This window comes from Carex rostrata, chromosome 1, assembly GCF_964058835.1.
Source record: "Carex rostrata chromosome 1, lpCarRost1.2, whole genome shotgun sequence".
In the NCBI taxonomy this organism is placed as follows: domain Eukaryota; kingdom Viridiplantae; phylum Streptophyta; class Magnoliopsida; order Poales; family Cyperaceae; genus Carex; species Carex rostrata.
The window spans coordinates 5,712,253-5,856,431 of NC_135918.1; the positions used below are offsets into that span (position 1 = coordinate 5,712,253).

Sequence of the window (144,179 nt, forward strand, 5' to 3'; positions counted from 1 at the left end):
ACACCATCACACTGGAGCAAGACGAAGATTTGATCGATGCAATCATAAATCAGCAGTTAAATCCTCTTCGCATAGAGATCCAGTTAAGAACTCCCAGTGCTGAGCTAGTGCAGCGTTTCAGAAGCATGTTAATGTCAAGCTATTCGACATCTGCTAATGGTCCAGTGATGCAAGAATTGGATTCTCAGAGGAGAATTAATTGGGGCAGAATTGGAGACATAAATCAAAGTTTTCACAGTGATGTAAGACTCTTCAAAATTATGAAGTAAATAACTGTATGCCTCAATGCTACAACAAATTAATTTATCAGATTTACTCTATACTTGTCTGGTGTTTGTGGTACATGTGCTGATCCGAGTGACCTCCATCCAGCCCCTTCCTTTTCTAGGAATTTTTCAAATTATTACACAGACATGGGTTTATGTCTGATTTTTTAAATTTAGTCATTTATCGAGATTTGGTGCATGATTGTGGATTAAATAATGGCTTAATTGTGATGATTAACCTTCTTGATTTTAGCATTGTGGATGTCACTCTTCACCACATGTTTGTGACTTAAGACCCAAAAGGTTGAAGCTTAAAAGCCGCTTCATACAAGATATAACCATACCAGATGGAACTAGGGTTACAACGTCTACTCTGTTTACTAAAATATGGCGCGTGTGTAACAATGGTAAAGATCCATGGCCGTATGGTACACAACTTGTTTGGATTGGAGGCGATCAAATTGGAATCTGTCATGCTGTTCAATTAATGGTATGAAAAATGGGACATACTTCTCCAAACTTTTAGTCATTTTCATATTATTTTCTGGTTCTAGATTAAAATGTGCATGATTTCATTGTAGTCTTTGAAGGAAACGCGTGTTCCAGTCATGGCTCATAACTTATACTGTGGTTTTTTGTGTTCATATGACAACTTTCAGTTGGATCTTTTGTAAGTTAGACTGATTATATTGTTAGGAAAATGATTTCGCTTGCCTAGAGCATTTTTTTCTCCTATACTTGCTGACCAATATCATCGCATCACATGTTAACCCTGTTCTGCCAACCACAAAATATTAACTGTGAATCCTCTAAGAAAATTCGAAAAATGTGAATCCTCTACAAAGAATTTTTTTACAAGATTTAGACTTATGAATGAAGATGGAGGGATAACACAGTGTGCGTAAAGTGGAGGCCGAGCCTGGGCAAAAATGCTGTATGCGATGATTAGCGTGCCTCTACTTATTATGTGCATTTGGATAACAGCCTAACAGTTTTCACAGTACCATTTGACATAAATTGTGATAGGAAATACTGGGAGAAGTTAAAATAAAACGAAGCTGGTAAAATTTGGTGGAACATGCATATTGACAAGGGGCAGAGGAGAGTGTGGCAAGGGGAGGCACTTACCTTTCTGACTCAAGAAAATTGCAAGAATATGTTTGCTTTCGCAATGGTTCTTTGAAAAGAAGTTTCTAAAAATATGTCAGTGAAAATAATTAAAATTATATCACCCTAAAATTTTGCCGTGCCCTAAAGTGTAAACCTGGCTCTGCCCCTGCATATTATTAAATGAAGAAAATAGTTGCTCTAACTGTACACAATTATTTCTTCCTAAGATGAAGTTAAATCGAGCACAGGATATTTTATGTTAAATGCAAAAGTTTAGGAAAGATGTATAGATTTTGCTGAGTTAATATTAAAAAACTAAAAACCAGGCTGATTTTTGCAGGACTTATAACATTTGACAGCTGGTTTTTAGCAAATTACCCAAAGTTTGTCAAGAATTATTTGCAAATACCGGAAATATCAAATATTATCTGCAAAATTTCCTCACAATGTCCGGTTTATTTTGAAAACAGGCTTTTTATTTAATCGAATTTCACCGGAGTTGTGTAAGTGTCACTAAAATGTGTATTACTTGCTTGATAACTATGATCCTATTTTCAGTACTGTTCCTAACATGGCTGGTAATCTCTCATGAGTGGCGTATTAGGCACATTGTAATTGTACTCAAAAGAGTTTATTCTATTGAAACTTTACAGATTCCTCCCTCCGGCTTTCCAGTTCAAGAGAATATTGATGTACAGGTTGATTTTATAGCTCCTTCAAAACCTGGCACGTACATTTCGATTTGGAGACTGTTATCACCTTCTGGGAAGAACTTTGGCCATTGCTTTTGGGTTCTAATCAAGGTGCTTATTCTCTGGCGTAGTATTAGCTCTTCACATACTTATTTGAAAATAAATGTAAAAATTCAGACAATGGGTCATTAAATCATCAAGCTGGTCGAAAGTAAGGTCTCATTCAGTTAAACAGATAGGACAGTATTGAAAGTCGGCTTTTGGATAATATTTGACTTTGCTTTTGTTGATGTATGTCTTGATGAAAAATTGGTCTAAGAGAGATTTTAGGCATCTCATGTTGATAAAAAAAAAAAAAAAAAACTAGGACTAAGAAACAAAAATCACTTTTGAACCCACTTTTAAGTGGGTTGCAAAATATGACCGATAAATAACTTGTCAAATCATGGATGGAGCAGTCCTTCCTTGACTAAGCAGTGTTCACAGACTTTGCGATCCTAATTATTTTGAATTTCATCCCTGGATTAAAGTGTGTCAGTAAATCAGTTTATGTTAAAGAAGATAGCCGTAATATTCATTTTCTTTGTGTCGCCTTTTGGATTTCAGGTGGAACTGCCCAGTGCTGCTTTCGGCACCACCAGTTCTTCACTTGATCTTAACCTGTCTCCAGAAAACAAATATGCTGGAGCAGAATTACTCGAACCCATTGCTCTGGCAGATCAACATATGTATTGTGTTGTTAAACAGCCTGATACGGTTGGCTCTTATCAGCAATCTAATAAACCTCTTATTGATCTTAATGAAGACGGTCCAAATGTCAATTCAACTGTTGATCTAGGAGACACTAAGGAGGCAGTTTCTGAATGGGGCCGACTTCTTTCTGAGCTTCGTGACATGGTTAGTTACCTCATTACTCTTGCGAGTATTGTACAAAATAATCATATTTTAGAAAGAAGCACTGTACCTGTTTAGTTTGAACAGTGCCAGTTTGATAAGATTCAGTGCAAAGGTATAGGGTATACCTGATGTTTGTTTGGGTTTTAAGCTATGTGTTCAAACACCATGAAACTGGCTGTCTGTTAACAGTTGATGCTAACATATAGAGGTTTCATTTCAGGGTTTCTGTGATGAAGAGCTGAACAGGAGGCTATTGGTAGAATATGATGGAAGCATCAAAAGGGTTGTTCTGGATTTAATAGCAAAAGAAAAGAAGGTTTAGTTAATAATACATCCTTATATGGCTCTAATTGTAAATATGTGCATAACGACTACGATGGATGAATATAAACATCGCTCTGTGTTGGTATTGGCATGTTGAAAAGGATAACTTGTTTTGCCAAATTGAAAGCATATCTTATGGATTCCATTACACATTGGTTGCAACTTTTATGACTTGTATGAAACAAAGGAAACCTAAATTCCAAATTAGCAGAGCATCTATTTGTTTGCATGACTTGGCAAGGGATCTTGTCAAATATTCGTGAACAATAATGCAAATCAAAAGAGAAAAATTCCTAGAGTCATACTTTGATATTCTCAGTATATATGCTTCTGGAAAAGCAAATAAAAGTAAAAGAGAATCAGAGAAGGAGAGGAGACAGTGTATGCCTTGTGGGTTATTTTGAGAACATGTGGTTTATACTTGGTATAATTCCATTCTAGACTGGTTCCAGTAATTGACCTGGTAAAGAGTCCAGTTGAGACCTGTTCAAACAGCCCAGCTGGTCAACTGCTCGGCCGTTTGGGGCACAAGAAAGAGACCTAGCACAAAATAAATTAAACAAATAATCTCTAAACAATTATTTTCTTTTAATTTAGGCCTTCAGTTTACATGGTCTCAAATGTTCCTCTAGATTTGCTGTTCATTCTAGTGACTGTGGAACTCTTCAATTTTTATATCTAAATTGATTAATTAATACAAACTATGGATCACCAGACATGTAATTAATTATTGAAAAACACTCACCCATAATCTGTGGAGTTATTTAGGGTCAATTTATGCTATTTGCTTAGCTGTTTAATTAAGAATTCGGGGTAAAGATATTAACAGCACTATTTTTGTTTCACGCAGCGCACAGTTATATTTTTTTTTTCATTTTGTCTCGTGCATTGCGCATTGAGTAAAGTCGAATTAGCTTCGTCAAATATCTTTACCCAGAATTGGTGAATTAGCCCGGGCGAAATTTGTCCACAATAGCAAAATCATTCCACTTTAATGTATTAATCAATCTTGACTTTTTAATTTGAAAGAACTCTGTTTAGTTAGTGCCCAGAATTAATCGATAAAGTAAAGTTCTTGGTTCCCTTGTCTTCTGGAAAAACACCGTAATTATGAATTTTGAAACATAAATTTGGTGCGAAGAGCAAAAACAATTTGCCAAATGGTCTAAATATGCTATCGTGTAACAATACAAATTAGTTATATGTATGTAACAACTACCGTACAAGGTGCACATTTGTTTTAATGAAAAAGTCTTTTTTGACGCATTGCCAACAAGGCAACAATAAATTATTAGTTCTCTATCGTGAAAATTGGATCTCTATAACCTAAACCACGCTGTCATAATCAATTTACTTTTCGGAATAATACGCTTCAAAAAAAAAAAAAATTGCCACCGAGAAAATAATTAAATGACGGTAATCGTTTCACTTGGAAGCTAATTGGCAGCATATTTCAAAGAAATGAACATTTTATAATAAATTTAGGAGCATGACAATGGTAATGTATATTACGGCTCAACCAGTGCTATGAATTTATTTTTCTATTTTCAAAGCTCAAATATTAAATCTGAACCTTTAAACATGATTTTCATATGAAAATATGCTTAAAAACCAAATTTTATTTTTTAAAAAAAGATTATATTTTTAAATGGAAAGAAAATCACTAATTCTTAATGGTCAAGACTTTTCAAATCAAGTAATTTTCTACTTATCTAAAAAATAATAAATTTAAAAAAAAATTAAGTATATTTTCATATAAAAATCATATTTAACCTTGTCAATCAAATATTTAAATTTTAAAAATATAAATATAAATTCATAACACAAGTAAATTCATAATATGCATATTAGCACAGCCTCATTCTAAATTTAGTCAATCGACAGCCACTTTTATAAGCTCCAACTTCCAAATGCAATACTTCTCAGAGAATTACGCGTTGGCATTACATCAATAGATAGCCACTTTTATAGAATTCTTCAAAGAAAAGGAGAAAAAAAATATATATATTTTTCCATGGCATGGGTCCCTTCCAAGCACTTGCCGACGTGGATGTGATGCATTTTGTTCCTATTCTTTTTTATTTTTCTCTTTCTAGGATTCAATGCATTTTTGGTGCCATAATCATGCCACCTATTATCTGCTAAGATGCCACTTGGATGGTGGGTTTAACTAACTAATGGTGCACGTATTGTGTTTGCATCGTTTTAGTGTCTTTATCTGTTTGGTGGTACAACCATCATATTTGATTGGGTTTCTATAATCGCCTAGCAAGAAGGCAACAATTGCCAACTTATCCAAAATTTCAGGCACTTGTCTTGTCGTTCCATATGACCATATCTTCCCAATTTAGATTTTCTGTGGACAGCTAATTGTTGTATACGGTGTGGCGTTTCACTGACATCCGGATGCCAAATAGATATTTTTGGTTTTTCCTAAGGTATGACTTTCGAGATATAAGAGCATCTGTATCAGTACTAAGTATAAATTAAGTTAATTTTAATTTTTAAACCTCAGTTCTTGTGTAATTAATTTTAATTGTTTTTAGCAGTCACGTTAATAATTATTACTAACGAAGGAGAGAGTGACCTAAACGAGAGTTAATAAAAAAATAGTTAGTGATTTCCTTAAGATAAAATATTTTTGAATTAAGTTACATATCAAAAAAAGTACAATAGAAAATACCAGTGTGTTTTTAGAAATAGCAAAAAGTAAACGCACGACAACATTCATCGCTGTCACAGAAAATCTAGATATTTTAAGGGAATCCATTTTTCTTAAGCAACTGATGTAATGTGAGATCAGTCGTCCAGAAACTGCAAACCATTTGGTTCCAAATTTTCTTACAGTTTGGTATGTCTTTTGCTGATTTGTAGATATATTGAACAATCTTCACTTTCATCCTGAGTTTTAATTAGAAATGGAGATTGCGCATGTCTTAGTATATAATTAGAGAACGGATTAGGTCTGATGGGTATGGGACTTTTATTTTGGATCCAAAGAGCTCTAGCACCGTCCGATTCTTATTAAGAGATGTGTGCATGAAAATTGAGGCATACATGCACGGATTTTAAAGCAGAGTGCACGAATTCCGATAAGTATCGGACGGTGAGTCCATCAAATTAAAGCAAGTCTGATGGGCATCTGACTTACTCTGAATTCATATAATTAAACAAGAAGAAGTGATAAAAAGCTAACTTTAAATCAAATTACTATTCAAAATGTTCTTATTATAATTTTCTTATTCATTTCTCTCATACAATAATATTAGAGATATATAAAAATAACGACAATTGATTCTTGCGGTGTCAGTATTAGGTTAAATATCTAAACCAGTGCCGAATTCCTTTATTTAATAATTATTTTTAGAAAAATGGCAAATATCTTTCGAGATTTGGAAATGCCGAATATGAATTCAGAATTTGTTTGAGCCGACTTTTTCCTAACACCAGCAATTAAATAAATGAATTTTCTCTTGGCTAAACAACACTATCCTGACCTTTTATATGGTCAGAACTTTAAATAAAAGCTGAAGTTTGAATCAAAAAATGATGTTTTGATCCTTTTTAAGATCGAATAAAATTTCCTTATTTCGACCTACATACTGTATGATTAAAATGTAAAATTAAACCCAAAGTTTTGATCGAAAAATGATAATCCGATCTTTTTCTAAATTGGATAGGACTTTCAATACAGAAAAATGATCGGAAATTTAAATAAAAGCTGAAGTCTGAATCAAAAAATCATATTCTGATATATTTCAAAGTTGGATATACTTTTCAAAATCCAAATCCATTGCAAAATCGAAACATTTATTAATATAATCACTTGTGAGTTGTGACAAAAGAAAGACAGTCGAGATCGTAATCTTTTATTCCTACCTTGTAAAATTTTGAATACATGTATCATTTTTGATAAATTTATATTTAAATTAATTACATTAATTATTGAAAAAAAAATCAGAAACCTGTGAGGTTCTGAAACTTTCAATATTTTTTCACATGGGAATTAAAACTCTGATGCAATATCAAATCTACAAAAATTCTAGGAAACAAATTGCAAATTGGCCATGAAGAGTTCAAGACAGGATAATTATTAGCAGCAGTCAGCACATGAGTTTGCTTCGAGAGATCATTTCAAATTTGAAAGTAAATAATTAATTAAAACTTGATTTAAAACGTTTTCTTTCCACTTGGAATTTGGCAACTTAACATGGTCACCACGCAGCTGAAAGTTGATTGTCGACATGGCTTGACTTGTGTGGTTTAATCTCAAACCAATATATACGTCATTGGATTCTTCAATTTGGATTAACTGTGACCGACACAAACACACAACCATGTCGCTGATTAATATATAATCGAGTGAGGCCACGGTAATATGCATATTACATAACTTTCAGCTCAATATAATTTACATATAAAAATGTACTTGCAGACCAAAATTTACATTTTTTAGTTTTTTGTATTATATTTTTAGATATGTCAATTAACTTTAAAAAAAATAACCATTCAAGAGTAATGATTTTCTATCTAACTAAAATACAGTAAAAGAATTATAAAATATAAAATTTAGTATGTAAGTACATTTTCATATAGAGTTCACGTTAAGTGGTTTAAATCGAATATTTGAACTTTTGAAATAGATATATAACTTCATAATATGAATCGATCTACATATTACAAAGTACCACAATCCCACTCCCAATATATAATTATGTTTGAATTTTAAACTCCTTATTAAATATTGCATTGGATTATTGGATATGATTTGTTTGATTGGAACTTGAATCAAATTTCCAAAACGTTCACTAAAAAAAAAATAGTTCTCATATTTACGATGATAGTATGTTCATATAAAATGTGGGACCCTGGTGTCAGTGATTTGCTTTGCTACGCAGGCCACAGAAGATCAGTACTTTCATCCGGGAATTGGTCCAAGTTTCTTGCTGAGTCACCTTGGCTACCACTGGCTAACCATACTGGAAGCATCCATTAAAGATGCTTTGTTTTTAGCCTAGTTCTCATATCTGTAGATCATTCCATGAAAGATCATGAATTAATTGCTAATTAATACTTTAATAGGTAAAAATTGATAAGATATTGTAGAGAAAGACAGCTGCCTAAAACAATTGTCAGGGGTGGTACACAGTGGCCTGGTACTGCTCATGTAGAGATGTAGCATTAGTATTTTCATTATCTGTTTTCTGATGTAAGGTTACAATTTATATTAAGTAAGCGTCTAATTGTCCACAGCCTTTTGTCCACCATTTCTCCACAGCTTTGACTTGAGCGAATACTGTAAAATTACTTCTACATACTGTATAATTATACAATATATCACATAAAATATATCAGTTAATCACAAAACATTCAGCAACTATTTGAAGTGGTCACATAATAGTTAGAAAAAGATTGCAACTTGCACAACATGACAAAATAAATGTACTTTCAAACTGTACTTTCGGAAATTGCAGTTATAGGAAGTTATTGGCAGTTCGAGTTAGTTATTAGTGGTTATTGGCACTGAGTTGAATCTTGTATACTGTAAAATTGAATCTTGTATACTGTAAAATTGAATCTTGTATACTGTAAAATTGAATCTTGTATACTGTAAAATTGAATCTTGTATACAGTAAAATTTTCAATTTAATATTGTATACTGTAAAATTGAATCTTGTATACTGTAAAATTGAATCTTCTACATATTAAAATTTACAATTGAATCTTGTATATTGTAAATGTACAATTGAATCGTCTATACTGTAAAATTTTCACATAATACTGTAAATTTTCAATTGAATCCTGTATATTGTAAAATTTATAAAACTAAACCATAAAATATTACCATCTATACTGTAAAATAAAATGTAAAAAAATGCTATATTTCAGTTTAAACTACAATCTGCAAACAATCATGTATACTGTAAAATTGCAAAATATAAACCATAAAATAATACCATGTATACTATAAAATTGCTAAATCTATACATATATCCATCATCACACACAAAATCTATTCACCACAAAATAACATATGTTCACCACAAACAACATCTGTTCAACACAAGATAAAAATATTCACTGGAACATTCAGAATAGCATAACAGCAACAAAAAAAACTATGGACAAATAACTTTTACAGTAAAAACCTCATGTGTTCATTGTTCAGATGAGTAAGAAGCCTCTCTATCATCTCTTTCCTCCAGATTTTCACAAGATGAATACTGTAAAATTACAAAATGAATACTGTAAAATTACAAGATAAATACTGTAAAATTAACAAATCATCTCTTTCTTCCAGATTTCCACAAGATGAATACTGTAAAATGACAAGATGAATACTGTAAAATTAACAAGGCAATACTGTAAAATTAAAAGATTAATACTCCATATCACCTCTCTATCATCTATTTCCTCCAGATTTTCACAAGATGAATACTGTAAAATTAACGGGGCAAGACACTAAAATTAACAGATCAATACTCCATATCGCCTCTCTATCATTTCTTTTCTCAATTAAATGAGATCGAGTCAGTAATCTCAATTAAAATCGACATTCCAAAGGAAAAATGAATCAGAAATGTACAATATTTCTTACCAAAGCTTGAAACAATGCATTCACTGTTCGGAGTAGCGAGCCGAAATCGAACCAGTACTTGATTGAAGCAAATGAAGGACAGAGACAAATGAAGAGCGAAGGGCTTGATTGAAGCAAATCGAACCAGGTTAATGAACTAGCGAAATGATTTTGAAGAGCGAAGGGCTTGATTGAAGAGCTTGATTGAAGAGCTTGATTGAAGAGCGAAGGACACTGATCAGGGAACTAGCGAAATGATTTTAAATGAACTAGCGATTTTCTTCTTCATATCGCCTCCAGATCCATCTATAAAGTCGTTCACCGATCCATCTATAAAACATAGCGAAATCAATTTGAATGAACTAGCGAAATTGATTTGAATGAAATCGTGCAGATCAGGGAAGGAAGAAAATCGCCTCAGCAAGGAAGAAAATCGCCTAAGAAAGGAAATGAATAATCGGAGAAGGTTTAAATAGGCGGAGATGAGAGCCCAAGGTGGGACCGGTTCGTTTAAATTAGTTAAGAGACTGTGGATAAGGATTTGTGGACAGATGGTGGACAAAACTCAGTGGACAGAAACATTTTCTCTTATATTAATGCAAATCTTGGAAGTCGCTTCCAAGTTCTAAAAAAAAATAAAACAATTGTCAGAAAATAATTAATTCCAAGAAGATTCTGGGAGAATATTGCCGTTTTTATTCCAGCAGCCAGGAGAGCACATATTAATAACCCTTAACTTTTAAAGTAACACAATATTTAAAAAAAAAAATATGTGTACAAATATTTACTTTTCATTAATTATTTTCTATAGCTAGATATCTCTCCTATATCGTTGTATCTATTTATTTTTATTTTTGTGAAAATGAAAACCCTAAATAAATTACCATATACATGGTAGGATCTTATGGAAAAAGTAAAATAACTAAACAATAAATTCATTTGACGCTATTCTTGTTCCGCTTGTGACCCTTAAGCAATTTTTCATGTGTTTAATTTATATAATTGCAAGACATAAATTACAATTTTATTCATACACAATGTGTGATTAATCACACAAAGTGCATTTCATTATAGTAGCGGAAAGTATTTTTCGGATTTTCTTTAAAGAAAACAGGTTGTGGATAGATTTTCAAAATTCGTCCTTTTTTCTTCTTCTAATTTGATGAACATTTCTAGAGATTTAAACTTAAAAAAAATACTATTAGGTAACTTAAAAGGAAAATCGAAAAGTAATTTTGAAGACATTGTTAAATAATTTCATCGTCAAAATTTTCATCCTTATATATTAATTGACGTTAAGTTTCATTATCGAAATTTACTGTGTTTATTTTATGTTTTTCGCAATTCTTTATTCTATATATGTCAGCCTCTGACATACTAAGAGCATCTACATTAATAAAATTAAGAATAAATTCAAAATAGATGTCCAATTCTAAATAGAAATTAAGTTATTTTCAATTTTTAAACCTCTAAACATGTTTATTAAATTTTAATTATATTTAGTGGTCACGTCAACAATTTTTTTTACAGAAGAAAGAGTGATTGCCGATAAAAACAGTTAAAAACAATTTCTTTAAGAACAAATTTATAGATTAAAAGTAAAATGAGCGTTCCAATACCTTATTTTTTTCATATCTCGTCACGCCTCATATTTTATATTTTCATTTTCAAAAGCTAAACTATCGATTCAAACCGCTGAACATAATATCTATATTAAGATATGTTTGGAGACCAAATTTTATAATATTTGATTTTATTATTATTTTTTTAGACAGGTACAGAATCATTGTTTTTAAACGGTCCAAAGACAATGATTTTGTATCTATCTTAAAAAATAGTAAATAAATTTCAAATTTTATAAGATTTCATCTCTAGATATATTTTAGTAATATTATATATTGAGCGGTTCAAATCAACATTTTGAATTTTAAAAATACAAAATAAAATATAAAATATGAGATATGATGTAGGGGTGTCAATGGCACCCTTTTACGCCGTCTATCCGACCCGTATCGTATCCAAAAACACGGATAAGGGTAAGATTTTCTTTCCGTTAGCTAATCGGGTACGGGTAAGGGTAATTATTTTTTTCCGTTACCTTACCCGTTTTCGTATAAGATAATTTTTAAAAATAAAATTATATATATAGACATATATTTGTGTGAAGATGATACATGATACAATAAAATTTTGTATTTTATTAAATTTTCATAATACAAATTAGTTGTATTTATTATTTTTTTTCTTATTTTGAAAAATATTTTATCGAAAGTACAAATCGAAATGTTAATGACACTTTTTTATCCGTTTATCCGACCTGTACCGTGTTCGAAAAGACGGATAAGAATAAATTTTTTTTAGTATTATCATAACGAGTACGGGTATGAAAATATCTCCACCCAATCTGTATCATACCCGTTGACACCCCTAATATGATGAGATATTAGAATCCTTCACTGGATAAAATAAATAATATCAGCGTGTCTTTAAAAATTAAAAAATTATCAATACCGATGTTCTAATAATTAAAAAGAACAAGTAAATATTTTTTTCTTCTCTAACAGGGTTTTTCCAATATTAACGGTAGAGAGCTACCGCCTAATACAAACATGCCCATTACCCGACGTGGCGAAGGTAGAGGTAGCCATACCTAAGGAACTGATTTCCACAAAGCGTGGCGCAAGCGCGTTTGCGCAGCCCAAGGCGCTAAATCTGGAAGCTTCCTCCCTTGACGCGCATCTGTGCGATTAAACGATGGTAACAGAGATAAACTGAAAGCCACCTCAGATTGGGCCCCATTTGTTATCAAAAGAGCTAAAGAGATTCGCCCCTTGACACCTTCCAGTGGCGTGGCGCTTATGCCATCCGCCACGTAATACGATAATGGAGTTCGTCGTTTCCGATGACTCCTCGGAGAGGCGGTTTGCATTTATTGATCGACATAATTTATTCGTTGGCTTGTTGCTACGGCCGAAATTTTTATTTATACCGTATTAAAAAAACAAAAAAAATATATATTTCGAGAGATTTCGAAAAATACATGGCATAAAAGTCAACATGCGGGTGCGGCTCTATTTGTGGAGGCTGTATATTAACTTAAGTCGCTTTTGAAAATTTAAAAATACATTGTAATATTAAATATATTTAAATTTTTAAAATACTTTTAAATTAATACGCGCCTCCAAAACTGAAGCCACATATTAACTTGAAGGTTATGATGTTTTTTGAAATTATCATAATTTAAGGTGTTTTAATTTATTTTAAATGGTATAAATAAAAAATTAGATTGCTACATAATTTGTTTTTTTAGTAAAAATTAAAGATTTAAATAGCGTTTATTACATTATTGCGGAACAATTAAAAAAATGATGCCGTTGTCATATTGAGCCGCTATAACGCGCTATAGCACTAATAGCGTCACAGTTTTTATGGTTCGAAAACACTATAACGCGCTATTTAGAACCTTATTTTTATCAAAAAAAATATGTAGAACCTTCATAAAATAAAATTGTTCTTGTCAGCGGAACCAATCTCCTTCGTTCTGTGCGGATCGGGATCTACCTCCTGATTTTACGTAGGGTTTTTATTTTTTTTTACAATGTCATTGAAATAGCATTTATATTCTAACAAAAAATTCAATTAAAAATGATATGTTATACAAGTAAAAATACATCGCTTGGCTAACTAAATTTTGGTGAATTAATTCCAAAATTTAATTGATATCAACGATGAATTTAAATAGTTAAAATCAATATATTTCACAAGTGATGTTTTTATATATTTATATGTAAAATTCATAGACGTTTTGAGTTAATTTAATTTAAAGTAAGGTGATTATTAAGAAAGATTTATATTTTTAATATATTTATTTTCCATGATCATTTATAAATTTTAGCATTAACAGATTTGTTGAGTCATAGGGATAAATTTAGAATTCATCAGTTAATCGATTTATAAGTTTCAGCTACAATGATAATGAAACGAATAATTATGTATTTTTCAGAAGAAAAAAAAGTACCTACTTTTTTAAAACCCTCACTGCCTCACATGATCCGGTCACCATACCAATCCATTTATTTACATATTCTTGTGTGTTTGCCTTTTCTTCTCGAAAATAAAATACTTGGTATTAAAAAAAATTGAACCCAAAGATTTTTTTATATATTTGTTTCTTTTTTTCCATGCGGGTCCGTTCGGCAGGAGTGGAATAGAGGAATAGAGTGATAAAGAAGTTCTATTCCCGCTGAACAAGAGACATAGCGAGTATAATTAGAGAATTGAGAATAATGAAATTGGATTTGAATTTTTGCAGTCAAACTCCAATTTTTTCATTTTGGTTCCTTCTCTATTTCTCTGTGAGACTATGAGTCAATTCTTTGTTCCATGGGAAATATCAGTTATTCTCAATTCTCCTTCTCTATGGAAGTTCAAGATAGCAACACACTGTGCGATGGATGTCAATTGTTATTTTAAATTGAAATATGTCAGAATTTTTTATTTATAGCATAAAAAAAAATGAACCAATTAAATCACCTCAAAATTTTGAGAATTCGATAAATACTCAGACCGAAGAGGTATTTGGCGGCCTCAAAGATTGAGGCCCACCAAATGCCTCTGGGGTCCCGGTTTGGCGGCCTCATTTTTTTTTTTCTTTACAGAAAATTTATTGACTAAAAAACAAAAGAACTTGGGTTCCGAGGAATTGCGAAACTGTTTGGTGCATGGTTTCTCATAACTTGATTTTTGTGCTCCAACTTTGATCATACTTAAATTATGAAAACAAAAGGTAAATGGTTTCTGTGCCAGTGAGTTAATAATATTTCTGTAAAGAAAATAAGTTGGGACTGCCAAATCATTTGGCGGACTCCAAGCTGGATCCGCAAGGACATTTGGCAGGCTCCAGTCTTTGAGGCCGTCAAATGCCCCTGCGGCCTGGATATTTATCGAATTATGATCAAATACGAGTGTTTTAGTTTATTTATTTTATTATTTTATTATTATGGTATAAATAAAAATTTCGAGAAATATGCAGTATGCAATTTACAAATGTGTATTTAGCAATAACGGAGTGTACATTGTAAGGTCAAAGCTAAAATGGCGCATGATTGGGAACTTGCAACCCGTGTAATTGTAAAACATACATGAGCAATTATACCTAAAAAACTATGCATTTTTTTTACACCTATAAAACTTTGCATTTTTTTCAAAATAATTATAAATTTATGTTAGGCTCAGGGGCGGACTCGAGTGAGCTTAGAGTGGGGAAAGTTGATCCCTCCTGAATTTTAAAATTTTGTAAAAGATATCCAAGTTTATAAAATTTTATCTATCATTGAAAATAATTTCGGGTCTCTCTGAAAAGTCCAAAGTCATAATTTATTTGAATTCTCTGTAATTGTATGTCCAAAGTCCAAAGTCATAATTTTTTGAGTCTCCCTTTATTCAAATATGTCAATTAAAGTATTAATTAGAATTGACTAATAAATTTAAATCCAATTAATTATTTAAATTGGATTTATTTTTTTTCTTGTCAACTGGCAAAAATTCTGAATCGACCCTGTTACATTGTAAATTTTTGTGTAAGTATCCTGCTTCTTAACTTTGATTTTTAATAAAAAAAAAAGTAGCAAAAATCAAAATGAACCCACAGAATCTACTGAAAATGAGGGTTTATGATGACGGTTATCAGATCCCCTTGTTTGAATTTGTATTTATCATATAAGATCAAAATTGTGGGTATGTGAAACTGCAATTACATTGTTTGATTGCAGCGGTTATCTGCACTAACACTACGGAGCATGGACCCAGTTTTGCGGTTGCACATAGGGGTGTTTATTGGATCCGATTTAGTTGGTTTTAAACTGAAACAAATTAATTTGGATTAAACGGTTCTTTTTAAAATTGAATTATAACTTAGGTTTGGTTCGATTTGGTCCTAATTACCTCAGTTTATTTCTTAATACCACAATTTATCTCTTAATAAATTGCTTTAAATACTTCGGTTTATTTCTTAATATCCCGGTTTTAATAACCCGGTTTATTTCTTAATATACTTTGGTTTATTATAAATCAATTGTTTTAAATAAAAAATAATATATTTCGGTTCAAACTGAACAAACCGAAATAAAATTGTGGTTTGGTTTGGTTTGGTTTGGTTCGGTTGCAATGCTAAATCGGTTCGGTTCTATTTTTGAAACCGATGACCACCCCTAGTTGCACATAATTGAAATTTTAGCTGTAGGTAGCGTGGGAAAAATGGCACGGCGAAGCCGGCTCCGTCACGGAACGGCACGGTTACGACACGTGTTACTGTTATGTGCCGTGACTCGCGTGTCGTGACCACCCCTTGATATTTTGATCACGGCACGCGAAAGATCCGGTCACAGCACGGCACGTAATCACGCGAGTCACGTATAATTAGAACCATTAGGTCTTAATCAAATGGTGAATCTTGAAGAAACTAACTTAAATTATGAAAAAATAGTTAAACGTGAAAAACGTGACCAGTTACGTTTGGACACGGCACGCGAGTCACTCGCCTGCTGTGACCATTCGCGTGTCGTGACCACCCCTTGACATTTTGGTCACGTCACGGCACGAGTCACTGTTCACTTGATCACGATACGGCACGAGACCAAAGTCACGGCGTGTTAATCGCAGCACGAGACGGCACGTTTTTTCCACTTTGGCTGTAGGGGATGCCTTCTAGCATTGAGTATCTTTTGCGTATCATGCTTTAAAAGTCGTACAAACTTGAGTTAAACAATTTAGATTTAATCTTAACAGGATAAGGTACCTCACGTTATCTGAATTCTCTAACTGTTGCAAGCGATCTTCTTGGCGATTTGTCACTAATCACATCAAATAATAAAATAATAAATTCCAACTTGAAATTTTTAATTACACCCCCAATTCCGATAAGAGTTCTTTGCAATGGTTTTGAAACCCCTAAAAGACATCAACTTTTCCCAATGATCAAGTCAAATGATCAAATATTTTGAGATTACTATTCAATTAATGCTAAGCGCCAAAATTTTAGCAAACGTAAATGGATAATGATGCTATCTCAACTGGGAGTCTGGGACCCACCAAGGCCACCGTGCGGAATTGACGACGAGCTAGAGAGGAGATATCATGATATCATCCAACTAAACTCACCCAATCACAACAAATGAAAATTAATAAATAAATAAAAAGAAAAAGAGGAGCAAATGGGAGCATGCGCTGGTTGTGGGCACAATGTGGTAGCCCTGTAGCATTATTGAAAGACCGCCCGGACAAGAGATAAGAGGATAACGCTATTGAGTGAAGATAACGCAATTACACTTTGGGCCACTAATAAAATCACCCAAGCGTCCCCCAATTTTTTTTATTTCTAGAGATAAAAAAATATATCCTAAAAAAGAAATGGATTTTTTATCAAATAAATAAATTAATAGTTCAATCTTGGTAATTTACTGGGACCGAATTAATAATTCAATTTCAGTAATTTTTGAAAGTTGCAACACGTCATCGTCACAAAAGGTACTTGAACTAGACCATTAATTTGGTCCCAGTAATAGCGTATAAATTAATTTACATTTCAAGTAGAAATTAATGAGACCGAACCTCAAAAAAGAAAAAAAATCAAGTCATTTTGTTTTCAATAATTTGATTTTTTTTATTTCTAAAATTACAGAAGTTTGAGTGTCCCTCTCAGAAGAAGGACAAAGGAAAAAATAGAACTACAACAGGGTGTTGGAGAGAAAAGTTTGGGAAATATTGATTTTTTTTTAAGAGAAGAAATAGTGATGTGATGGAAATATTGAAGTTTTATTTCTCGTTTCAGTTCCCTAGAAAGATTTATTACTCAGCTAGCTTCAAATTTTACAGAGAAAATAACATTGAGTTAGAGCTCTCTTTTTTTTTTCCAAACTGCGGAGCTCAATCAAATACCAAGCTTGATTAAATGTGAAGCTTCAATTTATTCAAATCTGACAACCTAAAATATTCTTTCTTCTAATACTCCAAAGTCAAAATATGTAGGACAAAAAGGCTGTACAAATTAACAATTATAATTAATTAATTATAATGCTCCAATTATTATTACAATGGCTGAAATCATAATCGTGAAACAAAACAAAATTAATATCAAATTGAAGAGTGTTTTGTTTCCCATTTAAATTCCTAATATCTTTTAAATAATTAATATCAAACTGAGTGTTGAAACAAAGCAAAAAATAAATAGGTGTTCAAATATGCCTACGGGCATGAATCATGTAAATGTAAAAATAATTCAACAAAATAAGAATTAATATAAAATTGAAACACATGATTAAAAATAAATTTAAATGGAATTTTAACAATACAATAATTGTTCAAATACAAAACTAAAAATTATTAAAAAAAACAAAATTTTAAGTACAAGAAATTTAAATTGTACAAAACACAAGATTGATTTTTAAGTTTCTATTCTGATGACTAACATAATCTTGGCACATAAGTTCAGTAGTTTTTTTGTGAAATATGATATTTGTATAGTTATATTAATCCGAATCAATGATTAGTATCAATGCACTTAATATAGATTGATTTTAGAATTATATATTTACAAAAAAAATGCTAAGAAAAAAACCAACATCGATCCTAACAAAATTCTCATGCATTTGTCAAACACTTACATTCTAAAATTTTTCATGAATTAAATAACATTGGTATTCACAAATTGAAATTTCCAATTTCATTTTTAAATTTTTTTATTCCCATCAAAAGTTTTCATTGCCGAACAGACCCTGAAGTGTATGTTTTTTCACTTCAGGTAACTTGGAAAGTCAGATGAGTAAAAAGTGAATAATAGGTCGGGTAACTAAAATAGTTACTTATTTTATACAAGTGTAACGTTTCCACCAACTGTATTAATGCGGTTTTCAATAAAAAAATAATAATAATTTATCAATTAAGCCTGTCCCGTGATAGATCTATCAAATAGAAAATTAATTTGAAAAACATGAAATTCAAAATACATCCTCAATTGAAAATAATGAACCAATAAAGTGTCAAAAATCATATACCAACTTTGTTTTATCCATATTATTTTTTGTTCCTCTTATTGTTGTCGTCTCGTGTTTTCTTTAATTATCATTTTGAAATATTATACGTAACTTCCAATTTCTCACCCCTTAAACATGTCATATTGTTTTGATTAATTTTTTTAAATGAATAAACAAGAATGTATTAATGTAATAGTTAAGTGTGCATTGTATAATAATTAAGTGTGAAATTTAAAGGATTTCAAACAAAGTATGAAAAATTAGAACGGATGTCAACAATTATGTCTTAATAGCATAGTTAGGATTTTTGCGAGGAGTAGACAAAAATCTTTATAGACTTGGTGCCATTGAAGGACAAATCAGAATTGAAATCGGTCAATTGACAGTGAAATCAAAATCAGGTAAAACGGTTGGAATCAACCGAATTAGATTGGATCTCTTTTTTTTGACAAGAGCTTGTCTTACAATAAAAATATTTGAAATATTTGATAGATAAAATACTTTTGATCTCTATATATATAAAACGTATATAGAATAGAAATAAGGGAAGAAAAAAGAAAATAAAGAAAACAATTCAAATCATGGAGGCGACCATTTATACATAAAATGGAAAATAAGAAAAGATTCATGGATTATGGAGGCATATTGGAGGCATGAAGAGAAGTCACAAAAATTCATGGATTATTTAGAATGAGGAGGGATCTAAGTTATAACAATTTTTGAGTTACAACAAGTTACAACAATTATTTTCTACATTTTCAAAGTCCAAATCACCGATCCAAACCGTTAGATGCGATCTCTACAATAAAATGTGCTTGGAGACCAAATTTTACATTTTTTGAAATTTTTGTTACTATTTATTAAGATGGGTACAAAAACTAGTCAAATTCAGACCATTGAATTTTGTACTCATCTTAATAAATAGCAACAAAATTCCAAAAAATGTAAAATTTGGTCTCCAAACACATTTTATTGTAGAGATCACATCTGACAGTTTGGATAGACGATTTAGACTTTGAAAATGTAAAAAATAGTTGTTGTAACTTGTTGTAACTCAAAAATTATTGTAACTTGATCCCTCCTCATGTTATATTTATTGTCCATACAATTAACACTTAGACGAGCCTTGAAAAAAAAAATAATACAAAATAACTTACAATAGACGTGTAGCAAGGGTCATTTATGAAAAATGATGCATACCTGATAACTATCTTCTGCAAACCAGTATTCTAAATGAGGAGGGATCAAGTTACAACAATTTTTGAGTTACAACAAGTTACAACAACTATTTTTTATATTAAAAAAAACATGACGTGCTATTATTTCAGAACGAGGCAAAAAAAAAAAAATCGCTTTGAACTAGAGAAAACATTATTTTCTGCAAATACATGCATTTCGTCTTTAGAAACAAAACATCCCTTACTGTTGTTTGTTTCAAATGTTTGTTTTTTTCACTTTTATAAAATCTTGATGTAGTTTTGTAAATCTGACTTATTTTAACGTTACAATGTGCATTCCAAACATTAGAAAATATTTGAATGTAAATTCTCAACTTTTTGTTTATTTTGTATATTAGAGTTTGTTTGTCCACCCATAATCAACAAACTTTGTCCGAATTTAAATGCGAATTATGTATAATTACTGCAATTTTTTCGTGTTATTTGTTACAAATTTTCATTTCAGTGCTCTTGATATTTTGTTTTATTGGAGCGATTTTTTTTTCTATTATTCACTAGATATCAATTTGTTGAAGATCTATTTAATTAAAATATACATACCTTGATTGCAACGCTTTAATGGTTTCTGCGTCAAGAAGATAAACATCACTTTGAAATTACGAAATTGTTTTATTTTTAAATAAAAAATAAGATATCTGCTACGAAAGCTCCACGTGGGTCCGTTAACAGAGCTTAAATAATTAATTAGAATAATTATATTGATCTCCTCACCCCTGTCCTCCCCATTTAACCCCGCACTCTCTCTCTTCAAATTAACTCTCTAAATTGTCTTTTATCTCCGCATTAATTCCTCTAAGAATTTCTATTTATCCCTGCATTAATTACTGCCCTTTAATAACAATGCCCGCATTAATTAACAATCCCCGCATTAATTAACAATCCCCACATTAATTATATTGTCCTCTAATAACAATCCCCGCATTAATTAACAATCCCCACATTAATTATATTGTCCTCTAATAACAATCCCCGCATTAATTATACTATCATTTAATAACAATTTCCGCTAATAAATATTTATCTGTTTATTGATGTTGAAGAAAATATTTATCATTGTTCTGACAAGTATTTATCCTTATGTCTGAGAAGTATTTATCATTGTCCCTGACATGATAATACTTTGATTTGATTAAACATTACTTATTGACAAGTTCAAGAAAGTATTTATCGTTGTTCTGACAAGTATTTACGATTATATATGGGAAGTATTTATCACTGTCATATATGTTTTACTGTAAGTTGCAATTATGTCTGAGAAGTATTTATCCATGTAACATAAAATATTTATTTATCGTTATGTCTGAGAAATATTTATAATTGATATTTTACTGAAAGTTGCAATTATGTCCGATAAGTATTTATCCATGTAACATATAGTATTTATTAATGTATCATAAAGTATTTATTCTTATGTCTGAGAAGTATTTATCATTCATATTGTACTGAAAGTTGCAATTATGTCTGATAAGTTTTTATCCATGTAACATAAAGTATTTATCAATATATCATAAAGTATTTATCCTTATGTTTGAGAAGTATTTATCATTGGATGAGGGGATAGTTTATTTAATGGTCCCTAGTTGTGCGGGGACAATCCAGAAAAAAAAGAAAAATTTGTGCGGGGATAAATGACAAGTATTTATGAGGGGATTGTTTATTTAATGGTTCCCAGTTGTGCGGGGATGATTCAAAAAAAAAAGAAAATTTTATGCGGGGACAACTAATGCATTGATTTATTCTTTCCTAAATAGAGATCATTGCATAGGGATTAACACTTTGCAAATTCACGATAAATACTTTGATGCTTCAAGTTAAATACTAACAGTTTCTGCGGAGTATTAATTATTGAGCGGTCCCCCCATGATATTTTTGGCAGTTTGTGCGGGGTTTTTTGCGGGGATAGACCTGCGGGGATTGTTATCAGGATCCAATTAATTAATTGTGTTCCTAGAAATTGCATCAAACGGGTATGTATTGGAAATTACCTTATAAATTAATTTATCATGAATTATTTTAGTAGCAATGTATTTAATTTGACGGCTTATTTAAAAACAAATTGTACGATATATTAATTAATGGGATGATAAATCCCCAAGTGGCAAATGTGCATGTTATATTAGTTTTAATATTTCTTCGATGTTTCATTTCAAAATATTACAATATAATGTTTTTAGGATTATAGTACTTCGGCTCATCTTTAGCACCCAAATTTTTATTTATAGCATATTTAAAAAAAAATCACGTTTTCTTGAGAATTTCAAAAATATTTGAACTGTCAATTCAATATGCAGCCTCATTCTTGACTCGCAATTTAAATTGGAAGTCTCCCAAAAACTAAAAAATGCACGGTAATATATTGATATTTAGATTTTTGAGAGCCTCCAATTCAATTGCGGTTCTCCAATAATGGAATCGCATATTGAACTGGCTGCCCGAATATTTTTGGAATTTCCAATTTCATAGTTGTTGTTTTTTTAAATGGAATACAAATTTCGGTCTTTAGCGTGTTTAGGGGTGCACAAAAAATTCGTAGTTCATAATTCGATTCGAGTTTGATTCGAAAAAGTTCGAAAAAAATTCGATTTGAAATTAATTCAAACCAGTTCGATTCGAAATTAATTCAATTTCGAATTCGAACTTAATCAGAATCGATTCGAATAGAATCGCGAATTTATTTGGTTCGAAATTCCGAGTGTAACCTGGACCGTCCAATTAATATCTGACGAACAACATTGCGTGTCTCTCCTCTCACGCTCTCTCTTATGAAAATTATTAATTTATTTGATTCAAACTTCGAAGTCTCCGCGTGTCATTAACGCCAGAGCAAAAAAAAAAAAGAAAAGAAAAAAATCTCCGCGTGTAACCTAAAGTCCTAAACCTAGCCGACTAAAAGAAAAATCTCCACTGTCTCTTTCGCTCTTTCTCTCCTCTCCTTCTACTAAATTTTTTCTCTTCAAATTTTAACAAACCAATAGAAGGAGAGGTGTCAAAGGATGGTCAAACTTCAGATTTTAACAAGCTCAAACGCTCAAGCTCAAGCTAAATTTTGTTGATTTCTTTCTGATTTTCTGAATTACGCTCAAGCTCAAGCTCAATTACGAACTAATTTCGAATCAAATTGAACTGGTTCGAATTATACCGAACCAAATTCGAACTGGCTTTTTAGGTTTGAAATCTATTTCAATTTCGAATTGGATTTGGTTCGAAATTATTTCGAATTCGAATTCGAACTAGGGCAGATTCGATTTGATTCGGTTCGTTTGCAGCCCTAAGCGTGTTCACTGAAATTCGAATTTATGATTTTTTTACACGAAATAATTTCTTAAGTATTAAATTCGAAATAATTTTCTACAACCATACAATACAAATAAATCTAAATATCACGTACAGTTAGAACCTATTAATTTGCTATCTTGATGTTATTATATTGAAATCATGACATGTTAGTTTCGCAGAATACATAAACAGTAACATCAAATTCGCTTGTGATGGGGCCACTTGCTCTGTATACTTCTATAAAAATTTAATGAATATGTATCATTGATACTAAAGATAGTACATCTCGGTTCATACTATAGATTTTTATTTATGTTTATAAAGTTTAAATAATTGATTTAAATTGCTCAACTTGGTTTTCATATGCAAATGTATTTCGATGATAAATTTTACGTTTTTTTGATAATTATTTTTATTATTATTTCAGATAGATAGAAAATCGCTTGATTTAAATATTTTGGACTATTCACTATCTAAAGAAGGTAAAAAAAATCATAAAAAATGTGTGTGTGTGTATGTATATAGTACGGATCGATATGCGCTATGTATTGTACTGTAGCCTCACCCTTCACAGTAATCAGCAATAATGAATTTATTGGAGTGAAGATATGAATAAAGCTTGTAGAATATTTAGGTACTAAATAAAATATTACTTTTCTTAAGAATAATGATCAACAGAGATCTGCATATCTAAGTTAAAAAAACGGAAAGCGCCTTTAGAAAAAAATAAAATAAAGGTGCTTCCATACAGACACTGGCAATATAGCATATTCCATAGAGATGCCCGGCCAAGAAAAACATTGCTTAAAATACAATTTTAGGCTCTGTTCGGTCTCCAACTGGGAATAGGCATGGGCACAGAAATTGAACTGAAAAGTAATGTTTTCGTGAAAAAAAAAAATTCAGTTCAATAACGCGGCCAAACAGAGTCTTAATGTATATAATTCCATTACGATACATTAATGACTGGAGCCAATATTTATTATATATTTATGGGGATCATTGCTTAAAAAGTACTTATGTTGCATCAAAATTCTTCATATACATCTACAATTAGAAAAAAGATAAAAAAAAAAGAGGCTGATAATTAACCCCGCACCTCCCACCCCGCAATTAACCCCGCACAAAATGCCAAAAAACTCCAGCTGTCATTTTTTTTCATAAGGTATTAATACTTACGTACAGAAGTATTTATTTCTAAGAACGAAAGTATTTATCTCTAAGCACGAAAGTATTTAGGGGACCATGCAAGTTTTTTTCATGGAAGGTGGGGAGAATCTCAAATCACATGGGGGACCATGCACGTTTTTAGAGGTGGGTTTTTTTATCTCATTTCAATCTCGTCCACATTTCTCACAATCTATGAGAAATTTTGTAAATCTAAAATCACGAACGTTTTCTACATAATTTTCTCTTTCAAATGAAATCCATGACGACATACTTCCGAACAAGTCGTTACAGAAGTATTTATCTCTCATCGTGCAAGTATTTATATCTATACTTGAAAGTATTTTTTTTGCATATAATACTTATAATACTTGATATTAATACTTTTATATGTCAGTATAAATACTTATAATACATGATATTAATACTTTCATATGTCAGTATAAATACTTATAATACTTGATATTAATACTTTCATATATCAGTATAAATACTTATAATAATTGATAGTAATACTTTCATATGTCTGTATAGGTATAAATACTTATACGATGAGGGATAAATACTTTTGTAACGACTTGTCCAAAAGTATGTCATCATGGATCTAATTTGAAAGAGAAAATTACGTAGAAAACGTTCGTGATTTTAGATTCGCAAAATTTCTCATAGATCCGCAAAATTTCTCATAGATCGTGAGAAATGTGAACGAGATTGAAATGAGATAAAACTAATTTGGAGAGAGATAGAGTGGGGGGATGGTGGGGGGATGGAATGGGGGGAGTAATATAATTGTTCAAAAAAAAATGAAGGACACCCCATTTTTCTAACCTAAGTCTGCTTACATACATCCATCAATTTATTTTGAACGATATTATTCAGAAAATAAAATATCAGTTTCACATGCATTCTTCAACATTTAAATAGACTGTATATCATATTTGATGAAATTTGGAAGTCGTTTAACCATTTACCAATGATTTTAAATAAAATCATTCTAAATTGTTGAGCACTAAACATTTTAATTAATTAATTTCTCAAACCGTTTGGTGAATGCCTGGATTTCTAAATTGGGTCATATTTAGATACATAGAAAATTCAAACAACATACAATAATATGGGTTTTAATTTCGATAATACTGACAAAAACTTGTCAATGCATATACTATAGTTTAAATACGAGACTAATTATTTGACAGTATATGTTTTTTTAAAAGCGCCCAATTTCACCTCAATGTTTTTTATATTTTTTTCACGAGAATTGAAATTGTCTCTCTGTAAAGAGAGAGTACTTTGAAAATATGTATTTAACTTGTAAAACTTGATAATATCTCATATCAATTTAAATAAGATTAAAGATAAAAATACATACATAGAGATGCTATATCTAACTATTAAATTTAGGCCAAGACACTCATGAAATAATTGCAAATTTGGACATCAAAAAAACATGAGAAGCGCACTAACAAAGTAATATTGATCCACAAATAAAATGCGGTTCAAGCGATTTGATGTCATTATTTCATCCCATAACATATAAATTAAACTAAAATTAGTTAATCAAAAACCAACATTCAAACGGAAATACATTGCATGCTAATATTGTAAGTTCAATTTTTTTTTTTTTTAATTGTGAGGCATAATTTGATTCCATATGGATCATGGATTAGGTCTTGGAAAATATAAAAATAAGAAAAATGAATGACTATAAAAAAAAAAAAAAAAAAAAAAAAAATGTAGACACAGAGGCCACAGAGTCTTGTGGTAACAGAAAAATGAATGAAAATCCAGTAACACTGACATATTGCAAAGGCATCGTGTACACAGATCTATCATATAAACTTTATATTTTTCATATTATCTCCTGTCACAGAAAAACTCTGTGATGAATAAAGGCTACAGCACATTTCAGTTCCTTACCAAGTTTTATCCGATGAACTTTGGATATTCTGATTCTTTGCAAATTGCAATGGATCTGATTTTTGTGAACTTCAAAGGATAATATCTATTTGATTTTAAAGAAGACCATATAATAATTAGTGATATTATGCTGCCACATGTCTTTGTGTCATTTTCACTAGTCAATCAATGATAGGTAAATATCTGAAAATAAACATTTTAGTTTTCCATCTTGAAAGCTATTTTTAAAATTCAAGATTCCAAATATGAATTATGTACCATAAAAGGCCAAAATTATATGTTAGGCACTTCAAATATCCTTGATTATTTGTAACAGATTATTTGTTACAGAGTACTACAACCTGTGTTTTTCATATCAACTGTCATTTCAATCCTGGAATAAGGAGATGACTGGTATCAAATTAATTAGTGATAAATAATGTACATAAGTATACAATTCATTAAGGATAAGACACTGATAGTTTTGTTTTGGCTTCACGTTGCGTGCAAGTCATATTTTTTTTTTCTATTCTATTTGTTGGTGCACTGCATGAAGTCAATACAACCTGAATTTTTTATTAATATTATTAAAAAAAAAACACCACTAAAATTGAACAATTCAAAAAATATCTATTTTTTTTTATCAAAAGAATTCGAAAAATATCAGAACCTCCAATTTAATATGTGGCCCTATTATGGAGGGGGGAGGGGAGAGCGTAGATTGAATTAGATGCCCTCAAAAAATCAAAAAATGCATTGTAATATACTGATATTTAGGTTTTTGAAGATCTTCAATTCAGTTTGCATTCCCCTCTAAAAATGAGACCGCACATTGAATTGGAGATCTTGGTATTTTTCAAGTTCCCTATAATTTGTATATATATATATATATATATATATATATATATATATATATTTTACAGTGGTATTAATAAAAATTTCAGCAATACAACACTATTAATATTTTTAGTAATCAACTATACCTCATAAGACTCAGAGCTTTAGCTCCGGTTATAATATTTGGTTGTCACAGAAAATCATGATAAACTAAGGCACACAAATTATCCATGGCAATAGTAAATAGTAAATTCTGTTTTGCTATCTTGTATGGCACCTTCCTCACAAAATGTTAAGATGTGTTTGAAACGAAGAAAATGAAATATGTTACAGTGACTGTAACAGTTACTCGGCATAGAGGTGAATCGAGTGGGGCACCCATGTCATACTGACAAGATTACATTATTGCTCGAACATTCTGGAAAAAGAATTTCCAGACTCATAATTATCTTTTGAGTTACATGTTTTTGTTTTTGTTTTATTTTTTCAGGTTACATGTCTCAACTCTCGAGTAGCAAAGAGCCAAAGAGAACATGATGGATTGGTTGCAAAGATTGGTGGAGACAAAAAAAAAAAACATAATATTTGTGTTTTCAGTTTTATTTAGTTTAATTTATCGAAATAATATATTTTTTAAGTAAAGTTAGAAATCAAGCCACTCAATTATATTACATCTTTTTTGGTGATACCGAATTACACTCTCGATTTTCAAAGTTTTCAAAGTTCAAATAGTCGATCCAAACCGTTCAACATAATGGATATATTAAAATGTGCTTGCAGATCAAATTTTACATTTTAAAATTTTTTTTTTACTATTTATTAAGTATTTAACAAAATCGCTATATTCATACCATTGATTTTTTGTACCAATCTTAATAAATAGTAAAAAATTTTCAAAAAATATAAAATCTGATCGGCAAGCACATTTTAACATATTCATCATGTTGAACGGTTTGGATCAACTGTTTAGACTTTGTAAACATAGGGTGTAATTCGACCCCTCCTCTTATTTTAATATCTATAAAAAATATTTATTTGAATTTCAAACATACAACTTCACTTAAAATTATGTTATTTTATTAACGCGGCTAAGTATTAATTCCGTGTTTTCTTTCTGGAGTTGATATCTGACATGTCCCATCGTTTTCGCCCGACTTCCTTTTTGGTGCTGGCCTTGAGAAAGCTTTGTGATCAAAGAATATGCGGTTAACATCTTTGGAGGTTATTACCGACTAAGAAGAAAGGTATCTTTAATTCATACTAAGGTAGTAGGTACCAGGTTTTCTTTTCAAAGATTCTGTTTTACAACAGCGCTATTTTATTTTTATTTTTTTGTAAGAAAGAAAAGAACAACTTTTGTGTTTAGATTGTCTGAGCTCAAATTTTGTGTTTAGATTCAGACTGTCTAATTTTGTGTTTACATTCAGGCATTCAGCTGAGGTGAATGTATGGAATCAGAGACGGAAATTAAATACATACAGAGATTAATATCATAATATTTTACTATAAATTATACATAAATTATACATAAATTATACATAATTTTTTTTTAAAATAGAGATCATTTGATTTCTGTTATTTGTATTTAATTTCGTCTCTATACGGAATCTTTTAATGTTTGTGGCAAAGCTGGTCTGGATGGTTCGAATTTGAAGTTAAAATTTGAGTTACCTTAATATATATTTTTTTTGTAAGAAATTTTTATTTATTAATAAAAGGCGCTAAATGCATGCTATATATATTCTTAATTCTATTCAGATTTTTTTAGACTTTAAATAGGTCCTCAAATTTTTTTTTTTTTTGAAGGTTGTCAACAATTGTTGGCAACAAATCTAAGGTCCTCAAAAATTTGAAAGAAATTTTAGGAAAGTGACGTGTATTCCTAAATAAAATAATAAATTTAAGTAACAAATATAGAATATAGTCCATAAACATGGAATGCCAACTCTCATTAAAAATTTTCTAATTGTGCTCCTGAGGTCACCTTTTTTTTGTTTTTTATAATTTGTGCATACTATGGTGACATGCAATCTTCAAATAAATTTAATTGCTACTTCCAATTTCAATATAGTATGTGTTCATTTAACAAAATAGATGAAAATTTGTAGGGAATTACCATTTCATATGCTCTTTCCTAAATTGTAATTGGAGAAATTTTATGAGCTTTTGATTGAAATTATATTATAATAACTTAAAATTTGATATTTAACATCTTGTTTTGATAGAGAGCAGAGGAAAACAGGGGAAACAAGGGAATTTTTTAATTGATTCTTATTTGATATAATACTTATATTTAATAGGATAATACATTTAGTGGAAGTTACTCATTTAAAGCTTATATTTATTTATTCTTCAAATTAAAATGTGAAAAATAAAAACAAGACAAATTAAACATGGGAAATTTCATATATATCCCTCAAATATATTAAAATTACCTATGTTTTCTTCTAAAATTCATAATATCATCTTTACCCTTCTAAATATCAAAAACTCACAAATTCGCCCATTTTATGCCTTTTCTTATTAAATCTGATTTTAAATTAATAAATTTCCCATTTTACTCATTATTAAAAAAATCATTTTTGAATTTATTAATGTCCCATTTTCCCCATTTTGAAAATTATGTTAACTTGTCTTTCCCTTTCTTTTCCTCCTACTCTTTGCTGCTTTTTTCTGTTATAGGAAAAGTGTCATTAGCAAATTAATGGCCCAATGCCCCCAACACGTCATCATGAGTTTGCAAATTTAATTCTCACATTAAATAATTTAAATCTAAAGTTTGTAGATGTTTGTAAATTAAAGTACCATCTAATTGCAACATTTATGTCATAAAAAGAGGCCTTATGACCCAATCATATATAGTTCTAGCTACAGCGATTCCTGTTAGATCAAGTGCTGTCGTAATCTTACAACCTTGGACCATAATTTTAGATTTTTATTTGATTTAGATGGTCGAACTATTTAGCTAGTAAAAAATTCTAGCAAAAATATTTTTCAACCATTCGGCAGAATTGATTTGCTATGCCATTTTGACAGAAAAAAAAAATTCAATTTTTTTTTGGCATGATCTTTTCCATACCCAAAAGTTTACTGTAAATTAATTCACTAAATCTCACGCTTATGAAATTATTTATTCATAAGAAATAAGAGCAAGAACAGAGATTAATTTCGGCAGGATTATGTTTCCTCATCTCTATTACGAGAAATTAATCAACCCATTTCCGCTCTGTAGTTCCAATTAAGGAATTATACACATTGCAATTTAATGTAATGAAATGAATTTAATATAATAAATTAGAACTAAGCCAAAATTGATTTTTTTTATCGAAAAAAATATATAAATAAGAAAATAGATCGGATAAACATTTCAAAACAATCAATTTTTCTGAAGTTCTGAACCTCAATTAATATTTGCTTCCAACAACGTCTCGTGTAGGCCTGTAAATGAGTTGAGTTTGAACGAGTTATCTCCAACTCATGCTCAGCTTATTTAGTAAATGAGTGAGTCAATTCGAGTTGATATGTCAATAACGACCTATAAAACCAACTCGAGTTGGCTCACAACTCATTTGACCAGTTAATTTTCTTAGTTATTGTTATATACTAGTAAGATTTTATCTAAACAAAAACAATTTAACAAAATAAATTAATAAGACAACTAACAAAATATACTAGTAAGATTTAGTAAGAATTTATTCAAACACAAATAATTCAAACATAATTAATAAGACAACTAACAAAATAAACAATTCAACAACAATTTTGGAATCATTTAGAAGGGCATAAGATATATTGTGACGAATTTTATGTAACTCGAGTTGGAGTATGCTCAAATTCAGCTCATTTATTAAATCAGTTAGCCAACTTGAGTTGGAACTGATTTGAATTGTAAATGAGTCAATTAAAGCGAACAATTAGTCAGCGAATTTGAGCGATTTTGTATGATCCTGGTCGGGTGGCTCTGGTCGTAGTTATTTGAGGTTGTGAGAACACAGTGAAAAACCGTAAAAAAGTACAAGTGACTCTTGATTTGCAGCTAATTAACTGGGCCGTGGGCCACACATTAAAAAAAACAAAAGAAGAAGTTGCGGCCTTGCCGCCCTTGCGGGGCTGTAGAATTTTCTCCCGCTTTTACCATCGTACCCTTTCACTATTTCACTATTAGCGCGTACAGCCCCCTTCCCATCCCATCCCATCTATAAATAACAATTCCTAGTAGCCATGGTAAGGCTTGAAGCCAGCTCTAGAACAAAGCAATCTCTTCTCTCTTTCTTCTTCTAGAGCTTCCCAGCTTCTAGCAGCTTCCCAACCACCGCAAAGATACTCTTACATCTGATCCCTACTTCTTAAGTAAATTCTAATCGAGTATGGTGGGTACTTCTTCGTGTTCGTCTTCCTCCTGTGCCTCGTTCGGTTCGTTTGATGACGTGTCAGAAAAATCGCCCGGTAACAATTCCAGCTGTCTCAAGTTTCTCTGTAGTTACGGCGGTAAAATTCTGCCCCGTTACCCTGACGGGAAACTCCGTTACGTCGGGGGCGACACCCGTGTTCTCTCTGTCGACCGATCCATTTCTTTTTCAGGTTCGTGCTGCTTCTACCCCATTGATTTTAAACAATTTTCAGTATGTTTCTATTTTAGTATTTATTTATTTATTAGTGTTATTGATTTTGTTGAAACTATTTTTAACAGAGATTGATGCAAAGATGAAGGAGATGTGTGGTTCCGATGCAATCAGCATACGATGCCAGATCCCGACCGAGGATCTCGATGCGCTTGTTTCTGTCACATCTGATGAGGATCTAATGAATCTCTTGGAGGAATACAATGTGGCGAGCAATGATCAGGCACGGTCGTTAAAGATCCGCACTTTTCTCATGCCGAAAATGTCGAGCCCACCTTCAACACCTCCCCTCAGTGCCACCACCAGAATTAATGGAAAGATACCAATTCAACAACATGTTTACGCGGTGTGTGCTCAACCACCGGCAAATCTGCGCTGTGTGCATCAAGTTGCTGCTGTGAATCCTGCCATGGCGAGTAGACAAGGTGGTTATGGGAATTGTAAGCACCACAATCTCAATAGGCAACACCATCATCAACACCATGTTGGCTACGGCGAGCTCAGGCCGCATCAGTACTTGGTTCACCATGCCAATCACTGGCAATAGGGAAGGTTGTGCAAGTGATTGGATTGATCAACCGTTTGATCTCCAATTCTAATATTTGATAGATTTGAGATCGTCGGATTGAGGACAAGAGAACAAAGAGAAAAAAAAAAGGTAAATAATTTGGACGGAGGATGGACGGAATTGTGTAGAAGCTGGAGGACTGTATCATATCTTGTCCATTTTAACAAAAAAAATAGGACCGGAAATGAAAATAAATATTAAAGAGATAAAGAAAGGGGACATTGGTTAATTTATAAAAAAAAAGAAAAAAAAATGTTCTTCTTTTAAATGACGTCTCCTTTGATTTAACCTTTCTGTGCTTGATTGGTGTTTTGTCTCTTGTTTGATCCCATCCATCCGTACTGTGTGGTGTGTATGCCGTTTCTCTCCGTTAGGGTTCCGTTTTGTTCTCCGTCCTCGTTCGTTTCGTTTTCTCTTTGTTGCATTAATTGTGCTTTTATTCCTGTCATTAGTTACCTGTGTGATTAGATGGTTGCTTTCTTTGGGTTGGTTGTCAGGAGATTCTTTTAGGAAAGCATTTAATTTGCTTTTGAATTGATTTTACTGAATACTGATGCCTTTCTTTTTCTGTGTTTTTGCAGGTTGTACGATTTAATGACGACCATTGAAGCGCTGAGGAGGCCATCTCAACTTCTGACCTTTTTTAATTAAAGACGAGATTCCTTTGAAAAATATACTAACACTGTCAATTTTTTTTCTCATTTTCTATTTCTTTTTAGGTTATATTCTTCCTTTTGTTGTTTTTAGTAAAAGGGATGAATTTGCTATTTTTTTCTCAAATTCATCCTACAGAACAGGGGGAGGTCTTTATTTTTTTTCCTTTTCTTTTTCTGAGGGTTTTCTTTTCTAAGGTATTAGACATTTTGAGGGTTTTTCTTTTGATAGATGCAAAAGATAAGGAGAAAACCTTACTTTTTTTACTATATCAAGGTTTTTTCCTTGTCATTTTGTCTTTTGATAATTTTAGGCTGCATATGACTTTTTCCTAGAAATATATACATATAAAAGAATTAAGAAAAATATTGTTCACTAGTTCTTCCCTAAAATCTTAAAGATATTTTGGAGTTGTAATTGTTCTTTAGCTTCACACAAAAGTAACAGTCAACTTTTTTGTGAAGCAATAAACTTTCCAGTGCTTGCTGGGTTATTTCACTTTGTCAAAATTCTCTTTATTTGCTTCATTCTTCTGATGCAGATGACATTTAATACTAGTTCATCAGACAATTCAAAACATGTGGAGAACGGAGGCTTCGATATTGGCTCCATTGTAAACTAAGACAATTTTTACACAGTTGACCAGTTCGATATAAAGAAGAGAGAGGGACTGCTTTGACCATTTTTGTACATAGGGTAAGAGAAAAAAGAGGGAAGAAGTCACAATACAAGCGCAGAAACCAAGATAAATATACCAAATTAATGAGTGATAATATGCATAATAGATCAACCATCTATATTTATATTTTTAAAGTTTAAATAATTAATTTGAACACTTAAATATGATCTTTAAATATTTGAAGACTAAATTTTATATTTTTTTAAATAGGTAAAAAATCACTTGATCTATTTTTTTTAACTATTCGACAATGATTCTCTACTTATCTAAAAATAAAATTTGATATTTAAGTATGTTTTTATATAAAAAATTATATTTAACAGTTCAGTTAATTATTTAAAATAATTAATCTTTGAAAACGAAGATATAAATTTATAGACACTCAAATTTATGTTAAAATTTACTGGAAAATGTGCTGAAAAGGAAAAAAAAAAAAAAGAAAGAAAGAGGAAAAGAACAAAAATGGAACGGGTCAGGAGGTGGTGACACGCTAGGCAACGATGAATTGGCTGGTCACTTTTCTTATCAACTTAGCTTAAGTCGCTGGTCAATGATAGATATGAGGCCGGGTGGAGTATCCAATTCCCCTTTGTGGGACCCACCCACAAGTAGGATCATTTCAAAAATTGGTGTGGCTGGTACCAGTCTGATTTTTCTGGTGTGAGTTGAGACCAGGTATACAACTCGGCGAGTCCAGTTGCTTCCAATTCTCTGTACCTCTGATTTTATTGGGAGCAAAGTTACATTGTTTAAATTTCGAGTGAGATTCTGTATCATGAATCGATATTATTATATTCAAATTCAAAATGCTGATATGAATTGTTTAACATGATTTCTATATAAAAATATTCTTGTAAATCAAATTATATATTTCTTAAAATATTTTCAAATGGTACAAAATTTTCAAATCACGTGATTTTCTATCTATCTAAAAAATGTAAAACAAATTCTAATAGTTTAAAATTCGGCAACAAGTATATTTTTGTTTGAGGATATTAAATTAAAAGGTTCAAAACTTCAAATTGACTGTTTGAATTTTTAAAATTGAGATATGAGTTTATAGCCTCACTCTCTATTATTTAAATGTATCTTTATCGTGCCGGAGACTCGCCACACAGATTGTGAGGCCGGTGCATGATTTAGAGAATCTGAACTTGGTGGGTAGGCCTGAAGCATAATTGGTAGAAAGTTCAGCACAAATCTCACATTTCGAGATATTTCTTGTTGATTTTTAATGAATCGGGACAGTTCAGCACGAATCTAAAAGCAACACACTCTCTATTAAATTGTTCCGTACATCTGAATAGACACTGATTTTGAGATGAACTGAGAAGCTGAATTATCTCAGAAGATATACACTCGACCGAATCCGCATCACCCCAGGTACCTGAGGTGCAAGTGCTGAATCTGGACCATTCATTTCACTTGGCACGAATCTCAAAGCAGGCCCCCTAAGCTTCAACAGCTACCGAATTGAGTTTAGCCTGGATGGAATTAATCTGAGCCGTCCATTTTTATAAATTGCACCTCAGATATCGGGGCGGATCCAGACTCCCCTCGACCGTCCCTCATTTTAAAAGTTTTTAAAAACAAATTGTAAAATAAAATCAGGTAGAGAAGCAGGTTACGAAACTTCATTTTTATTTTCGGGCTAACCAATTTTCAGCCGGGAAAGATGCATATTATTTATTGCCTGGTTGGCTTGAATTTTAAGCAAACAATGTATTGAGGTTACTTATTAAGTAATATAATATATGCTTATATAAAAAAAAAATTAAGTTATATACACAGTATAATTTTTTCAAACAAGTATCACAAAGTGCATTGTTTGATAAATTGTATGGCCTTAAATATTTATCAGTGAATGAATTCGGTTTAATGACATCGTGGAATATCTATATTTTATACTTGTAATTAGTAATAGAGTAGAAATTTTGTAAATAAACTTTTTATCAATACAATTGTTGTTGGCTTTGCCAACCTTCAAAAAAAAATATACACAGTATAATAATATGTAAAAAAGGTGTAAAATGGGGAAAAGAAAACACCCTCAATGCAGTTTATGGTGGTCGAGCTTTCTGGTAAAGTTCAAATTTATAATACAAATCTCTCCTCCTTATTAAGGAGCTTAATGTTTAGATCCTGCAAGGGTCCTGATTTACTGTTTTTTTTTTTAATGATGCTCAGCCGTTGAATTTTCAGATCGAGCATAGATGAATTTTTCAAATTATGAGCTTCAACACTTAAGTATGCATTGGTCGCGCCGCATATGATCCTAGTGCCACGCCGGATATGATCTCAGTGCCCGTAGACCGCGCGCCGCACCCATGGAACGCGCCTCTGAACCACGCATGGCACCTGCGAACCGAGCCTGTGCACCGCGCACCCTTTTTTTTTCTGCTGAAGACGGGATTCGAACCCAGTTGGGTTCTATTGGTGCCAAAATTATTACCACTACACTAGAGTTCACATGTGTTATCTTGTAGATAAATATAGTATTTAACTATTTTTCTCTACAAATTTGATTTAAATTATCTCTCCTCCTTATTAAGGAGTTTAATGATTTCTACTACATAATTTGCTCCCGCTGCTGTGCACGGGCACGATTACTAGTATTAATTTAAGCAGGTACTTCGAAAAATATATTAATTAAGGTTAGATGCCCCTAATAATAGTATTAATTAAGAAATAAAATATTCACAAACACCATGTTTGGTTTTGGCCTAAATGGTGGAATAAGGAGTTTAGGCCTCGTTATTCCACCAAACGTGCCTTAATTGAGCCGGACTAAGATGGCATAAGCCGATCTTTAGGCCAGTCTAAATTAAGCCACCTCACATGGTGGTTTAATTTTTATTCCACCTCGTGGTCTAACTTGAATGATTATAATAATATTTTATTTGTATATAATTACTATATTATTGTTAATAATTATTATTAGTATATAATTATATAATTATATAATTAATATCTTATATTGTTAATATATTAAATTATTATTAATAAATAATTATATAATTATTATGTTATATTGTTAATATATTAATATTGTGTAATTAGTATCTTATTAACGATATATAACTATATAATTAATATGTTATATTGTTAATATATTAAATAATTATTATAATAATATAATAATATTTTATAGTTATTATTAATATATTAATATTATATAATTAGTATCTTATTATTAATAATTATATAATTAATACCCTATATTGTTAACATATTAAATAATAATTATAATAATATTATAATATATTACTATTATATAATTAATATGTTATATTGTTAATATATTAAATAATTATTATAATATATTATAGTTGTTATTAATATATTAATATTATATAATTAGTATCTTATTATTAATTATATAATTAATAATTAATATTATTAATATAGTAAATTATTATTATAATAATATTATAATATATTATAGTTGTTATTGATATATTAATATTATATAATTAGTATCTTAGTTATTATTAATATATAATTAATATTTTAGTATTAATATATAATTAATATTTATATTGTTAATATATTAAATAAATTTTATAATAATATATAATATATTACAGTTATTATTAATATATTAATATTATATAATTAGTATCTTATTATAAATAATTAATCAATTTAGGCTTTTATTAAAACTTTAGTTCACCAACTCTAACCAAACAAGGAATAATTTAAGCTATGTTTTAACTTTAGGCCTCAACCAAACATGAATAATTTAGACCGGTCTAAGTTGGAATAACCAATTTAGACCACCTTAGTTTTAGGCCACAACCAAACATGGGAAAAGGCAATATCCTAGAGACCTAGACACTCCTTGTACTGGTCATAGTACCGGTCAACCGCTGCTATGAATTTAAATTTCGATTTTATCAAATTTGAATGCTTGACTTCAATTTCTCAATGAGATTTACATACTAAAATTTTAAGTTTTATTTACTAAATCAAGAGGGAACTGGAAGTCCACATGAAGAAAGAGAGAGATTGGAAAAATAAAAATTGGGTTAGACTCCATTAATTCTATTTCATGAATTTGGCCTTAGATTGGGATGGAAAGAAAAGATGGAGAGATTTAGGCTGGGAAAAACAATGCCGGGGTGTGAGAATTATAATTCAATTCCATCTAATTTCCCTTGGTAATGCATCTGTCAGACATGTTCTAAATTGAAATATGGTAAAGGTCATATCTGATACGGGAAAGTTGTGTTACACTTAGAGCTTGTTCATGAGAATATATGTTATGGTCTGTTTGGCATGCAACTGTTTTCGTGGGAAAAACACTTTGAGTATTTTTTTTTTCTCACGCGCACATGTTTTGGCCATTCAAATTGGACCTGAACCCAAGCCCATTTCCGTTCCCGCTTGACAGCCGAACATGCCCTTAGTGATATGTGAATTTCCATAGTCTTTCAATCCATAATAAAATTTAAGATATAGGTGTTCGACAAACATGAAAAATATGCAAGAATTTTTTATTTATTTTACAATTAAAATTTGTTTAGAAGATCTAATTCTGAAATTAAATTATGTTAAAGTCCTCAAAATTATTTAAGGGTACTTTTTATTTTCTCATTAGTTTAAGTAAGATTTTAGTTGCGGTTTAGTTAGTTTTTTACATTGCCTTTCACGTACATTAATTTTCATTCATTTTTTAGGATATCACCATATTTGATGGTAAGAGGAGAAGGGATTGTTAGAATAAAAGGGAGAAAGTCACGAATAAACATCTTGCATTTTCCTATTTACCTTGTTGCAAAAAACGGGTCGATAACGGGTCGATAGTTGTCTTTTCTGTGTTAAATTAGAAGTCATGGATGATTTAAAGTAGGTAGTTGCTACTTGTATGGTTTTTTATAACTTTCTCTTTTCGTAATGTAATATTTATATGGTTGAGATTAATATGTTTCTTTTTCTCTTTTGATTTATCTTTTTCTATAAAAATATATCATGTTTTATAAAAAAAATTCCTTATAATATCCGATTAGTGGGTACCAAACAACTGATACACAGCTTCTGAGAATGTACTTGCAAAACCAGCATAGAAATTACCAAAAACAAGGACCTGCAAAGTATGTAAAATTGTAAATCAATGACACAACATGGATACATCAAAAGACAAATTGTTCTATTTTAGCAGAAGCAAGCACGTAAGCCCTCTAACTTAAGACAAATTTGCCCTGTGTGAAGCTGATTGGATAAAGATGTTATATCAAGAGGCATTAAACATCCTAAATCGGCAAACAAATTTTCAGATCGTGTCTTACACCAAAAAGTGATTAAAGAGATCATTTGAGCACCTATCTTTCTTAAGGATGTAGGGGTTTGTGAAAAAAGAAAAAAAATTCTTATTAAGCCAAGCTATCCATGGCACTACTCCTCTTACCATTTCTACAAGTAACCCTTCTTTTAATGGAATTCTTGCATCTATAATCCAAGGATCATCTAGTGTGGTACAATCATAACTCATAAGTACAATTATTAAAATTTGCTATCCAAGATCAAATACTAGTAATCAGGGGACAAGTAACAAATAGATGAGCTGTGATCTCAATGTGACAAAAAAAAAAAATACAGTATTTGGATTTTTGGATTCCTGCCAACCATTTTTTTGTTTTGTCTGATAAGTCACAAAAGAGTGCATTTGTGGTTGGTCAAAGGTTGGATTTGGGGTGAATGAACTACTAGATGCCTTGTTAGCAAGTGACATTATTTCCTTAGCCTTCAAAAAGAAAAATAATGAGTATAATTGAGGTTGTTTCAGGTTTCTCTCTGAAAATAAATTGTGGTTGATTCAGGAAATTTGATTGAATTGAGGCTCAATTTCCCAACGAGAATAAATTAAATATTTTATTTAGCATGCTCTTGGGAGAATGAGCACTCCTCAGAATTTGACTTAGGATGTTACAGATGGAAAATTAATATTCTATTATCCTTTTTGCTTTTGTTTCATTTTTTTTTTGTTTTTTTTCTACATTCAGAAGGATATACATGAAAGGATAAGATTGGGAGTCTAATCTTCATTGGACATACATGGAATTTGAGAGTGTATATCCATAAGAAAATTAATGCTGCTAAAAAAGAAGATATACTTGAATTTTCAGTAATCCTTATCACATCATTAGACTCTTAGCATTTTTTTTTACCTATTTTTATCATCTTAATTTCCAAAAAAAAACAATAACTGAGTACCTTATCAAGGGAAGCAGCTTGGATCCGATGCCCATTGGACCCAAAGTGGTTTCAATGGATTCGCTAATCGTCAGATCTGCTTTAGAATTTGCGCCCGCAATTTCGCGTCTGCTTTAAAATCCGTATACACGAATTCTAAAGCAGATCCGACGGTCACCGAACCCATTGGAACTACTTTGGATTCAATGGACATTGGACCCAAGCAGATCTCTCGGTAAATTATCAAAAACGCTCACAAAACCCTGATAAAATATTGTATTTCTACAACCGTCGAATTGTCATCAGTACAGCGTGTGATTTCGGAAAGATTTAACGAAATCTTAATTCGTATCTTTAAACGATCCATTCCAATCTCCAGAATCTTGAAGTTCAATGAACCGAGAAGGGTCTTGTACTCTCTCCAGAAAGATTTAATGAAAGGATTTGTTATCCTAGATTTACCAATTCTAACTTGAATTTTGGGCTTTGTGTCTCACCAAAACGGGCTGAAATATTCCAATCTGATTTTTTTAGGGGTAAATTTGAAATGTTGTTAATTTGATGTTAATTGTGTTTTTTATGACAATTTCTTTTGCTTCTTTCCCAAGTTAATCAAAATCATATTTTAAATTACAACAATTTTATGGAAAGCTGCATATTACGCGCATTTGTATATGTGGTGTGCTTTCATATTTTTAAAACTTGATGAGGTTTGTGTGGTAACTTTCCACATTTAGTGCCTGGAAGAAAAAAGTAAAATTCTTGTTGCTGGAGTTGGATAACTTTCTGCAATATGTTTTTTGTTTTTTGTAACTGGATTTGTTATAAATAAAAGCAACAGATTACATCTCTGTAAACAAAGGGTAAGTATATCAAACACAACTAATCTTGTGGAGTCTCCCCAAATTTGTTAATTAGTCGAGGTAAATTCTTATAAAATGTGAGAATTTCATAACTAGATTAAATTAACTTAATAGTTTTTTCTTATACGGTATATGTTAGTAGACTAGATGTAACAGTAAAACCCTGATTTTTCTCTCACAATATCACTTTTCTTGTATTGAAATAATTTAATATGAGATAAAGAGGAACTTGAAAAGTATATACAAGGGAGAGGGAATTTACCATGAGATTGTAACCACTGACCAGTGATACCAGCAAAGGAAGAAGCCATTGAAGCACTAGATGGATACTAAACAAGTTTAGTGTTAATGATTAAATAACTATTTTGTAAACCCTAAAAAAAGAACTATTTTGTATGTTGTGTGTTGAATCAAGAATAGAAAGCAAGTATATATCAGCTTTTTATTACCAGGAACATGCATTACCTGCAATTTTTTTTTATCTTGCCCACAGTTTTTATTTTACAAGAAGAGTTTTTTTTCATACGCAAATCTCAACAAAGATCAATGGTTGAGATTGAGATTGGAATAATTCCTTTGATTTGTGGTCATTACCATCTCTAACGGAACTTACAAAATACAAGTTATATGAATATCCGCATGCCGTACCGACAACATTATTGTGGAACATATTACCAATTTACCATTTTGTAGAAAAGACATAGTTGTAGGATAATAATTACATAGTTACACTAAAACAAAAACAAACAAAAAAATATGTAACCTAATTAGAATTATTACCCTGGGATTCACTATTTCCTTTAAGCTTCTCAAGTAACTCCTCCAAATAAGCATTTCTCTTCATCTCCTCTTGCAAATTCAAATTCAATTCCTCCACAATCCTTTCCAAATTCCTCACATACTCCTCTAGTTGCCTCTCTGTCTCTTCCCCTGTTTTCTCCTCAGTGCTCTCACCACCTACATGTTCACATCCTTCCAATACATTAAATACCATTCCTCTTTGCAGATCCAAGCTAGCAAAGAGAGCTACCAAGCTCGGTACCAGCATTTGTTTCAGTATAGAGCTTGGATGCATCACCTTCTCTTCTTTCTCTTTTGCTTCTTCAGGTGGGTGTTTAGAGTTCTCAGTGTTTATATCTTCTTCCTCGTCTTCTTCGTATTCTTCTTCTTCTTCTTCTTTTTCAACATCTAAATTAATATTTTCGGGAAAAACCGGTACAAATTCGAGGCCGTCTACACTGAAGTTCCAACCGCTGACTCTCCTGTTCTTCACCAAGGGAGATAAGTTTCCAGCATTATCTCTTTCAACTATGTTGTTAATGTCAGATTGATTTTCATCGGTTCTTGTTTCTTTGAACCTCTCTTCTGCCTTAGGTAACACTTGGAGCACATTTTTAACCAGGTACTCGGACGACTTACAATTTTTGAAGAACGGGTGCTTTAGTAGCTTTTCAGCTGATGGCCTCTTTGCCGGGTCTTGTGCGAGGCATAAAGCAACCATGTCCTTGAAAGCCTTAGAGAATTTCTTCTTCTTTTTGGTGGGGTCCTTGTTACATTTAACGTGAGTATCCTCGAAACGGAGGCGGTTTGTGATTCGCATCATGAGTGATTTCGAGAGCGGGAGATGGGATAGAGGCGGGCGACCATGCGCAAGCTCAAGAGCCGTGATGCCAAAAGACCATATGTCAGCCTTGACACCATATCCAGTGTGGGAGTGAATCACCTAATTAAGCAAATATATCTCAGTAATATGTGGGGCCCCTTTTCATAGAGAAAATCATTTCACCGATCAAAATACCGAGCTAGGGTTGTTTTTTTCTGTGTTTTCTAATTTACAGCTGGAGAGTTGATATTCTATAAGTGGTAGTTCAATTGTGTTTCAAAGAAAAGAAAAATTGAACAATTGTATTTAAACTAATGCCAGTGGAACATCACACAACTTTTAGACCAGATGCATCAAGGGCCTTGTATTTGTTTCTGTGCTTACATTGAAATGTTTTCCGCCTATTTGTATATGGCAGCGGGGCCAGTCAGATGGGCGACCATCTGGTCTGCATCAAGAATTGTACGAACAATTTTAAGATTCACGTTGATCAAGATTGCACAAATCTTGATGCGGATCTGATGGCTCCAAACGAGCATCAGACTAAATTTGGTCCGCTGCTCATCAACCCCCTACTCCAAGTCTCCAAGTATATATGCTTGTCATGGCCCGCCCATGTAAACAATTTTAAGATTCACGTTGACCAAGATCGCACAAATCTTGATGCGGATCAGATGGCTTCAAACAGGCATCAGACTGAATTTGGTCCGCTCATGTAATCATTATTGTTAATAACTAAGGTTTATTTTTGTTTGTTCATATTTTAACACTAAACCCTGGCCTATGTTAGATTAAAAAAACTTTATCAGTAAACATATATACCTCAGGTGCCATCCAGTATGGAGTTCCAGCCATCTGATTACAGAAAGAAGCTTGGGATGCAGACATACGCAGCAAACCTGACGACGAAGACTGCTGCATCTCATATATGGATGCCGAAACCCCGAAATCGGCAAGTTTAACCGAGCCATCTGAATCAACCAGAATGTTTCCAGCCTTGATGTCCCTATGAATATGCCCTTGCCCGTGAAGATACGATAAAGCGTGAAGTATCTCCTTGAGAACTATAGCGATGGACTGCTCGGACAAGCCATCGGGGAAAGAAGAAGAAAGGATGGAGTGGAGGGACCCAGCGGCCATGAAAGGCATGACAACCCAAAGGTGCCGGTCGACGATGAATGAGCAATGTGCACGGAGGATGTTCGGGTGGGAAAGGAGTGCCATTGCCTTGGCCTCCTGACGGACTTCGTCGAGGTTTGCACGAGAGCGCTCTAGGTCGATTGACTTGATGGCGACGGTCATGGAGTTTCGGGGTAAACAGGTGGCTTTGTAGACCACTGCACTGACGCCGGTCCCTATTTCATTGAGGAGTTTGTAAAATTTGGGGTCGAGAGGGAATGGAGGCTTCTTTTCTTCATCTGCCATGGTTTTGTAAGATTTGAGGAGTTTGTAAGGTGTGTGGAAAGAATTAGATATATATAGTACTTGGATCTCTAAATCCGTGACTGTTTTAATGTTCTGCCATTGGGAAGGAAATTAATGGGCAATTATTTTTATGATGAGAATTTGTTATATCTTATATTCATCTTTTGTGTGATACAGTTATTTTAATATCTTCAACAATACATCTAAACGAAATTAGTAAAATTGTAGATATATCCTCCGTTAATTAGATAAGGTGTGTATTGAATCTGAGCAAATTTTCAAAGAAGTTTCCCTTGTCATCAGATGGTTTGAAACAATTGTTTATTTTATTCCTATGAAGACGGTTACAATGAAATTTTTATTTGGACCAAAATTTTGATCTACAGCAATTTAAAATAATGAAGATTATATTTGGATAATAGTAAATGCATGTGTCATATAAAAAATGAAATCAATAGAAATAATATATATAATAAATATTAATTGGATGTGCCTCCATTATGTTTCAGCAATAGTAAATATAAAAATATTAAATGGATGTGCCATATAATAAATATACACTAGAACTATATACATGTTTTAAATGAATAGTTTATAGTTTAAGAGAGGATTAAAATATTTCAAATTTCATTTTTCTATGCATATGCAAATGATAACGGCAATTCGATTTTATTTTAATTGACATTAAGAGCTTGCAGGAATGCATTAATGTAAATAATTTCTAAATGTTAATTTTTCAACTTCTAAAGTCATAATATATAACTAAAACTCTAAAAGTAATAATATTTTATGTGCAGAGAAAATAATATAGAAAATATCTATTTATTTTATTTTAAAATTTAATTTTTAAAATACTTGTCATTAAAAAATTAAAAAGTGAATATATGATGAAGACTGAAAATATAAAAATAGAAAGGCATTTGAACCCTCTTTATAATTAAAAAAGTAAACTGTTGAAATAAAATGAAAACCATGCAAAATATTCTATTATGAAGCAGTTCTATATATTTCGTAGGAAGCTTTTAAAACTATTGATTACATAATGTCATTCTAGTCATAAAACATATAATAACATCGACCAGATCAACTATGAAATATTTTTTGGAGTAGGCCAATACCTTCTTTAAAAAATTTACTGAACCAATAGTTAAAAAAACTTTGAAATGTTCAGACTATATTATGATTGGCGTGTGCAGAGATCATTTTTTTTTAGGAAAGTTGTGGAGTTGAAGACTTCATCTCTGAGTTAGAGACTTGTGCATTGTCATTCAACTATTTTTTTTTTATGATAAAGACCTTTAAATATTTATAAAAATTCTCATTTGAATTTCAAATCTACAACTTTCTACACAGAAGACATTGTCTTTAGCCACTAAAGCAAAAGGTTGGTTGTTCATTTTTGGGTCTTATATCAACTAGTCGGTATTTATGTTGTGCCACAAGAATTTGCCCGCAGGTGGAGAACTTGGGAGCCACAAATTGGGGAGCTTGGGTAGATGCAGAGTTCAGTAAAAGCATGATTTCATGTGAAGAGGGAAAAGAGAAGGTGAGGAGCTCTGAACTAGTTATGTCACCACCTGAGACTCCCGTGATATTACCATTGTTTCATGGCGTGCTTTATGAGCTTTTTAATTCCCTTCTAGTTGGTTTTCTGTTTGCATTTACAATGCAGCGGTTAACAATTAGTAACATTATGTTTCTAGTAATAGAAACAGGCAGATTGTCTTGCTTTTTAATTTTCGAAGATGATAACACTTTCCAGTGTTGTCTCAGGGCTGGTTGCTGAATCAAATATTCAGAAATGTAAAATCGGAATTCAGAGAAGAGATAATAAACTAGCAGTTTATTTTTCAGAAGACAGATTAAGCAAAACTTGTGGTCATTTTTCTTTTTGGATTAGAACATGACAAATGTATTCAAAATATATAACAATGCAAAGTAGACACTTCATCAATGTTTGACCGTGCATTGAAAAACCAAAACCAAAGGTAAAATTTTCATCAGATACTAAAAGAGGCAATGCCCCTAATCAAGTGGCAACAGGAACCAGGAGATCCATTAGTCAGAATTTCAACAAGAAAACTATGAATAAGCATCTTACTACTTTTCAATATAATACAACACATAGTACTATACTACTGATTGAATCTCCAAAGCCTGACAAAGTTTCCACCATGAGTTGTTACAATTTTTTTCATACCAACCGCAAGACAAGTAATTGGTGGTCGTGAATTTCTCGGTATAGTATCTACCTGCAAGTCTTCAGCCAAAGACACAGCTTGTTTCTTTTCAATGTTTTGATTTTGAGACTTTGAACATATAGTCCATGCACCCCTACGGTCTACAAAATAGCTCTTGAGAATCTCTCCTGTGCTTTGGTCTAAGATTCGAACAACCCCATCAAGACCCCCAACTGCTAAAATCGACGTGTCGTTGAACATATGATGCGTCGAATATATGACATTGGGGCTGACACGTTTCTCCCATAGAGGTTTAAGGGTCCTCAAGAGAGAGAAAACAAAATGCAGATAATTAAATCAAGCAAAATTTGCTACTATGTGGAGCGATTAGAGAAATGGTGGAATTAAATCTGATACTAACCTTAGGTCCCAGCAATGAGCATATCCAGAGGTGGATCCCGCAAATAGTAAGTGGGACCGTGCATTGAAAGATAAACATTTCATCCCTGTGCAATACTCATTTTAGATGGTACATGATTAAGAATAATAGAAGTATGAAAGCAGACTCAAACATACAACATTTTTGCCTAATAAAAAATATATATAGAATTTTAGTATTTTACACATCTGCCACAAAATTTCATATCTCAAGCAATTTTGTTTTTCTACTGTTGTATATGTAAATTATAATTCTAAATTAATAAATCATAAGATTTTAAAACAGCATAAGGGTGTAAATGTAAAGCTTCAAGCAGTCATGCAAAACAAGAAAAAAACCTAAATATTTGACTTAAAGATCAAGATCATAGCAATATAATAAAATAGAAGGGATCTTTGCCAATTAGAGAACAAACCTGTAGGTGAAAATGACGATCTTAGCAAAGCCAATCTTTCTCCAGAGGTGAGATCGGCAATTGCAACACTGCCAAATGTAGAACCACCAGCAATCAATTGATCAGGTGTTATTGTCAGGCATGACAAAGGTCCTGATTGAAGCCTGTAATTTAATAAAAGATTGTTAGTTATGAGTTTTAGAACCCGAGGAGGGCCAAAAAAAGGTGTTGCTGAAACCATACCAACGAACCTTATCAACAATAGTAACCAAAATTTCCAAATATTTCTCACCCTGCTTTATTAAGATGTTTACAGAATACACCCTTTAACTATTGACAGCTTTGCAATTGCCTCCGACATGCTTTGTTATTTTGCAAGACTAAATTTAATAAAAACCAAACCAAAGTCCAGGGAAATTTGGATGTCAAGTGTAGAGTAAGCATTATGTGGTTTTTAACTGATTTAGCTGAATTAAAAAAAGAAAAGAAAAAAAAAGTGAGGTAATCAGGTTTGTTATCTTAGTTTCAAGTTTCAACCATAAACTCACAAATCAGTGCTATTTGCAAATACCCTAACAAATACTGGATTTTAGATGAAAGTATACCAAGTGTAGGGTGCGCTTTTGCAGATACAGTTACATAATGGCTATGCAGAAAGAGTGTTGCCTATTGTAAATACAACCTGATAATTCTGGTGCAATTTCTGCTGTACATGTCGAACACACGAGCTCTACCATCATCACACCCAATCACAACTTCTGGATCAACATAACTGCTTAAGAAATGACAACATCAAAAAAGGACAGAACTTATTTATACAAAACATTGATGCATAAAGGAAAATAATTAGCAAGGATATGATAATTAGTTTTCATACCTCATGCACAAGCCACGTGTAAACAATCCTTCTCGAGACTGGAATATGCCTCTTTGACCGTGACGCCTCCATATACAAACCTGAGAATCTGTTAAACCTACAATCTAGGAATAAGAAAGAGAACTTGTCATTTCTTTTTCTTTGTATATGTCTATCTTAACCTAGAATAGAAGGTTGTATGACGTAGATGCAACACAATAAAAAGGTATTAACAGCCATCCTTCAAAACTAAAGTATGTCCAACAATTTTGACCCGAATAACCCTAATATTTTTATATTGACTGAGGGCAAAAATTGTCAATATTTAACTAAAATATGTTTCCAACTTTACTAACCTAAAAATTTAAGTGCCATTTGCAAAGATTCCAAAGAAAGTTACTTGCAAACAGAGAGATGTTAGATTTTTTTTCGGAAGGATGTGGGCTGTCCTTGACAGACCAATAGTAAAAAAGTAATTTCAAGAACATAAACCACATAATTAAGAGAAAAAAGAAACAAGAGCACTGAGTATGGCTAGAATCAGGCAGATATTCACAACATAGACAAAAAATCAGGCCAATCCAATTCTTGCCCTCAGTCAATATAAAAATCATAATCCACTAAACTGCTCCCTGTGGGAACATGAAACTAAACTGCTCCCTCAGTCAATATAAAAATCATAATCCACTAAACAATCACAACATTTACAATCTAATTGCACCATACCTTATTCTCATCAAAATCATAATCCACTAAACTGCTCCCTGTGGGAACATGAAACTCATCCATGTACTTGCAGGTTTGCGCAGACCACAGCCGAATAACCTGTAGAAAAATATTCATAAAAGTTTTATTTTAATCGTAGAAAAATAGTACGATATCTTCAATAAAAATTAAGGTATAGATCATCCGATTACAGAATATCTTTTACAATACCTTGTCTCCAACACCAGTTAAGAAAAATCCTCTCTTCATTCGACACAGAGTGGCTCTGGAAGGAAAAGTTATTAGCATAATTAAATGGAAAAAACCCTAAGATACTTCAAAAAGACAACTCTCTAGCGAGTAATTCACAAAATTTGAGATAATTCAAGAGATTATATACCTAATTGGGTGAGCTTTCCACTGAAAGACTTCAGCTGAGCCACTTGAAAGTACCGATTCATGCTCTTCAATTGCCAAATCCTCTAAAAAATGCTTCATCAATTTTGGGGACGAAATAGCCGATTTAGTTCCTCTGACAGGTGGATTCACCTTGTAATACATATCTCTCATCAAAGACGAGGTATATACAACCTTGTTCCTAATTAGCAGGATCTCAAATCAATAACCCCAGAGGCAGATGCAAGTTAAATGTATGAGGGTCAATTGACCCGCATTCATTTTCACAAAAATTGTACTTATCCATAATTTTCTATAAATTTTCTATTTAGTTTAGAATAAAATGCTATGTGGACGGTAAAATTGAAGAATTTTATATGATCGACTTCAATTTAAATGAACTGTGTTGGAGTCGGAGCAAATTGAATGCACGCAAAAATGAAACATGAGAAAAGAAGGTCGAACCAGGACAGACAAACAGCGGAGCAACGAACAAGGTCGAAATGATTGAGGCGGGAGAAGACTGAGCAGAGGACATCGGATCCAACCGAGTGGATCGGAGCTTCCCGACCCGTGGCTACTCGTTTACCGCCACTCCGGCTGGTGCTCCCTCTCTCCATGTCCTGTCCTTTCCTCTGTTGAGAGAACTGGGGCGGGTTCTCTAGTACTGTCCGTACGTGACTGTGGCGTATATAACCAAAGGGTAAATTTCGCCGTAGTCGCTAAACTTTGTTATTTATCGCGAATTATCTAGTCATTTAACTTTATTATTTATCCCAATTAATCTTTATACTTTTTCATTCAAAATTTTAATAGAATATGTCCGTTCAATTAGTATTTTGGATGAAATATGCTCATTATGTTAATATTTTGGATGGAATGTATATATTCCGTTAATATTTTGAACGGAATAGAAATATTCCATTAAAATTTTAGATGAAAAAATATATAGGAATTTAATTAAGACAAATAATAAAGTTAAGTGACTAAAAAAAGACAAATCAAACTTGAGTGACCAATTCATGACAAATAACAAAGTTTAGTGACCTCCAGTGAAATTTATCCATAACGGAATAAGACTTGAATCGTCGGTTTTAACTTCCACATAAATCTTGAAACGGAATCTAAAATGAGCACCCAATGACCAATTCGCTTGACTCGGCTGGGAGTATGATGTTCAGGAGCGGAAGTAGATATTCAAGCTATGAGGATTAAAAAGTAAATATAAAAAATTTATACTATGAATGAAGTTTCATAATATTTTCTACTAAATTATATAATTTATCAATAAATACAAAAAAATTTGAAAATAAATGAAGATTAATTGATTCTCATTTACACTTAGTGCCTCCGTCTCTATAAGTCGTTGTTAAACACTTCTCTCCAAAATTTATAAAATTGAATTTAAATTACAAATTTAAATCATTAAAATCGATATGACAGGTTTATATACATTTTTTTTAATTAAAGTTAGTACAAATCAAGCGATCAAAACTAATAATAAATTAATAATTTTTTTCCTAAAATTAACTTGTAGCTTTTTTATAACTTAACTTTATATTAAATTAATTAAAAATCTTATGTTAAATTTAATATGTATATAAATTATTTTAGAACCAGATCAATTTTAACAATTTAAATTAATTATTTAAAATTATTCTAATAAATTTTAGAAATACAGATCATAAAAGTATTAAATAATTTGTTTTTTTATTAAATATATATTTTTTATATGAGGAGGGTTCAAATACACCTAAATGTACTCTATCTTTTAAATTATTTTTCTCTGTTTTCAAATTCCGAATAGTCAATCCGAACGTTAGATGTGATCTATATATTAAGATGTGCTTGGAGACCAAATTTTACATTTTTTGGAATTTTTTTACTATTCATTAAACCACTTTGAAAATCGCTGATCCAATGGTCCAAAAATTGTAAAACCAGCGATTTTCAAAATGGCTTAATAAATAGTAAAAAAATTCCAAAAAATGTAAAATTTGGTCTCCAAACACATATTAATATATACCGAAATTTTTAAATATACCATTTTATAAAAAATGTTAAACCAAAACACCAGTTCTGGCTGTTTTTTACAAAAATCGCATGGCCGCTTCTGAGGGAAGCGGCCACCAGGAGCTGGGCCGCTTCTGAGCGAAGCGGCCAATATATTGGGCCGGATTGAGGCCCAGCGGGGTGGCCGCTTTGGGGGGTAGCGGCCAGGGCCGCTTCCTGGGGTAGAGGGCACCCTGAATACATAAAAAAGACAGACAGATTCATTTGACATTTGACGGAGAGAGATTCATTTGACGCACAGAGATCATATGCCACTAGTGCCGCTTCAGCTGTAAGTATTTTATTTTCTTTCTTTTTAAAAAAAAATTTAGTATTTATAATTAATTTAATTAATTTTTAAATTTAGGTTTTCTTATACTCATACCAAATGGCTGTTATGGTATCTATTTACACTGGTGGTGAGATTTTAACAGGCCCTAATGGGGTTTATTACAGTATCGGGCCTGTTTCTGTGATACCTGTAATCTCGGGTACTGATTTGTTGGTTCTGAAATCGATTATTTCTCAGAACCTCGGATTGAATCAGGATCGATATGACCTTGATATTCAGGCCAAAATTAGCATGCCCACTGGTTCAGGCCAAACTTGGTTCTAACTTTTTCCTGTTCAGAATGATGGAGTCTGGCAGGTATTGTACAACCAGACAATTAGTTTTTCTGGGGGTGGATACAAGATAATTGAACTCTTTGTGGAGATTAACCGAGTCCAGCGTCCTAACCCCCTTGCAAGGTTAATCCGGGGTGCTATTCGGGCTAATGCCTCAACCTCCTCAAGTCCAGTGTCCCAACCCCCTTTCCAGATTGACATGCCTGAAAGTAGTAATGCCCCAGTTCAGGAGGGCCGACGGTCTACTAGTCGGCCCTCCCGTCGGTCCCGAATCCCTTTGCCGATTGACATGCCTGAGAGTAGTCAAGCCCCAGTTCAGAGGGACCGACCGTCTAATAGTCAGCACTCCCATCGATCCCGAGCCCAGCCTTGTGATCCGGAGGAAATTGAGGAGACGGTGGATCCGGAAATACAAGAGGCAGAGGAAAATTGGGGGGATGTTGATCCTGATTGCATGAGCGATCACAGTGACACAGCAGATACGAGGCCTGTGCTCGGGCAGACAAAAAAATTCAAGGTTGATAAAGGGTTTCGGATAATGGGTCGGGGGGTTGAGCACCCGATTGCAGCTTTCAATGACCTGTCAGGTTTTCAGGAAGCAAATGTGGGGTTATTTGGTAGACATGCAGAGTTTGAAAATGAATTGTCAGAAGGACAAACCTATGATTCAAAGGAGGAAATAAAAGCTGCAATTTACAAGTTTCACATTCTTTGTAATAAAGAGATTAAGAATACGCACAGTGACAAACAACGGATTAGGTTCAAGTGCAAGGACCCCAGATGTGGTTGGTACATTAATGCAAGGGTCACTGGTTTTGGTACACAATGGAAAGTATCCAAGTGCCCAACAAAACATGTTTGTCATGCGGATGCCACAAGAATAGATCATGCACAGTTGACCGCTGCTATGGTTGCCGATTGCATCTCGGCGCACATGAGAAATGACGTAGATTTAAGTATCACTTCTGTTAGAATAGCTTGTGCACAAACGTACAACGGTCAGGTACCAGCGTACAATAAATTGTGGCGTGGAAGGGAGTTGGCAATTGCCCGCCAATTTGGTAGTTGGGAGGGGTCATATGCACTTATAGTCCCCTTATTGGAGGCAATTAAGCGAAAAAATCCAGGTACATTGTTTGATGTTACCTCATATCCAACTGGTGAGCCTGGACCTTACAGGTACTTTAATAGGGCGGCTTGGGCATTTGGACCATGCATAGAGGCTTTCCAACACCTGAGACCTGTCATCACTGTTGATGCTTGTTTCTTAGCAGGCCGGTACAAAGGTAAAATGTTGATTGCAACCGGGTACGATGCAGAAAATCAGCTCCTCCCGTTGGCTTTTTCATTGGTAGATACAGAGAATTTTGAAGATTGTGCATGGTTCATGCAATGGTTGAGGCGCAATGTAATTCGCTCCAGGTTTGTGTGTGTCATCACTGATAGGGGTAAGGGCATAAAAAAGGTGTTTCGACAGGATGATCTGGGATGGAATGAGGAAGATGAGGATGAGTGCGTTCACCGTCTTTGTGCTACTCACATAGCAGAAAATATGAAAAAGAATCATTGCAATGAAGAAGCAATCAAGTACTTCAGGATATGTGTGGCGAAGAGAAAGATGAGGAGATATGAGCAAGGAATGCAAGCAATGGGAGATGTATGTGATCGGGCTCTGAATTGGTTGGATGGTGTGGGTAAGTATCTAGATCAAGATGATAACGAATGTCCTAAACCATGGAAGATATTCCAGGCGTTGGATGGGGGTTTCCGTTGGGGAATTATGACGACGAACGGGTCCGAGTCGCTCAATAATGTTTTTAGATCTTCTCGTAGGTTGCCGGTAGCAGCAATAATTGAGGACACGTTTTACAAATGTCAGCAATGGTTTGGTCAAAGGAGGGCAAAAGCGCAATTTGAAGCAAGCCAGGGTCAACAGTTCTCATGCCGTGTGCACGAGGTATGTTATTTTCATTAAATTATTTTATTTTTGTAATTTTTATTAATTTCAAGCAATGTATTTTTCCTAGTTGATTAACAAACGGTGCGGGAGGTCACAATCTATGACGACGCTCGGTGGATTTGGCAACTGGAACGAGTTTGAGATAACATCCACACAAGAGAAAGTTAATGCATACATGAAAGACGCTTCTGGCCGGTTTACCAAAGCGAATTATAAATACACGGTGGTAATCATGGATGAGAACACGGTTACATGCACATGCCAGAAGCCGCAATTAAACAGAATACCGTGTTCTCATGTTCTGGCAGTGTGTCGTCTCCGAGGCATTGACCCTGGAAGGTTTGTACATTACTACTACCACATACAAACACTTATCAACACATGGCTGGGTGAATGGCATGTGTATGACAATCAGTCTGATTGGCCGGAAAGTGAAGGCCCGATCCTTGTTCCAAATGACAAAAATATTACCTTGGGTCGAAGGAGAGTTAATAGGATTCCGATGTGGCTTGATTTACTTCATAATAGAAGGAGAGGACATCAGACTCGCCGGGATACACAAGAACAACAAAACAGAGCTGCTCGAGATGCACGAGGTAGTTAACTCATACATTTTTGTTATTCAATTTTCAAGTTGAGAAATAGGAGTAACAATACATTTTTGTTATTAAATTTTCAGGTTGAGAAAGAGGCAAGCAATGTATTTTTATCCGACGGTCAAGTTTAGATTTGTATTAACATGCAGACACCTATTTAGGCAAGCATTACTCGTTTATTGTATTAACATGCAGACACCTATTTAGGCGCACTATTATTGTTTGTTTTGATTTATTTGTGATTTATTTGTTGTTTTATTGTTTGTTTTACAAATCGTTACGTTCGGATTTACTATGACGAAAAATAATGAAAGATAAAAGCAAAATAGTACAATAAATAACAACATAAAAGAAAGATAAGCATCCTGATATAACAAATCATAGTATATGACAACACTAGAGTAAAAACAATACAAAAGCAAACGGTGCGCCGGCTGGAATGATACTATGAACGGTGCGTTTTTTATGTATTCAGGGTGCCCTCTACCCCAGGAAGCGGCCCTGGCCGCTACCCCCCAAAGCGGCCACCCCGCTGGGCCTCAATCCGGCCCAATATATTGGCCGCTTCGCTCAGAAGCGGCCCAGCTCCTGGTGGCCGCTTCCCTCAGAAGCGGCCATGCGAAATTTGGAAAATCCAGCCGAAAATGGTGTTTTGGTTTAACATTTTTTATAAAATGGTATATTTAAAAATATCGGTAATATATAGATCGCATCTAATGGTTCGGATTGACTATTCGAACTTTGAAAACAGAAAAAAAAATTTGAAAGATAGGGTGCATTTGGGTGTACAAAAATTTGCCGAGATTTTATTTTTACCCGAAAAATAAATAATTTTATTATAAATAACCACGTTTTTCGAAAAATTTTATTTTTACCCAAACCGCATATATTCTGTGCGGCCCGAATTAAAAATTCGGACCATATAGAATATATGCGGTCCGAATTTTTTTTTTTTGGATTTAAAAATTCGGACCGCATAGAATATTTGCGGTCCGATTTTTTTTTTTTTTTTTTGCTTTTTTTTGCTTTTTTTTTGCTTTTTTCAAATGGCCTAGGCAATTTTTGAGTGATAATATCTCACGATCTGTTTAGAGATTTTGGATAAAACTTCACAGTCTTGTTCTACGATGTCAAGACTATATGTCGATCAATTTTCATGAATTTTGAAGATGTTTTTCTATGTTAACCAGAGATGCAAATTGATGAAAATTGACCGACATGTATTTCATCCAAAATATCTAAACAAATCGTGAGATATCATCTCTCAAAAATTGCCCGAACTGCCAAAGGATTGCATTTGAGTCCAACTTTGCATCTCTGGTTAACACAGGAAAACATCTTCAAAATTCATGAAAATTGACCGACATGTATTTCATCCAAAATATCTAAACAAATCGTGAGATATCATCTCTCAAAAATTGCCCGAACTGCCAAAGGATTGCATTTGAGTCCAACTTTGCATCTCTGGTTAACATAGGAAAACATCTTCAAAATTCATGAAAATTGACCGACATGTAGTCTTGACATCGTAGAAAAAGACTGTGAAGTTTCATCCAAAATCTCTAAACATATCGTGAGATATTATCTCTTAAAAATTGCCCGAATTGCTAAAGGAGTGCATCTGAGTCCAACTTTGCATCTCTGGTTAACATAGGAAAACATCTTCAAAATTCATGAAAATTGACCGACATGTATTCTTGACATCGTAGAACAAGGCTGTGAAGTTTCATCCAAAATATCTAAACAGATCGTGAGATATTATCTCTCAAAAATTACCCGAACTGCTAAAGGAGTGCATCTGAGTCCAACTTTGCATCTCTGGTTAACATAGGAAAACATCTTCAAAATTCATGAAAATTGACCGACATGTAGTCTTGACATCGTAGAACAAGACTGTGAAGTTCCATCCAAAATCTCTAAACAGATCATGAGATATTATCTCTCAAAAATTGCCCGAACTGCTAAAGGAGTGCATCTGAGTCCAACTTTGCATCTCTGGTTAACATAGAAAAACATCTTCAAAATTCATGAAAATTGACCGACATGTAGTCTTGACATCGTAGAACAAGACTGTGAAGTTTCATCCAAAACCTCTAAACAGATCGGGAGATATTATCACTCAAAAATTGCCTAGGCCATTTGAAAAAAGCAAAAAAAAAAAAATTTGTACCGCAAATATTCTATGCGGTCCGAATTTTTAAATCAAAAAATAAATAAATTCGGACCGCATATATTCTATACGGTCCGAATTTTTAATTCGAGCCGCATAGAATATATGCGGTTTGGGTAAAAATAAAATTTTTCGAAAAACGTGGTTATTTATAATAAAATTATTTATTTTTTGAGTAAAAATAAAAATCTCGGAAAAATTTGAGTGCATTTGAACCCTCCTCTTTTTATATATAGAAGTTTAAATTTAATTCAAATATAATCGCCACACAAAAGTCACACGATATCAATTAAAAATAGGGAGAATTTCATGTATCCATCTCAAAAACCTTCAAATTACGTATTTCCCCCTCTAAAATTCATAATATCATATTTACCCTTCTAAAGTTCAAAAACTCACAAATTTACCCAATTTATTAATTTTTCTAATAAAAATCATTTTAAATTTATCAATTACCCATTTTATCCTTCTCCTTTCTCTTCGTTCCTAGAAAAATCCCAAGATCCCAAGCTCCGTTCCTGAGAATGTGACCCATTTTATCAATTACGAAGATCCCAACCTTTGGCATTTTAAATTTACCCAAGCTCCGTTCCCAGAGAACTAATCAAGCTTTGGCATTTTATCAAACTTGAGACCTGAGACCGCTAACACATTGCTGAGACATGGAGTTGCTATAGCCATAGTAACAAAGGTTGAGGAGATTTCGGTGGATGAATTTTGGTAAAGCGATTTACTATCAATGTGCCGCCAATGATTACATCAGCTGGAGAGATAAATATACGTACTCATGCAATGCAACCTTCTTGACGAATATTATAACGGATATTCGAATTTGGAGTACACTAGGAACTAAAGGGAGATGGAAATATTACACATATCGAGAAAGTTCTCTCCAGAAATAACATGGTAAACTAGCCATTGTCATGCTGGTCATCTCTATAAATTATAAACTATATTCATAAAAAATTCCTAGATTGGCTTGGCCTATAGTGGTAATTTTAGTTTGGCAATTTTCGTGGCTATAATGCAACTCAGATTATAGCATTTCACTTTCAATTGATTGTGCACTATTTTTTTTTATATGGAGGAAGAAATCATATCTGATATTCAACGTGCCCGATTGAGACAGCACTTCGCCTGCTCATACGCGGCCCAGGTCTGGAATTGCATTTCACTGAAACTAGGTTGTCAATTACTGGTACCGGGTCCTTCGGTACAGGAAATATGGTACCTGTCAGAGGTATGTGTAAGAACGGATAATAAGTTAACAGTCGGAACATGGATAATTTGTTTTCTATGTGTGATATGGTCGATTTGGAAATAGCGCAATGCGCTGATATTCAGGGGGGAAGTTGGTACCGGCATACCAATTAGCAGAGAGAGTAGAACAGGAGGTTCAACTTCGGAAAAAGAAATTGTTGACAGAAGAAGAGGCAAGACGAAAGGTTTTTGAATTCATAGCTTGCTTTTGTTTGTTTTTTTGTGATTAATGGATTGATTTTGTAGTTGTTTTATTTGTGGTATTTAGATAGAAAAAATAACCACTGGATTGTGTGAATCAGTGGTTAATTTTTGGATGCTAGGAACAGGATGCATACTAGCATGATGTAACAATTTGCCAAAGCTAGCTTTTTAAAAAAATGATATTCACCATGAAGAATGTGACCGAGAGTTGATTAGTCTTTTGAAGCGCATAATGTGGGCAAACCTTAATTAATCCAAATGGAGGCTGTGAAATCTGCCATCAATGCTATACAAAGTGAGGAGTTAAGCTTTTTGAAGCTTGAGTTGCTTGGGATTTCTCTGGGAACAGAGAACAAAAGAAGAAAGTATAGAGAAAGGGTAAAATAGGTAATTCATAAATTTAAAATGAGTTTTATTAGAAAAAAACAATAAATTGGGTAAATTTGTGAGTTTTTAAACTTTAGAAGGATAAATATGATATTATGAATTTTAGAGGGGGAAATACGTAATATCAAGATTTTTGAGGGGGATACGTGAAATTCCCCCTTAAAAATAACACAAGCATTTCGGAACTTTTGATCGCCGAGAAACCTCCCATGAAAAAGGGAAGCAAAGAAGAAAAAACCATTTAGTTTTATTACCTCGTACTCTCGTAGCTTCTAGCACGTGCACAGTGAGCCTCCTGTAAGATAATTCATTTTCAATCTTGGGTCCTAATAAGGCCATGTATAAAAGTTTTATAAAGGCCTTCCTGCAAGCCCACTTAACAAAGTCCGGAAACAACACATTCGGTCTCAACCAGACTTAGGGACCCGACCTACCAATCAAACTAGACATTTGCTAACGGGTTACCCGTGACCCGTTCCGGGTTACCCGTGACCCGTTCCGGGTTACCCGTTAGGGGTAACGGGTAGGACGGGTAAAGGGGTAGGTCGGGTACGGGTAAAACCCGTAACGGATAGACGGGTAATTTTTCCAAAACCTCTATCCGGTCCGTTTATTACCCGTACCCGTTGCGGGTTGACGGGTACGGGTACCGCGGGTACGGATCCGGGTATCCGGGTACGGGTCCGGTCCGCCCGGTTTTTTTTTTTTTTTTTTCTGTTTTTTTCCTTTTTTTCCTGTTTTTTTCAAAAAATTCAAATTTTTTTGAAGTGAAACGGGTCGGGTACGGGTAACGGGTACGGGTATGCGGGTAGATGGGTACGGGTAGGCGGGTACGGGTATGCGGGTAGATGGGTACGGGTAGGCGGGTACGGGTATGCGGGTAGATGGGTACGGGTAGGCGGGTACGGGTAGGCGGGTAGACGGGTACAGGTATAACGGGTTTTTTTTCAAATCCGGTCCGTTTATTACCCGTACCCGTCTACCCGTCTACCCGTTTGTACCCGGGCAACGGGTACGGGTAGCTCGGGTAACGGGTACGAGCCGGGCAAAACGGGTTGAACCCGTTAGGGGTTTAGCAAACGTCTAAATCAAACTCATAAATGCCTAAACCGGAGAACCAACTCAAAACCCAAAACCACATAATGTCCTATAAATACCTCCAAGCTCTCTAAGAACTAGGACTGCGAAACAGGAGAAATACGTACAAAAAGGACAGAGTAAACGTACCCACAGAATCCGGACTCATCCCAAGTCGGACACACAATAACTATCCACCTAACAAGCAATGACAAAGCACCCTTGCTTAGGACTCGCTAGCCGTACTAATCTTGAGGAGAATAGGACATATCAGGTCCAAAATGGGGAGAATAGGACATATCAGGTCCAAAATGACAACGTTGCGGGCTTGCGACGCAGTCCCAGTTATGTCACTCATTATCACTGTATCACTGTATCACATAAGCTCGAAATATAAACCCAAATCTAGCGAAAATTAGGGAAAGCATTTTTGTTTTGTTTTTACAAGACCGGTACCCCTCCGAATTTATTCTAGATAACTATGGAAAGTGTTAAGAGCCGAAAAAACTCAATCGGTGTGGAAAATGTTAAGATCCAAGAACTCAATCGGTATTACCAGATGGTATCAAAACAAACTATCTCTTCTCTTACAAGAGCCAACAACTCAATCCGTGTTACCAAGTGGTATCAGTTTTTTTTTTGGGTTCTTTACTGATATCAGCTGAAACTGTTATTATTTTCAACATAAAGCAAATTTTTACAAGACTCGGTACCACTACGAAGAAACTGATACTTGAAGAAATAATAAAATATGTTGTCTTAAAAATTGAATAAGAAAACGTCTCTCACAGCAAATCATTATGAAAAGAGAAAAATACAAAAAAAAAATATTAACTTCTACTCTACAATTTTTCCAGCCCTTTGGTGATACTCTATTACAAAGTACTAGAAATTTTTATCTGAAAAAACGAAAGTGTTAATTACAGAGAGTCAAACTCAGAAGAAGAAATCACTGTGCGGAGTGGAGATTTTACCAGACTGACCGAGCGATTCACCTGCTCTAGAAAAGGTAAAATGGAGAGAGAGCGGAGAGGAAAGCTACATGAAGCTTTGGCGAAATCCTTCACTCCCAAATCAGGGTGGAGACGAGGTGAAATGGCGTCGTTCACCTCCCTTCTCTTCCCTTTACTGCGATTTCACCCCTCCGTTCTGGAGCACACCCTCAGGGAGATTATCCAGAATAAAAGGGCCTAACTTCCCTGTTCTAAAAAGAGTTAGCAATTTTTTCGAAACCATTAAACGTGCTTCATCAGACTGCTTCTGAGGTATCCTAAATGCCTTCTGAAGAGCATCAAACTGTGCATTAATTAAAACCTCTAGCTCAGTTTCTTCCTCTATATTTCCCTCAAATTCCTTGTATGTAAGGAAAAGCGCTCTCTGAACATCCTTCACCAGATCCTGCCACGGAACAATTATAAACAAAACAACTCTCTTAGTTCCTAATTTTGTTGCTTCTTTTTACTTGTAAATAGTTCGGTTTTTATTATTTTGAAATGTTTGAAGGAGTTCTATACTTGGATGTATACAACATCGGATCCATCTATGTGCTTCCGTTGCTTCTTCCTCAGGGTTGAATCTCTATCTAGAGTACCTGTCCCTCGACGAAAGTCTTGATCTGATCTATTAATTAACCGTTCCCAGTGTAAAGGTGTCCGTCTAGTATTTAAAACAGAAAGCATGTACTTGGCAAGGCGCTCTTCCCCTACTACAGAGTCTTTAACTGCACCTGCAAAAGAAACCAAAACGCAGCAAGTACAAATTAGCATAGTTTCCGAAACCCCTCAGAAATAACCACATTTAATCTAAAGTAATATTGAAAGGACCAAAAAATAATCAAAAGAGATAATTATATAGTCATACCTGTGAGAGCAAGCTTTAGACCAGTCTCCATATCTGAGATTTTAGGAACCAGCACACCTGGTGTGTCCAATACATAAATGCTTGGCTTATTTGCAATCTGTTCAGCACAACCAATAAATATCAGAGCATAGTATGGCACCTAAAACTTGTATTTGTATCAATGGTTATCAATCGAGTACCTTAAAACCTGAGATATCCTGAGTGACACCAGGCAATGGCCCCACTGTTGCCCGCTTCACCTTCTCATGCACTGTCAAGTATTCAAATTCCATTAGCCCATAACTAAAGCTAGGAAACACATACATATGTATACTGGTTTAGGAAACAATTATTTATAAATTTACCAGGAAATCGAGAAGTAGCAATACGATGAATACAATTTATGAGAGCTGATTTGCCTACATTAGGAACACCAACTACCATAACAAGAAGTGTTGGTTCTCTTGACATTACTTCCTTCAGCTTAAACTCCACAAGACCTAGAAGCTTCAGTTTGAATTAAACATGAACTTTCAGAAATTCGTGGCTATATGAACATAAACTTTCCCAATGAATTTTGTAATATCATAATATGTTGAATATTTTCATGTTTGAAAACACCCATGCTTACAAAAATGACTTCTCTAGATATATTATCTAGAAGACTAAGACATTTGATGCAACATAAATGCAGTAGAAAGACAGAAAAGAACTCGAGTTTCTTGTAAATTTGATACCCTGCAATTTGGTTGTATTTTTATGGACGTCCAAGTGTTTTGCTATTTGAGTCGGGGGCGTTCCAATGGGCATCATACCAAATTCGGTCCAATGCCTGCTCAAAGCCATTTGATTTTCATCAAGATTCGTGCACACTTGATCCTTACGAATCTTGTCATGGATCGACTGCTCCGACCCGGCACGGGAAACCCCCAACCCACCCCCGACACCCCCACCCCCCCAAAATCTTTGTTTTTATCCTTGTCCGTAACATCAAATGAACTGATAAATTATAAAAAAAAAAATTGCGCATCGTATGAAATAAAACTAACCTCATTCACAGAACTTCTACTATGTGCATTAATCGACAGACAGCCTTTTGTAGATGATTCAAAATGGCGAACCCAGTGCTGCCGAAACAGGAAAACAAAATTCATAACATGAAATAATTGAAAGGCCAAGAAGCTAATAATATCATTTCCAAAATGCATCAGTACAAACATAGTATCACTTAAATCAGCTTACTTGCATAATATTGGGGTTTGCCAGATCCTTCTTGTTCAAGGCAATAATACGTCTCTTATGCTCAAGTATACTCTGGAGGTCCTCATGTGCAGATGAAAGGGGAATCTGAACATTGCAACAAATTAGACACCTTAAAAATAAATTAAAAATCTGTGTTGTTTCATGAATGAAACATTAAAAAAACATTTACATTCGTCAAAAAAGGGAAGGTAAACACTATTTTTTTAAAATTACCCTGTTCCACCAGCGTAATAATGGTACAATTCCATAGTTCAGTAGAATTATTCTCTCAGTCATTTCATCAAACACTTGACAGGTAATTTCATTTTTTCCTGCTAATCATTGTTTGTACTTATCCAAATCAACCATAAATGCAATCAAACATCAATGAGAGAGAGCACAAATTAATAGGTTACACGAGCATCGCGGACTTCGATGACAAGGTCGGCGAGCTTGAGGCGTTGGCGGATGGCACGCGTGGCAGCTGCCATGTGGCCTGGAAACCAATTGATTACACCTCCGCCTGAATTGAACCCCATATCCGCCAACCGCTTTCCGGCCCGCGCCACCCCTCCTCCCATCCTGATTTGCGGCTCTGTATATCTCTGATTTTGTACGCGGCCAGCAGCTGTTTGTTGTGGTTTAATTGTTCCTCTTTTTTTCTTTTTTTCTGATTTGTCCTGGACGATGGGAATTACGAAGTGAGTTTCGACTCCAGAGGCACCGGCGGCGGGATTATGGGAGTGTGGAGTGTGGTGGCACTGTGGGAAGAGACGACGTTAAGTAAACGAGGAAGGTCAGAGTGCTTTGTAGACGAATGCGATCAGACGAGCTCGAGTCGGATCGCAGTAGCCGGATCCATAGATGCTTCAATTACATCTGAATCATTTCGATTAATATAAAAAAAAAAAAAAATTAAAGCTGTGTAAAGAATTTTGAACACTTCAAATGAAAAAAAAAGTGAATGCTGAAAAAGATTTGAATCCGCAGTAGCAAGACATTTATTTTATGGCAGGACTGAATTCAAATTTATTAAGTTATTTTTTATAGCTATATTTACTATAAAATGTCTTATAGTTATAAAATTAATTGACATAATATTAAATTCTTTTTTAACTAATTAAAAATTTATTTGGCACATTTTAAAGTGAAATTAATTTTAATCAATTAGTAAATTGAAATCAAAGCTAAGATAAAAATTTAACCTAAATATAAATATTAAATAATACAAAATCAAAAATTTCGACCAGTCTATTTTACTAGAATTGTAATGATAAATTGTACTGTCATATCTTTTTTGTTATTTTTTTCCTTCATTTTATTTACAAATATAATATTATATACATGAAAAAAAACGAAATATGCATAATCAATCAAAATTTTAAAAAAATTATTTTAAAAATCAAACTAACTTGAATAAAAAATAAATACTACATCAAATCAAAAGAAGACACATTGAACAATTAATACATAAATCCACCCCTTTGCCAAAATTCATCGCAATCTGCGCAAAACAGCTTTGACTTGGCGTGCAGCGTTTGCGAGTCTTCGTAGGCTTTTTAGTATGATTTTTAGAGAGAATTCTTACGTTATATGTACAAACAAACATAATAAAATAGCACATTTACCTATCTTCAAGAATTAAGGTGCCGACATAAACTTTTTATTTATCTGTTTAAATTTTATGTCCTATTCATAATGTGGATATTTTTTTTTTCGCGTGCATGTTGAGTAGAGCCAGAGACGTTAATTTTCGATGGCGTTTATACTAATGCAAGTTATTTCGCACTAGCATATAGTCCAACTGTGTAAAAATATTTTAATATCCAACATCATTTATGAGAGCAGAGTTCAAATACTTCCTTTTCGTCTCTATCTTACATCTAATTTTTATTCTCTAATAACAAAAAAAGTCTAAAATTTACATATCAAAATAAAACCATTAAGAATGAGTCTATGGTACTATGCATATCACGGGTTGGCACCGTGCTACGGCTCTATATTTGAGTTTTCAAATCCTAACGGCCGATCCGAACCGTTCATCTTGTTCTCCATATTAATATGTGTCTGGACACCAAATTTTACATTTTTTGAAATTTTTTTACTATATTTTTAGATATTTAGAAAATTACTTGATCTGAAAATTCTGGACCATCCAAAAACAGTGATTTTCAATAAATCTAAAAAAATAGTAAAAAAATTTCAAAAAATGTAAAATTTGGTCTCCAAACACATATTAATATGGAGAACAAGATGAACGGTTCGGATCGACCGTTAGGATTTGAAAACTCGAATATAGAGCCGTAGCACGGTGTCAAATCGTAATATGCATAGTACCATAGACTCACTCAACCATTAATATAATCTATATTATTTCTTTTCATGCACATAAAAAAATTATCCTTTTTTTATTTTAATTTTATATGAATTAATAAGTTGAAAAATTAACGCTTAGAATTTATTCAAATTAATGTATTTTTGCAAGTTCTTAGATACCAATCAAAACAAAATCGAAATTATATAACTTTTTTACTTGTGCATGGAGAAAATGACATAGAGACGCATTAATTTTTTATTGCAGTTATACTACTGCAAGTTATTCCACACCAACATATCGTCTAACTGTGTAAAAGTATTATAATACCAGCATCATTTATATATAATGTTTGTTAAAAATAAATTTATATCAATATTAATATAGAGTGTGAGGTGGTACTATGCATAACGTACATTAGTCTGTATATGAATTTACATTTTTATTTTTAAGTTTAAATAATCGATCTAAATTGTTCAACATTAGTACATAGAAAAACTTTACTTGAAGACTAAATTTTATATATTTTTGTAATTTTTACTTTTATATATAGGCATAAAAATCACTACTCTCATTTAAATGATCCAAAAAATTTAGATCAAGCGATTTTTTATCTATCTAAAAAATAATAAAGATAAAATGTAAAATTTAACATGCATGTGCATATTCATATGATAATATTTAGTGATTTGTGTTCGCACAGAATATATGCTACAAAGTTTCAGTATAGCAAGCTATACCTTTTAAACTTTTGTTATACTCTGTCAAATCAGATAGCAAGTGCACTATCCTATCGATGAGTATGCTCAGGTATCGATCCACAGGGACGGAAGAAAATGACCGGACTCGTCTTAAAATTACTTGAGATTCTAGAAGTGAGAAAAATTGGTTTGATTTAATCCTAACAATTCTACTGATTTATGACAAGTTTAAAAGACAATAAAAAGAATTAAAGTTGTTTTCAAATGATAAAAAGGCGTTTCCAGGGTTCAGATTTCATTTCTGTTCAGCCCCGAGGCATACGGCCCGTATGGGAATCCATACGGCCCGTAGGGGACCCCGAGTTAATGCTGCAGCTACTGTTTTCTGTGTTGATACTAATGTTTAGGGTTTCTATCGACCAGATCTAGATACCTAACCTCAACTTTCGCATTTTGGCCTAGTACCCGATTACCGGACTCAAATACTTCCCTCTTAGATGCGTTAAACCTCAACTTTCGCATTTTGGCCTAATTTATCTAAGTTACTTGTTGGTTTACTAAAAGTATCCAAGGACTTTCGCCTCAAGGAAAGTTTCACCTTTCGGATACTCCTTGGTTTAACCCTACTTCATATACTTTATTCGGTTGGATTAAATGTCATAGACTTGGCTCCTAACACTTAGATGTGCGCATTCATCTAACGGGATGACTAATCAATTCAAGCAAGCACAAATAAAGCAATCAAAATACTACTCAACAAAGTAAAAACAAAGCATTCAACACAAAATCCAAGTAGCATGCAAACAAAACCAAACTAGAAACTACATCTTAACCCTAGAAACAAAGTAAATTAGCTACTCATGTTCATAAGATAACACAAATAACAGAAAATAAAAGAGTTCATGACAAAACAGTGGAGAAATCCGAAGATCCGTTGCAAACTCGCGTTTTTCACTTCTCTTCTTCTTCTCCTCCTCTTGTCTTTTGCTCCAAGAAAGCTTGTCCAAGTTCCAGTTGTGAATCCCCCCTTTTTTTGGTGAGGAAATATCTCCTTTAATGCCCTGGATCGCGTGTGTAGAGGCTTCCTTTTCGGCCTCCTTGATTTCAGCTGATTTCAGATCCTGCTGGATTTTTCCGATTTAGCACCCTACGGCCCGTAGGGCTGTGTTTTGTCTTGGAGACTATGTGCCTCTGTTGTGGAATCTTCTGTGTGGTTGGGCAGATCTTGTACGGCCCGTAGGGTATGTCATACAGGCCGTATGAAAAATTGTCAGATCCAGTTTTTCGCCCTTTTTCCTGCAAAATACCAAACAAAACATAGCAGTACCACATTTCTTCGAAATATAAGTAAAAAGTCCACATTTATAGGCTTTAAAACACAGGTTTAAGTATAAATTAGGGCTATAAATTAGACATAATATGGAGATATCAATTTGAATCGACTATTCGAACTTTATAAATTGAAAATATAAATCTAGAATACAGACCGATTAGCATTATGTTTACATAATACCGTGGCCTCACTCCAATGCAAATATAGTATTTGCTTAATACATATAATTAATTAATTAATTAGTAATTATAGAGACCTCCCATTTAATATTTATATGATTAATTTTCTTGTCACACAAAGCAAAATGTTAGAAATTCAAATCGATGAACCAGCAAGTAGCCATGTTTGTAATTTTCTTGTCATGGTCTCGTAGTAAGTTCCCAAGGCAATCAAAAGTACAAAATTGTAATTTGCGAAATATCCTTTAAAATCCAAGATATATCTCATCCATTCATTCCAAACTTCCTATTCCATTTTTTTTTTACAGAAGCTGATCAAGCAATTCGATGAGCTTCTCGTGACTCTCAAAAAGTCGAACATCAATTTCTCGTTTCTTGAGTTTTGTCATTCAAATGCTTTTATTAATTTATATACTATGTTCTTCAAATAGAACCCATTAATTAATACAAGGGAGAATTTCATATAAACAATTCAAAAACTGTGAAATTATATATTTATCATCCAAATTTTTGTAATTACATATTTACCATCTAAAACAAATATAAAAGATTAAAAACAAATATTCCAAACTGAGCCGGTAATAAAACACGTATTCTCAAACTCAGTTACTACTTTGATAACGGTTGCGATATCATCGTCGAATTCAGTATGAGTTATTTTGTTGGAAAAGTTAGAGTGATTACCTTGTTTTTAAACGATCAAGTTGGAGTTTGAATCCTTAAATCTAGTTTGCTGCCCCTTCTATCCGAGTTTAAGCAGGAGATACGAGATGAGGAGAGTTTAAGCGAAAATGGAAAGTTACGTCAAAACAGACAGGAGGGAAATCTGTGCGCAAAAGATGAAGGGGCAGAGAGGGAGAAAAGACTAAATAACTTAATAATTATATTTTATATAATCTTAAACTTAATTAATCTCAATTTTTATTTATTGAGTAAATATGTGAGTTATTAGATTTTTAGATGGTAAATATGTAATTATAGAAATTTGGATGGTAAATATGTAATTTTTTAATTTTTGAGTGGTATATATGAAATTCTCCCTTAATATAATATTACTTGAGGGTGATATGGTGCTAGTAATCAAAGCGAATTTAAAATTAATATTTTAATTCAACAATTAATTATAAAAATATATATAGACACATTTTCTACGATCTTAATTTTGACAGTCCAAACAAAAGTATCATAGGCTGATAGGCTGTAAAAACTTATTTTGGTTAAATGAAAATTGCCAGCGGCTAAAAAAAAACTGAAGCGGGACCGGTACAACCGTATTATCACTTTCTCGTTCAAAATTATTATCACTTTCTCGTTTAAATACTGTTTTATAATTTCTGTTTTTTAATTTCTGTTTTTAAAATTTTGTTTTTCTTATTTCTGTTTTTTATTTCTGTTTTTTTATTTCTGTTTTTCTTATTTCTGTTTTTTTATTTCTGTTTTTCATATTTCTGTTTTTTATTTCTGTTTTTCTTATTTCTGAATTTTATTTCTGTTTTTTTATTTCTGTTTTTCTTATTTTGTTTTTTTATTTCTGTTTATTTTATTTCTGTTTTTTTTATTTCTTTTTTTTTTAATTCTGTTTTTTAAATAAGAAATAAGAAAATAAGAAATAAGAAACAGAAATAAAAAAAATAGAAATAAAAAAATAGAAATAAAAACAGAAATAAGAAAAACAGAAAAAAAAAAAAAACGATCCGGACCCGGAACGGATCGGACCGCCCGGCCCCCCGTACCCAGACCGTCATGCCCCCGAACCCGTGATGGGCACGGATATTAAACAGGCAGGACAGGATTTTTGAAAAAAAAACCCGTGATGCCCGGCCCGTTTTGCCCGTGACCGTGGCTACCCGTGCCCCTGCCCGGATTTTGCCCGGACCGCCCGGCCCGGCCCGTTTACCAAACACTTTTAGACTTGGATAACCTACGCTATCTTTGAATCTCTAATCAATCAATAGAATGCTGATTGAATATCGAGCGACTCGTGCGGTCAAGCGTTAGTAGCCAATCAATAACAGACACGTAGTATTGAAAGCTTTGGCACGCTTTGTTGCTGTTTTTGTTTGTTTTGCTTTTTCTTGAGACCAGCGGATCACCGAGTTCGGATCTCCTAAAGTAACACAATTTTTAATTTAGATCCAGGCTGTCAAATTAAAGAGGCCCCTTGCGCTCTACTTCGGCCGGATTGGTCGGATTCGAATCGAACGGTCTGAATCTAAAAACAAAAATTGGGTTACTTAAGGGAATTTTGACCCCGGATCACCACCGGTCTATACTTCCTCGCATTTAGGCAACGACTTCGTTTCTTCAACCCTTTTAATTTTCCCACTGCTGGGAGTGGGACCCACCACTTATTTTAGGAAAAAATGAAATTAAATAGGTTCTATGTTGCAATTGATTTCTACAGAGCAACCGCTTTTTTCCTATATCACAGAAAAATATTCAGCGAAAAGAATAAACCATGAAAAGGACAGAGAAAGATAAAGGTTAGCTTTTGAATAAAAACACCACTAGAACAAAACAAAAACAAAGACTGTGGAACTAGAACCTGTTCGACGCAAGCTTCCACGGGATAAAATTGTATATTAAATGTACCCCATTTTAAAAAGTTAAATATTCTTCTTGTAAAATATTGGACAAAATGTTCTGTGGACCCATAAATTCAATATTTTTCCGCCTCTCGTTTTTTTTTTAAAATTTTCTTTTACAATTTTATCATGTTAATCTTGATAATTATTATTCTATCATTTTTATAAATGAAATTAATTGATTGTGTAATTTAAATTTTGTAACGTTCAAACTTGTAAAGTTAAAATTTTAGATATTCGTATTTTAAAATCATTTCAAATTTTCACAAATCAAAATGTTCAATCTAATATCATTTTTACTGGAAAATGCTTGTAAAAAAAAAACAGTTTTAATTCATTTTTACTCAGATTTCCAGATTCAATTGATTTAGATATATATGATATTTTCATAAAAAAAAACAGTTTTAATTGCATTGTTGTAAATTTGCAAATTTATATTTATAAAAAAGTTACACCGTAAAAATATGTACAAGTAAAAAGGTGAAACTATGAAATAAAAATAATGAATTTTTTTTTTAAAACTTGAAATTTTGCAATGTGAAATGTCATATTGTACTTCGTATATTTAGAATATAGTATTAGCTTCAGCACTTGATGTGTATAAACTTGAAAGAAGCCGGATTATGAAATGTGAAAACTAAAAAATTTAAAACTTTCACACTCCAAAATTACACAAAGAATTAACTCTTTGAGGGGAAACATGCAAATACTTAATTTCAAATCTGAAAAATAACTTAGTATTATAACCGGAAATGTGTAAGAAAGGATTGAATTTTCATACTTTAATTGATGGATATGTTGAATTAAACATTACAAATTTGAACGCAGGAAATCAAAATTTTGACAAATATTAAATTTGAATTGTAGAACTAGAAAATTGACTATTGATCAAATACAAAATCTCCTACTGCAAAATTTAAAACTATAACTGTAGAGTGTTAATTATCAAAACTAATATAATTAAAATTGTAAGGGGGGGGGGGGGGGGGGGGGGGGGAGAGAGAGGGAGGGAAGGACAAAGTTTACATTTATAGGTTTATAAGGATACTTATGAAAACATTTAAAAGGATATTGTCAAACTTTTAAAAAGGAGGAGCATTTTATAAAATTGACAGCTTCCCCCGGCAATATTAACCTTTCCTTTCCTTCCCCGGTTCCCCCCTCCTTTCTATCTCCTTTTTCAGAACTCTCTCGAAGAGAAAAGACGGGTTCAAATTGACCTCGCGCCACTGCGGTTCGCGGTGGCGGGATGTGGTCGGGAAGGAGAAAGGAGACACCAAAATAAAAAATTGAAACGCCATGGATGCTGTTCTGTGTGATGAGTTGATCGAGGAAATATTGCAACGCGTTCCCAGCTCCTCGTCCCCATCTGTCTCCCTTGTATCCAAGCGGTGGCTCTTCCTCGTCCGCTCCGCCACCACCTCTCTTTCTCTTCGCATCCCCATACAAATCCCCGATAATACTTCCAACATAAGCACGAGTAACACATCCTCTCTTTTATTATCTAATATCCTTTCGCACTATCCGTTCCTCTCCAGTCTGACAATCATTTCTTCAAACCTAGAAGAGAATTTGACGACCATCACCTTGCCTTCGTCTGACAGCCTCCTCTTCTCAATTGTTAACTCGCCATGCTCCAATCATCTCTCTGATTTGCGGTTTTTACCCAACTCGCCTGTTTCTCCGGGCGCCTTACTTGCCGCTGCTTCTTCTTTGAGCCGCCTTACAGTTCTTAACATCACCTCGATTCTGCCCCTTGATTTCAGGTGGTTGGTTCAGTTACCGTTACTCAAATCCTTCTCTCTCGTAAACACCTACTCAAAACCATTAAATCGGAACCTTAATTTGCACCCCAACCCAGAAATTGACGAATCCGACCCACTAATAACCCTCCCAATCGAAAATATATCACTTTCTGGTATTCGTGCAAAGGACCATGGTCTTGGATGGCTATGGCGCCGGTGCACGAGACTCAGGTGGTTGCAGTTGCGTGCTTGTGATGGTACAGGGGATGGGCCCACGTCAGCTGCCTTTTCGAACTGTCTAACCAGGCTTGTAGGTCTTGAGCTTCGCACATGCCGTGTGATAGCTGACCGGGTACTCCTTTTAGCTGCTGACAGGTGTCACAATCTCACATCTCTCTTGCTCTATGACGGGGGCAGTCGTGATGCACTACAATTGTTCATTAATCGGCGTGGGGCTGCACTACGTACCCTTGATTTGCGCCTCCCACTCGATTTGCACAATGACCATTTACAAGCTATGGCAGGAGAAGAGTATGTTCTGGCAGCTTTGAGATTACAAAGCTGTTGCCTTGTGACTGGAGATGGGCTCAGGTCGCTTGCACGTGCACCAGCTGGTTTGGCAATAGAAGAGCTAGCTCTGGTAAACTGCGACGTGGTTGAGAGAGAGCCGGGTTTGTTGACCTTTATGGTACAGAGTATGAGGCAGTTAAAGAGAGTTGATCTGTCGCACAACGAAACCTTGTCAGATAAAGAGGTAGGTGCCATGCTGGCATCTTGTCAGAATCTAGTCGAGATTAGACTAAGAGGATGCTGTGCACTAACAGATGCATCACTCGGTTCATTGATCAAGCACTGCAGCAAAACATTGGAGATTGTTGATATTACTCGTTGCACTGGGATTGGTGGAAATGTGATAGAGAGACTTGTTGGAGACATAAATCAGTTGAAAGAGGTTGTTGTTGAAGAGAACAAGGTGTCTGAGGAGGCTAAGGCTATGGCGGCTCAAAAGGGAATAAAGATCCGTTGATTGGCTTTATGGTAATGAATAATAGAAAGGTAAATACTGAAAATTTGTATATGGCTGTACTTTATGCATATATGTAACTTTTTAATTTCGGTGTAAAGCTTCCCTTGGTTGTACAAGCACACATGCAACAGCCAGGATGGTTGGCTTGGTATTGTTGTGTCTAACAACTGTAAATAACCAGGCTGGAGGAAACTCATGTACAAATTTGAGGCCCGTCTGAGATCAAAACACAATCCTTAAAACTGTGTTTGAATGAATTATAAGCATTTCTATGTAGTAAATTTGCTTCTTCTTTTTTTCTGCTAAATTAAGCTTTACGTCTTTAATTTCCCTATAGAACTGGCCAATGGGTATATGTTTGTAATTGAACTGGTATGCTTTCAGATATAATCCATCATTCAGCCTGAATAGGCTGTTTTTTATTTGTTGGGAAAGGGAACCTGAACTAGCATCTCCCATGTCAGGACTTGAAATTACAACTACACTAACTGGGTTAGTTGGTAGTCAGAAATATTTGATGGCTTCTGTATCACCTGCTACCTGACTACGCTATCCAAATTCAGGCCTTCCCATTAAAAGATCAGATAGCCTGGAGTCAGAAACCTAATGAATTAGGTAGGTCTTTGCTCGGGGCTGTCCCTGTAGATTCAGTCCTAGATAGATGTTTAAATTTCGCATGTGTTCTGTTTGTACTTTTTATATATTTAAAGTCTGTTGTCGGTGTGATACACGGGTAAATTCAATTTTGGAGAACCTTTACAAAAATTTTAAGCAGCAGTTTTTTGACTTGATGATTTTGCCATGTATCCTCATTAGGAGTTATTCAAAGGGTGCACTTTCTTTTCAAAGACTGGGACAATCTGTTGTGATGTCAATTCCATTGATTATCAAAATTATGGTATCTTGATGAGGATAGCATTTGCAATAAACAAAGAGGATTTCATTTTCAGTTCTTATATTTTCCCACCTACTAGTAACAAGTATGAAAAATATATGGCTTAATGGTTCCTGATTTGAACCAGTATAGCAATGTTGGTCAATAGCAATTATGGTTAGGCTGTGTAGTACTGAAAATGAAGCATAATTTAACATCGAACTGAGATATCTTTAAGAGTTGGTAGGAAACAGATATCACAACTCCTTTCAAAATGGGAACGACTATTTATTTTATTTTGACCTGATTAAGTCTATGCTCTCATCACTGAGACCAAGCTGTTTTAATTTCTCAGGCTTAATTATAATATAAACGTAGTCAATCGCTCTCAGTTTTGATATGGGATGCATTTTAGAGTAACTTAAGATTTACTTTTTGTATAAATATTGGTAACTTAGAATTCTATTTCTTATGCCTGCTGACGAGTAGTTTTCTCTTGATGTTTTCTAATTAATGTTTTCTTATTAGTGTCTTGCATTCTCTCTATTGATCCATCTCTCAAATATTTAATCTGTTTTTCATCGTCATAATCAAGACTAAAAATTATGCATGTTCCTAAAGAGGAATCTAAAACTTGTGATCATTAATTAATATATTATTGTTAATAATAAAATTAAATATAAAATAATTGTTTTAAAAATAAATAAATAATATAATTAATTAATTGGTATTTTGTGCATACACATGGACGATTACACTATTTTTATTGTTATTTTATATATATTAAGAACTTGCAAAAAAAATTAGCGGATAAAATTTTAATGACTATGAAAATAAAATTAAAATTTCTAGAGAATAAATACACGTAATTAAATTCTAAAATATATCTAACAATTTATATTTATTAACTTAAATTGGAATAAATAATTAACACGTTTAGTACCATGATGGCACAGACATTAAATTCATCCTTATTTTAAATATACTGAGATCTTCCATATATAATCCGAAATGAGAGATGCGCCTGATCTAGATAGTTTTACACAAGAAAAATTTTAGATTCAGGCCCATCTCTCTGCTTGGAACAGACACGATTCCCAGTTTTCCACGGTCAAATTTTCTTGTTGCAACAAAAAAGCGCAAACTATTTTCTTGTTTTTAAACAAGAAGTTGGAACAGACACGATTCCCAGTTTTCCACGGTCAAATTTAGATCTTTAACATCTGATCTGAATCAAACCACAGATACTGTTCCAGTCAAAGATGCTCGAGCTTCTCGGTATTAAAAACACTGTCAGGTTGTGGGACCTGTTGGTGAGGAGGCTGATCTTTAATTATAGCTCCTTGTTCGCTTACCTTCTCGGTTTTCTCTTTTTGTCGTAGATGGTAGAACACAAGAATTTGCATTCCCTTTATTCATGCTAGCTTCATTCAATGAGGTATCCCCTGTTTTTCCTCTGGTTTTGCTTTGCTCCATTTCTTTTTTCATTTAGGAACAACATTTAGGACTTGGCCACTTGGGGCAGTATTAGAACAAAAACTGTCAAAAAAAAACATAAACCCCACTGAACTTTTATTAAGTTATGGATAGTATATTGGATTATTCTGTCAAAAAAAAATTCGTGATTGAGATTATATACTGTATTTTTTTTGTACTGATTCAGAAATAAACTTTCCTTGCAGGCTATTTTGGCCATCCTTTTTTTGTACTAATATAACATACGAGTGCTGTCCTCTAAATTTGCCCCAAAATGTGAATTTTCCAGTCAGCTTTCTCAGGTTATAATATAACATACCCAGTTTTATACTTTTATGGGTATTGTCAGGGGCGGACTCAGAATTTTCGGGGTGCAAAAAAATATCAAATCGGATTTAAATAGCTTATCAGATTAAAACCCATTAACTAATTGATTACTCGATAAAAAAACAATGTTTTGACTTTAGTTTCCAATATCCTAACTTATAATTATGATAATTCTATAACTTATAATTAATATTACCAAGCATAATTCAAAAAATTTATTTTGATTTTATCACTAAATTTAACCCGAATTACAAATCAAATGTCTAAAGTGGGACAAAATCGATTAATATCAATAGATCACCATTAAAATTCGAAATCCAAGAAGGACGACTGCCCCTTGTGCTACAGTAGATCCGCCCCTGGTACTGTATCGAGTTCATATCATCTAAAGCTCACTCTTTTGAGTTTGAATCCGGTCTGTTCGTTCGTTATAATTAAGGCCATTTTGGAATTGAGCAAATTTGCAGAAACTCGGCGGTATATCTTTTTTAAAATCTTATCACAAGTTCACAACTATATTAGATTTCAAAATTTGAGATAATTCAAAGGGTTCTTAATTATGACCAAGACAATCTCTTTATTTAATGATAAAAGGAATTTGTTGTGTATGCGGTATGCCTCTCATTTTATTATATATTTTCATCAAGGTTGATTTAGCAAAATGTCAAAATAGTAGGTTATATTTGACATGCTATATTAAGAAAAAAAAATTAGTATTTTAGTATAGGGTATTTCAAAGACTATAGCAGTTGATGCATGAAATAAGTTAAAGAGGATCTATATGCGAAAATCGGTCACTAACTGATTGTGTTTGAAACAAAGGTTTCATTCTTTCAAGATGGCAAAAGATATATCCGTTAAATTTCATATTTCAGAATATACCACACTTCTCAATGACATGAAGATAATTGATATCAAGGTAGACGATAAGGATAAAGTTATGGTTCTGTTGTGTTCGCTGACTAAGTCTTATCAATGATTTAAGGAAACCATGCTTTATAGCAAGAAATCAATCACCTTTGAGGATGTGAAAAATAATTTGTTGGTCAAGTCCAACATCGATAGTGATTTGTTAAGGGCTGAGAATGGTCATCAAGATGTTGGCTTGATTATCGAGAAGAGAAGAGAAATGAGTAATAACTTGACTTCGTCATCGACCTATTCGAGCTCTAAGCACAAGGACCTAATTTGTAACTATTGTAGGAAGAAATGACACATTAAGGTCGACTGTTTTAAGCTCAAGAATAAACAGAAGACAGACCAAAGTGATAGTTCTTCAGATTATGCTAATTTAATTGAAATTCAAGTTGATAATGTGCTTCCTCTCCGTCGAAACCCTAATAAAATTGTTGGAATTATTAGCGATTGGTAAAAAAAACTCTAATTCTTTTAGTTTTTCATTAATTAATGCTTACTTTTTTTGGCATCCCTGTTCATGATACCAAAAAAAATGACACCAGATCAAAGAAAAAATTTAGTACGGTCCATATTTCATCATTGAATTGTGCACATAATACACTCTCCAATTTGCGACTTCAACTTTGAATTGAACATCAGAATTTAAAATTTGTGATAGGACTTCTACAATAATTCACAACAAAATGCTCGGTATTTTACGACATTGGTATTTCCCTCCAAATTTAACAATCCAATAATTGGTTTAGAAAATTTTCGGAAAGCTTCTACAGATAATCAGTAACTTTAAATCACGAAAAATAAAATAACAAGTTCGATTTGTCACAATCTTGAACCGAACTAGTGTTAAATCCAAACCGCTAATCTTTAATTCAATCCACGTGGCGGCATCAAGACCCCAGAAGATTCCAACAAAACAAAGCTAGTTGTGTTCCGGGCCCACCTCTCTAAAGACTCCGGTGCGAATAACTGCCTCTCTTTCAGAAATAAATCTGCTGTTATTCCTTTGAGATAACAGGACCCTGTTATTCCTAATCTGGCCGTTTAATTTTGTTGAAATTCGTGTATGATAAAGTATCTTTATTGAGATCCGCACATGAAAAAAGTTAAATGGCTGGATGAAGAATAACAGGATCCTGTTATCCCAATGGAATAACAGCAGATTCTCTTCCCTCTCTTTCGACTCTTAAACAGACTTTGAATTATTCCAAAATTAGACTCCAGCGTTCTCCCTCGCTCTACTCTAAGGTAACAGAATATTCCTCTTTTGGATCGCAGCGTCGGATCATAATCCGGACCAATCTGACTCAGGGAATACCATTAATATTCGTGCGTTTTCTGATCGGACGGTCTGGATCTAAACAGAAATATTATGTTACATTAGGTGATAATTCCTTTCGACTCTTAAACCGACTTTGAATTTGGCCTTAGTTCCAAAATTACCCTCCAGCGTTCTCCCTCTCGCAACTCTGCACAGCTAGTGCACTGTTGATGGAATTTAAACCCATCTCTTCCCACTAATTTTCATCATATGCTGGTTTATGCTGCCAATCGTAAGATCTTTGAACTTCGAATTTAATTTCTCATTTTCTTATTTCGTTAGAAATGAGCTTAAATTTTCATTTGTAGGAGAGCATTTCTCAGAAAGATCCTTTCTTTGATAACTAGTCAGCGTCTAAAGATGGAGAACAACAGCCCCTCCAGATCCTTCTTCAGTAACAGCGCCTCTGATCATCCACTGATCACCTCCGGCCACGTCATCACCTCCAGCAACCTCTCAATCCCCTGGATCGGTTCGATTGGATCAGCAAGGCGACCCGGCTCAGCTGTCACCTCTCCTGGATCGGCTGGGTCGCCGCCAGGGGACCAAGCTGAAATGACGAGGAGGAAGCTGAAGCGCATCCTTCACCTCAGATCGCCACTGTCTTCAGTCGAAAGTCGGAATTCGCACAGAGTGGTGGGCTCTACTACTAAGGTCGTCCCTCCGATGAAGGTTGGGACCAAGGAGGATGACGTGTTAGTCATGGATGCAGTGCCGATACAGGTGTGCACGCGTCCTTTATTTTCGAGTCAACTACTATAATTTCTCGTAAATTCCTGTATCTAGAAACATATTCAAGGTTCGAAAATTTACGAAAAAGATTCGAACTTTAAAATTTGCTTTTCCCCTTGGTAGTCACTGCCAAGTTTTCAAAAAAAAAAAAATGCTTTTCAGTAGCATTTCTGTTATGACCGGTGAAGCTAAAGAATTTGTAGGTTTGTAACAGAAGAATGTGTAATTCTTTAAATTTCGTCAAAATAAGCCCTGTAAAGCCCAATTAAGTTGTGCTAGGCTTAATGGCCCGTAACTCAATCCCATATTTATATCTCTTTCTATAACATTGTAGGTCTCTGTAGATCTTAACCATCGATTATTACTAGTTAGGAGAAATGGATTTTCGTATGTCAAGTTGTACGATTGTTATATTTAACAAAGTGATCGAGACTTGACCATTCAACAAAAAAAACTAGTGATTGACTTTGCTGAGAATATGTCAACATGGTTTTAAATTTCTGTGTTCTTGCCTGTGAGAGGAAGCTCCTAAAGTTAATACTCCAATTCATAGTGTAGCAAATCCATGTTGCTCTTCCAGATTTTTGCGAGTATTTCGCTGAAATCATGTCATGATCTTAATGTCTCTTTTTTTCTATCTTGCTTGTATTTTCGATTGATTATCTCAAGCTTGTGCTATTTTCTGGGTAATTTAGTGAGTGTAAATGTAAGGTGCACGTAGAGATGCCTAATTAATAACCCACCATGTAATCCATGACAAACTTCTGACTCATGAGTTTGATTATTGTATTTTATATTTATAGCGTTTGAAGCACAAGGTTGAAACAGAGCTCAGTAATTAGTATTATGTTAATGTTCAGTAACCTCAATAAATGGAGAATTGAGATTGATTGAAGTTGAAGATAATCAACTACAAAATTCAACTTCTGAATCAGAAAATTATCTGAAAGTGCCACAACACAAGTTTAGGGAAGATCCAAAGCCATCATTTCATTTCTCTTGACAAGAAAGCAAATTTAAATTTCAGTTTTCTCGTGGGATGGAAGAACAGCGTGGCTCCCGTCTGATGAAGCCACACAAATCTGAGGTAATAAATATTAAGTACTTATCCCCTAGAATTTTCTTGATATTCACATATTTTGATGCAGAACTTGTTCATATATATACAATGACACATACAAGTAACAATACTGTTTTTTTTTCTCCATTGTGGCACTGATAATATCTTCTAAAGTATGGTTCCTTACAAATTACATACTACTGTAGTTGATGTTCTTGTTTTGTCCTATTTTTTAATTAATATTCAATTGAGGATTCTAATTACCTCCAATCGCATATGAATAGTCACCCAAATGCTCAACACAGCAATCGGCCAAATAATTTTACACAAAGATGGTGACTTAATTTAGGCGCTTATTGGAAGGGTCCTAGTATGGTATATGTAATCTAACAGATGGTATCTCTAAATTTTTGTTTTATTTTTATTATTATAATTATTTTTCTTTATGGTCTTTTCTTTGCTTATGTTGCTCTTTATTGAGGGTTTATGTCTGTCAGAGCTTAACACAAGCTTAAAAATCAGAAGCTTCCACTTAGATACCAATTATTTTACTGATCAGTGTGTGTGCTAGTTTACATTACTGATACTGGTCTTATCAGGTTTAATACCTGTCCATAAAATGTAAAAACAAACCATTTCATATGCTAAATAAGCATCTATTGTAGGAGGACAAGCGGGCACAAGGATCAAGGGTGTCCCATATTAGCCCACCTGCAACATCCACTGCCTCACCTTGGTCCAAAGAGAAGATCCTGAAAAAGGAAGAAGCTGTACCGGGAAGGAGGGATTTTGTATGGCCACCAACAATGGAAGAAGAATGTATTATCACAAAGGTGCTGTACCGGCCTTCTGACAGGAAAAGGCTTCCTGTTTTTGTTCAAATATGCCCCACATGATAGGATTCTGACTCGATAGACTTCATTCTGCGTAGTACCATTTTGTTTCGTTGCTTAACCAGTAAGCAAATTGGCTTGCAAATTTTGAGGAATAGTGAACCATTGATTCTATTTCTTTTTCACGGCACAAATTGTGTCTGTATTCTGAGGAATTGATGTCATCGTTAAAATGCAGGGTAATTGGAATTGAAAGCTGCTACTCTTGCCACATGTTTGCTTTCTTTCTACATTGAGAGAAGGTAGAACGGCAGAAATTAGAGTAGGAATTTCGTTTAGAAATTAATAATCAAATCTTCAACCGCGTCAATCAGTTTCCATGCAAATCAGGATTAATTTTTTTGGCAAATTTGGGGTCAGAATGAGGTTTAAAGTCTGAAAAACATTGAATCTGCACTAATGGTGCTATCCCAAAAAACTGCACTCGGTGGAATTGTATTTGTGCGATTTCATCTATTTTTTATGGGCTTACCAAACTGCAAAGAATATATTTCATGGGCCTAGTTGAACATCATGGGCCGACTTTTGATAGGTCTGATTCAAGCAGCATCCTTTGTAAGAAGAAATCTCTTTTTAAACATTCTCTCTGTGCCATGTCAAGGAAACACTACAGAGAAGCATCATTTCATGGCTTAGAAGCACAGCCGCGTGATCGACAGGAAAAGGATAAATTCAAGGGAGTCACGTTGGCACCTGCCACGTTATAGCCGTCACACTTTTAGTTTTAAGTTTTAACCCTACGGCCTACGTACCAGTAAGAGTCATGTGCTCTCCATTTTCGGAAAAGTACTCTTTACTTTGATTCTACTCAAAATCATAAAATCTAAGAAGAAACTATATTCAAATATTCAGTCGGAATCATTTGATCTGCATTAAAATTCATGTGCACTTAATCAGTATTAATTTTGAAGTTGTTCACAAAAATCTTGATAAGGATCAAACGGTTTTGATTAGATATTGAAATCCGATGTCCGTTGGATCGCCCATGATTCCAATAACTATAATAATGAAAATACTGGCTATTAATTTAGTTATTAAAACAATATATTTTGTGTAGAAGGTTGTGTGTTTGAATTTCAATTAAGGATTTCTTATGAATATCATAATGGACCTAACGATCGTGAAAATAAAAAGGGTAGAATTACATATGTTTTTGTGGATTTTTGTATTGCATTTGATGCAACATTAAATACATACATTTTCATTTTGATAACTATTTTGTCAGTTTTCACGGTTGTCAATATAATATATTCCTTTTATTTACATTATAATATAGAAATGTGAATATATTTTCTGAAAGCAGCTAACAGTCCTCCAACTCCAGTCCTCCAAAAATCCCCAGAGATTTTCAACTAATTCTGTAAACATCAATACTAAATCCTGTAAACTAATTCAACAAATCCTGTAAACATAAAAAAGCGTTAAAGCTGTTAAAAACGCGTGAAAGCGGTTAAAAACGCGTGACAGGTGTTGAAAACGCGTGGCAACTGTCGAAAACGCGTGACAGCTGTTGAGGACCACCTTCTGTGAACATATACATAATATCCTGTAAACATACACATATTATTCTGTAAACATACACATATTATCCTATAAACATACACATATAATTCTGTAAACATACATAGTGTACTTAAAATTATAGCAGTTGAAATTATGGCAGTTATGGCAGTTAAAAACGCGTCAGAACTAAGCTAAAAAGGAAAGACTTTTATACACGGAGATTTTTGGGAGACTGTAGCCCGGGGGACATTACCTTTTCTCATATTTTCTCATAGATATTTAATATTTTTTATATTTGATATTGTATCAAATAAAGTACTTGACCGGATAGAATGATTAGCCTACACGATTCGAACTGTCTGATTATGATTGTTGATAGATTTTTAGAGCGTGAGATTATTCTGAGCTAGAAGGAATGATCGGGATGCTTTCTCTTGTAAAAAAATGATTGTTATGATGTTATCGCATCATTAGGGGGTCGAGTCAGAATATCTTTTGTTGAATATTAGACTATCTTCTATTATAAATGGAGAGTACAAGAGTTTACAACTTGATATATTTTTTTGGGTAAATTTCGCTGTAGGTCACTAAACTTTGTTATTTGTCACGAATTGGTCACTCAAGTTTGATTTGTCCATTTTAAGTCACTCAACTTTGTTATTTGTCCCAATCAAGTTCTTCTATACTTTTTCATCTAAAATTTTAACGGAATATTCCTATTCCGTCCAAAAAATTAACGGAATATACTTATTCCATCCAAAATATTAACGGAATGAGCATATTCCATCCAAAATATTAACAGAATTAACATATTGCGTTAAAATTTTGAATGGAAAAATACAGAGGGACTTAATTGAGACAAATAACAAAGTTGAGTGATTCAAAAGAGACAAATCAAACTTTAGTGACCAATTCGTGACAAATAACAAAATTTAGTGACCTATAGCGAAATTTACCCTATTTTTTTATCCTCTAACTCTTACCTTTACAGCAGCTCATACTGCCTATTTATATACATATAATGTCGGTTCAATTTTTCTAGATTGTACTTGGTACAATATACTACTACAAAGTATTACTTTCTAGTATATTCTTATACTGCTGAATCCATAGGCCGGTTTAGATAAATATTAAATTAGCATTTTTCTAGAAGCTTCTTCATTACCAACATAAGAGTCGGTTAAGTAGTTTCTTCAATAATCCATAACAAAATTGGTTGGGCCTTTTTCGGGCTTTTACTGGAGAGTCCATTCAAAGTCGGTGATGTAACTTCAACATCTTTTAATAAGTTTCAAAATACTTTATATCAATTACAACTATGGAGGTCACAATTGAACTGTATATTTGGGTTCAATATGAATTTGAAAATATACATGTATAACATAAGAGGGATGCTTCTATGGACCGGTGCTACAGAACGTAGCGCATATGTGTGCATAAATAGAATATATGTTTGTATTTTTCAAATGGTTAATGGTGTTGCTTTATTTATAGATAATTAGATTGGAAAAACTAATTTATTTATAACCAAAATTTACTTTACTATAAGATTTTAATGATTATCAATAAAAAATCATTTTATTTTAAAATAGATGTTATTTCTTTTTTTTGGAGTGAAGCCCAAGCGACAATTACTCCATAAAAATGATAAAATACATTACTCCATAAAAGTTGTTAATAATTTAATTTTTCTTTAATTTTTTTTTCCATTTTCGAGGCGAAAATCGAATAAAACCAACTCAAATTTTTGTATCAGTAGGAACTTTTTTTTTTAAGATATCTCCTCTCTTTTTTGTTTTTTACCGTATAAAAAATCTTCGTGAAAAAAGTAACTTCTCCGGTTTAAAATAAACGGAGATGAAGTGCAAGGTTAGATGGATCTTTGTCGTGCCACGTGCTTCACCTGCTGGTTCAATTTCATTAGTAAGGAGTTTGCAGAGGGTCCTAAAAGGAATCTCCGCTCTCAATTTCAACCAGATGATCATCGATGCCGTTCAATAACCAGATCCAAGAGTAAATCGTGCGGATGAGATTCCTTAGGATTGTCAACCTAATCGGTGGGCTTGGAGATGATCAGAAGCTGGTTTTTATTTCCAGCGTCATACCAGAAACACAAACAAGGACCAAAGCACAAAAAAGCGTGCCAACAGACATCTCCCACCTTATTCCACATGTACCTAAGCCTGGTTCTTATCATGGACCCCACCTCACCTCAGCATCTCATGCGTTGTGTAAAAAAGATAGTAGATCTGCTTGATGGGTTTACGTTTCTTTACAGAAAAGAAAAATAAATAAATCATGCTTGCAAGCAGAACCTTTCCTTGCGTAATACCCAAGCGTTTAATATTCCCTACTCAGGGCACACGAAAATTATGGTAAAGATATTGACAGAGCTATTTTTACTTCATTCAGCGCACGGGTCAATTGTAGTACTGTCTTGATTCTATTGTTAGTGTGCTGCACGATGCAAAAAATGCTCTGTCAATATCTTTAACCCGAAAATTGGGTCAGATCCTCTCAGTGGAGACGAGTACAGTTGAAGATTCCTATATCGATCGGATAACAAGACTTATTATAATGACCAAAGATTTGCAGCATTGGATCCTCAGTACACGGAAGAGATTAACTTGGACTACTCGATTGTGCAAGTAGATATTGGAGAGGATCTGAATCAAGGTGAAGGTAACTCTTCACTAGCCTGCAATCAGAGAAATTTATTTTGCACTAGCTTCAGCTATATAGTCTAATAATAAGCTTGCAGTTTGATATTATCTAGTAAATATACACTTTAAATTTGAGGATGCATACAAGTTTGATCTGAACCAGCGGTCTTTTAGCCTTCCGATATTCAAGTATCATCAAAGTTAGCTTTAGATTTGATGAAATTCAGGACAATCAGATATGCTTTAAGATCTGTACGCTTTGTTTTAATGTGCACTTTCGTGTTAATTTTATTGCACACAGATTTTTTTTTTTTTTTTTAAAAACTTCGTAGGTGCTACCAAGATTATATTAATAAACTTGATTACAACAACTATTTCTATTACAGCATAACTACATCAATAAATTTTTATTTACATCACTATCACTAAGTATACCCTTTCAGCTATTCTGATTGCACACAGATTTTAAAGCAAGCGGATTGGACTGTCCCAAAAATAAGTTCGATTCCCATTTTATAGAGGCTGTAAATCCTCATCAATTTATGCGGATAAAAAGATAAATACGATCAATTATTCCTAGATACGGGCGTTTATTTACGGATAATTACTTGTGTGAATACAACGGCAGACATCATCTTTTTGTTTTATATCCTTATATATATATGTATTGTAGTATCGTTTTATCATTTTTTCGGACCACCGACATAAATGTTAATGTAATTTGTTTGTAGTTTCTTAAATTGATTTTTGTGTTGATTCGTTTGGATTTATTTATCACAGCTCGCCAAACAGTGTCCCCAGAAAACATAAAGAAAGGAGAACAAAAATTAAAGCATACAGACAAATCCAAAATATTTATTGATTTGGGAAATTAAGAAAATTTATCTGTATCTAATCTAACTATTGGGTTGGGGCCACGCATTGCAAGTTCAGACTAGGGCGGTAAATGAGCCGAGTTTGAGCGAGTTATCTCCAATTCAAACTCGGTTCGTTTAATAAACGAGCGAGCCAATTCGAGTTGAGATGATAATAACGAGTTGTAGAACCAATTCGAACTCAGCTCGTTATCAACTTGAGTTGGCTCACAACTCGTTTAACTAGTGATAGTATTACAACACAAGTTCTAACATATTTTGCACAAATCTCAAAGCACAAATAACAGTCTAGAGATTCGGGTTTGATTATTTTGAGATTTATTGTGACCAATACTATGTAACTTTATGTAACTCGAGTTATAAATAAGCGAGTTGGGGCCAACTCGAGCTCAGCTCATTTATTGAACGAGTTGGCCAACTCGAGTTGTAAATGAGTGAGTTAAAGCGAGCTGTAAATGAGTGAGTTACGAGTTCGAGCTCTTTTGTCCAGTCCTAATTCAGACATTCGTATAAATTAATAATATTTTATTTTCGGATTCTAACGAGAGTAAATCAATGATCGATACAAATCGAAGGTAAATAATAAAATAGTCTATGCAATATAAAACGAAGCATATGAAAATCGAAATTTATCTCTTATCTTTCTCCATGTAACATTCTTTCATTGAAAATAGACAATTTAATTTGGTGCTTGCACGTGATTTTCTACGCACAGACATGACAAATTTCATATAATCAGACTATGATCCACCTGTCATTTTTAATGAATAATTTCATTAAAACAATTTCTGTTAAACTAAAACAACAACTGTAATAATAATATAATGTCAATTAGTAATTAAATTATAAGACCAGTCAACACACTCTTCTTGTCTCACAGTAATAAGACATTGCGTATACTCAATTAATCCTTCATTTTTTAACCGTGTATATTTAATTAATCCTTACCCAAAACGCATAACCCCTATTTCAAGTTAAAAAAAAATAAATGGAAGAACTTCAAAACTTGAATGAAGTTTCTGATTCAGTTTTTTCTTTTCTAATTGTTGATTTTGTACTCCTTTGCAATATTTTGTGTTGTTTTTTTTTTGTTGTATTTTCATTTTTTTTCTTAGTTAGAATGTTATTTATGTAACAATCGAAATGATATTTATATTGATAAATGTAGTATTTTTTGTATGCGTTTTGTTTAAATTCATAGTTTATTAAAATTTAATTTACAGTTTTGGTATATTGGTAATACAATGTTTAATTTGAATTCAAATTTAGAGTTTCATTATTATTTTTATAAATATGAATTATATGATTGGTTTTTTTCATACGCGGTTTTAATTTTAAAAACCGTGTATGAATGTTTTGGCAAAAAAAATCAGCGTTGTTTTTGGATAAACGTAGACAATTCTGCAACTGTGTATAATTTGCGGACCAAATTCATACAGGTTGCACGAACATAGTATCAAAACCATATATAACCTCGATTGGTTTTTAATCTTGTATACTCAAAATAAGCTATTTACGAATCATTAGTTTTAAATCTAAATTATTTTCAAACTTACACAACAAATGTAATTATACGGTTTTATTATTGAACTAACTAATTGATGTTTCAGATAAGACTATTACTTATATAATAACAAAATCATATGCTAATTTAGCTAGGACGAACGATTTGACTTGTGAACTTTATTATGTCAATCAAACTTTTTTTATTAAGTATAAATATTACATAAATTTAATAAATATGATATATGTCTAAATTTAAAATTCAACTTTATAAATTTTATTAATTATAAACAAAGATGTATGAGTGATGTGGCGCAATATGGTTGGTGGATAACTCTAAAACAAAATTATCTCTCACAATAGATATATACTATTTAAGAGTTTTTAAAGATAATACGAAATAAATATTAGTAACATTATTAATTCTTATACAGTGCTTGTATTTATAAAACTAACTATTTCAAATTTTATTTTGATCAAAGATAATATATTATGAGTGAGGCAATGGTTATAATACAAAGTGCATATTGGTCCATACTATGGTCAATATTTTTATTTTTAAAGTTTAAAAAGTTTATCAGAACTATTTAACATAATATTCACATGAAAATGTATTTTTAGATCAAATTTTATATTTTTTAGAGTATGTTTACCATTATTTTAGATAAAAAATTACTTGATTTAAAGATTCCTGATCATGCCAAATTATTGATTTTTAATCCATCAAAAAAAATATTTTTTTTAAAATGTAAAATTGCAAGTAAATTTTGATCAATTATGTTGATCATGTTGAATGATTTTAGCTAGACTATTTAAACTTTAAAAATAAAAATATTAATCCTACCAAAGTCTCATTCACATATTACACCCGTAAATAAATTGGTAGTCTCATTCACATATTACACCCGTAAATAAATCTGCTGTGCTGCAATCCTCCGTGAGTAAACAATAATTCTAAAATCTCTGCTTTTTTTAATCCAGTTATTGATTTTTTTTTAAGAACGAATTTCAAAACAACTCTTTTCAAAACAGTTCAACGACTGAATTTATAAAGGCAGGGATTTCAGGTTACTGCTCACTCACTGGGATTGCAGCAGATTTGTATCCATTACACCTCAAACCATGGAAATTAAATTCTTGAGGAATAATTGCAGAGGATGTAATGTGCAGAGACACCGTTCAGATCGGCGAAGACAAAAGCGCGACAAGAAAATTGGATTCCTGAAAGTCGCACATTTCCTAGTTTCAGAAACAAAAAGACATATAAGATACTGAAATTAAGAAAGAAAAATAAAAGAAATAAAAAGCGAAAGTAAAAAGGGAGGTAACAGCTCGACTGTAGCTGATCGCTCAAGCAAGCTCTGGTCTTTGCAGGGCAACCTCACCAGCTTGAGGTGCTCAGGCGCGACTGTGGCTTCCAATTTATCGAAAGGTGATTTGATTTGTGATCTCTCGAACATTTCCTTTTAGAAAAGATCGCTTCTTGAATTACCACTTCTTCTTGTCTTTCTTTCTTTCTTTTATCTTGCCGTTGGAGTATTTGCGGTATTTCGAAAAATAGAAAGAGATGTGAAAGTTGTTTGGGATTTTGTCAAAATGTATGTTTAAACTGGGATGAATTTTGTTTCCGACAATGTGGTTCCACCCAATTTGGCATTTATGATTTTGATGGCATATTTGGTAATTGTTAGTTTTTCCTTAATTATGCTGGCACGGTGAAGACAAAAATCGTCAATTAAGATCTCCTTAGCAAAAATGATTTACAATGCAATTATTTTTCTTCACTTTTCATTTAATGGATAAATTTTAGTAGCAGGCACATTTCTATAATATCCAAGGAATCACAGAAATTCACAATCTAGTAAGAGTTCAATCTACGCTTGGGACCATTGCTGTGATTCAGCACTGATACCTTTGATTAATCACCTGGATTAATCTACGCTTGATGTTCTACTTATTTACTTTTCCAGGTGGAGTTTGTATTACCATAGAGCATAGAGATGAGTGGGAATCGTCAGATGGAAATTCATTACATAGACACAGGATTCCCGTATACTGTCACTGAGAGCTTTATGGATTTGTTTGAAGGCCTCACATATGCTCAATCTAGTGTTGGTCTTTCTGATCCCTTCCATGATCAGGTTGTTGAAATTTTTTACATTTTTGCACCATTTTTTTCAATTTTTATGCTAGTTCTGTTTAGTTATTCCGTTCATAAACCAGGATTATGTTGGTTGTAGAGATCTGACCTCTATGCTTGGACCAATACCCATGGTACCTTTTGTTTTCTATTTTGAAGGTTGGTAGACAACTACCTTTTCCTTTTGAAGGTTGGTAGCTTGTACTGGATGCTTAACCCTAGCCTAACCATTGTCCGTCCTCAATTATTTTTATTAAATACAATACATATCAAGGAAAAACATAAGCAAAATATATGCGCAGTGAACTTCTGGCCGGTGCCATGGTAACAAAATTCTCTACAACAAAAGAAACAATAAAGTATCTGTTGCCCCCTTATCTTAGATTTACCTTTTAGAATTTTATACCAAATGACAGACTCATATTAGCTTTCTTCGAGATTATTGTGACAAATTAGAGACTCATATTAGGGTTGCCAATATATATTGCATGACCCAACCTGAGCATGCCCCCAACATGACATGACCCAAAACTTGGCTTCGCTGCTAATTATTTTTTTGTAAAATAATTAGTATATGAATACTAATATGCTTCCTATTTAGGTGAAATATTTCTATTTGATATTTTTTTCTGCACACTGGCTACTTGTTACTGTTCTCTGCCTGATACTTACTATGTCATGATTGCCCTCACAGAATAATCCATATTGGTCAGTTATGCATGCAAACACATACAAGTACGGTTTCTCTGGGGCAGAGAGTAATTTTTACTACAATTTTGACCATGCATATGATCTAAACGAGTACACTCATAGAGTAGATGAAGGAAGAAGGGTTTGGGATAACCCTACTACACCTTTAACCAATTTGGGGTCTCCACATGGCGGTCAAGGCCACAGCCCCAATTCAAATTCTAGCTCTGAAGAGCGTAAGTAAACTATTAATCAAATTTTGTGCATCTGTTGTATTTGTTTGTTTCAACATTGATTTCCTTTTATTTGCTTTTTCCTGGTCCAAATACAGGGATTAGAGGAACCCCAAGTTCAAGTAGCCCTCAGGTGCAGCTACATTTTATTTTTATTTTTTCTTATTATAAAATAACATATACCTTTTGGTGGTTGTCGATGTTATGCAGAGATTGTTACTAATTTGCCAGTCATTTAGTTTAAAATAAAGTATTTGTGGACATTACTGCTTTTATTAACAAAATGTTAACCTTTTTACTGGCAGGTTACTTGGCAAGACAATATTGACCCTGATACTATGACATATGAGGTTTTATCTTATTCTTAATCTGACTACACCAATTATTATATCACCTATTTTTCTATGCTCTTGTTTTACCAATTCTTAATACTCCAAAGAATCCTCTATTTTAAGTTAACATGATACTCATTTTGATCACCCATTTTCAACTTTCTATAATAACAGGAGTTGCTTGATTTAGGGGAGGCTGTGGGAACTCAGAACCGAGGTATGTCGAAAGAATGCATCTCCATGCTACCTGTGTCCAAATTCAAGTGCAGTTTCTTTCCCAAGAAGAAATCACGAAGAGAGAGGTAAGATTAATTTTTACAAGGAATTTCTGCAATTTTTATCTTTTGGCTGTACTAGAGTTCTGAAGGTGTTAATTTTGTACTGTAACAGGTGTGTGATTTGCCAGATGGATTATAAAAGAGGGGATCGGCAAATGACTCTGCCGTGCAAGCATATTTACCATGTGGGTTGTGTGACTAGATGGCTGAGCATTAACAAGGTTAGAAAAAAGGAAATATGTGCCGCTTTTAAATTATTTTGAACTCTTATGCCGGTTATCCTAGGTCCTGGACATATCATATCATGCTAGTTACCCATTACTGCATTTATACATAATTTGTTTGGTTTGGTAATTGATTTCTGATTGAATTTAAGCATGTTTGAACCTTGAGTTTACTTTTGTTCAGTACCAATATTCTGGCAATGGTTAGGTCTAATACCTATATACCTTTTGTTGTTATTATCGGTCGATCTACTCATGTTAATGTACTTTTGTATTTTTTTTTAAAACTTGGTAGTAGCTATCAAGGTTCGCGAGGGTGAATCGAACTCTCGACCTTTGGGTATAACAACTCTAGGACATTTTCCTAGCCAATTGTGCTATCACCCCTTTCTCTAATGTACTTTTGTATTATTACAGGTGTGCCCTGTGTGCTTTTGTGAGGTAACACCTCAGGAACCCAAAAAAAACTGAATTTTAATGAGCTATGGGATCCTCCATTGACTTTGTATACATAAGAATTGGCTGGATAGACCTGTGCTTCGTTGTCTGTTTTAGGAAAATATTTTATAGGTTATTAGTTTTGCATGCACATGGTGTGAACAACTGCTAATAGAATAGTAATGCTAATGTATAAGACTCGGTTTGTTTCCCTATCCAAAGAGCTCCCGGTTTGTTTGATAGAGCATTAGGTATGAATAATTTTGTCTCTAATGAGTTTCAGTTAATACAAGTGAATTTGACCGTGAGTGTCAACTGCTTTAAACTCTTTTTTTTTTTTTGTTGTGGAGAATTTGCATTGAGTACTAGCTTTCCTTGACAAAAAAAAAAAAAAAAAAAAACACCACTAGAAATGATAATGCGCTTCAAACTTTCTTATTTTGAACACGTCATAGTTTTGAGAATATTAATTAAATGACTAAATGAACAATCCAATGTCAAAGGTCTTGGTGTAGAAATCCATGTCAAAGAAATTGAATCTCAAACGGTCAAACCCCACCTATTAAATATATAAAAACTAAACAAGATGTTTGGATATGGTACAAATATAATGCACTGAACTTGCAGAAAATATTACATGAATTCAACTATATGCAGTGTTTTTAAATGCGGCCATATGGAACCTGTTTTCGCTAGTTGCTCTCAAATCAGAAAAAGGCCTACTATCGGAGTGTGTCAAAGAATTATAATTAGTTTTATTTTATTTATATTCTTTTAAATTAAAATCATACTAAAATCTAAGGTTCTAAATAGTGATTATAGCGCTATAGCTTATAAGGTCCGAAAAAACTATAGCGCAACCATAGCTAGCTATTTAGAATTATTAAAAAAAAAAAGCGGTTAATAGCGTTATAGCTTTTGAGGTTCGAAAAAGCTATAGAACAGCTATTGCGTAGCTATAGCTAACTATTTAGAACCTGATAAAACCAAATGTACTTTTCAGTTTTCCATTTTGCATTTTGCATCTGTAGCTTACTGCTTTATTTTTTCTTTGCTTTCTATTTTTTTCATTTAGCTCAAATGTTTTGAGCAAATTGTGTTTTTTTTTACAATTGCGTTACAAAAACTATCAATCAAATATGGGCTTGACCCTTGTTTTTCTCAAAAAAAAAAAGATAAAACCACATGTACTTCCGCATTAAAATCCACACATGTAGCTACATATACGGTTTCTAGCGATACGAACAAAGTTGCATTTAAAACACTGGCTATATGCACCGAGAATGCAAAAAATCAGCTGACCTAAATTATGTCCCTCTGGTTTTCCTGCTCACGGTAACCAAGAAATAGTGTCCAAATCTAGTAGATTTTAAACATTTATTTGTGGTGGTGGTAAGTGGTAACACAATCAATATTTTGCATTTGCTGATTGAAGCTCCAATCAAATGTTGGCACATTTACTACCAAAGACCTTTGCATTGGATCCTCTTACTAGGCAAACAGACAGAGAAACTAAAATATAGATACCCAGAAACTCCACATTGCCAAATTCAACAGCTAATTGAGTGTAAAGAAATGGACAAATTTGCAAAAAGACGCATACAGTTAGTACCTTTGTTAAAGAAATTCAAATAGTACATACTTATAGTGAGCATCCAACACATTACGCTAAGCATTATCGTAGGAATCGACTATAATGTAATAAGCGATTAGCTTGAAGTATCTGGGATAAAATTAACCTAACTAAAGTTACAATTGTAGTGGCAAACTAAAATAATGAACCTTCCACTTTATTATTGAATAAGGCTTACATACTGGGCTTCATTCATCATCTTTACCAGAACTTAAAAGAAGAGAATTTTCCATGTATTTAAGTTATTTTCTTTCAATTTTATAAAATAAATTTTGGGGGATAATTAGTTTTTCTCCAACTTACCAATTTTACACATTGGGGATAGGCTGGGCCCAATATAGGATTCAATTTGAGCCACATGCCATGAGCTGAGACTGTTCCTGCAGTTTGGTCCGACGTGGTAGCCTAGCTATCACAAAAGTGGATCCGAATTCAATGAAACAAAATAAGAAATAAAAAGAAACTGTTTACACTTCTATTAGAAACAATAGGGGAAGGGACAAAATTCTGTTTTACCACAAAACTTGGAAACAAAAATAAAAATTATGAGAAAGGACAATGTCATTAGAAGCACTCCAAAAGCCTTTAGATAGCATTTAATGGCCTTAAGCAACTTAGATTTAACATTATAAGTGTTTTAGATAACAACCTACATACTGGTACGTTATATAAAACTAAATTTAAGTCCAAATTACCAAACACTGTCATTAGAACTTAGCAGCACTCATATTAGTGAAATTTGGCCTCTAATACCAAGCAGAGGGTATTTGCTTTAAGAATGGTTGAACTCAAACGTGAAATAGTGAAACCCTAGACACAGCTCAATCAGAAGTATTTGTAGCATTTTCAGCATTGCAAGAAGCACGAAAGAATTTACTTCTGCCAAAGCATGGCACATAAGGGATGAAGGTTAGCTGGTAAGGACGGGTTGATGTATAACTGGACATGCCATTTATTGACAATTGGACACATCAATTGGAGAGTCGGATTTGCTGACCTCCAGCAGGAGTGCATTGTGCGTACTCCCCTTTTTATTTTCAAATAAAACTTAAGACCTCTTTACGGGCGGAACTAGAAAACTTTGATAGAAAAGGTTGAAAATTAAAATGTATAATGTAGTAAATGAAATTTAAATTCAAAACCTCTCATCTACAAGATAAAGCTCTAACAACTAAACTATAAGTAAACATTTGATTATTATTGATGGAGCTTGACTATATAGAAAGTTCTAAAAAAAATAAAATTTAATTAAATTTCAATATATACAACTAAAATTTTAAAATCAAAGAGGTGGCTTAGCGACCTGTCCAATAAACTGAGATCCGCCCCGGGTCTTTATTCCTTTGCAATTTCATTACAGACAACTTCCGTGACCAACTCAGAAAATATAAAATTCTAAAGCGCACACATAATGTGTATTATGTACGACCATCGACTAAATTGAAGTCTTATGCTCTAATTATAGGCCAAGGCATTAACTGGCTGATGCCAAATAATGAGAGAACCAATTTACAAGGTGCTTCAACAAAGTCTAAAGTTGGTTTCAGTGCTACATGCCTATGAACTACTTCCCATACTATGATCTCTCCTGAAGCTGGCTGTTATTAGTCAAACGGAATTAACTGAACAGTCTCACACTACATTAAAACCACATTAGATTGCCATAACCCAAAATACCCAACATACATCATTTAATACAGCATAACTGGCAAACGGATTCCTCAGGCATCTAAGAGAGAGCGGTAAAACAGCGGTGCCCACTCACAGGAATCAGAGTCAAAATCAGACTTCCGCAAGAATACAATCACGAGATCCATGGAAGCACGGTTCTTAAGGCGCAATTCACGGCGTTTTGTTTTCTCCCAAGTGGCTGTCAGCTTGTGCTGGCAAACTATAGTGATCCTCTCAAGGACCCGTCCATGCTGGACGAAAAATTTCAGAAACTCCACCTCAGCTTTCAGCCCAAAGAAATTAATCATGGTGACAGATTTCAGATGGTGTTCAAAGAAACCAAATGGTATTTGCTGCTCCCAATAACCCACTTCTGGAGCATCTCCACTAGACTTGATGCACTGTATCCAAGGGCAAGTAACAATTAACATAGATCAAAAGAAAAACACAGCAGCAGCAAGTAATAGGTACTAACAGATATTAATATAAGCTATCAAAATATTGCCCAATTTTAGGGTATCACAAAAGCACAGCGTGAAATGCACAGCTAAAGGCACGGCGGAACACGGCACGGGCGGTTAGACGTGCTGTGTTTGGAAGAATTCCATGCCATGGTCTTACAGGTGTTGTGTTCATTTGGAAAAATTCCAGCCTGGAACGACACGTCTAAGGACACAGATATGTTTATAAAAGAAATTTGAAACTGAGGTATAATCTGTAAAAGTCCATGTTTTGTAATGATTACTCATCAGGGGGATTAAACTAAAAAATCCAAGATTCTTCTCTACTCCAGCCCCCAGGTCTCTCTCTCTCTCTCTCCCTCTCTCTGCGTGCTTTTAGAGAACTCACAAAAACATTAAGAAATCGAGAAAAAGGCAGAGAAAAGGGATAAGGAAGAAGAACAGCGGGACGGGGGCTGGAGGCTGGGCAACAGTGGTGGGGCTGGGGGCGAAGGGATGGAGCTGAAGGGTTGGGGCTGCTGTGCTGGACGCTGAGGCTGGGGTCTGGGGCGAGGCAGGCAGTGACGTGGCGGAGCCGCAGAGGGGAGAAGGGTGTGGGCACGGCATGCTTAGCCATGTCATGTTCATGGCCGCAATGTGCTCAGTCCCAGCAGCATGGTGAAACACAGCACTGCACGTTTACAATCCAATACCCCAATTCTTCTTTTCCTTCCGTTGCTTGATTGGGGTTTATACTTCCAAAATTTGGCTTTGAGGGAATTGGGCTTTCAACATTAATTTGGATCCAAAATAATGGAATAAACCATCTCTGATTGCCTGAAAAGGCATTGTGGAACTACCTAACTTGCTCCAAGACCAATAGGAAGGAACAGCAAGTGCAGGGTAATGCGCTAAAGATAAAAATTGGCATCTCACATATTAGAAGGTAATTTCATAAGGTAAAGAGCTTGTACCTTAATATCCAAGGTCTCAAGGCAAGGGAAGCATCTTAACACAGCTGAAAGCAAGGGGTACTTAGACCCATTAGCAAATCCTGCAAGAATACCTAGTTTCTTGACAGTGGGCAACACCATACTTCCATTCACTGACATTTCATACTGCCATAAAAATGTAGCAGCAGATGTTAGGCAAAGAGATTGAGAAATAAAAAATTACAATGCATGCCACCTACTTGATGAAGACAGGTTATTACCTCATTATATGACTTGGAGAAAGTCTTACCAATCCGCATATTTGCATCCATGGAGAAAAAACCTAGCACCTCAAGCTTCTCCACATGCTGCACCAAAAACTTTGTGTGGTCTACCGTCTTTTCACCAAGCCTTAACGACCGTAGCTCGGGTGCATTTTCAATTACCATATCCTTGACATGGCCACCACAACACTCATGAATAGTCAATTTCTGCAACTTGGCACAATTGAGGCGAACATACTGGAGACCTGTACAGTTTATCAGCTGCAATACCTCAAGCTGTGCGCACGATTTCAGAAGGCAATGGAGAAGATCATCCCACAGGAAAACAAACTCAAGAGTGAGCTCCTTGAGGTTTGGGAAACTAGAGCTCAGGACAGGGGATGGTGAAAAGTAACAATCAGAGAGGGACACCTTGCGCAACGTCTGACACTCAAGAAGAGAGAAAGGAAGACGATACCGTAACTTTCCTTGTTGCCCAAAACTGAGAACAAGATCTCTTATTCCTTTTCTGGTAAGGGTTTCTATCAGATCATCAACCTCCGGGTGGACGTCAAATTGGGAGATGCGAAAGCTGTGGATCGGGCCTGGATGGACAGAGGCGATGTGGGTGATGGCTTGGCGGGTCTCATGGCCGTTATGCAGATTGGATTTGATGAAGAAATCGTCGAGGTGGAGAGGGTTTAGCTTCCAGATGTCGCGCCAACGGGAGGAGAGAATGCTTGTGCGAACCGAATCTCTGATTGGGAGGAGGAGGAGGATGGAGGAGAGGAGGCAGTCGGGGAGGTGGCTGATCAGGTCCATTTGATTTCGATCGGGGTTTTGACTGGGATTTTGATTTTGATTATGATCGGGAACTCCGCAGATGGGGCTACGTTCGGGTGCGGGGAACGCGAGGTGGTGCGGTTTCGGGTCCGACGGAGCTCCAACCCGCCTCCGGCGAGAAGAAGGAGGCATTTGCGAGGTAGGTAAGGTGAGGGTTGTTTCGCTAAAGAAACTTCGTAGCTGCTTCTACGGGGGAAGAGCCAAGAGGAAAGGCGGGGGCCTGTTGTAAAAAGTTAAAAAAGAAAAAAGTAAATGTAAATGGGTAGCCGTACGAATCCGTATCACCCCAGGTACCTGAGGTGCAAACCATAAATCTTATCCGTTATTTTTATGCGGACCGAATCTCAAAGCATAGCCCTAAGTCCCAACCGGTTCCGGATTGAGTTTGGCCCAACTTGGATTAATCTGGACCGTTCATTTTTTTAAATTGCACCTCAGGTACCTGGGCTGATACGCACTCTAGTCGTACGGATGACAATTCGCAGAACGGGTAAACAGCATCTGCATAGGTCGGTCAATTCTGATCCGTTTCTTCATTCTTATTCTTTATCTTTTTCTTATAAGAGGAAATTAATTACTGGTGGTGTTTTCTCGTTTGTGATTGTGCGGGATGAGATTGTACAGGGATGGAATCCACTATTTAATTTACGGGAATCTAAGCTCATGAGTACGCACATGAATTATTATGGAAATATGTTAAAATGGGTGTTCGGAGTTGTATCGTAGGATTTATTGTGAAAATTTCTATTTTTCTTTCTAAAATGTTTCATATAATACAATTATTTTTATTAATAAAATTATTAATAATGAAATTAAATCAACTTGATGAAATAATATTTTAAATTATCTATTACTTATTATTTTATAATATATAAATATTTTTTTATAATTAAATAAATAAGTATTTAATGAGATAGATGTACTATGTCATTTGCGTTCAATAATCTAAAAACTTATTTAACAAACCATCAGATTTGTTAAATAACTAAAATGGATACAACAGTATATATGATAAATCCCTTTCAACAAAAAATAATTGTATTAACAAAACTTTGCATTAGCAAAATCTTCTAACTGCTAAAAAATAGTCTTCATTAATGGATCAAGAAACCCTTTAAGATTTTATTAAAATATGAAAGCTACGCCATTTGGGAAAATGAAATTGCAGTCTTAGTGCATAATTTTTTTTCCCACCACTTTTGACCTAGACGGGACAGTTTGAGGAAAAATGATGGGAGATTTTGAGGAAAAAAAGGGTATACCGAACGGCTCAGGGAAATGTTGAGGGAACCCATTCCTTTTCTGATATAAAATTTTCAGCCGAACAGGCCCTTATAAAATTTTCTCATATAATATTCATACGGGAGAATATTTTACCGCGAACTTTACTATTATTCATATCCCATAAATTTATTTTCTTCATCCGATTTTACAAATATTTAACATTTCTTTTTTTAATATTCGACATGTGACGACAATATGTGTTCTAAAGCATCAGTTCACGAGTCTAAGCAAATAGAGGAAAATAAATATTTAAACAAAACATTTTAAAATTTCGAATAGACAAAAAAAACTTATCATAAAAATTCTTATTGAAAATGCATACTAGAGCTTGATTTCGGAAACTTCTCTTTTAAAAAAGTTTTGGCATAATATTGTAGCTACCTTATTGTTAACCTTGTCATTATTAAACCAAACCGGTACGGCGGTACATGATGAATCATTTATATAAAACAATATTATTTAATCATTAAAAATAAGAGAAATGTTTATGTGCCCCGAGCCATCAAATCCGAGCCCGTCCCCGAACTGGTTTAACTGGGTTTAACCGTCCGCTAATAACAGTAATTTATTAATTTGTCATTAATTAACAAATTGTTGTTTTAACGCATTGCAGTTTTAATTTGATTGTTTTAAACGTTAGCTTTGCATGCTTTTGTACTGTGTTTTAATTTCGTGGACAGTTTGTTAGAAACAGTTGTAATCACCAAACCCCGAATTAGTCCCCCAGATTGTTAACGGTCCTCTAATCATTTTCTAACTAATTAAGTACTTTAACTAGTTAAACTAGTTATAAGTAGTTTAAAGTACTTTAAAGTACAAGTTATAATGATTAGCTCGGGGACTAGCTCGGGGATTGGTTCTAATTTTAATGATAAGTACAAATTTTAATGATGCAAATTAACAGCTTTTGATATTTAATAACTAAAAAAAGAGTTTCCATTTTGTTTCTGTTTTGCTTCGTTTCTTCTCTCTCTATTTTCTTTCTCTTCGTGCTTTCCATTGTTAAGCAATGTTATTTTATACAAAATTTTGACTTCTAACAAAAATGAGTTTAAGTGAGAATTGAAAGATGTGTGAAGAATGATTGTTTCGAAACAGTAGTTTAATTGTTATTTAATAGATGTTTAATTGTTATTTAATAGATGTTTGCATGCTTATAAATTGTTATTGTTGGGAAAAGTTATAATTTTGACAACATAAAATAATTGATAAGTCTGCTAAGAATGATTGTTTCGAAGTAGTAGTTTAATTGTTATTTAATAGATGTTTGCATGCTTATAAATTGTTATTATTGGGAAAAGTTATAATTTTGACAACATAAAATAATTGATAAGTCTGCTAACAATTGTTATTTCGAAGTAGTAGTTTCATTGTTATTTAATAGAGTTTTATATGCTTAGAAATTGGTATTGTTGGGACAAGTTCTAATTTTATGATTGTTTTGAAGTAGTAGTTTCATTGTTATTTAACAGAGGTCTGCATGCTTAGAAATTGTCAATGTTGGGGTTTTGACTAATATAAAATAATTGATGAGGCTGCTAACAATGGTTGTTTCGAACTAGTAATTTTATTGTTATTTAATAGACGTTTACATGCTTAGAACTAGTAGTTTTGACTAACATAAAATTTAGAGCTGTAATCATTTTGGTGGGGAACGCGCTCGGGTATTGGTACAAATTTAGAGCTTTAAATTTTATGCTTGGGGACACGTTCGGGTATTGGTTCAAATTTAGAGATGTAAATTTGTGCTCGGGGACGCATTGGGGGATTCGTCTTTTTAAAAAAAAAAAAAATTAATTTAACTCATTTACAATGAAAGTTAAACACTAGAACGCAGTTGATTAAACGCTTTCTTTTACATGTTTAAATTGTATGATTGTTTCACTGCATTTGGCGCTGCTTTTGTTAACTTTTTTAACATATTATTTTTCGCTTCATGCAGCGAAAGGTTATACAATAAATAAAGATTCATACTGTTATTGCGCTGTATGAAGTAAAACCTGCTTGTTTTGTCGCCGACATTATAGAAAGTTGGGGGACGCGCGCGGATACTTTGTTTGGGGTACAATTATCAGCTTCTTAAAAATAATTATCAAGCGATTAATTAGACCGAATTATAAAGTATATATACTGGTTGGTGGGGCACATTATCAGGCCTATTCAAATAAACTAAATCATATAATCAATAATATAAATCAAATGTTATTAACATAAATTATAAGGATGGTATTCTAATGATGGCAATATATATCGAGTAGAACTAGGGTGCTCTTAAGCTCACCAAAGTTTTGGTGAGTTTAACTCTAAAACTTATCAAATCGATTTTAAATGATGAATCCGAACCGTTGAAACCCGCATACCTTACGTGTGATGCATCTACATATGAAATATTTAAACATTCAAATTAATTTAGTATAAAGTCAAGCGGTCAAAATTAGAAGGTTAATAAATTAATTTTAGTGCATTCATTTTTTGAACGTTTTTGACCGCTTGACTTTATACTAAATTAATTCGAATGTTTAAAAAATTTCACATGTAGATGCATCACACATAAGGTAGGCGGGTTTCAACGATTCAGATTCATCATTTGAAATCAATTTGATGAGTTTTAGAGTTAAACTCACCAAAACTTTGGTGAGCTTAAGAGCACCCTAGTTTTACTCATATATATCAGTATATATTAGCTTCCTTTTTAAGAATAGACTGAAACCATTCGGATATAAATTCTAAGATTATGCATAGAGAGGAAGTTTTATTGGTAGTTATTTTAATTTCTGAATTTAATGACTGACCAACTTCAATGTTTAATTTAAATTAACTAGTATCGAGCCTGTATATTGCAACGGGGACAATATAAGAGAACTAAAAACAATTCATAAAAAATAACATATTTTAATAAAAAAAATTAGATTAATGACAAATAATAATTCTTAAATAATACATCTATATATAAATAATATATTTTTAAATGACATATTAAATAACATATTAATGACATCATTTTTTTAATCTTTTTGACATATCTTTATAAAAAAAATATAAAACAAAATGACATATTAAATGACAAATAATATTATTTGATACAAAAAATAGAAAAAAATAAAGACATGTTCAGTAAATTATCAATTAATTCAAAAGATTCTTAAATGACATTTAGAAAAAAAGAAAGTAATCATGACCAATCAGAAAGATGATACAATTGATTTGCATGTGGAGAATATGTGTAGCGAATACATGTTTGAATAAATTTACACTTCTACACATGAAAAAACATTTAAAAAAAAAAAGATGGATAGTATTAGAATATTTAATCGAAAAACTGATATTCAATTAAAAATTTAATCTTTTGATTAAAGTCATTGACGGATCAATATCTACGCGTTTAATATGAAAATGGAGAAATGGAGACTTTGTCGTAGATAAAATTTTTAATTTATGCTTAGCAGCCCCTAGTCCATCACCCAGCATTTTGCACTTCCCAAATTCAACTACAAACTCGGCCTATGAGTGCTCATTGTCTAACTAATAAGGGCTACTTTCTCTTCTCCATTAAAAGAAGCCTCAATTAGATCTAAATTCAGCTTGATTTGATTCAAAACTTTGACAGGGGCGGAATTAGAAAATTTATATAGAGAAAGCTGAAAACTTAAAATGTATGATTATTAATTTGTAATTAGTGAGATTTGAACTCAAGACATTCCAAGTATAAAATAAAACCTTAACCACTAGACTACAATCACACATTTAATATTTTATGAGGGGGACTGAATTATATAAAAAAATTAAGAAAACAAAAATTCAATTAAATTTCAACTTATGTGATTAAAAATTTTAAAATCATGAGATGACTTAGCACTTCCTGGACTATGTGTAAATCCGCCCCTGAACGAAAATAAATAAAAGAAAAAAGATTACAGAAATAGAACTCAGACTACTTGCAAGTAAGACATGTTCGACAATTTCTTAGACAAGCTTAGAGCACCTTTCTTAAATTTTCTTAAAACAAATTATTAAGTTAATAAAAACCTAGGCTTAGAGAAAAGTGCCTCCTTAAAGCTCCTCTTTAGTGCCTTTATACACTTTAAGTTTCATTATCCTAAGCCTTTGTTAGCTGAACATCTCCTTCTTAGCACAGCTTAAACTTTTAAGCTGCACACTTTAAGTTTCGTTGCCGAGCATGACCTTGGAATAAGAACCAATCACCAAAGTCTTAAGTATCTGTTGAAACAAAGGCTGACACATCCTTTGCAGTACAAAGTCTTGAACTGGTCATTTCTTGATCGAGCGCAACACTACTAGAGGGGAAAACAATAGACTGAGTTAGGATCAAATTCGGCTCTCCCAGGAGCTTGGTCCTACGGATGCGTTCGAGTCCCTCCCTTGATGAACCAATCGAAGCCGACGCTGAAGAGACGGAGGAAGATTGGAGACAACCGAGGGCTCATGGCTGACTATGTGTGGCGCAACACAAGAAAACTCTGTTAACTTCACCTCATACTCGGCTACCGACATTTTCCCTTGTTTCAGCTCTGCAAATATCGTATTTTATGATTTTAACTAAACAAATAAGAACGAATAATGTTAAATAATATTTGTAGCCACATTTTATTGAGTAGCTGCATATATTAAATTAAAAACATAATTATTGTTATACCCATCAGAAATTTTAAATGTCCAATTTTTCCGTTAAAACTTGAAAATTGCTTATTTTTTGTTGATAATAAATAACTTAACTTTTTCTTTTGCCTTTTCTTTAATTTAATTTTAAATTTTTATTTGATTGATTGGAATAACCGGTTTTTAAACTTGTAAACTTTTATTTAATTTATATTTTTAACCAAATGACCCAGTTTTTTTTATCATACAAATCCAGTAGCTAAATTTGAACATTAGCATTCAACATTTGATTGATTAGAATGTAAAAAATATTGATAATACTTCAACAATAAGATTGTCTTCGTTTGTTTGAAGAGAAGGATTAATTATTTCTTTCATCTTAAAATAAAATATTAATAATAAGCTCAAATAAAAATTTAAAATTAGATTAAAGAAAGGAAAACAAAAAGTGAGAATTTTAGGTGGGAAATTGAGCAATTTTCAAGTTTAATGAGAAAATTGAATATTTAGAAGTTTTTGATAGGAATAACTATAAGTGCCGAGATATTAAAAAATTGACTATTATGATTAGGGGTGCAAACGGATCGGATACGGATCGGATAGTGCTCAACCCATATCCGTATCCGTATTTTTTTTCGGATACGGATACGGATCGGATAGTAACCGGATACGGATACGGATAGGATATTAAACGGATACAGATACGGATCGGATATTTTCGGATACGAATACAGATACGGATATAATTCGGATTTCTAATTCAAAATATATATCTAATTAACTTGTTACACCATTACAAAATATATATCTGATTAACTAAAATTCACCAACATAACTATAACTTTAATTAAAAATACCAACACAAAATATATTGTAATACAAAAAATAAATAGACACAATTTTTTTTTCTCAAATCTTAACATATCCGGATGGAATATGCTAGCATGCTATGCATAACATAGAACCCCTCCATGCAACGGCCCGGATTTCGAGTTTTCAAAATCCTAATGGTCGATCCGAACCGTTCATCTTGTTCTCCGTATTAATATGTGTTTGGAGACCAAATTTTACATTTTTTGGAATTTTTTTACTATTTCTTTAGATTTATTGAAAATCGCTGTTTTTTATGGTCCAGATTTGCTGAAAACAGCGATTTTCAATAAATCTAAAAAAATAGTAAAAAATTTCCAAAAAATGTAAAATTTGGTCTCCAAACACATATTAATACGAAGAACAAGATGAACGGTTCGGATCGACCATTAGGATTTTGAAAACTCGAAATCCAAGCCATTGCATGAAAGGGTTCTATGCTATGCATATCATGCTAGCATATCCCTATCCGGATATCCGAAAAATTAAAATATCCGGATCCGGATAATTATCCGTATCCGTATCCGTATCCGATTCCGAAACTCAACCCGTATCCGTATCCGAATCCGCATAAAAAAATCCGTATCCGTATCCGAATCCGCAACTATCCGTATCCGAATATCCGAATCCGCAAAAATTCGGATACGGATCCGGATTCGGACGGGTAATATCCGACCCGTTTGCACCCCTAATTATGATGGAAAAATAGACAATTTAAAATACTTAAATGGATAGCCCATCTCATATATTTGCCGAGATAAGTACATATACGGAACCGATACAGATGCAAAATTTTATGGTGGCTGAATACTAATAAATATGCATGTACAACAAGAATAATCATTCTCGATTAATAATTTAAAATTTTAAATCAGGCCAATTTTTAATATATAATTTAATATTCAAAGTAGATAGTAATCATATAATTAAAATATATACGAGAGCCTTGCAACAAAAATGAAGAGAATAAATAACGATTTGCCGATTTTTTTATTTATATCCAAAAATTAAATTGAATTTTAAAAATTAACCGAACCGGCTGTGAAATTTTAAATCTACCCAAACCGGTTAACCGTTAACCGGACCAAATTTTCGGTTAACCGTTAACCGGTTTCATGGGTTCGGTTAATGGTTTAGTGGACCAACAGTTGGTTCGGTTAACTGTGTAGCGGAAAGAACGGTTCGGTGAACCGTTAACCGGACCGCCTTTTTTGGTTCGGTTTTTCGTATACCGGAAATATTTTAACATCTCTATATATATCAATCCGACGGAGAGATGAAAGGAATAAAAAAAAAGCGTTGTTTGAGAGACGAACGGAAGAAAAGGAAGAAAAAAAAAACCCTGTTTGAGATACGAATGGAAGAAAAGAAGAAAAAAGAAGGTAATTTTTTTTATAATTAATTTGTAAATTATATAAGTTAATTTTTTAACTATCGATTTTTGAAATTTTTTTGTTGGAGAAGAAGAAGTTAAAATATGATCTCCAACCAAAATACAACATATTATAACCGTAATATTTGCATATATTACTGTTATGATATAAGTACCACAAATTTTTTTTTGACCAACTTGTTATAAATAAAATAAATTGACAAATTGTTCATTTTTGTTATAAAAAATATAAATCAAAAGTAATGGAGAAAGAATGTTACATATTATTTAATTTGTTATAAATTGTAGTTTATTATTTTTTTATAATTAATTTTATTTAATTCAGAAAATATTCAAAACAGATAAAGAATACTTATTTTTTTATAAATACTCAAAATTAATAACAAATTACGGATTCTATTTTTTTGAAAACTTGGTAGTAGCTACCAAGGTTCCAAAATAGTTTAGAATATGACAAAAAAATTCTAAAATGATTTAGAATTGTTTTAGGAACCCTTACGGAGCTCTGACTGTCTGATCAATCGGCTCTTCGATTTAGGTATTTTTTATGTTTTATTTATTTTAATTGATAATATAATTAATTAGTTCATTTTAAACGGTTCAGAATATTGTCGAAATAATTTAGAATTTTTTAGAACATTCCAAAATGGTGTAGAATAATTTAGGAATATCCAAAATGGTCTAGAATAATTTAGAAAAATGTAAAATGATATAGAATAATTTTTAGAGGTCCAGACAAGTTTTAATTACTTATATGTTGTTATTTTTTAAATTGCCAAGATGGATTGCGTCCACTCTGATCCTGATTCACCTGCAATTCATACACAACTTTAATTCCTAAAAAAATAATTGTAATTCATAAAAAATACTTGTTCAAAACGAAAAACATACCTGTCCGGGATCAACGTCCTGATGTAGGCTGTAACTCGGCCCATGCGTCTGCAAAAGGCTGTCCGGATTCCAAGCTTGCGTCCCCGGATCCTGAGATAGCTATAATTAGAATTTAGTTTGATAAGTTGTGGTTTACAAACAATTTTTTTTAAGTAAAATTACAAATTACCTGTCCAGGGTCTGCGACTGGATGTGGTGGATTTACCGGTGCAAATGCTTCTGATGGGATGTACTTTCTCCATTCGGTGCCGTCGTATAACCAACCCTTAAAGAATCTGGGCCTTCGAATCTAGGCGGTTCTGGATATGGATACGCCCCAATAGGAGTAGTCTCGTCCGATGGGATCGCTTCCCAGTTTTTTGGAATCCCCGCCTCATCCATCATTTGCCGGGCACGTGGACCGAAACCTGTATCACAGCAGAGACGCCAGCCTGTCCTCATTAGTTTTTTACCAAGTTTTCGCCACCCCTTGGTTAAGAACATCTTGACGCCGTGCGCCAACTCTCCAATCCCAGTCAATGCATGTACACAAACATTTTCAATTTTAGCAATTATGAGTTTTCAAATAACTTAATCAACGAGGATAGAAAATAAAAATATTTACAGTTCGAGTGACAAGTGGTCCGCTGGGAATGTATCCACTCGGCCCATGCTCTACTCTGGGGAGCCACGTCGTACGATCCATTCCTTCCACGTGCTGACTAAACAGATAGACAGATGCCATACATCTCTTCTGGTACCACTTGCGATAACGCGGAAGGTCGTTTTGGTCAAACGAGCGACCTTCTCTGATTACTTGCGCCTCATATGCAGTAGCCAACTGAACATATTCCACATGTCTTGTGGCCCATGACTCGTTCTTCTTTGAGCCCAACATCAACCTGTTCATAATTTTATAAGAACTTAACACCCAAAGGTAAGTAACATAAATAAGGAAACTGGTGGTGAGTAAACCTTACTTGTGCAACTCAACATGCGCGTGCCTATTCAATGGTTCTGGCACCGGAATCTCTTGAAACAATCCGAATTGGCGCATGCAGCGATCCAGATAGGTATGCTCAACGATCCAATAAAATATCAGTGGACCGCGATACAAGTAGTAGGGCTAATAAATTTATCAAGAATGTGAGTTATAATTTATAAATACGGTAACACATAACTAAATAAATAAATAGATTGAAACATACCCTTCCCTGCTGGGTCACTGTCGGAAGTTCCAAACAATCTAAATTATTCGGGCACCACTTTAAAATTTTCTAAATTATTCTACACTATTTTACAACTTCCTAAATTATTTTTCACCATTTTGGAATTTTACAAATTACTCTAAACTATTTTGGAACTTTTCTAAATTATTCTACACTATTTTGGAAGTTTCTAAATTATTTTTCACCATTTTGGAATTTTACAAATTACTCTAAACCATTTTGCAACTTTTCTAAATTATTCTAAACTATTTTGAACTTTCTAAATTATTTTTCACCATTTTGGAATTTTACAAATTACTCTATTTTGGAACTTTCTAATTTATTTTTCACCATTTTGGTATTTTACAAATTACTCTAAACTATTTTGAAACTTTTCTAAATTATTCTACACTATTTTGGAAGTTTCTAAATTATTCGGGCACCACTTTAAAATTTTCTAAATTAATCTACACTATTTTGGAACTTCCTAAATTATTCTACACTATTTTGGAACTTTTCTAAATTATTCTACACTATTTTGCAACTTTCTAAATTATTCAGGCAACTATTTTAAATTTTTCTAAACGGAACTAAACCATTTCAAAATAATCAAAACAATATTCCAAATAATATTCCAAACAAATTCTAAACAATCTTTCAATATTCCAAACAATCTTAAACAATATTTCAAATAATCTTAAACAATATTCCAAATAATTCCAAACAATCTAAACAATCCAAACAATATTCCAAATAATTCTAAATAATCTAAACAATCCAAACAATATTCCATGATTCTAAACAATCTAATAAATATTCTAAACTATTCTAATTAATATCATAAACTATTTTAATATTTTAAAAAAAAAAAACCTGATTACTCTCTGAAAGCTTCTCTTCTCTTCTCTTCCTCCCGCACTGATGCACAAAATGGAAATGGCACACTCAAATTCGAACTAAATTCAGCAGCTCCACGGGTGTACAGTTGGTTAGCCATGTGTCGTCACCCCGGTCTGCATGACCCCCACGCGTTTAAAAAAAAAAAAAAAAAAAGGCCCGTCCGGTTAACTGTGCACCAGACCTGTCTTTCCGCTAAATGGGTAACCGAACCTATCCTTCCGGTAATTGGCTAACCGAACCAACCTGTCCGGTTGACAGTTAACCAAACCCGTTCCGTTTTTCCGCTAAACAGGTAACCGGATTCTTTGTACTGGTCCGGTTAACGGTTAACCGGAAATTTGGTCCGGTTAACCGTGAACCGGTTTGGGTAGATTTAAAATTTAACAACCGGTTCGGTTAATTTTTAAAATTTAATTTAATTTTTGGATATAAATAAAAAAATCTGACGATTTGAGATGGGCAAATTAAAATTTGAATAAATCAATCATCCACATCTTCAAATTATATACCATATATATTTGTATATGCATCGTTTTAAGCTGTGCTGATATTATTTGTGTAAATATTGTAACAGAGTAACTTTGACTTCATGCAACGTATGGACTATAGAATCAAAACGATGATGTATATGGTTGATGCGCTGTATGAAACCAAAACTGATCTGTTAAAATCACGACCTTATTATTTGTATCTGCATGACTGCATCCATACAAATACAGATAATTATTATCGATATTTATGTTGACAGAGGTGCAGATTTAATGAATAATATCCATTTGTTTGCTCACATTAAAATTTAGATTGTATATAATCAAATAACATTCTATATATTAATTCTCCGATATTATCCGAATCTTTGTGGTAAGTTGTCATATTCAATCTAAAACCCTTCAATTAGTTACGTAGATGGTTTTGCTATATATGATGTTTCTCTTTTTAGCAAATATAGATATAGAAAGTAATAAGCATTAAATGCGGCAGTAGTTAATGAAGATGTAAACCATTTGCGACTATAATGATAGAGAATATCATATATAAATGGGAAAATTCCTGGCGTACCCATGTAAAGTTTCAAAATAGCCAATATTCTCATGAATACACTAAAATAGCCAATATCTCCATCAAAACTTCATTTTCTTTCTTCTATCCCCTTTAATTTATTTTACTTTACATTTAATTATTATAAAATACAAATTGACCAATATACCCTTTCATTAAAATGGAGGGATCCATTAAATTTCTCAAAAAGATTGAATAAGAACTAACAAGGCAGGGAGAGGAGACGCTTCATCTTTCTTTTCAATTCACACCAAAAAATATTGGGAAATTTTTTTTTATGCCACTCCAAAACATTGAAATTAGGTATTTGCCACCTCAAAACTTGAAATTAGGTTTTTGCCACTCCAAAAACAATGAAATTATGAAATTGCCATATTTATACAGCTGATATACATATTTGATTTAAATTATTCTGAAAGGTGTTGTATAAAAAATGTATTTTTGTATTTCCAATTTTACCCTTCTTTCAATTAAACAAAACAGAGAAAATTAAAATGGATTCTCCAGTCACTCTCTCACTCTCCCTCCCGTAATCCCTAATTCCTTCCTCTCGCGATCTCGCCGAGCACCTCAACCAAGTCGGAAATTCCTTACCTGAGAATCTCTTCGCCTCTCTTTCACCCTTCCCTTCCCTTCGCGTCTCATTAACTCATGGTTCCCTTCTCTTCTTCTTCAATCAGAAATTAGGAAAACCTGAAAAGCTGGTGACTTCGGCATAGAGGAGCGAAATTGATGCAGCAGGGTGCTCCAGTAGTTAGAAGCCAAGCATCTGTGCAGGTTGAGATAGATTGCCCATAGACGCCAAAAGGTAATTCAAATTTACGTGTGGATTTTCCGTGTAATTAATACCTTTTGAGTGGATTTTCCGTTAGAAGCCAAGCATCAATATATATTTTTTGGAAATACGGCCGGACATCATTACATTCATTGATTAATAAGTACTTAAATAAAAGCCCAAAGCTCTTTTGAATTAAGGGATTTTATCTGACTTCTTCCTGGTGAAAGGAAATTTTGAGCTGGATATGAAATAGATAGTTTATAGGTTGTTGAAAGCAGAATAAAGTATAAAGACGCCCTATTGAAGTAGTTGGGATTTTCTTATAATTTTGTTGTTGTTATTGTGTGTAATTCCTCATTTTAGACTATGTTGAATTTTAGTATAACTCTCTGATCCAGTCAAGCCTAATTTTAGTGTCACTAACTGTTATGTTGATGATGGCTAGTATAAAATTTCCTATATATATAGGTGCTAAACTTGAGTAATTAGTTTAGTTTAGCTCCTAGAAAATTTTTGTGGGCTTTTTAGATAAGTTTTGGGCAATGAATAGATTATTTAGGAATCTGGTATAAACCTTGTCAGTTACAGTTTCAATATTTAGGAATCTGGTATATGCCTTTTCTAAAAAAATAATAATAATAATAAAAAAACTTGAGTAAGTTTTCAATCTGGTATCAAGGTCAGCTGAATTGAAATCTATCCTTCTAGAATAAGTCTAGCTACCTTCTTGGCTTTCTTGGTTGATATTTCACTGGTAGAATTTTAGTCAAGTAGAATTTTAGTATATCTAAATTTTAGTGTCACTACCTGCAACTGGACCTAATTTTAGTATATCTCAATTTTTGTGTGCAGAAAGAGAGCAAGGAAGACTTAGTCTATCTGGATTGGTTCAGTTCTTGGAGCTGCAATTTGTTTTCCTTGAGGGCAACAGTAAATTGCACAACTGACTGCAGTCAATGTTTTATGAGAATTGCTAAACCCTAAACTTAGATTTTTAGATTCAAATTTCTTTGTAAGAAAGTTAAAGCTGGGGGTGATTTTCTGTTTAAGATAATATGGGCTAAATTGTAATTTTCTTTCATAAAGGATTTCATAATATTGAAAAAGGCAAGGTGATCGAGCTCTTTCTACATTTCATAAAGTACTTTTTTTACTTATGCTTATTATTTAAATTTGCTCAGAATCGATATGGTCTGAGAGTTTTGGTAATCATTTTCATATCTCAACTATTTTTTTTAAGTGGTTGTCGGCAATTGCCGACAACAAATATATTGATAGAAAAAGTATTTACAAAGGTATTATGCAACTATTATTTGCATTATGCTGAAACCTCCAATCTCTTTATTTTCACACTTGCCTCTATCATGAATTCCTATGTCTGTCAGCTTTTTTTAAATTAATTTCCAAGAGTTTAAAGTTATATTAGTGTGTAATTATCTAAATAAAAATATGTTATCAAGCTTGTACCAGTAGTATTGCAGAGCTAGGAAATTTTTATATACCAAGAGAAGTCTACAGAAAAATAATTTTAGGATACCTTGTAATAACTAATCAGACCATTAAACTTTTGCTACTGTATTTGTTCCCTTTGATAAAAGAGGGGAGCTAAAGTCTCTGAATCGTCTAAAGATTGGCAACAGTATGAGTGTCAATGAAGGCTTGAGGAAAGGAACTGTTTTTTTTATTCAAATCACATGTCATATATCAAATTGAACAAAATAGTTGGAATTAGAACTGAACAAAATAGCATCCATACATCATCACCTTTACAAAGCAAATTCAACAAGGTAGCTAAAATTAAAACATAACCCTAAAAATATAACAAAACCCTAAAATTCTAACATCCAAACATCAACACTACTTGCATATCATTACAAAGACAATGATAGCAACGAGAAATTTGATTTGCTCCACTAATTTAACAAGGCGAGAGTTGTGTTCCTTCCATTCTCCCATCTCAATATCATATCGAGCTTCATTTCTACAAACGTCTGATACCACATGCTCGACATCACTCCGTTGTTTCACAATCTCTAATTCGCGAAAAAATTCCTCGTACTCGTCCCACATGAAGAAATTGCAACTATAATTCCACTGCAATTACAAAAAAAATAAAAAGTTCATTATCTATAATCCAAATTAACCCTATTAACTTATCCGAAAGTTCATAATAAGTTTGACAACCTTTTACTGGAGAAGTTGAAAGTCATGGCATTTTGCACATAGCATAAATACGTGGCAGTTCCTTTATCAATACCCCAACTTAGATTAACCTTTTACTTCTCTGTACCATCCTGCTTTACAGTAACCTCCCACCTGTACCACTTGAATTTGATTCAAGCTCAGTACCAGTTTCACAAACCTAGGATTTAAACAACCAAGGGACTACTAGATTCTTATCATACCAGTACCATTAAACAAGGTTCTTAAGTAATAATAGCTATATTATTTCTAATATCTGTTTAAATATAAACAGACCCCCATTTGTATAATCTTCTTTTTAAGCAAAGTAACAGGTGCCAGTATAATAAATTCTTGATTTGTTACTTCCTGATTTGTTCGATACTAGCCTTGTTTCGATACCCAGTAACAGGTGCCAGTATAATAGGTGCCAGTAATAGGTTTTGTCAACAGTATAACAGGTGCCAGTATAACAGACCCCCAAATCGGCTAAAGTACCGTTGTATATGGAATCAAATTTCAATACTTAATCTAAATAATCTAAATTTAAATTGCTAAAACTACATACCTTTGTGTTTTTTTGGCACTTGTAAAATACTTTGTTTCGTTTCAACGGAGTTTGGCTCACGAGCTTCATCACTTTGTGGCCACAGTTGGGACACGGCACCATCGTCCATCGGCAAAGCTCCAGAAGAGCGGCTTGGCTGAGCCGAAGTTATGGAGATCTCTGAGGAGGACATCGTGTGAGTCTCTCCACCAGTGGCCGATGACGATTCATTGCAGAAGGTTGGTGGAAATGAAATCGCGAGAGGAAGGGGACTGGAAGGGAGAGGGAGAAACAGATGTGAGCTGGATTTGGTTGAGGTGCTCGGCGAGTGAGAGAGAGAGAGATCGCGATTCTCAGCTTTTCCGACTTGGTTAAGGTGCTCGGCGAGTGAGAGAGAGATCGTGAGAGGAAGCTTTTCCGACTTGGTTGCTAGGGATTACGGGAGGGAGACGGAGAGGGAGAGGGAGAGGGAGAGGGAGAGAGTGACTGGAGAGTTAATTTTAATTTTCTGTGTTTAATTGAAGGAAGGGTAAAATTGGAAATACAAAAATACGTTTTTTATACAACATTTTTCAGAATAATTTTAATCAAATATGTATATCAGCTGTATAAATATGGCAATTTCATAATTTGATTGTTTTTGGAGTGGCAAAAAACTAATTTTAAGTTTTGGGGTGGCAAAAACCTAATTTCAATGTTTTGAAGTGGCATAAAAAAAAATTTCCCAAAAATATTTTGTTGCCTTCTTCGTTCCAAACTTCTATGTTATTCCCTCCTCCTATCTCTTGCGTCCTCCTTGTTCTTCTTTTTATTTTGTGGCGTTGTTGCCTTTCTCCATTTTCCTATCTATTTTGAACATTCTTATGGAAATCTCGAATGGTTCTTGGATTAAATTATACAACTATATTGAAACGTTTACCTAAATTATACTGCTTCTGATATTGTTGATAGTTTGCAAATGTGCCAAAACTTGACCCTTCATCTCAATGAGTTTTGGGTCAATTTCCATTTTTGGATTATTGGAGTAGGCATCCTGTAGGTACACGAATTTGGGTCATTGTTTAGTTAATTACACCCAAATTCAACCGAGTTCCTCTCAAGTCAAATCCCCTGTACTTGTCAATTTCGCTCTTGATCTAATCCAGTTTACATTGTCGGGTCGAGAATTTATCGATTCACGTAGCTCAAAGCAAGAAGAGAATTTATTGATTCCATATACAAAGGAGAATGGATAGCACCTACAATCAAAGGAAAATGTACCTATCTCAGAAACAAAAAAAAAATAATGTACTGGTTGCACAATCAGAGAGGAATTCTCTGGTATCATAGAAAAATGTTGTCTCAGAAACAAAAGAAATTGTGCTTCTTGCACATCCAAAGGAGAATTCAATGGTTGATGTGAAGGTCTACAACAGAAAAGCTGAACAAATTCAGTTCGAGAAGCATAGGAGAATTCACCTTATATATATATTTTTTCATTTCTTGATAATTTAAAGTTCTTGGCATCGAAAGACTTTGTAAATGTAATAACATTAGGTTGTATAATAGTGGATTTTTGTAACCAGTATTTGATGCCTCTGGGATAAATTTGTGAATTTTACAATTCTTTAGGTTTATAGTCTCTTTATGTTGATTCTTGAATTTGTAACCTGTATGTAATACAAAGATGGTAAAATATATAAAAAGGAATATATGAGGTATATGTAGATGTGTGAATTTTTATTACCATTAAAATCCAACTTTAAACCATGGTCAACTGTAGAGTTTGACATTTTCTTTTATTTTCAAATTGAGATTAATCTAGTTCTTATTCATAATCTGCTTATCTAAAAATTGTCTAAATTTTAGAATATGTACATTTGAACATCTTTATACGAGCTGTAGAAGTTTCAAAAGGAGATTCAAAACCAACTGTGATTTATGATTTTTTGTGTGTTTTTTTTCTTCCATTTTTACCCTTGCAGAGGTGTTTAACTTTTTTATTTGATTTTTCCACCTAAAATGATATCTCTATTATGCAGTAATCTTTCTAACTTATATTAATTAAGAAACAAAGAAGTCCAGATTACATGAAAATTAATCAAGGATTTCACTAAAATGCATCATATCACATCACACCAACATTTCTCATGAATTTGTCTTAATCTAAATTTTAGGAGTTGAAGGTACAACACTAATGTTGGTACCAGCACTCAAAAGAGAGACTGAGTTGTAGTTAAGAGTTACAGTTGCTTTGCATCACAAAAGATATTGATACTTTTCAACATGTCAAAGAAATTCTAAAAGCATACACAAAAGAGGTTTGGATTAATTAAAAAGTTAAATGTTTTCTTATTGAAGTAGCTTGAAGAAGTTAGGCGGACACACTCTTTTCTTTGATTGTGCTTTACCTTTGCTTATAACTCTACAAAAAAGCATACTAGAACAATTATATAATATCAAATAGAGCATCTTAGAACAATTATAGAATATCAATTGAAACAAACTGAAATATAAGCAAGTTATTTATTAAAGAACCTTTTGGCTTTCAATTTCTGCTTGACTAGTTGACTAGTTGGGAAACTCACAGTACTCAACTCTCTTTTTCCTCTAGTTTCAAATAGAATTAATGAAATTGTGATTTTAATTTGAGCAATCAAGCTTCAAAATGCAATTAGAAATACACATAACCTGTACCAAAGCAATTACGGCTCTCAAAATGCATAGTTGATCTTCGGTATTTGCTAACAAGAATCAAACTTTTTTACTTTCAATTTTTATGCTTTTGTTTACTTACTGTCAATAAATTCCCAAAAACTAATTTGTTCCAAAGCACAGCTACACATATTGGTCAAACATCACTAAATCTTATTGATTAAGACCAAATTAAGAAATTTTCCACAAAGTTGTACCAAAGCAATTAGAGTTGTATTTACCTTAGAATATGAAATTTGTTTATCTAGCACTTGTTGTAATTGTCAACAGAAGGTCACCTCCCAATCACAAGTACCAATTTATTTGGCACTGCTGAAAATTGCAACAGAAGAAGTCATTTTTAAATTGATTATGAAAAAAACAATAATATTTAAAACTCATAGAAGGTTGTACGTACCGCTTCAACATAGTTGTATAATTCAATCCACAAACCATTCAAGATTTCCGTAAGAATGTTAAAAAAAAAATAGAAAAATGGAGAAAGGCAACAACACCACAAAATAAAAAGAGGAACAAGGAGGACGGAGAGAGAGGAGGGAATAACTAGAAGTCTGGAACAAAGAAGGCAAAAAAATATTTTTTGGCGCGAATTGGAAGGAAAGATGAAGCATCTCCTCTCCCTGCCTTTTAGTTCTTATTCAATTTTTTTGAGAAATTTAATGGATCCCTCCATTTTAATGAAAGAGTATATTGGTCAATTTATATTTTATAATAATTAAATGTAAGGTAATATAAATTAAAGGGGATAGAAGAAAGAAAATGAAGTTTTGATGGAGATATTGGCTATTTTGGTGTATTCATGGGGATATTGGCTATTTTGAAACTTTACATGGGTACACCGGGAATTTTCCCTATATAAATAAACAAATAAATAAAACACATCATAACGAAATATTTAGATTTTTTATTTTTAAAAAGTAAAAATTAAATTTTCAGGAAACAAATTGATTGAATCTTTTCTCAAAAAATAGCAAGGACTGAAAATTTGATTCGGTCCAGACTGCATGTGACCGGACATTTGGGGAAAATAAATTGTAAAAATAAATATTAATTTATTAGTGAAACTATTTTTTATCTTTTTATTTTTTGTATTAGTATTGTTAATAACTTGAATAATATTTAATTACATGTGTATTGTAATAATATCAGTATTTATTAATAATTCAAATAAGCTTTGACTCCATTTTTGAGGTATCGGGCAATATTTTCTAAACTTGAAATCAAATAAACTTCAACTCAATTTTTATTTACATTTTTTGTTGGATTTCTTCGAACTGCAATTTATTTATACTGATAACAAAAATTAATTGTCAATAAATTAATATTATTTTGTTAATTTCATTCGACAAACAAAATATGATGTCAGAAAACAAATAATTAGAAAGTCAATAAAATGAACAATTTAATTCATTTTTTACTAATTTCTTAGAAAACAGACACTCAATTTTTTTAATTCTCCATGAGTTCCTCAACTTTTCTCGGACCGTATATATGCCTGGCTGATCACTTGGAAATAGAGGTGACAAAAAAAGCTCGTAGTTTGTGATTCAATCGAGATGCGAGTTTGTGATTCAATCGTGATTCGCATCTGACTCACTCGATAATAGTTTATTTATTATTGGACCGAGTTGTTAATGAGCAAGCTTGCCACTAGTTCGATTCAGAATTAACGAGTTTAAGTTGAGGCCTAACTTGCTCATTAGCTCGCGAGCTAGCTCGGCTAGGCATCAATTTATAAATTTATATGAATGTGTACGCATTTTATACTATTTAGCTCAGTTCAACTCGGTCCAGCTCAGTCCAAAAAATTTGTGGAACTACAAACCAGCTCGTTGCCACCCCTACTTGAAAACAACTTTGGTTGGACATGCAAACAATACTTTAGATTTAATAAAAACTCATATATTTTTATAAAGAATACTATGAATAGTCATCGTTGCATTTTCGTATCGCAATCAGACATATTCTGAAATTGTAAATATATTGGTGCTTAAACAAAACAAAAATCAAAATATCAAAATGAAGTAGCTGAGTGTTTACGAAAACAATAATGTTGTTTCACCATCTTAGCAGTTTTTTTTTTCCAGAACTGAAATTTTTATTTACTTGAACAATAGTATACTTCTTTTAGGAATTTAATTTAATTTAGTAAATTTCGATTCTAGTAAATTCAATGGTAGATTCTAATTTTCTTAATTGTATCAGCTTTTAGATTAATTATTTTAATCGCTGTTACTTGTTATTTAATTATCTCCTCTATCTCTTTTTTTCACCAGTATTTTTCTCAAATTAGAATTTTCCACAATCACTTCCATGATACAACCGAATATCATTTCAATATATATGAAAGTTACCATGTGTGATCACACAAAATTGTGGCTTCATGGGCTCAAGGGATAGGGATATTTGTGTTAAACCTTTTTTTCCAGGGTTATTTGAACATTTTTGTAAGAAAGAGAGAGATAGTCAGATAGATCATCCATACTAAGAGATTCCGATTGAAATTTACAATTTCCACATACCAACGGCATATCTACAAAAGAGTCCTTTAAACTTGCTACGCGCTGAAGTTGGTACCGGTACCAGCCTGTTGCATGAGTGAAAAGGGCAAATCTTTGAGCTTTTTGCAACATGTGATCCAGCTTTTTACTAGTTTAATAAGTTGTGAATTTGCTTAATAGTAGTACTAAAAGGTAGTAGGTACCAGCATAACGGTCCAACTTTGTCACTGCTTGTTTTGCTTTGAGGTAGATTTTTCAGTTTAAATGTCTTCGTCGATTGTCGAATCGGGTACAGGCAAGTATGTTTTACATCTTGTTTAGACAAAAATAACTATGTAATTAATCTTTCGGTAAAGAATAGGCCGGTACCAGTATATTGTAGAACATCTCTAATCTAAAACTAATCAATAAAAGCAAGTTAGAAAATCTTCTTCACAAGTTTGTAATTATAATTTTTCTATTCTACTCTTTCTAAATAAATCCTGAGCGATCATAAGCAAAAGAGTGTACTTAATTAGAACCGGCAAATAAATTGCCGGTTTTGAAATTTATTTTTTCTGTTTTTTTTTTAAAAAAAAATTGGAACCGGAATTTTTTTTTCGGTTTCGGAATGCCTAGAACCGAAAACTTTTTTTGCGGCTATTCGGTCTAGATGGAATTTCGAAATTTTAATATCTGGGCAATAAAATATGTTGGCCTTTCAAAAAAAATGTCTACGGAAATATTATCCGGCCATGGCCTTTCAATATGTGGGCCTTTCAATAAACAGTTATCATCCAGCCGACATATTTCATTATTTCGTCTAAATATTATCCCGTAGCTGTTGCTCTGCACAGAGATATGGGCCCACCGGCCCAGTGGATAGATGCGCCTTTGACCTACATTTTGTTTTCCAAGGTGACAGAAGTTGCTGTGGGGTTTGGATTTAGGAGGTGATTCTATAAAATTATCGTGCCGTGACGAAAAAAAAAAATGTGAAGTGATGTCGTGATTTGATCATATTATTTTATAATATGTGATAATTTATTTTTACGTAACGTGATTAAAATGATAAAAGACAATTAGTTATGTTACATTAATAATTATTTATTATCACGAAATTAATAACAACGTGAACTATTTTCTTTCACTAGTGTGCGCACTATTTTTTTTTAAAAGCTTGACAGTGGCTGTCAAAGTGTACACTAGTACTAGCGTGCGCACTAGCAATCAAGAGTACAGATGTTGTCTGAGCCGTTCTTTTTCTTTTTTCATCGAGAACAACTGAACAAAGAAAGGTTCGTTCGTTGTGTTTGACTAGGTAGAAACCAGTGAACAGAATGAACTTACTAATAAGTTGCTCAAATGATCTGTGCAATTATTAAAAAGCAAAAATACAAAAGAAGAATAAATTATAAAGGCTAACCAAAGAACAAATTAAAAAGGAATTTCCTTTGTCAAGTGAAAAATATAATTATTTAAATTTCTCCAAAAAGAACACGGTGTTTATATATGTTTCTTCAAAATGTATCCGCTGTCGAGAAGAAACTACGTATAATTTTTTTTCTTGAGTATAGCCCCCGAGCAGAATTGATTCCATGTCCCTTCCGTAGTGGGGACTAAGGCTGCTAATGAGTCGAGCCGGCTCGCGAATCAATGAGTTGAGCGGCTCAATATTTCATAATGAATCGGACTCGAAACTAAAAAATACTCTAACTCGACTCGGCTCACTTTTGAAAGAAAAAAGCTCAGCTCGGCTCGCGAGTCGGCTCGTGAGCCGGCTCATATTACATGTTAAAAAAATGATCATTTAATTATTTTAAAAAAATGATCATTTAATTATTTTAAAGAAATGATTGAAGTGGGATAGAGATATTCTTGTGACTTTAAATTACATGTTGAAAAACTTTGATTATTTTTTAAAGAAATGATCTAAAGAAATTTGAAAAAAATATCATTTTTTTAAAATAATTTCAAAATGCTGGCTCATATTACATGTTGAAAACTTTGAAATTTGAAAAAGAAAAAATTTGAAATTTGAAATCTGAAAAAAAATTAAAATCTGAAAAATTTTGCAAAATTTGAAATCTGAAAAAATTTGAAATCTGAAAAATTTGAAATCTGAAAAAATTTGAAATCTGAAAAAATTTGAAATCTGAAAAAATTTGAAATCTGAAAAATTTGAAATCTGAAAAAATTTGAAATCTGAAAAAATTTGAAATCTGAAAAAATTTGAAATCTGAAAAAATTTGAAATTTGAAAAAAATTTGAAATCTGAAAAAAATTGAAATCTGAAAAAAAATTTGAAATCTGAAAAAAATTTGAAATCTGAAAAATTTTGAAATCTGAAAATTTGAAATCTGAAAAAAATTTGAAATCTGAAAAAATTTGAAGGTAGGCCTCATGCCAAATGAAGATATATATGTATTACAAATTTGAAAAAATTCGTCTCTACATGTAAATTAATTAAACATTAGCATGAAGGTAGGCCACATAGCAAATGAAGATATACATGTATTAAAAATATGAGTCGGCTCGTGAGCCGAGTCGAGCTTTTTCTTTTATGAGCCGAGCCGAGCCGAGCCGAGCCGAGCCGAGCCGAGTCGAGTCGAGTCGAGTCGAGCTTTTTCTTTCATGGGCCGAGTCGAGCCGAGCTTTTTCTTTCAAAAATGAGCCGAGTTAAGAGCCGAATCATTGAGCTACAATTGACGAGCCGAATCTTAATCATTAGCAGCCCTAGTGGGGACTGTCTTTACCAACTGCCCCATGCAGTGGTGGTGTGAAATTTTTTCCCCAAAACTCCATATAGACATGGAATATTGTTCTTGTCGGTGGTGTCTGATTGTTCTTGTATGTGTGTGAAAAATATATTATCTAGAGAAGTAAAAAAATACATTATATTATTTTGTGGTGACATATCTTGACACCATATACTTATAAGTTATTTTTATAATTTCAAAGTTCAAACAGTTTATTCGAACCGTTCAATATGATTTTCATATTAAAATATGCTTGGAGACCAACTTTTACATTTTTTTAGAAACTTTTTTTTTTACCATTTATTAAGGAGTATGGCTACTATAACATCGGTGTCATTTCAATCTATATAACACCAACTCCAAAACCTATCGAATCGACTTCAAACAATGAATCCAAATTGTTCAAACCGATCTACTTCATTAGTTGTGTGTTTACATGTAAAATTTATAACTTTTTGAATTTATTTGGTATCAAATCAAGCGGTTAAATGGGTGAGTTTTTAAGTTAATTTTAATACATTCATTTTTCAATTTTAAAACCGCTTGATTTGATACTAAAACAACTCGAAAATAGAAAAGGTTTGCATGTAAATGCATCACTCATAAAGTAAATTGGTTTGAACGGTTTGGATTAGTACATACATGTTGTTTTTAGACAATTTTGAACCATTAAAAAACAACGATTTTCAAAAATTCTACAGTAATAGTAAACAATCCCCCCCCCCCCCCCAAAAAAAAAAAAAAAAAAAAAAAAATTGGTCTCCAACTACATGTAAATATGAAGTTCATGTTGAATGGTTCAGATCAACTGTTTGAACTTTAAAAGCACAAAAATGACTTATAAGCATATAATGTCAAGATGTGTCACCATAAAATGGTGTAATTGAATTTTTTAATAAATCTAAAAAAATGGTAAACAAATTCCAAAAAATGTAAAATTTGGTCTCCAAAATGCATATCAATATGGAGAATAAGATGAATGGTTTGGATCGACCGTTAGGATTTTGAAAAGTCGAATATTGAGCCGTTGCACGGAGGCCCTCTATGCTACGCGTAGCATGCTAAAGTATTCCTATATGAGGAGGGTTCAAATGCCTCCATGTTTTTGTGCCTCCATTATGCCTCTATCTCTCTCCATCATTTTCAAACTTTAAACAGTCGATCCGAACCGCTCAACCTAACCTCCATACTAAAATATGTTTGGAGACCAAATTTTATTTTTTTATGAATTTTTTTACTATTTTTTTAGATAGGTACAAAAATATTGTTTTTAGATGGTTCAGATTTATTGATTTTGTACCTATCTAAAAAAATAGTAAAAAAATTCCTAAAAATATAAAATTTGGTCTCCAAACATATTTTAGTATGGAGGTTAGGTTGAGCGGTTCGGATCGACTGTTTGAACTTTGAAAATAATAGAGAGAGATGGAGGCATGATGGAGGCACAAAAACATGGAGGCATTTGAACCCTCCTCTTCCTATATATATATACATAGAGAGAGAGAGAGAGAGAGATGGGCTATGGTGCATTGCAGTGCATATGCATTGGACTATAAATCACCGATTCAAAGTCCAAATGATCGATCCAAACCGTTCATCTTGTTTTCCATATTAATATGTACTTGGAGACTAAATTTTACATTTTTTTGAATTTTTTTACTATTTATTAAGTCACTTTGAAAATTGCCAATCCGGTGGTCCAAATTTTTTTACTGTTCACCCGGATTTTCAGATTTTCAAAGTGGCTTAATAAATAGTAAAAAAATTTCAAAAAATGTAAAATTTGGTCTCCAAGCACATATTAATATGGAGAACAAGATGAACGGTTTGGATCGGTCATTTGGACTTTGAATTGGTGATTTATGGTCCAATGCACAAGGATGCCTGTGCATTGCAATGCACCATAGCCCATCTCTCTCTCTCTCTCTCTCTCTCTATATATATATATATAGAAATTGGCTAAGATCAAAGTGGTAGTTCCTGAGCTTTGGTGCTACCAATTCGTTTTTCAATTTTCAAAGTTCAAAACGTCGATCTGAACCGTTCAAGTTGATCTATATATTAAAATGTGCTTGGAGACCAAATTTTACATTTTTCTAAATTTTTTTACTATTTATTAAGCCGCTTTGAAAATCACTGATCCAACGGTGGCTTCTGATTTTACTGTTTTGTTAAGCCACCGTTGGATCAGCGATTTTCAAAGTGGCTTAATAAATAGTAAAAAAATTCAGAAAAATATAAAATTTGGTCTCCAAGCACATTTTAATATAGAGATCAACTTGAACGGTTCGGATCGACGTTTTGAACTTTAAAAATTGAAAAACGAATTGGTAGCACAAAAGCTTAAGAACTACCACTTTTATCTTAGCCAACCCCTCTCTCTCTCTCTATATATATATTTATATTTAACTACATTTCTAAAAATACTCTTAAAAAAATAGTTATAATTTTGTAGTTTACACAAAGCAAAAAAAAAATTAAAATTTTTTTTTTATCTTTCCAATTGTTTCATTCATTTGATATATATTAATAAACATTTAATCCAGTATATAATCTAATTAACACTGGCAGTACTCAAGCCTATTACGTACAGAATAAATAAAACCTAGAGAAGCATGAATTAATAAACTTCCATCTTTTTAATAGATTGACGGTGGATCTCAACTGTGGAACCAATAAATTAAAAAATGTAGGTTAAAGAAAAGATAGAAAATAAAAAGAGGTTTCAATGACTGACGGTGGGTCCCAACTGTGGACTAAACTTAAGTCACGTAAATATGTGGGTTAGTTTAGACCAGTTTAGGTCAGCCTAAAAGTTAGCTTATTCTATCATATTTTGACTCAATTAAACTTTGTTTTATAGAATTATTGAAGTTTATAATCATTATTCTACTGTTTAGTCTGAAATCCAACATCACCATCATTTGTAGTCATAAAATTGTGTGTGGCTGCGTGCAGTGTATTTGATTGCAAAAGTGAAAAAATAATTGAGGGCATTTACTATTTAGTTTGCGTAAAATAAAAGCGTCAATATCTATTGGAGAAAAAAAATTAGGAACAATTATACAGAAAAAAAAAATCATAATTAACTCGCTCGATTATGTTCGTTTTAATATGAATAAGGTCAAGCTCCTCTTAACTTGTTTCATGCTGACTGGCTCATTGCAAGAAGTGAATCAAACTATTTCTCGACTTTTTTACTCTCTCTTTTCATATTCATCATCAAAAAATTAAACTCGTTGTAAGAAGATAAACTTCTTTCTCCGTTTGTGATCTATGTGCATCATACAATATCAAGTTGTAATAAATATTTAATCTATATGGTGCCGTTCGGCAAAGACCTCCTTAAACCTTCTTAAGGTTAAAGGAGTCTTCTTTAGCTTCCTTAGCAGCTTGATTTTGCCGAATACCGGTTCCTTAGCGCAGATTAAGACAACATCTTTTAGCCTCCTTTTATCTGAATTTTAATTTCCTGTCCCTTTCTTAAGGCACCTCCCCCATTCCTTTAGTTATCTTAATCATTTGCTTCTTCATTTAGCTTACTGAACAACTCCTTCTTAGTCCGGATTAATATTTAATCCACCATGTGTTGCCGAACAACCCTATAGCTCAGAGCACAAATGAACAACTAACATAGTGGTTTAGTTCAACTCATAATTGACCCAGTTAAAATTAAACTCAACTCGGCTCATTTTGATATGAATTGAATTCAAACTCTATCTAGTTCAGTTCGACTCGGCTCATTTTCGACCGAATAGGATAGAGGGAGAGTGAAATGAGTCCATATCCTCTGAGTAAACTGAATATTTCTGTTTAGATCTAAACTATCCAATAAGAATCCGAATTAGAATCCGGATCAATCCAATCAGAAATCAAAAAATATTCCCATAAATTTTGATGGAAGGGTCCTTGATCTAAATAACATAAATATTCTGTTACCTCAGGTGATAAGAATTCGAGTGAAATGGTTATCAAGTTCAGCTATTATGAAGCGACCAGATTTAAGAGTCTAGAGATTGAGGCGTTACTTTCTGTTATCATTGGTTCTAGACTGCTCAAAGAACTTTGGAAAAATTGTCTCAATGTGGAGACAAGGGACCCTCTGGTTGATTGGTTCCCTCAACTGTTGGCAGCGTAGCAATAAGAGAGATATACTATTATTCTTTAATTTTCGTGCTATGTGATTATACATGAATTTCTTTTTCATAAAAAAAAGACTGGATTTTTATTTTATTTTATAAAAAAAAAACACTGTTAAAGATGAAAAAGAGACTTACAAATGAAGACCCCCCCCCCCCCCCCCCCCCCCCACACACAAAATACAAATGAAGGGCATGAAACATGATTAAAAATTGAAAAGCAGCCAGGGAGTAAAAAAAAAGCTTCTAATTGTTAATCATTCCATCCACCACCGGTTGAGCAAATGATTGATTGATAGACCCATACAATTATCACCATTTATCCCATCCGGAATCTTTTCTCCTGTCTATTCCTACTTTGGAAACAAACTTTTTAAGAAGACATTCAATTAAACTAACTACAAATGACTCGTTTTTTATATAAATGTGCAATTCAATTTGACCAAAACAATATATTCTTGCATACAGGGACGGATTTAGGATTTAGGATTTTCGCAGAAGTAAGAAAATAACGAATCAAATTTAAATAGCTAATCAGATTCAAACTCATTAGCTAATTAGGTACTAGATAAAAAAAAACAATATTATAATTTCTAATTTCTAATGATTTGACTTTTAATTTTTAATACTTTAACTTCTAATTCTAATTACCAATTAGAATTTAAATTTTTTTATCATAATTGTAACTCTAAATTTAACATTAATTACAAACCAAAATGCAGAGGACGGTAAATAAAATTCTAAAGGAGAACAAAGTCGATCCGAACTTATAAATTTTTATAAAGATTCAAAATCCAGAAAAAGACAGTTGACCCGCAGACTAAACGGGTCTGTATCGCCTAAAGTAATCCAACTTTTGGATTTTGGATCGGGACCATTCAATACGAATCCGTCGCTCAAGATCGCTTCAGGATTTGAATTTGTTGTTCGGGATGTACGCACTCTACTTTAGATGAATTGTCACGAATTCGAATCAAACGATCCCAATCTAAAATCCAAAAATTAAGTTATTTCACTGAATATGAATTTAGACTAAATTGGTCCGCTCCTACTTGCATAATAACTTACTCGAAATTAACTCATTTTTTATTCTGCCTTGTTATATTTTGTTCTTCATTTAACAGATTTAACAGCTGAAGTGTAAATTGAGACGTTCACACCCTTCTCATCTCACAATCCAACATAACCATTACGTTTTGACAATAGGATTTAAAATAATTCATATGTCGCAAACAAGTATGTCCGACAAATAACTAGTGCGCCGTAAGTAACCCCATAAATCACATCGAAAAGTTTACTATTCTTTGCGGTATGTTTGAATGGACCGAGAATAACACAAATTTTAAAGCAGTACTCTTATTTTTTATTTGAATATAATTTATATTATTTTACTCTAATATTAAATTAGTGGTATACTGGTATCACAGTAATTCAATATATTTTGTAAAAACAAACCCGTTTAGCACTGTTCTGACTTATATATTAAATAATATTTATATGACCTCTTATAACACAGAATTAACCTTCTTTCTATACTAATTAAATATTTAAGTTAATCTACTATCTGAATTAATATTTTTATTATACTATTGTCAAGTACTCTTTTTAATATTATTTTTAGAGTTGAAGTACTGTGTTTTATAAAGTAAAGTCATATTTATTTCACACCAATATCTATGTTTTAACAATTCAAATCGTTGCACATGATCTCGATATTATAATGTGCATGGAAACCAAAATTTTCATCATTTAACTTTTTGTACTTTCTTAGATAAAAAATTTATTAATTCGGAAGATCTCTTGGTGAGCCATAAGAAAATAACATTTTTTTTTACCATTTAAACAAAATCTACAAAAATGTCTACAAAATGTAAAATTTGATTTTCAAACACATTTCAATGTAGATATCATGTTAAACAATTTAGATCGACTATTTAAATTTTAAAACAAAAAACAGAAATACGAACATAATATTTTGTAAAACATAACATTTATTTCATGAAACACAATAGTCGAATCCTTATTTGTATACTATTTTATTAACATCCAAAAGAATGATAAAAGGGGAAAGAATGAAATCATTTGCTAGACTTGCAGTTATTACACCTCTTCCACGCCTTTGCACTGCGCTTGCCTTTATTAGGCTTTAGCTGCTGGGCTGGAACTGAGATAAAAGCACTAGAAAACAGTCAAAAGAATAGAAAGGCAGAAAAAAAAAAAGGAAGCTAAAAGTAGTAGGAACAAAAAGCCCCAGCAGGTACCTCAAAGAAACGAATTTGCCTTGCATTGCGCGACCCACTACCTACAACTCAATGGATTGCACATCAGCTGTTCGATGGAATGACACCCCACAAACATTTGCTCTCTCTTTCCCTTTGTTTGCTTCTTCCTACCTTTACTCTGTTGTTCTTTTTGGTTTCTGATTCTTTCTTCCTGCCATGGATAGAAGCTTCTTCCACCATGAAGAGCACCAGCGTCATGCTCTCGTACCCATTTGTTCGTCTCCACCGCTTCCTCACACAAACTGGTGCGATCTTAATTTTTTTTTTATTATTATTAGCGCTGGATATTTTTTCTGCTGCTATCTTGTAGTAGGCAATCAGCTTGATTTTTGGAGTTATTCATTTTCATATTATTTTTTTTTTCATTGATGGCAGTGTCAAAAACATTGCTCACCTCTGATATAGGATGATTTCTAATACTCGTTCTTTGACTTTTTTTTCTTTTTGATGAAATTAATTACAGGATGCTTACAGATGTTCCGAGTGATATTACAATTGAAATAGATGGTATTAGCTTATACTTGCACAAGGTAAGGATGGAAGAGGATTGTATATATTCCCACAGAAAGTATCTAGTTGGTAATTGGTATATATTCAACAGAGATTCTGGTACCAGTCAGTATATGCTGCTGTACCGATCCTACTAGTATGGTATCTCACACTTACTTTACCGTACCCTTCTTTTTAAGATGTTTTTTTTAGTTCTTTCAATCTGAACTAAGGTTTAAGCATTAGTTAACTTAACTCTGGAAAGTTAAATTTAAAATAAATGCTTGAAATTAAATCTATCAGGTTTTGGACATTGCAATTAAAAAATATATACCAGCTGACAGGACACATAGAAGTACTATACTGTTAATAAACATAATAAGACCTGATATTATAATCCCTTGGTAGGCAATTTTATCAGGAGGAGGGATCGGATGACATCGTGCATTTTCAAAGTTTTCAAAGTCCAAATAGCCGATCCAAACCGTTCAATATGATGGATATATTTTTCAAAGTCCAATGGTTTAGATCTACTGTTTGGACTTTGAAAATGCACGGTGTCATCCGATGTCACCAAAAAAGGGTGTCATCCGATTCCTCCTCTTTTATCAGTGTTGTGTAAAGTCAAGTAATCCTGACTTTTAAGAAAGAAACTTAAATTATAAAATGCTGCATAACATGCATATCATTTTTGGTCACCAATCAATGGCTTTTTTTATCTGCTGAAATGCAGTTCCCTCTCCTGTCCCGGTGTGGTAGAATACGCAAGCTGCTCGCTGATCACAGAAAAGCTGAAATTATAAAATTAGAGCTGCTAAATGTCCCTGGTGGCATCGACACGTTTGAACTCGCTGTAAAATTTTGTTATGGCATTAACTTCGAGATAACCACCACCAATGTTGCCCAGTTGTGTTGCATCTCTGACTACCTAGAGATGTCAGAAGAATATTCAAACGAAAACCTCTCACTTCGTACGGAATCGTATCTCGATACTGTTGTTTGCAAAAGCCTGGAGATGTGTATCGATGTACTACACCAGTGCGAAAGCTTGCTCCCGTTAGCTGACGAACTGAAAATAGTCGAAAAGTGTGTCGATTCAATTGCCTCCAAGGCTTATGCCGAACAGGTCGCTTCCAGTTTTTCTCGGTTAGAGTATAGTAGCTCGGGTAGGTTGCACACGAACAAACAAGTAAAGTGCAATGGCGACTGGTGGATAGAAGATCTGTCAATACTTCGTATTGATATGTATCGGAAGGTTATAGAAGCAATAAGGTGCAGAGGGGTTCGACCTGAGAGTATCGGTACTTCTCTAGTGAATTACACTGAGAAGCTTCTCAAGAGGAATCCAAGCTACATTGATCCCTCTTATGAGAAAAAGGTTGTCATAGAGGCAATCTCTGCTCTCTTACCTCAAGAGAAATCCACAGTATCAATAAGCTTCTTGCTCGGGCTATTGCGGTCAGCTGTGATGCTCGATTGCAACATATCATGCAAATCAAACCTCGAGAGAAGAATTGGTGCGCAGCTTGACATGGCCACATTAGATGATTTGTTAATACCTTCTGGCAAGTGCTCTGATGAAACTTTATTTGATGTTGACACCGTGCATAGAATCCTGGTGATATTTGCTCAGCAGGAGGACAGTGAGGAGGGTGAGTTGGGGTATGACTACGATTCAGAGGGGAGTGTCAACCCTCCGACACAATCGGCTCTGGTAAAGGTGGCAACATTGGTTGATAGTTTTCTGGCAGAGATTGCACCTGATGCGAATCTTAGTCTTGGCAAGTTTACTGCTGTTGCAGATACCTTGCCAGGATATGCACGTGTGACTGATGATGGGTTATATCGCGCGGTTGATATTTACCTTAAGGTATGCAGTGAGTTTAGGTGCTTAAAACAAGCCAGATCAATACCTTCTAATATTCACTACTGATTATTTTTTGTCGTCACGACTCCTTTTTGAGTCTGCATAAAGGTCAATGGCATTTTTTTTAACTTTATTGTTTGATTTCTTTTTGTCTCGGATTTTTATTATATAATGAAACCCTGCATAATTGAGCTAGCTTTCCGCTGCTTCTTTGCAAGTGTAGAACATCAAAATTATTTTGAAGTACATGATCAATTCTCCAATTTTACATTGTTTTGTAGGCACATCAAGGGTTATCAGATGCAGAGAGAAGGCGGCTTTGCAAGCTAATTGATTTTCAAAAACTGTCAGAGGAAGCAACTGCTCATGCAGCGCAAAACGACAGACTTCCAGTACAGGCAGTGGTACAAGTTCTGTACATAGAGCAAGTCAAACTCAGAAACTCGCTTTGCTGCACGATCTCAGAGGGGACCCAGAAAATCCCATATCCACCTCATCAGGTAACTAGTGGACAGGTGCTTAGTGGAGCAGTGACGCCTCGAGATAATTATTCCAACTTAAGGAGAGAAAACAGAGAGTTGAAATTAGAGCTTACTAGGATGCGAATGCGACTTAATGATCTGGAAAAAGGTCATGAGAACATGAAGCAGGACTTACAGAAGTCGAGTTCGAAGAAGTTGGTAAACAGTATCACTAAAAAATTTGGGAGTCTCACTTGGTTTCGTGATAAAAGTCCATTTAGAGCATCGGCATCGACATCAGAATGTTCAAAAAGCTTTGTTTCTAAGCATACTCCAATATCTTAAAGCATATAAAATCGAAAGATGTATGGTTTGTATGTGTATATGCGTGCGAGTTTCAAATTGGATGTATGTATGAAATATTGACATAGTTTTCACCTGATATATATGGTACACAAGTTTCAAATAGAAACGTCTCGGTTGCTATACAAGTAAAAAAAAAAAAAGGAAAAACAGAGAATGTTTCAGTCTCTGCTGGTAGATATTTATGCCAAGTATTCAAAAAGAAAGCTTCACTTGAATAGTTGAATTGAATGTGAAGAAAAGCAATTTATGAGGTTCATCATTGCAATATATACCAGATAAAAAGTATTTCCAACACACCGAGTACAATCCATCCCAAATCAATATTACGGGACTTTAATCAAGTGGACATAAATCCTACCTAAATTACAAGTGACCAGAATAGTTTGCCACGTCCCCACAGATAACACACATAACCACCATGCATTGCATAATAATTGCAATAGTGATTGAAAGCCTAAAGATCTATTAATTGGGTAACATCTTCTAAGAGGTGGTAAGCGCCGTCACGGTGGAAACCATGCTGTCGACTCCACAAGCGTTGTGGCCACGGCAAATCTTGTAGTACCCATTCTCACCCCAGTTCTCACCCCAGGAGTTCTTTATGATCCAGTAAGGCTTGTTCTTAAAACGGATCTGAGAGTAACCGGAAGCCCCGTAACCCACAAGTAACACACCATGGTCCAAGTAGTTTTTCAGACAAATATATGGGCATGACACACCTCCTATGTATGTCTGCATGAATGCTGCATTGATTCCAACTGCAAAGGGAATAAAGCAAAAAAATCATATGTTAATTAGATGCCAACAAATAATCAAAGAAAAATAAGCATATGTTTAACCAAAAAAATCACCAAGGATTCTGTTTTGGGTAAAAAAAAAAATGTTGAACTACCAGGTCCTAATTTTGGCTCATACTGTAATCCATGACAGGTCAAGTAAAGCTAGCTCAGTTATATTTTGTCTCAAAGCCTAACAAACGCTATATAGTTAGGTGCCAAATTTGCAAAAATAAGTCAATCAGAGTACACCTGAAAGCTGAGACTAACCTATGGTGACGCGTAAACAATTTCTCTACCGAATATTTTTCTACAGCTTGCTTCGCTAAATAATTTTAGTATAAGCTAACGTGAAAACAAATTTTTAGATATGACATTACTTGCGAGAGGTCCATTTTTAACGAGATTAGCAGCAATCTGATCCTCATTGGTGGAGACCACGGTGAAATTCTTAACAGAAGCGACGATTTTATTGTTGTTAAACTTGCAAGTGCCGTCTTTTCCGGTGTAAGGATAATCGGCCTCGCTCTGGAGTCCACCAGATTTTTTCAAGTACTGAAAGGCAGTGGTCATCAATCCACCATTGCATCCAGCGTCGCAAGTGTTGTCTTCATCGCACTATACAAGATATGTATTGTGCAAGTGTAAGAAAATTACATCTGATTTTGAAATATGAATAAAGGACTATTTTTTTTTTAATTATCCTTGATTATTTTTGGCAGGCGTTTTAGTATTTTTTTAGCATTTCTTGGCTCTTTTTTTAACTGAGCATAAATATATTAAATACCAACTATGGTCAGAGCGACAGGTGGGTACTAACACCAAGATTTATAGTACTAATACATATCCAACTCAGTTTCCAACTAATTGTAAATATTAAGTGCGAAATAAATTTCCAAGACATTATTTTTTTTGGTTCTATCTCAAATTAGTCAACAAATATGCAATTCTTTATTAATGGATGTGACAGGCCAGCATAAGAGCCGTGTATATCTAAACAATCTATCATTAATTATAAATAATTAAGTCTCATCTTATTAAAAAAACAACAATAAATATCTTTCTAGCATACAGAAAAAGTCTTGAGGAGAAAGAATCAACGAACCTCATGATCGCAATCTACAAGCTGCTGCTCACTTAAGCTCACAAGCTTCCCATTGGCCAAGAAATTGGCACTTTCAAGAGCCCCAGTTGTACTGAAGCTCCAGCATGACCCACATGAACCCTAATCAGAACATGTACAATTACCAATTTGAATACAGGCTACAGACTTGCAAATTCAATAGACAACAATAATTATCAGTATATATATCATGATGAACAATTGTGGAGAATAGCAGAAATCAACATCTTACCATATTGCTTCCAAGAAGCCAGTAAAGAGGACCCAATTTTCAAAATAATGCTTCCCCTTACGTTTATTTATTTTGCATTAAGATTTATTTTTCAAGAAAGGAAAGTTTTTGCTCAACATATCATTAACATAGGGTGCACAAGATAAATGTTCTTAGCACAATATGAAACAATCACTACTAGATTAAACATACTGCCACGGGCTCACCTGATCCTTCACTTCTGTGACAGCGCCCTGATCCCTCCAATCAAAATCCTCTGGCAAATCATCAGTAGGGAGAAGTGGTGCCTCACTTGACGATTTTAGCACCCGCTTCAACCTCTTTGCAGCCCCTTTGTTGAGACCAAGGTAGGTGCGGTGGAACTCAGCCGGAGTCATATCAAAAAACTTTGTGATACCTATAAAAAATACAACCAGTGTTTTTTTAAATTTAGAAAATCATTTTCAACTGGAAAATATAGTCTGTTGAAAATTTTGTAAAAGGTTGCTACTTGCTCCCTCTGGTTTTATTTATTTTTAACCAATTATTTGTCGTTATATATACAGTATCCAGGTGAAATAGTCAAATAGCCACTGTGGATTCAATTATTGCAGTGGTTAAAATCCAAACTTAATTGCAGCAAAGATACCCAAATAAATAAGTTCTAAATCTTTCAAAAAACTGTTAAATGAACAATTTCTTTGATCTACCAGCTAAATCTCAAGTTGAATTCAGCTCACATACCATGCTCTGCAGTGGGGTCAAGCAGCTGGTGCTTCCTGGCTCGACGCAAGTTGGCCTTAAAAATCTTGAACCGGCGGTCATGCTCGTCTTCATCGCCGTATGACTTTCCGAAAGTTGTTTTGAAAATCTCAAACTGCGCCTCGGCTCCAAGTGTTGTTGAAACTTCACCGGAGACAACTTGACGGATCAATGAATCGTCGGCACCGGACTGCGGTAAGGATACGACGACGGTGACAGCGAGGATAGCTAGGAGGAGAACTGGACGGAGCCGCTCCATTTTTCTTTTACTTCTTCTTCTTCTACTTCTCTTTAGTTGTATTTTTCTTCCTAGATATTTATCCTCTTTTATATATGCTCTAAAGTCTACCTAGTTGCTTGTTTAATCAAGTACTGTCTTCCTGGACAAGTATCCTCTCCAACATTGTAAAATATTCCTTCATTTTACGGTTTGAGATTAACTCTCAGACACTTTGAGATTCGGGTTAGTGAAGGGGCAGTATTATTGGGCTTTGTGATTCATGCCAAGTTAAACAGAACGGTCCAGATCCAATAATTATAAAAGATTCCCTATTACGGTACCGTGGAGGATCTGAATTCGTCTTGGTAGGGGTTGGTTGAAATTTGGCCATTAATTTAATTCCACGTGGCAAGGAAGAGAAGAGGAGTGCTATTATCCACGCCAAAAAAAAAAAAAAAATTGAAGACAAATAGGAAAAAGACAGAAATGATAATCATCTCCAATATATAGCCGCATGAGCCGATGATGAGTGATAGATGTTGTTTCTTCTGCTTCATGATCCGATTTATTTGGTTTTCAATCAAACCGATAAAATTTTGGATTAAATGGTTCAGATTTTCGGTTTAATTAGTCGGGTTCGATTGAATTTTGAATTACTTATTTTTTATTTAATTCAGTTTAATTTCTCTTATTTTGGTTTAATTTGTTTTAGTAATTCTTATAGTGTTAGAAGATCTCTTAAACATATTGACGGAATATTCACACGAGACATTCAGACGAAATATTGAGACCGGATATTTAGACAACAAAAAAGTACATCCAAATTGTACAATTAGAGATAGCATGGTATTTAATTATTTTAAATCCTTCACCGAAGCATTGTCTCGTTAGTTTGGTTTAATCTCCCTTAGTAATTCTCTCAGTGTTAATGTGATATTCCGTCGTGTTAATTTGAATGTTCAAACAAACTAACTAAAATTTACTTTGGTTTTATTTCGGTTAGATTTTTAAAAGCCGAATAAAATTTTATTTTTACTATTTCAATTTGGTTTTAGCTGAACTGACCGTTTGAACAATATCCCTAGTTTCTTTATTCGGTATTTTTTTTTATTATCCATATTATATATGTGTAAATAATACAATAATCGTTCATATTTTACGACAATACGTATTTAAAACTATTTTATGAAATATTAAATGATACTTAAAATACACAAAGTTCGACAGGCATCCTATTCTTAGAATTTTTTTTAATTTGAGAACGCTTGATAAAATTATGAAGTTAATTCATCTATTATTATATTTCTGAATCTCCGTCCACAAGTAATATATAAAACGTTAGCAAATAATACAATTATTTAGAAACAACTATTTTATTTGTCTATTTGTTCACTGTCGAGTTTGTTTAAATCGTTAATAATAGTGTGGGTTAGTATTGTTTTTGAATTAGTGACAATTTTTCTCCACTATTCTATGTTTGGATCACCCTAAGAATAGAACTATTTTTGAAGTTAGCGTTGTTCTTGCTAACCCATCTAAACAATAAAATAGCGCTAATTCTAGGTTAGCACTATTCTTATTATTTCCGAGATTGCAATCAAATGCATCCTAAATAAATGAGGTTGATCGTCAAGAATAGCTTGAGATTAGCGACCCGTCTTTTCCACTATTCTACGTTTAGATCGCTCTAACAATAGAGTTATTTGTAAAATTAATGATGTTCAAATTAGTACTTTTTTTGCTATTTTTAGAGTCGCATCCAAATGCACCCTCGACAAGAATATAAGTTGAGACCTCGTCACTACGCGGATAAGCACATCCATTGTGTATGATGTGTAATACAAACACGTCCGTAACATACTAGCATATAACAATTAATGGATTTAAATCCCCCTAAAAAATATCGTGTAGAATTAATAGTTGAGTCGTGTACACAATAATTAATAATTAATAGTTCAGTCGTATACACAATAATAAGGCCCCGTACAAGTTGGGCATAGAAAAATCAGAAGACTAGTTTTAGTGGACCCCATCGGCCCCACCATCTGCCAATCAGACTACAGGAACAGTTTCAGACTTTATTGGGATACTAGTACTTTTTTTTTTTAAAGAGTAAGTCTATGGTACTATGCATATTACGATTTGTTACTGTGTTATGGTTCTATATTCGAGTTTTCAAATTCTAACGGTCGATCCGAACCGTTCATCTTGTTCTCCATATTAATATGTGTTTGGAGACCAAATTTTACATTTTTTAAAATTTGTTTGCTATTTTTTTAGATTTATTGAAAATCACTGTTTTTGGATGGTCCAGAATTTTCAGATCAAGTGATTTTCTAAATATCTAAAAAAATAGTAAAAAAATTTCAAAAAATGTAAAATTTGGTCTCCAAACACATATTAATATGGAGAACAAGATGAACTGTTCGAATCGACCGTTAGGATTTGAAAACTCGAATATAGAGCCGTAGCACGGTAACAACCCATGATATGCATAGTACCATAGACTCACTCTTTTTTTAATATTAAAAGCACTGAGACAAATAGGGGAATCATATACTGGATTTACATATCCAATTTTTCCAATAGAAGTCTGATAGTTTTGTTAGCTGCTAGGAAGTATTTTTGAGATTGTAACAGGAGAGTTGTAGCCTACGGGCATAAACCTTTCAAAAAAAAAAAAGCACTGAGACAAGCTACTCATTTTTTTTTTTTTTAGAAATTTAAAAATCTAAGTACGGAAAAAGGAACAGACTAACCAAATCAATAGTTTAGTCACTAACTCACCATCCTTTGGCACAGAAAATTTGAAGAACAATGTAATCAGAGTGATGATTCTGAATCATTTCAATGAAACTAACTAAAATAATAGTTCGGTCTCAATGAATTTTCACACTATAGTTGTTGGCCTTAAAATTAGTCTTATTGTCTTGTTCTCAATGAAACCAAATTATTAGTTCAGTAACTTCAGTTCTATCTATTTAAAGAACTAATCCCTCTTGTTTCCAATAATTTGATTATCAAATTCGATCCGAGGTAGAATGCATGATCCATTTAATATTCGTGCTAGAGCAAGATCTGACGGTCAAAATTTGGGTTACTTCAGGGGATCGATGTAAATTCCACCAGAACTTGCTCTCCGTTATTTACCATTTTGTGTAAAAAAAAAGATGATTTTATTTTGCATGTAGTAAAACTTTTCAATATGAAATTTTGATTTTACCCTTTTCATTTGGTTTCAGGTTTCTCCTTTCATTACTCGTAAACTGGTATTCTACGAGATTGTATGAAAAGTATTAGAGGTATTAAGACAAGATATTTATTACGAAGATATTAGATATATATTTTATTGCATTGTATTACAGATGTGAATGGTTATCTGAAATATAAGAGATAAGAACAACAATTAAGAGCCAGAGACCGACCAAGCTCCAGACATGACTTCAAAATTTGTACGTGAACATAATTGCAGATCAGAAAATGTTTGTTCCAAGTGGCGTCGGGGACCCCACGATTTTATCTAACTAAGATCCGATCTATTTTATCTTAAGGATTACAGAGAGATTCAGAATTTTGATAGTAGCACAAAATATTGATAATAATATAATTTCTTTTGCTCTTGACAAATCGGAGCGGAGTAATGAATTTTTTTTTTTTCTAACAAATTAATGACTATTTTGAGTAGAGTAGCAGACCGGACCGTGTATTATTTTCTTTTCTTTTCAGCATAATATTTTTTTGCTATATTATAAATTCAATTCAGAAATAAATCTTATTCTCGTTCAAAAGTAAGCACAAATATAAAGTACTATTGTATTTATTTTTTATTTAAAAATAAACACTTATCTAGTTATGAATCTCTTGGATCTCTTTGAAAAGTACTTTCAGCTGCTTTGCTAATTGCTACTGAAGTTTTATCTAAAAAAGAAATTGCTTCTATGATAGTCAGCTCAGCTGGTAGAACAATAATATCAAAGTTAGAAAATATAAAATTACTTTGAGCATAGTTGCCAAACGTTTTGTTTGTTCTGTGTGAAATATTATATATTGAAAATATGATAACTATTACCGCCTACCGGAATAGTAAAGTCTCTGACAAAATGATAAAAACATAAAAATAAAAAAAATGCCTGGCATAATTATAGTAATTTATATGATTTTGAAATACATATTAGAAGTACTATTTCAAAAGTATACTCTTTCTTATCATTTTTTTTTTTTGAAAACTTGGTAGTAGCTACCAAGGTTCTTGTCATTTCTTTTATATAAAAAAAAGTACACTCTTTCTTATTGTAGTATTTTTTTTTATAAATTAATGGAACTAAACTAATAGTTCAATTTCGCTGAGGATAGATCAATGAGACTAAATTCAGTCTCACTAATTTTCACACCAACGATTACGTAGTGTAAAAAAATCAATAGAATTGGACCATTAACATGTCCACAATGAGACCGAACCATTAGTTCGATGTTATTGATTTCCGACTTTAATTTAGTTTGATTTCATTAATATTTGACTTTAATGTAAATTAGTTTATACAGTAAATTTACATCTTCAATTAAAAAAAATTATATCTTCTCAATAATTTGGCCCCAGTACGTTATCAAAACGTATTGAATGGTTTGGTCTCATCTATTTAATAAAAAAAATATAATACATTCATATCTAATAATTTGATTTTTTTTTAGTTTATGAAAATGAAAAACTGGATTCATTACAGAGAATTTTTTTATAAACTATAACTAGAAAAAAGAATTTTATGAAACCAACATGATTACTTTATTTAAAAAAAAAATCATAAGAACCAAAATGTTATTTCGATCCTAAACTTTTTTTTTTTTGAAGGGACCGAAATGACAATTCGACCCCAAGTATTTTTATAATTTTTTAATGTATTTTTTCTCGAAATCTGTAAAAAAAGATTGAAATCGAAATGACATTTCAATTCTCATAGTATTTGTAAAAGAAAAATAATTGATTTTATAAAAATCTTTTTTCTAATTATGATATATTAAAAAATTCCATTACGGAAACCAGAAGTTCCGCGATTGAGATCGTAAATATGGAATTCTGAATTCTCAGATCTGAGATATTTCAAACTTTGAGTTTTTTCTCGAAAATGTCAACTGTTCAAATACGTTCTGCACTAAGCTCAAAGTACAAGTAATGCTGGCCCCCGCGCTGTCCCCAAATAGGCACCGTACACGTCGGCCACGCAAAAGTTGAGATGTCTCAGACTCAGAGAGGATACCACGCCATAAATATCTACTCAACAAATATCTTGGATAAATTAATGAGAGGAGAGAGGAGCTGTCAAGTAATAGCTAATGGATGACGAGATCAATCGAGAATCAACTCAAGAGTAATTGTCACTTGTCAGTCGTTGGCTCGTTGCCATGATTTTCATAAAAAGAGAATCAACTGAAAGAATATACTGGGATAGTGAGATTCCAGTATTTCTAGTTGACACTTGACAATTCATTTTTTTTTATTATTTTAACTTTTTGGAACAATCAAGTCACAGGAATTTGGATCCGGACAAGGGAATTTTTTTAGAATTAGTAGATCCGGACTGATTTTTTAACTTTGCACGAATCTTAAAGAGAATTCTCTACAGTCAAAGAAGACATTGAGTTAGATCTGATTGAAAGTTAATTAGAATCTTAAAGTTGCGGCTTTATAAGCCTCACTGTCTAATACATGAGAGAATACCTATCCAGCTGATAGGCAAGTATACTTTTAATTACTTGTGTACAATCAATAGTCTAAAATCCAAATCACATTACAGTAGACGAGATAAATTTTCCGTTTTAATATTATAACTTCATTAAAAAGGGACATGCTTGACACATGAAAAAGAATAAAGTTGTCAATTTTACTGCACTGGAACTCATGGATCTAAAAGGAGAAAACCGATTTAACATAAGCTAAATCAAGAAACAACTAATTGTCATCATTAAAATGATTCCCCAAAAGGGTCCTCAGGGATAGAATATTAATGGAGCTGTTTTTTTTTTCTTTTTCTTTGCAGCTCACAGGTAATAAAAATGAAAAGATATATAATTTGAGTACTGTTGTATGAAACTAAAAAAGTGTTATCAATATCTGTATATATTTCTGGTGCCGTGCGTAAAAATCATGTTTCTTTGTTAAATTACTATATATATTACTTGAATATGCAAGTTAAGATATATTTTATGCATAAAGAATTTATAAATTGAATACTTTTACAAAATGATAATAGACATAAAGAAGGACAAAGTCTGAACATATATAAAATGGCTTAAATTTATTTCTGATGCAAGTTGGGCTTTCATTATGAATGTGTAATACTACTGTAAGCGAACGATGGTAATTAAAGCAGTATATTGGTAAACAAATTGTATAAAAATTAGTCTACTCTACATTATTAGGAAAAAAAATAAAATTAGGTATAGCCTATCACAAAAAGGAAAAAGGAAAAGAAAGATCCGACGTCATTTTTTAGGAGAGAACGGAGTAGATCTGACAAACATCGGACCTACTTATTAGACCTACCTTTAGGTTTATGGGATTCAAGACCGCTCGATTCGTTTTAAAATTAGTGCAAACGAAAATTGAAGCAAGTGCATACAAATATAAAAGTAGGACGCACGAATCTTAAAGCGAATTGGACGAATTTGGAAGTTGGAACCCATCGAATATTATTATTATAATTACTATTATTATTATAAACAAATCTGTAGACATACATTGAAAAACAAATTACGTTACAGTATATCATTTGCATAATTTGGTAAAACATAGAAAAATTGCCCAGCCGGTACTCCCAACAATATTTTTATTGAACAAACAGGATAAGAAAGAACAATTTTTCTATGACTTTCAATTTGGATCGATATTAACAGTGGCATGACCCGGATCGATCCATGTATTAGAATCAAAACATTAACAAGCCAGTCAATGACGGATTCAAATAGAGTGAACGGGTTATTCGATGCCATTTCGTTTTTAATTTTTTTTGTATTTATAAATAAATTTTTATACAACTAAAAATAAAATACTATCCATACTGTAAAATTCATCTTATATTTTCCATGAAAAAATTATATAACCTCCGTAATAACTTAGAAAATTAGCAAGTTGCTCTTGCTCAATAATTTATCTAATTTCAAACTAGTTATCCACACAAACAAATCTACAGAAAATCCCTCAGCACAGAAAAAATAACTTTTGCATTGTCGTGCCCTGATTGTCTCTGACTTTGGTGAGTTACGACAGAGACATGCACCAGCCACGAGCCTGTTTTTTCTCAAAGCTGGTCAGATTTTATGAAACAGATTCTTGGATGGTACGCGAAGCAAATCGTTATGTACTCGTCTTATATCATAAATTAACACGTTATATATTTTTCCTCAAAGTTTATGATACATAATATCAGAAAGAATATGAGGTGTGAAAAATCTGAACCAAAAAAATCACAGAAGACAGAGAATGCGGTGTCGGGGTTCTCAATATCAAGTTCATATCCTCCGAGGTAACATAATGTTTCTGTTTAGATTCAGACCGTTGATCTGATGTGGAATGCAATAATATCTTGAATATTCGTGCGGATTCTGATCGAACGGTCAGGATCTAAACAGAAATATTCTGTTACCTTAGATACTATGAATTCCTAAAAATCAGGATCGAAGATCTGTGTCCACCAATGATCAATTTTTCATAAAAAAAAAAAATCAATGATCAATATTAAATGCACTTATATCTTTGATCCCTGAAATTTTAAATAATTAGTTTTCTGAGTTCTTTCAGACTTTCACCCTTATTGTTCTCTAATACAAACATGGAGTCATATACTCTTGAAGTACGAAAGAAATCTATTAAAAAATCATATATACATCTTAAAATATTCTTTATCTGTATCTTATAAGAAGTATAACACTTAATAATTATGGTTTATATTTGTTTTAGGCAACTAATTATGGTTTATATCCATAATTATATAATCTAAAAGTCATAACTTAAATTTTAAGTTCATATCAAACATAAATAACTTTAAATCACGGCTTAAGTTTTTAATATCAAACATCAATAAGTTGAGCCATTTTAATTTAAAGTAAGCAGTTTAATCTCCAAAACAACCAAACATTGAACTAAAAGCATGACCTAAGCCAGGATGATTTCATTGTGAACAACAGAGTTGGCATTCATTAATTAGTAGAGCTGAAAAAGGGCCACAGATATTTACAGCGAATTTACAATGCATGATCAGCTCCCATCTACCGAGCATACATGAACTAAGTTAACCAAAAAGTAGAGGCTTATAAACTACCGTATGCCAAGAGTAAATACTAAATACCAATTATTTATTAACTGCTGACAAATGTTAACCACCAGTTAACCACCGAGCATAATCAGAAAATTTTTGCTGACTCAACCAACTAAGATCAGTTCGATCTTCTTATCTTCGAGAAACAATGATCAGAACTCAGAATGCTGTACAGAGATTAGTCTTCAAGCCAAGTCCAGCAGGGGCTGGTACAGGCCCACATATTCGGCTCCTCTTTGGCTCTGATATCTCTATACGTGCAACTGCAGCTGTGAGGGCATTAATGTATTCACACTCGGCGCCATCATGTGACTCCTGACTTGAGTCCCTGTGATGAGACTCCTGACTCGAGTCGTGGCTCCATCTTCCAACGGGTAAAACTACTGGTGCACCCCTTGGGATGTTGTTTGTGATCTGCAGATTAGTGTATTTCGCTGCACTGTCTCCACTGGAACTACAATCAGCGTAGGTCATGAACCATGGGTGACCTGAATTACATGACAGAATTCACAATCAGAGTATAAGAACCCATGTGTGTGTGTGCATGCAGGGCAGGGGGGATGCATTTTGCTCAAGCTAAATAAATAGTTTTTTTTTTTTTTAAATTAACCTTTCAAAATCTCATTTTTCACAATATATAATGGAGTTGGCTGGCGTGCTATGGGTAGTACCGTGACAAGCTACGGCCTTGAATACTTATCAAATTGACTTCGAACAACGAATCCAAACTGTTGAAACCAATCTACTGACGAGTGATGCATTTACTTGCTAATATATAATTTTTTTAATTTAGTACGTAGTCAAGTGGTCAATAAATAATGAAAATGAATGCATTAAAATTAACTTATAAATCTTCAATTTTTAACCACTTAACTTCGTACTAAATGAATTAAAAAATTTATAAACTTGGCATGTTAACACATCACTCGTGAACTAGATCGATTTCAATGGTTTGGATTCGCCACTTGAAGCATATCCGATAGATTTTGAAGCCGTAGCAAAGCATGTCACTATAGTAACCCATAGTATGTTAGTCAACTCCATATATAATAATGCACTGCTAATAAGACCAGTTTGTATTGGTGCCACCCAGTCCATACCAGGACCAGACACCCCAGTGCTAAGTCATATCCAAGCCTTCTGCCAAATTTCCCATTTTGGGCTAAAACTTGTTATAGCTTTTTTCAGCTTCAATTTTTTTACAGGAAACTGACTTGAAGACAATAAGCTCAAAAGGCAATAGCAATAGATAGGTTCAGGCAGCAGAAAAATTAAATCTTACCAAGGACTTCATTAGCGCTTAATCGGTCTGAAACATCACGAGTTAGCATTCTGCTCAACAAATCACGTGCAGGAAGGGATACAGACTGCCACGCGGCACCATGGAAATCCAGCTCAATCGTCTTAACAGCCTCAAAAATGTCTTCGCGTGAAGCACCTCCAAAGGGAAGGTAGCCCAGTAAGAGAAAATGCAAAAGCACTCCGACGCCCCATATATCAGTTTTTTCATTGTAGAATCCAGTGAGCACTTCCGGGGAAACATATGCGGGGCTCCCGAAAAAACCAGATAGCTTTTGACCTGTACAAATTCAACAAACTCTTTCTCATACGAACATAAGATCCACTGTACTAATAAACAATAGATTTAATGCAAAATAACTCTCCAATCAATCAAGCCAAAGACCAAGGATTTCAGTTGATATGGGGTCCTAATGATATATATAGAGATCAAAACACAAATTTTAACCATTAACTTGATCTACTTGATGAGCCGAGTAATTGCATAATGGCAAAACTTTCATATTTTGGGCCATTGTATTTTAAGGTTAAGAGATTCATTTTTCAACAACTTAAATCTCATACAAAACTAACTCAAAAAATGAAAAATTTGAACAAAGACTATTAGCTAGTCAAGTGGATCAAGATCAACAGTTTCAAATTCGTTGTTTGGAGCCAATTCCATGGTCTTAAGTTCACTCACCAACAGTATACTATATAAAGTTTAAATATACAAAGAAAAGATACAATCTTCCTAAAGCAATAAGACTGGAATGGCAGCATCCGATAAACATAAACACGTTGAGAGTTGAAATATTTATATTGACAAAACTTGCAAGCCTAATCCCCTAATAGACTTCAATTCCAAGAAAAAATTACATAAAATGTCTACAGAAAGTACACAGACAAACAACTTAAAAAAATGTTAACACTACCTGACACCTTGGCCCTCTATTACTTAACTGTTAGCAACAAATTCACCTCTACTTTTTGCAAGAAATTTTGTCCCACATATACTCCAGAGTTGACGAAACTGACTCCAGAAAGATTTGAACCAAATTAAGTTAATTTGGACTTGACCCAGGTTAGGACTCGGACTTGCACCAATCTGCACAAGTTACGCATACAACGAGTAATTACTTTCCAGGCTCTGTACCAACACTAACTATGGCACCAATGTCAAGGTTAGTGCATTACTTGGCTAAGTTGCTAGAACATGCAAACAAACAAGTTTCACAATTTCAACTGCTCCTCAGTTGCACCAGTAAAGAACATTACTAAAAAGGGAAACAATGTTGGAACAACTAAATTTATTGTAGTGAGCACAATTTCATTTTCCCACTCCTATCATAACTCGGGAGATTTTCAAGTAAAAGCTCCCATTAAGGCTCCAGAAATTCAGTAAAAGATCTCAAAAGTAAATATAAGTAGCAAAAGCATACCATCAGAAAGCCGTGTAGCCAACCCGAAATCGGCGAGCTTCATTCTGCCAGATTCCGTGAGTAGAATATTCTCAGGCTTAATATCCCTGTGTACCACCCCCATTTCGTGACAGTACTTGACGATCCCCATCAACTCCTTGACCACTTCAGCTGCATTTCTCTCACAAAACTGAGCCTGCTCCTTCACCAAAAAATCTGACAGCCGACCACCAGAGCACAACTCCATGACTATGTAAAATTTATCTTTATCATCAAAAACTTCTTTGAGGGTTACAACACCAGGATGGCCTGAGAGGTGCTGCATTATCTCAACCTCTATGTGGGCCGTGTTCTCTTCACCAGTATCCTTCAGAAGCTCCTTGCATGCAAAAT

General features: G+C 33.3%; 12 protein-coding genes and 3 long non-coding RNA genes across 21 annotated transcripts in view; 9 read left to right on the top strand and 6 right to left on the bottom strand.

Moving 5' to 3' along the window:
- Positions 1-3,451, top strand: part of LOC144554029 (protein JOKA2-like) — a 4,048-nt gene extending 597 nt beyond the window's left edge. For 3 of the 4 annotated variants that reach the window (XM_078302233.1, XM_078302253.1, XM_078302244.1), the window contains 5 exons: positions 1-242; positions 520-756; positions 2,030-2,179; positions 2,675-2,965; positions 3,186-3,451. The exon at positions 1-242 is cut by the window's left edge and continues 154 nt beyond it. In XM_078302233.1, the coding sequence (XP_078158359.1) occupies positions 1-242; positions 520-756; positions 2,030-2,179; positions 2,675-2,965; positions 3,186-3,287 (1,022 nt within the window). In that variant the 3' untranslated portion in view covers positions 3,288-3,451. Of the gene's footprint in view, positions 243-519; positions 757-2,029; positions 2,194-2,674; positions 2,966-3,185 lie in introns of all 4 variants that reach the window. The other variant, XR_013511521.1, reaches the window with a different exon arrangement.
- A 28,075-nt stretch (positions 3,452-31,526) lies between these two features.
- LOC144554065 (RAF-like serine/threonine-protein kinase 20) lies at positions 31,527-33,519 on the top strand. 3 transcript variants are annotated; one of them, XR_013511529.1, is made up of 3 exons: positions 31,527-31,890; positions 32,000-32,589; positions 33,081-33,519. XR_013511529.1 is itself a non-coding variant. In XM_078302294.1 (3 exons), exons 1-3 carry the CDS (start codon positions 31,677-31,679, stop codon positions 33,105-33,107), a joined length of 585 nt encoding a protein of 194 aa, XP_078158420.1. In that variant the 5' UTR covers positions 31,527-31,676; the 3' UTR covers positions 33,108-33,519. The 3 variants fall into 3 exon arrangements, 2 of the variants coding, with proteins under 2 accessions (XP_078158420.1, XP_078158409.1); XM_078302294.1 differs by having other exon boundaries at positions 32,000-32,343; XM_078302283.1 differs by lacking the exon at positions 33,081-33,519 and having other exon boundaries at positions 32,000-32,770.
- Positions 33,520-41,532: 8,013 nt separating this feature from the next.
- LOC144554077 (Protein kinase superfamily protein) lies at positions 41,533-43,940 on the bottom strand. The gene is made up of 2 exons (XM_078302309.1): positions 43,313-43,940; positions 41,533-42,610 (listed from the first exon to the last, which is right to left on the bottom strand). Exons 1-2 carry the CDS (start codon positions 43,913-43,915, stop codon positions 41,651-41,653), a joined length of 1,563 nt encoding a protein of 520 aa, XP_078158435.1. The 5' UTR covers positions 43,916-43,940; the 3' UTR covers positions 41,533-41,650.
- Positions 43,941-45,883: 1,943 nt separating this feature from the next.
- LOC144554086 (F-box family protein with WD40/YVTN repeat doamin) lies at positions 45,884-49,559 on the bottom strand. The gene is made up of 9 exons (XM_078302319.1): positions 49,351-49,559; positions 48,890-49,087; positions 48,721-48,775; positions 48,511-48,609; positions 47,806-47,909; positions 47,611-47,700; positions 46,950-47,092; positions 46,517-46,601; positions 45,884-46,417 (listed from the first exon to the last, which is right to left on the bottom strand). The coding sequence occupies exons 1-9, from the start codon at positions 49,503-49,505 to the stop codon at positions 46,051-46,053; spliced, it is 1,296 nt and encodes a 431-aa protein (XP_078158445.1). The 5' UTR covers positions 49,506-49,559; the 3' UTR covers positions 45,884-46,050.
- Positions 49,560-53,949: 4,390 nt separating this feature from the next.
- On the top strand, positions 53,950-54,355 carry LOC144547501 (uncharacterized). The gene is made up of 2 exons (XR_013509094.1): positions 53,950-54,120; positions 54,204-54,355. It is a non-coding gene; the product is annotated as an uncharacterized LOC144547501 (long non-coding RNA).
- Positions 54,356-59,951: 5,596 nt separating this feature from the next.
- Positions 59,952-63,147, bottom strand: LOC144554098 (P-loop containing nucleoside triphosphate hydrolases superfamily protein). Its single transcript, XM_078302338.1, has 8 exons — positions 62,716-63,147; positions 62,300-62,404; positions 62,107-62,184; positions 61,423-61,564; positions 61,258-61,328; positions 61,079-61,175; positions 60,733-60,944; positions 59,952-60,616 (listed from the first exon to the last, which is right to left on the bottom strand). The coding sequence occupies exons 1-8, from the start codon at positions 62,878-62,880 to the stop codon at positions 60,344-60,346; spliced, it is 1,143 nt and encodes a 380-aa protein (XP_078158464.1). The 5' UTR covers positions 62,881-63,147; the 3' UTR covers positions 59,952-60,343.
- A 7,422-nt stretch (positions 63,148-70,569) lies between these two features.
- Positions 70,570-72,443, top strand: LOC144554107 (RNI-like superfamily protein). The gene has a single exon (XM_078302350.1). It carries the CDS (start codon positions 70,711-70,713, stop codon positions 72,181-72,183), a length of 1,473 nt encoding a protein of 490 aa, XP_078158476.1. The 5' UTR covers positions 70,570-70,710; the 3' UTR covers positions 72,184-72,443.
- A 4,806-nt stretch (positions 72,444-77,249) lies between these two features.
- Positions 77,250-79,997, top strand: LOC144565318 (uncharacterized). Its single transcript, XM_078315043.1, has 4 exons — positions 77,250-77,328; positions 77,405-77,819; positions 78,856-78,915; positions 79,554-79,997. The coding sequence occupies exons 2-4, from the start codon at positions 77,457-77,459 to the stop codon at positions 79,782-79,784; spliced, it is 654 nt and encodes a 217-aa protein (XP_078171169.1). The 5' UTR covers positions 77,250-77,328; positions 77,405-77,456; the 3' UTR covers positions 79,785-79,997.
- A 7,553-nt stretch (positions 79,998-87,550) lies between these two features.
- On the top strand, positions 87,551-90,968 carry BB (RING/U-box superfamily protein). 2 transcript variants are annotated; one of them, XM_078302361.1, is made up of 8 exons: positions 87,551-87,757; positions 88,296-88,466; positions 89,160-89,391; positions 89,487-89,521; positions 89,694-89,738; positions 89,895-90,022; positions 90,111-90,219; positions 90,640-90,968. In XM_078302361.1, the coding sequence occupies exons 2-8, from the start codon at positions 88,326-88,328 to the stop codon at positions 90,691-90,693; spliced, it is 744 nt and encodes a 247-aa protein (XP_078158487.1). In that variant the 5' UTR covers positions 87,551-87,757; positions 88,296-88,325; the 3' UTR covers positions 90,694-90,968. The 2 variants fall into 2 exon arrangements, with proteins under 2 accessions (XP_078158487.1, XP_078158494.1); XM_078302368.1 differs by having other exon boundaries at positions 87,633-87,769.
- A 2,899-nt stretch (positions 90,969-93,867) lies between these two features.
- Positions 93,868-96,678, bottom strand: LOC144554128 (F-box/FBD/LRR-repeat protein At1g13570-like). The gene is made up of 3 exons (XM_078302379.1): positions 95,618-96,678; positions 95,379-95,522; positions 93,868-94,365 (listed from the first exon to the last, which is right to left on the bottom strand). Exons 1-3 carry the CDS (start codon positions 96,572-96,574, stop codon positions 94,015-94,017), a joined length of 1,452 nt encoding a protein of 483 aa, XP_078158505.1. The 5' UTR covers positions 96,575-96,678; the 3' UTR covers positions 93,868-94,014.
- Positions 96,679-109,175: 12,497 nt separating this feature from the next.
- LOC144546899 (uncharacterized) lies at positions 109,176-110,562 on the top strand. Its single transcript, XR_013508913.1, has 2 exons — positions 109,176-109,451; positions 110,274-110,562. It is a non-coding gene; the product is annotated as an uncharacterized LOC144546899 (long non-coding RNA).
- Positions 110,563-126,386: 15,824 nt separating this feature from the next.
- Positions 126,387-129,783, top strand: LOC144554145 (Phototropic-responsive NPH3 family protein). Its single transcript, XM_078302403.1, has 4 exons — positions 126,387-126,748; positions 126,967-127,033; positions 127,726-128,862; positions 129,141-129,783. Exons 1-4 carry the CDS (start codon positions 126,660-126,662, stop codon positions 129,663-129,665), a joined length of 1,818 nt encoding a protein of 605 aa, XP_078158529.1. The 5' UTR covers positions 126,387-126,659; the 3' UTR covers positions 129,666-129,783.
- Positions 129,784-129,929: 146 nt separating this feature from the next.
- On the bottom strand, positions 129,930-132,919 carry LOC144554151 (cysteine proteinase 1-like). The gene is made up of 5 exons (XM_078302415.1): positions 132,541-132,919; positions 132,024-132,214; positions 131,568-131,687; positions 130,843-131,080; positions 129,930-130,444 (listed from the first exon to the last, which is right to left on the bottom strand). Exons 1-5 carry the CDS (start codon positions 132,815-132,817, stop codon positions 130,170-130,172), a joined length of 1,101 nt encoding a protein of 366 aa, XP_078158541.1. The 5' UTR covers positions 132,818-132,919; the 3' UTR covers positions 129,930-130,169.
- On the top strand, positions 130,633-131,030 carry LOC144554159 (uncharacterized). Its single transcript, XR_013511548.1, has 2 exons — positions 130,633-130,737; positions 130,808-131,030. It is a non-coding gene; the product is annotated as an uncharacterized LOC144554159 (long non-coding RNA).
- A 7,987-nt stretch (positions 132,920-140,906) lies between the features above and the next one.
- The window catches only part of PEPKR2 (phosphoenolpyruvate carboxylase-related kinase 2), a 3,992-nt gene continuing 719 nt past the window's right edge, over positions 140,907-144,179 (bottom strand). The window contains exons 2-4 of the mRNA XM_078302391.1: positions 143,808-144,179; positions 142,370-142,666; positions 140,907-141,575 (exon numbers count right to left, since the gene is read on the bottom strand). The exon at positions 143,808-144,179 is cut by the window's right edge and continues 66 nt beyond it. Of these exons, the coding sequence (XP_078158517.1) occupies positions 141,247-141,575; positions 142,370-142,666; positions 143,808-144,179 (998 nt within the window). The 3' untranslated portion in view covers positions 140,907-141,246. The remainder of the gene's footprint in view (positions 141,576-142,369; positions 142,667-143,807) is intronic.

Excerpts from the sequence above, each read along its gene's own strand:
- LOC144554065 (XM_078302283.1), top strand. The coding sequence starts at position 31,677 with ATGGTGGGTACTTCTTCGTGTTCGTCTTCCTCCTGTGCCTCGTTCGGT. Across the intron at positions 31,891-31,999 it reads CCGATCCATTTCTTTTTCAG|AGATTGATGCAAAGATGAAG; the intron begins GTTCGTGCTGCT and ends TATTTTTAACAG.
- LOC144554077 (XM_078302309.1), bottom strand. The coding sequence starts at position 43,915 with ATGGCAGATGAAGAAAAGAAGCCTCCATTCCCTCTCGACCCCAAATTT. Across the intron at positions 42,611-43,312 it reads CATACTGGATGGCACCTGAG|GTGATTCACTCCCACACTGG; the intron begins GTATATATGTTT and ends TTGCTTAATTAG.
- LOC144554086 (XM_078302319.1), bottom strand. The coding sequence starts at position 49,505 with ATGGAGAGAGGGAGCACCAGCCGGAGTGGCGGTAAACGAGTAGCCACG. Across the intron at positions 49,088-49,350 it reads TCCGCTGTTTGTCTGTCCTG|GAACAAGGTTGTATATACCT; the intron begins GTTCGACCTTCT and ends CCTGCTAATTAG. Across the intron at positions 47,910-48,510 it reads ATGATTTTGATGAGAATAAG|ATTGTAGGTTTAACAGATTC; the intron begins GTATGGTGCAAT and ends TCTTATTCCTAG.
- LOC144554098 (XM_078302338.1), bottom strand. The coding sequence starts at position 62,880 with ATGGGAGGAGGGGTGGCGCGGGCCGGAAAGCGGTTGGCGGATATGGGG. Across the intron at positions 62,405-62,715 it reads TCGAAGTCCGCGATGCTCGT|ATTCCCCTTTCATCTGCACA; the intron begins GTAACCTATTAA and ends TGCAATGTTCAG. Across the intron at positions 62,185-62,299 it reads CAAACCCCAATATTATGCAA|CACTGGGTTCGCCATTTTGA; the intron begins GTAAGCTGATTT and ends CTGTTTCGGCAG.
- LOC144554107 (XM_078302350.1), top strand. The coding sequence starts at position 70,711 with ATGGATGCTGTTCTGTGTGATGAGTTGATCGAGGAAATATTGCAACGC.
- LOC144565318 (XM_078315043.1), top strand. The coding sequence starts at position 77,457 with ATGGAGAACAACAGCCCCTCCAGATCCTTCTTCAGTAACAGCGCCTCT. Across the intron at positions 77,820-78,855 it reads TGGATGCAGTGCCGATACAG|TTTTCTCGTGGGATGGAAGA; the intron begins GTGTGCACGCGT and ends TTTAAATTTCAG. Across the intron at positions 78,916-79,553 it reads TGAAGCCACACAAATCTGAG|GAGGACAAGCGGGCACAAGG; the intron begins GTAATAAATATT and ends CATCTATTGTAG.
- BB (XM_078302361.1), top strand. The coding sequence starts at position 88,326 with ATGAGTGGGAATCGTCAGATGGAAATTCATTACATAGACACAGGATTC. Across the intron at positions 89,392-89,486 it reads AAATTCTAGCTCTGAAGAGC|GGATTAGAGGAACCCCAAGT; the intron begins GTAAGTAAACTA and ends GTCCAAATACAG. Across the intron at positions 89,522-89,693 it reads CAAGTTCAAGTAGCCCTCAG|GTTACTTGGCAAGACAATAT; the intron begins GTGCAGCTACAT and ends TTTTACTGGCAG.
- LOC144554128 (XM_078302379.1), bottom strand. The coding sequence starts at position 96,574 with ATGCCTCCTTCTTCTCGCCGGAGGCGGGTTGGAGCTCCGTCGGACCCG. Across the intron at positions 95,523-95,617 it reads TCTCCAAGTCATATAATGAG|TATGAAATGTCAGTGAATGG; the intron begins GTAATAACCTGT and ends TTTTTATGGCAG. Across the intron at positions 94,366-95,378 it reads TTGAGACCTTGGATATTAAG|TGCATCAAGTCTAGTGGAGA; the intron begins GTACAAGCTCTT and ends CCTTGGATACAG.
- LOC144554145 (XM_078302403.1), top strand. The coding sequence starts at position 126,660 with ATGGATAGAAGCTTCTTCCACCATGAAGAGCACCAGCGTCATGCTCTC. Across the intron at positions 127,034-127,725 it reads TTAGCTTATACTTGCACAAG|TTCCCTCTCCTGTCCCGGTG; the intron begins GTAAGGATGGAA and ends GCTGAAATGCAG. Across the intron at positions 128,863-129,140 it reads CGGTTGATATTTACCTTAAG|GCACATCAAGGGTTATCAGA; the intron begins GTATGCAGTGAG and ends ATTGTTTTGTAG.
- LOC144554151 (XM_078302415.1), bottom strand. The coding sequence starts at position 132,817 with ATGGAGCGGCTCCGTCCAGTTCTCCTCCTAGCTATCCTCGCTGTCACC. Across the intron at positions 132,215-132,540 it reads TGACCCCACTGCAGAGCATG|GTATCACAAAGTTTTTTGAT; the intron begins GTATGTGAGCTG and ends TATTTTTTATAG. Across the intron at positions 130,445-130,842 it reads TAAAAATGGACCTCTCGCAA|TTGGAATCAATGCAGCATTC; the intron begins GTAATGTCATAT and ends TTCCCTTTGCAG.